Here is a 144179-nt window from a genome sequence, read left to right on the forward strand (position 1 = left end):
CACTACCAAGTTGGTATTCTATGACATAGTTCATTTACCCGAGGTTCTGGGGGCTTTTCACTGTACCCTCATTGCTATGAATCACTGCTCATGTACTTCATATGGCATCCAGTACATCAACTGAAAGGGTTTCCTTTCCATCAGCTGGGAGGTTATGTCCAGTCCTCCAGGTATAATGTGTCTTTGTGCCATCATAGTAGTTCCCATAGGACAATAGGAATAACACTAGGTAAGCAATCATGGAGACCATAAGATGCTTAGCCATATGCACCTTTAAACAGACACACTTAAAAGTTCTTGCCATGCTTTATGAGCACTTTATGTAAATCTGTGTATACCCATCAAGTAATTAAGACTACCCTTTAAGATAGCTAAAGTAGTACTTTGTTTGACCTGTAGTAGGAACTTAGTCCACAGACTGGGAATATGCTGTGTTAGGAATCTATCAGTACAATTAGTCTCTAATGTTAGCACTTTTAGAGACACTGGCTCTGTGAAGGAACAGGATATCAAAAGGAGCACATATGAATTATGCCCGAATCTCATGTAGGATGATTTTCCATAAGGTTATCTAGATGATAGGTCAACATACTACCACCTACAGATTTCATGATATATCGGTACTATGAGTATAGCAAGCAGGCCACTCCTCAGAAATTACCATGACCATACAGACCAGTGTGGTGGGCAGGGTACAGTCATTTGCATTTGCATAGGTGGAACAGGACACAGGAGTGCTAACATAGGTGGAAGTATTATCAGAGGTGGATGTGGTAGCACACTAACACACACACACACACACACACACACACACACACACACACACACACACACACACACACACACACACACACACATGGCTAGGTATCATATCCTACATGGATAGACTGTAGCTCTCATGGGTGAAACATCTGCCAGGTTTACCATGTGGCTTCACAGTGTCATTACTGGAGGCATCCTGTCTATGCAATGGTATACAGGATCCCAACTCTGGCACCCATGTTCATAGTTTCAAGGTTGTTATTTGGCTATTGACCACTAGGGCCCTTACAAGCCTAGCCATGCACCCCAAACTGTTTGGGTCCTGAGTATCATGGGCGTGTATATGGGGAGGGGGACATGTTATTACGGAGGTAGCTAAGAGATTTGTAGGGAGGAGGTGTTAGGAATATTAGGATAATACTTTTCTTATTGATGGCCTCTGTCCATAAGGGGCATGTGGGCTAGACTGCAGGTAAATTTACAATTTCCCATTCAATTGTCAAGGTTTCATTTGAATGGGGTCAGGGATGAACTCTGTTTTAATGGATGGGAAGCATATTCAGTAGCATGGAGATCCTTTGGGACACATCTCTCTCTCTCTCTCTCTCTCTCTCTCTCACTCTCTCTCTCTCTCTATCCAGCATGTTCTATTTATGTAACTTGCAGAGTTCAGATCCCTGGATCTACTGTCTCTAGTACTGTTTGTTTTGCACATGTGAAACAGATTCATAAGAGCTGGATATGAGAAACCTCTGTAAGCCAAGAAAAGATAACCTCTCAGCAGCCCATAGGAGACTGAATACAGAGACAAACCCTTTAGGTAGTCAGTGTGGGACAGGGTACTTATACCCTGAATTCCCTTGTTGACAAACCTTTGTGGGCTTTCCAACTGTTGGGTTAGGTACATTCCAAATGAGGCATTGTACTCACTGATAGGTCAGATAATGGCTGAGTAGAGTAGTACGTTGACTTACCTCGACCTGAATGCCATACACTTACCTATAAGTTGTGCAACATCAAATGATTTTCTTACTATCTAGCAGCAAGTTGGTCAAAGGCCAGATTGCTGTCCAAATATATTCCCAGATTCTTCACTAATGGGTAAAACTCGTATGAGTGTTATATCAATGGAGTAATTAACATGGGTTGGCAGTTTCACAAAGGGCATTATAAAGCTTTTATTTGGATTGACTTTTAGGCCATGGCTTTGGCACCAGTTATTTGTCTGTATCAAACACTCTTGCAAGATACTGGTGTCTTGGGGGAATCTGTAATAGTTCACAATTTACAGTCATCTGCAAACTTGGTGAGCCAGGGGTCTTGAACATTAACCTTGACTTCCAGCCAGCAATTCAGTGAGTTATGTAGGGATTTATGCCTAGTTCAGACAGCTTCTCAACAATGTCTGAGTGGGGTACTGTATTAAATACCTTGGTCAGGTCAAGATATCCAGAATGCAATTGTTTACTCATGTTCATTACTTTGGTGCCCCTCTCAAAGAAGTTACCAAGTTAAGTAAGCATGGCCTAATTTTAACAAAGGCAAGTTGGATGGGTCTAGTGTCATTGTTTATCATTTCCATAATTCGTTCTATGGCTTTGCGTATTATGCTTGTTAGACTGATGGGTCTGTAGGTCCCTGGGTCAGTTCTTGGTCCACCCTTGTGGTGGGGCATGACAGTCACAGTCCTCCATTTACTTGAAGTGTAGCTTATTTGAAGGCTGTAGTTGAATTGTGCCTTAAGAGGTTTTGATAGGCCATGCTTTAGACTGTTCAGGAAGCAACCAGGGATGTTGTGATTCATAGCGGCAGTGTTCTTGGCTTTAGCAAGTGCTGCCAGCTTGTGGTCCCTGCTAATAGCTGGGAGAAGTATGTTAGAGGGGATTTCACCAAGTGGATCTGAAGGAGTGGAGGTAAAGTTTGAGATGAATTTATCAGCCAGTAGATTTACTATGTGACCCTGATCGGTGAAGGTGGTACTGTTCACTGCCAGTTCAGCACATTGCTGTGTCTATTACTTTTAACGTAGTGGACATAGATGAAGAAGGCATTGTGATTGTACTTAGCCTACAAGGCTATCCTGACCTCTAGACTGCCTTGTTGGACTTAGTTAGACCTCTTAGTTCCTTGTTTAGTTGTACAAGAGAGTGCCTTTCTTTAAGAGATTTGCTCTTCCTGATTTTGGCCATACGCTTTCTTATTTTATTATATACCCTGTTTATGTAAGGATTTCACAAGTGAGGTTTGTTTCTGGTGCTTGATTTGTCAGCCTCTGTGCAATTCATATGTCTGCATAGGGACTCCGTGAATAATTCTGCATAAGTAGTTGTGTTCTCATGGTTAGGGTGAGCCATGAATTTTGAAAAACTGTCACTTATTAGGGTGTACTTTGCTTTACAATAGTTTGTAACTTAATACTTTATCTCGGTTTTCCAGGCAGATTTTTACTTCAAAGGAGACAGCTTTGGAATCTAACCTGACTACTGAGGATGCGCCAAAGGGGGTGGGCAGCAGTTTCCTATGTTGGTGAGTACCAGATCCAGTATGTGTGATCCTCTGGTTGGGGTGTGCACCATTTGTTTCAGGCGGTTTGTGGTAATAAAGTCCAAAAAGCTTGCTGCTTGTCAGTTTGGAGCAGTGTAAGTCTCCCATTCTGTAGAGGGCTAGTTAATGTCAGTCATGAATAGGGTATTTGGTTAGATAGTGAGAGCCTTTAGTATGTTTAGGTAAGAGTCATAAGACTGTATGGACATTGATGGTGACCTGTAGCTAGCTAAAGCATGATGAGGGTCCTTGTCTATGGTGACATCCATGAGGATTAGTTCCATGATATCATCTTGTTTAACCAACCTTGAGGTATGTTTGCTGCTAAAGTAGATTGAGACACCTACACTTTTGGCCCCAGTATGTGCAGCTATTGGTCTAAATGTGAGTAAGGCACTGTAGTCTTACATGGCTTTAAACCAAGTCTCTGTCATGGCACAGCTGCCTATATTCTCCAGAGGGAGAAGAGCTTGAAGAGTGTTGAGTTTTTTGTTTAGGCTGCTAGCAGTGAGCAGTAACACTTTAAGGTTGCTTCTAGACTTTTTCACTGCATTGGTAGTTTTGTCCTTTTGGGATTGCCAAAAAAAAAGCTTTAAGGCGGTACATAATGTTTTAGTCAAAATCTGAACACCTAGTGGGGGGACAGGTGCAGTCCATCCTTGGCAAAGCAACTTGGTCTGTTGACCATGTACTCAAGTACTGACAGATATTGGAGTATACTAGAGTGAAACCAGAAACTAAGCCATTTATTAAAATTAATCATTTTCTATTCATAATGTAACATAATTCTTGGTGAAGGCAGAATGCTGCTCAATAAAAGGCTCAAACATGTCTGTGTCATATATTCCAAGAGATCTATTATGTATGTTTTCATATAGTCCATTGAGGTATGCCTCAGGTGATTTTAATTCACATGGACTATGATAGAATCATATTGCTACCTGGGGTGCAGTGACTTGAGTACATGCATAATATTGTAGATCCTGGCTCCAGATAGGCAACTAACTGTTATCTTCCACTTGTCTAACCAGGTGAGTGAGACATCTGTGTGCCTATGATTAAGTATATGATTACCTTATGGTATTTGCTCTTGGGGGTCCATTGGGTGTAGACTCATATGAGATGTTTGGGGTTGCATTTGGTGTGTGTGTTAGTGATTGCTGAAGAGCAATGTTGCTGTTAGGTGATTTTGGAGGTATTTGAGATTTAGGAAGGTTCCTTTTAAGTGCCTCAGCAAAAGACAATCTGTATGTATGGTGAGTGGTGTATGCGAGGGATATAGTATAGGTATTCTTGATAACCTTCTTTGTATGCCAGACTTTTGCCTCCAAGGAAATCATGTATTTACATCTTTTACATATTGTGTTATTTCTGAAATGCTTAACAGGTTAACAGAACATGAGACAATTGTTACTTTGCCTTAGGAGGCCCAAATCTGCCAAGCTGTCCACAGGGGACATTTGGAAATTGCAAATCCATGTTGTGTTGTCTGGTCCTGTAGTAGGGCAGGATGTTTAGGATTAAGTATTAGGTTTTTACAGGGGTGTCCTATAGTAGTTTTGTTTCTTAAGGGCAAGATGTTATATGGTAATAAGATATGGTAGTGCTATTTGGTACACAAACTAATTTCTGGGGTTAAGGACAAGACATTATATAGTGCTAGGATATGGTAATGCTAATCAATGCATAAGTTAGCTGTTGTAAGCTTAATTCCACACAGTGCCACACTGTTTAACAGGTTTTGGACCTATTCTTAATTTTATAGAAAACATGTTATTGTTTAGGCATTTCTTACTATACAAGGCACTGCTAACTGCCACTGTGTGGTGATGGACAGCTCTGTGCAAACTTGCATGATTTATGATTGAGAATAAAAGCATGAAAACTGACTCCTATGCCCTCTGGAGTTCCCTGGACTGCTTCCTGACTCAGAGGAACCAAGTAAACACCTTCTGCCACAAGATGTATGATCCTGTAATTTCATAATGTAAAAGCACAGCAAAAGTAGCTCTCAAGTGATGATTTAACAACAAACAACTACCAAACAATTAAATTCATGGCTAATTCACCATTCTGCAAGGTGATTTCGAGGCAGACACAATCAGAAAAGGCAACAAACAGAGAAATTACTATTTTTGCCAGAAAATTAAATACATGCTTTAAAGATGCTCAAAAACAGTAGTGATCTCAGTATAATCCAGAGAAGTGTAGCATGTAGTTATTTAAGATGTAAAACTGATATCAAGTTGTCATAGAAATGGGCACTGACGTTTTGCATTTTTACTCTTTTTGATCTCTCTTTTATTTATTTAATTAGTTAGTTGGTAAGTCGGTTAGTTGAAATCTTGTTATTGGATAAGTGGTGTGGTCTACTGACCCTTTACAGACACAACCTGGGCTCCAGAGGAGTAAATTGCACAATACAAAAAAAAAAACAACAATACCAAGAGTGAAAATATATCATGCATTATACAATGACAAAATGCCTATCAAAATAAATACACATACAAAGAGGGTAGCTAGAAACCATGATATTCACAATATTTCAGATAATGTGGAAATATGTTCAATATTTGCAGTATTTGCTGGATGGAGTTCTCTTAGAAGAGTGACACCTATATGTATTGTTGTTGTTGTTGTGTCTTTCGGCTTTTTCCGGTTAGGGGTCGCCACAGCAGAACTCCGGTCTGCTAATGATTGGCAGTAGATTTTTACGTGCCGAGTTGCCGGCCCTGACACACAACCTTCAATGAAGGTACGCCCATTCACGCATGTCTCCACACAGAAGACGCTCTAGCTGAGAATCGAACCGGACAGCATCTTACTGTGAAGCGACAATGCTACTGCAGCACCACCACTGCAGTGTTACAAGTATTCTAGTTACAGTAAGTCTACAAGCCCACAGCAACTTTTAGCAACTTATCCAGTGTTGTAAAAGCAATTACAGGCAGCGTCTTCTAGTAGATGTTCATTCAGTTCTGCTACAAAGCCATCTTTTGTAATTTGAGAATATATTTCTCCAAGTAATTGATTTTATGTTGCAGTCCTGAAGTCCATTTAGTTTTTCCCTATGGTAGTGTCAAAATATGGTCTCATCAAATTATGCCATCTTCCTGATATCTTTCTACAGTATCAGCTGTGATGCCGGATGCCTCCTGGACATGCATCAGGTGATTTTCCTGCTATTGGGTCAGCAGTAGTCACCAGGCCATCCTCTCTATAGTGACCTCTTGTGGGCTTCATGGTCACTTCTCAAAAGGAAAATAGAAGCTTGTCTTCTAAGAGTAACCTGAATAGGTCACCCTAGGTAACCCATCATCAGTAGAAGCACCTGGTTATGACAGAGGTTGTCAGAAAGCTAGAGATCCACACTGAAAGCCTGAAGCATCTTCTTTGTAGTTGATATAGAGTCACATGGTTGACCAGTACCATCTGTCCAATGACTGTAGGCAGCACCTGCCCATAGTATCAGCTATAGAGGTGACAAACATCTGGGTAAGGTCTCATCTGGGATTGTCAAGCAAGTCATCTCTATTCCATCCTATCTTTCATCGTAGTGTTCACTTTCCATGTGCCTCACTCCCCATAGCCAGTTTATAGTCCACTCATTAACATTACTTTTCTACCCTCAATCTGTCTGAATCTTTCCAATGCTATTCCTCTTTTGTTTCCATATCTCGCTTATCTGCCTTTTTCTTTGTTTCATGTTTCTTTGTCTGCAACTGCTATATTTCATACTTCTGACTTCATCATTCTACACAATCCTTACCACCATCCTCCTGTACCACTCTTCATAAAACTGGAACACGAACACCTGTCCCATACCCCCCCCCAAGCTTCTCTTCAAATGATCATTGTTGTGTGATTTTCTATTTGCTCTTGAACTATTTCCGATTTTCCTCTCCCCTTCTCCATTCTTCCCTATTTACATAATGAAACAGGTTGTCCCTTTGGGGTTCTGGCCCACTGTGGCCTTCTCTTAATACCCATGGTACAGCTATGAGGTACTTTGTTGTGCACACGAACATGTATGGTGCCAGAAATGCCACCTCTTTGTACCGTTCACATTGGTCACGTGACCAGCCATAGCACAGCCACTTCAGTTATATAAATGCTGCTGTTACTGCAGTTGTAATAATTTACTATGTAGGTCTTTTCCTGGCATGTCAGAGCTATACTATACCTAATACATAGGCAATCAGCATTGGGCTATGTCATACACAAACATCTGTTCTATTAAAAATGCATTACTGTAGCATTATGGGTCTTTCTGAATGCCTGATTTTATTTAAAGAATATGGAGCTGGTATATTTATGATGTGGGGTGACTATACCAAAATATATGTCACTGTCAGAGAGCGATTGCAAATTTGGATTCTAAAATATGAAGGGAAACCTTTGAAAAAAATGACAAAACTATATGGCCATACATAACTATTTGTATTGCAAGAGATTTGTTCTTAAATTTTAAATGATGTACAACTTTTTAATTAAAATTGAAGACTATCTTAAAAAAAAAGGAAAAATGAAATTACATGCAAACATTAACTGTTATTGATGGAATAAAGTATTTTCTTGTCAATGCAGTAATTGTTTAAATAAGCCAAAAATAGTCAGCCCATCAGAATTCCTGTCTTAGAAATGAAAGCAGTTATGCAAAGGCACATTCATCACTGTCAAGGAAACCATAATAGGTAACTCATTCTATATGCTAAATGGAAGTTTCTACATTGCCGTCTGCTGCCAGAATTTTGTGGAATAATGAAATAACATTTCTAAAAACAAAAAAAAATGCATTTCTATCCATAAAAAAGTGTAGCACAATTTTAAACATGGTGCAGGCAGAGACAGTAAGTTTACCAGCTTGTCAATTTTGTTTGTTAGAAATATACACAAATGTCAGTTGAGAGAGCTACAAATGTGTGTATAACACAAGAGTATACAATATGCCCCCACATTGTTTCTATATTAATATGCACCTACTGGGGAAATTAACACATTTGTTAGGAAATTACCTTTGCTACATCACTTTGCTACTTGAAATAAACATGATGAGATAACGCTATAAGATTCTTTGAAGAAGTGATATGCATCTATTGTGCCATTTTACGGTTATGAGTTTAATCATGTCTTAACTTGATGTTTCTATTCATGAATATGAAAGTATGCATGAAATTGAATTAGACAGTAGTTGTTAAACTTGAGACTATATTCCCAGTCTTTTTATGTATGAGGTTGCAGACCATTATATCTCATCTTACAGGAGTTCTTTGTTCTCTAATACTTCATCTAAGAGGAGCACTTTATTCCCATTTTTTCACTGTTGTTAATTTATGTCATAATATAACATGACACATGTAAAGGAATTGATGAATCCCTTAAATGCTGAGCATTTTCACCAGGTCTGTCTCCAGAATATTACTATTTTACTTGTTTTTATATAACAGTCTGTCTCTATCAATAATTTGTGAAGTTTTCAGGAAGTATTACTGCCATAGTTATTTATAAAATGCCACTATAATGGGTCAAAGGAGCATCTGGATCATGAATTGCAATGATCAAAGAAAAATATTTTGCTGTCATTTTTCATACTCCAACATACAGAAGTAAAATTATCATGCGTATATAGCAACGCATACTCTTTTAAGGTCAGCGATCACAACAAACATTGTATATCTACATTTTTCATACATTTTCTTTCTACTTTACTGTGACAAGCAGGAAAATCAACTCATTTGGTTTCAGTTGAATGATTTGTAATGTGGCACCTTTGAATTCTGCCCTAACATCATATGGTGGCTTCATGAGAAGACATTGACAACACTGTGATTTAATCATTAAAACTGCAGTCACATGGAGAGTAAAATCATTTGCATGTAAGCAATATTTGAAGTGAAAAACACTAGAAAAAAGGTGTTTGCAGAGGTTAAGCCCCCTGCATCCTCTGATCTAGGGAAGTGCACATCCATAACATCTCTGTTTATATAGATACAAACTCTGAAGATCCAATGTCTTCAGGAAACGAAAACTACCCATGACATCGCAACCTCAACCTTGTTGAGCAAAAGTTGGCATTTGCACACTAATGATGTCACACATGGAAATCAGTCATTAGCATGTTGATGACAACATTGGCACCCTCAATAATACTTTCTACTGCTTCAAAGCATTCTCATGGACATTTCATGAAAAGATCCCTCAGTAATTCCATATTCATTTTGTTTGCACAGTATAATATATTTTTGGGAAAGTAGGCAGTAAAACCTCAGATATGTGTATGCTTGTAAGAACAGGAAAAATATTTTGATATTTTGAGGACTACTTCTCTTAGTATCCTTAAAGAAACAAACAGTATGTGAGAGATGCACATACACTATTTCACTGGTGGCAAAAATCTTGCATCCAAGCAAAGTTGTCAAGAACATGCATGCTACATCCATTACACATAATGTCCAACACACACGTAGACCAACTTATGCTGAGGGAAAAAAAAGAATCACCTCAAACCTCAAAGACCTCCTAAGCCTAGAAACTGCAATATGTATCCTCAACAATTTCTAAAGCACTCACCAAAGCAACACCAAACACCACACATACACCTACACCCACTAGAGCCACATGAGCAAAGCCCAGAAGGCTAGCAAACACATTACCTAGGAATCTTATCACAGGGGACTCCATTGCATAACACACATAGATGCCTTCTCCGGCCTGAACAAGAAGAGGATAACAGTTAGATTTCTGGAGCCAGGATCACCCAAGTTATGCAGGCACTGAAGTTACTACATCACATGCACCAGTATGATTAGATCATAGTCTCTGTGGGCGTTAATGAACTGAGAAGTACTTCCCTGGACTATATGATGACAGATATTGTTAATTTCTCTGAATGTGAGTCTCAGGCAGGTATATCCCTTGTGTTGAGCAGTATTCTACCTTCATCATGGACAATGCCACAGTATAAACAGAAGATGATTGACTTCAATAACTGGCTTAGTCTCTAGTGTCTTTCCAGAGTGATCCGTTATTTGTCAGCGTGGGAGGACATGGTTAACAAACTATGTTGTTTTGCAAAGGATGGACTGCATCTGTCTCCCCACTGGCTAAAACTTTATCCACCCCTTAGAAGCTTTTTTAGGCAATGCCAACTTGCCAAACCTAATGACATATCAAATAAAATCCAGAGAAACCTAAAGGTGTTAATACTCAATGTTATGAGCCTAAACCAGAAATTCCACACCCTACAAATTCTCCTCACTTTAGAGAATATCAATATATCTGGCATTACCAAGACATGGTTTAAATCCACAGAAAGTACTCCAGCAGTGTAAGGCTTCAGGGCCTTCCACATATTTAGACCATCAGCTGCATAAACAAGGACAAACGGTGAAGGAGTGTCAATCTATATTGGCAACAAGCATAAATATATGTTAGTTAAACAGGATAATGCCCTGGAATTTTTCCACGTGCACATCACTAAAGACAAAGTCATACACTATAGCCAAGCATACTATAGATCACCCTCTATGTACCTAAAATCCCATATCTCATACTTGGACCTACTAGAGGCATGCACTATTAAAAAATACCCAAATCATGGAAGACTTTAACTACCCCTCTATAGACTGGGAAACATGCACTGCCTCATACTCTTAGGAACAATAATTCATGACATTTGTTAACACAAATAACATTGATCAGATAGTCTGCACACCCATCAGAGCTTCAAACATACTAAACTTGATACTAACTTATATGGGAGAGTGCCGCACCTCCCATGTCATGACCCAGAAAGCTGAATCCTGCAAAATAAAAATCGACATGTTAGCCCCAGCAACACCTGTAACAGTTAGGTACTATTCCATATAAAATTATATCTTATTAATTGATAGTTTGCCAAAATTTAATGTGCCTCCAAATCCTGAGTTCACAGCTACCTATGTGGAATTGTTCACACAGATACTGTACAACCATGTAAATGGATGCATAGAGGCTGTTGCACCTACTAAAAGTATGCCCAAAACAAACTCCAAAAAACAAACCACACTGGTGGAATCCTAACTTTAATAGGGTAAATATCAAAAGGAAAAAAGTCATGACTACAATCAGGAAGAACAACTCCCATAATGATAGGAACTCTCTAATTAAACTAAATAGGAAACAAGGAGGACTAATTAAGTCCAACAAGGCTAATTATGAGGTCAAGATAGCCTCACAGGCTAAAGGCATACACAAAACCTTCTACAGCTATGTCCAAAACCTCAAAGGCAGCACATACCATTGTGCCGGTTAATGGTGCACCTTCACCAAACAGAGAGACACAGTGAATTTGCTGGCTGACAAATTCAGCTCAAACTTCATTATATCATTGAAATGAACAACAAAGACATAAGCAACCTTCCGACACTGGGCGCAACCCAGTTTGGCTTTTTCAAGTGAAAGTCATGCCTATTGAATCAGGTGGACTTCTTTGAGAAGGTCACCAAAGCAATGGATGAGGGGAAAACAGTGCATATCACCTACCTGTAACTGGCTAAGGTGTTCGATACAATACTCCACTCAGTATAGTTGACAAAATCACTGAACTTGGCATAAACTCCTGCATAAGTTTCTGGGTTGCCAGGTGGCTCACAAACAGGACCAAAAAAGTCAGGATTATTGAGACCACCTCCATTAAGAGAATGGTCACCAGTGAATTATCTCAGGGGTCTGTTCTGGAATCACACCTATTTGGCAGTAAATGGATATGAACTAAAGCCTCTGGTGCTTATCTTCGAAAATCTATTTCTTGGACATCCTTTTAGATTTCATTAAGTAATTCACAGATGGCTAAAATAGAGAAATCAGCTATAAAAGAAACAAATGCAACTGCTAGTCTAACTTTAGCTAAAAAAAGCACAGCATTGTCACTATCAAATATTAAAATTAAAAAAATAATAATTCTGATGAAATATATAGGATTTTTAATTATCATCTAATGAAATCCTGAGTAAAGGAGTATTTTAGGTCAACATTGCATTTTGCATACTGAGCACATACACCAAATGTCTGAACCTGTGGTTCCTCTCATACTGAGCAGGATTACTATCACAACAACACATCATCAGTAGGGTAAAACTAACCTGTCTCATGATTGTCGAATCCCAGCTCACGCTCCCTATTAGTGGGTGAACAATCCAATGCTTGGTGAATTCTGCTTCACAATGATTGGAAGAGCCAACATCGAATGATCAAAAAGCAACATTTCTATGAATGCTTGACTGCCACAAGCCAGTTATCTCTGTGGTAACTTTTCTGACACCTCCTGCTTAAAACCCAAAAAGTCAGAAAGATTGTGAGGCTCCACTTTCATGGTCTGTATTCATACTCAAAATCAAGATCAAGTGAGCTTTTGCCCTTCTGCTCCATGGGAGGTTTCTGTCCTCCCGAAGCTCACCTTAGGAGACCTGCATTACTCTTTGACAGGTATACTACCCCAGTCAAACTTGTCCCCGGAGCGGGTCATGCCCAGATGCCCGGGTGCTTGAAGCCAGAAGCAAGAGCCCTGGTGGGGCTCTCCCCCCCACCTCACAGGGTAACGGAAAAAACAATAAGAATAGTGGTATTTCACCTGTGGCCAAGGCCTCCCACTTATTCTACACCTCTCATGTCTCTTCACAGTGCCAGACTAGAGTCAAATTCAACAGGGTCTTCTTTCTCTGCTGATTCTGCAAAGCCCATTCCCCTGGCTGTGGTTTCACTAGATAGTAGGTAGGGACAGTGGGAATCTCATTCATCCATTCATGCACATCACTAATTAGATGATGAGACATTTGACTACCTTAAGAGAGTCATAGTTACTCCCACCATTTACACATGCTTCATTGAATTCTTCTCTTTGACATTCAGAGCACCAGGCAGAAATCACATCACGTCAACACCCATCTCGGGCCTTCACAAAAGATGGAACAGAAAAAAAGATTAGTAAAGTAGAAGTTAAAAAAATAGAAGTTCAAGTTATGAAGTGTCTGCGAAGTGAAGGATTTGATGTAGAAGGTCTAACACAGGTTACATCACAGCATGATGGTCTGCATCCCCAAAGTAAGGAGAAGCAGAAAGATCAGGAGACATCTGAAGAAAAAAATATACACATGGGAAATAAAAAGAGATTTAATATGGTGTAATATATATGTAAGGGAGAAAGCAAAACTAACCAGTACAAAAAAAACAGCACCAAAGATATTTGAAGATAAATACAGGCAAAGGAATCCAGACATGGAAAACTTTACAATACAAAAAAAAAAAAATAAGAAGACAAAGAGGAAAAGTAGAAAAGGAGATTAGTAATGGAGAAGTTAAAGAAATAGAAACTGAGGTTAGCTGCAAAGTGAAGGATTCAGTGTAGAAAATTGAATGCAGAAAGCACCACAACAGGATAGAGCAATGGATATCAAAATTATGGGGAAACCAGTAGAATAGGAAGCAATTGGTCAGGTGTCATATCAAGATATTTTGGAGCCTTCCACAGGAAACCAGTATAAATGTTCACTTGAATCTAGACAGCAAGGGGAGGAACAGGAAATTGTGGAAACTCTGATGCAGTCAATGATGAGGAGTGATAGGCCAGTGAGTTCCCATATGACAGAGCAACATATGGCACAGAATGAAATTGAAGAGAAGGTGCCACAGGAAGATGCTACAGAATTTTCTGTAGAATGCACCCAGGAAATGGTAAACAAGGGATGTACCTTCAGTTTGGAAGAAAATGAACTAAGAGAAGAGTTGTTTGATTTTATAGACATTTATTTATTTATTTATTTATTTTCAGTTTGTTGACCATTGGGCCAAAATGAGCCCTTTTACAATGTAGGCCTGGTGAGAAAAGCTGCACTTACAATATTACAATTGTGAATAATAATGCACATATTAAATGATGTAAAAGTAACAGATTGACTAATAATAATAACACAGCATTTTGTGGCATATGCCATAACAAAGCATTCTGGGATTACATGGAATAAATTAGCCTTCTGAAGGTCAAGGCATAAAAAATGCCTTAAATGAAAAATAAATTAAGAAGGTGATAGAAAGAACATAACGTGTTAGGCAGAATATATGAAAGAAAGCTTAATAGGAAGTAGGAGTAAAATAGATAAAAATTAGGCAGAATAAGAGTAGGAGCATTCCCAGTTAGACTAGAGGCAGGAATGAAGCAAAGCCTTAAAACTAGAGTGGTTCTGAGTAGTCCAGATGTGGGGTGGGAGAGACTTCCATGTGCATGTTAGAGAAAATGACAATAAAAGTTGTCCTAGACTACGTGTGGGTTTGTACACTTTAAGGACATTCTGATTTTTGGATCTAAGTGATTTTCCAGGAAGATGCATGGTGAGAACAGAAGAGAGGGAGGGACAGCTAGAGGGATTAAAGGTGAGTTTATGTACAGTAGAAAGTTGACTGTAAAAGAAATAAGAAGTTCCAGCCAATTTAAGGAGTGTAGGAAAGCACAGTGGTGAGAGGAGGACTTGCAGCCAGTAACAAACTTAGAGATTTTATTGTAGCAAGATGCATATTTTGCTTTTATTGAGCATTGAAGGTTAGTAAGGAGAGGGGTTCCATACATGAGAGAGGGACAAAGGTAAGTGACAGCAAAGGTTGGTGTAGCTGAAGGGGTGAGGAACCGATTGTGCCGATACAACATTCCAAGCTTTTGATTGGTTTTCTTGATGTTAGTTTGTAGGTGAATGTCAAACTTTAAGTGTTCATCAATAATGACTCCAAGTAGCTTAGTATGGGGAACTATTTTGATGGGGGTCTTGTGCTGGCTGACTATCAAGAAGGAGTTCTTATCAATTTTAGTGTTTTTTGATGGCATGAACAACATGATTTTAGTCTTCGATGGATCAAGAGCTCAGTGATTGTTCAACAACCAAGACTAAGTGTTGGTAACAGCATTTTGAGTTACTTGCATGAGAGTAGTGAGTGATTTGGCAGAACAAATAATGGTAGAATCTTTTGCATATTGCACAAGTTTGACATTCGGTATACAGTCTTGGAAGTTATTGATAAAAATATTAAACAGTAAGGGACCCAGGATAGAGCCTTGGGGTACACCTGTCGGAGTGAGAAGGAAAGAAGAGATACAAGTTTTCCACTTGACAGCCTGATATTTGTTTGACAGGTAACAGGAAAAGCAATTGATGGAAGAGGGAGATAGATTGAGAGGAGAGAGTTGAGAAAGAACTAAATGATGGGAAATAGTATCAAAAGCTTTGGATAAGTCTAGAAAAAAGGTAGATACAATATTACCTAAGTCACAAGCATGATTGATGATATCAAGAAAGGAAAGATGGGCAGTGGTGGTACTATATCCAGGTCTAAATCCAAGTTGCATAGGGATCAACAGATGATTGTCTAAAAGATAAGGCAGGAGTTGCAAGTGAATGCATTTTTCAAGAATCTTAGACATAGGGGAGAGAAGGGCTATTGGACAGAAATTGGGGATGTCAGTATTGTAGGGAATAATAAAGACTTTTTTCTAGAGAAGGGGTACATATGATTTTTGAATGGAATGATTAATTAGGATGTAGATGGGAAGCCCTATGCCATCAGCAGCTATCTTAAGGAATTTGGATGGTAGGTTATATGGGTCATTAGAGCATGGTTTTAGTTTTTGTATTAGTTTTTTTATGGTATTGATAAGAATGAGTTTGAAGGTAAAGGAAGGGAAGTTATGAACAGAAGACGTAGTGGAAGCTAATACATTGTTAGAGAAAGATGTGGTTAGCTTGGCTATAAAGTCTAAGAAAAGGAGTTAAATTGGGCAGCAATAAAATGATCAGGAGAGTTAGGATCTGGGCAAGGGTTGTCATTTCTGCCAGGAGTGAGAAGGGCAGAGATACTGCTCCAAATTTTGGGGGGATTAGACTTGTGACTGTTTTGAAGTTTGGAGTAGTAGGATTTATGATAAGTAACTATTTGTTTTTTAACTTTATTATGCAGTTGTTTGTATTCAGTAAGGGAGTTAGATGTTTTGTATTTTTTGTAGTATTTCCATGATTTATCTCGGAGATGCATAAGGGTTATAGTTTCGTTGGCGAGCCAGGGGACAATTTTGTTTTTAACCCTTTTAGTTCTAGGAGGAGCAAAGCTATTTAGTAGGTTAATAAAACAAGTAGTAAAGTAAGTAACAGTAATGTCAAGAGGAAGAGGTTTTAGAGTGTTCCAGTTCCTATGTTTTAAGCAGTTAGAGAAGGCCTGAGGATTAAAGTTTGTGAGGGTACAGGCTGAGATGTAATTATGTTGTATGAGGAGAGAGGAAGGTGAATGACATACAAAGGCAGGAAGATGATCACTAAGGGAATATGGTGTATACATGTATCCATGGATAGATATATTAAGACTAATGAGAGAAATAGACTGCAGAAGATCAATAAAACCCAAAAAGTCAGAAGCCTGATAAAACAAATGAATGCAGTAATTAGGACCGCCTATAGAGATCCATGCAATATAACAGAAGTAAACAGGATATATTACTATGCTGCTAAATGAATAACTGATAAAGTTCTACCACAAGAACACAGGGTAGCAAGAGAAAGGAAGGTGAGAAATTGAATACCATCAAGGAAGATTAGAATAGAGAAAACTATAAAGCAATTAAGACAAAAAGTGTCACTGTTAGAAGACTATAGAAGAGAGAATATATCAACAAAAATACTAAGAAAGATATATGTGATAAAAGCAATGTGCAGTATTAGAACAGACCAGGATCTATCATGCACTATTGCAAATAAAAACTAAAAATTACAGCACAGGTGGAAAAGCTTAGAAGATACACAGAAAAATATAAAGGAAAAGTACAAAATAAGCAATTTATTGATTACCCAAAAAAGTTTTATAGAAAATTGGGAAACAAGGTAAAAGGAATTGAAAAACTGCCAAAAAAGAGGAAATAGAAACATTTCGGAGAAGTATCTATGAAGATTCTGTGGACTGCGGTGGTGGTGCTGCGGTAGCATTGTCGCCTCATAGCAAGACGTTGTCCCGTTCGATTTTCAGTTAGAGCGTCTTCTGTGTGGGGGCATACGTGAATGGGGCGTACCTTTATTGAAGGTTGTGCTTCAGGGCTGGTAACCCGGTACGTAAAAATCCACTACCAATCATTAGCGGACCGGAGTTCCGCTGTGGTGACCTCTAACCGGGAAAAGCCGAAAGACACAAACAAATCTATGAAGATTCTGTGGAACATAACGAAGATGCTAAATGGATAGATGAAGTAAAAGAAAGAAAGAATTAAGAAGTATAAAGGTGCAGGATATGAAATAGAATGAAGTAACAGCCAGAGCGATTAAATCAATGTTAAGAAAAGCCTCTAATTGGAAAAACCCAGGCCCAGATGCAGTACCTAACTTTTGGTTAAATGTATTAACATCTTTGCATGAAGATTTAGCCATCAGTAAGAACTATTTATATGTGCACCCTGAACAGACACCAGCTTGGCTAACAACAGGAAAATCAATGCTCCTACTTAACAGTGAACCTGCAAACTACCATAAAAATTATAGACCAATAACTTGCCTTCCAACAACCTATAAACTATACATGGTAATTGATGCTGACAGAGTTTATAGTCATTTAGAAGAAAACTCAATTATGGCAGTAGAACAAAAGGGCAATAAAAGAAAGTCATATGGAACAAAGGATCATTTGTTGTTAAAATAAGTCATATTGAAAAACTGGAAAAAGGGGGAGAATTTAAGTTTGTCATGGATTGACTATAAAAAAGCATTTGATAGTATCCCATAAAAGAGTGCTTAAAAATGTATAAGATACACCCTACACTGATTGACTATATTACACTGACCGTGAAACAGTGGCAGACCACTTTGCAATTAAGCCATAATAAAAGGTCATATTATTATCCCAGGGATAAAAATTAAAAGGGGGATATTCCAGGGTGACTCTCTGTCTCGGTAGCTATTCTGCCTTGCCATTAACCCATTAAGCTGTTTACTTAACAGCTTGGGCCATGGCTACAAGTTGGCTCCTAGAAAACAACAAACTATAAATACTTCTCATCTTCTCTTTGTCAGTGATTTAAAACTGTATAGTTCATCAGATGAAGAACTGAAAGCACAGCTGCAGGTAGTCAAAACTTTTTCAGATGACATAAGAATGTCATTTGGTCTTGATAAGTGTGAAAAAGCAACCTTTAAAGCAGGAAAACTGCAGCACCAGGAAAACATCAATTTGGGACAAGAATGTGATATAAAGTAACTTGAGCAAGAGGGAGTGTATAAAGATATGGGAATTGATGAAGGATCAACAATACAACATGAACAAATGCGAATCTTCCTTTCTTCTTTTTCTTTTGGCTGTTCCCATTAGGGGCCACCACAGCGGATCATCTGTTTCCATTTCTTCCTGTCTTCTGCATCTTTCTCTGTCACACCAACCACCTGCATTCCCTCTTTCACCACATCCATAAACCTTATCTTAGGCCTTCCTCTTTTCCAGTTACCTGGCAGCTTCATCCTTAGCATCTTTTTCCCAATATACTGTACATCCCTCCTGAGCACATGTCCAAACCAACATAATCTTGCCTCTCTGGCTTTGTCTACAAACCTTCCAACCTGGGCTGACCCTCTAATATATTTATTCCTAATCCTGTCCACCCTCATCACACACAGTGTAAATCTTAACATCTTTAACTCTACCATGTCCAGCTCTAATTCCTGCCTTTTTGTCAGTGCCACTGTTTCCAACCCATATAAGATAGTTGGTCTCACTACCCTCTTGTAGACCTTCCCTTTCACTATTACTGGTACTCATCTATCACAAATCACTCCTGACACTCTTCTCCATCCACTCCATCCTGCCTGCACTCTCTTCTTCACCTCTCGTCCATACTCACCATTACTCTGAACTGTTGATCCCAAGTATTGAAACTCATCCACCTTTGCCAACTCTACTCCCTGCATCCTCACCATTCTTCTATCCTCTCTCTCATTCGCACACATATATTCTGTCTTAGTCCTGCTGACCTTCATTCCTCTCCTCTCTAGAGCATATCTCCACCTCTCCAGGGTCTCCTCAACCTGCTCCCTACTCTCACTACAGATCACAATGTCATCTACAAACATCATAGTCCAAGGAGACTCCTGTCTGATCTCGTCTGTCAACCTGTCCATCACCATTGCAAATATGAAAGGGCTCAGAGCTGATGCTTGATGTAATCCCACCTCCACCTTAAATGCATCTGTCACTCCCACCACAGACCTCACTGCTATCACACTACCTTCGTACATATCCTGTACCACTCTTACATGCTTCTCTGTCACTCCCAACTTCCTCATACAATACCACAACTCCCCTCTGGGCACCCTGTCATATGAAAAAGAAGTCTATACCAAGATTATATATTCCCCATTCCGAAGAAGGGATGGGCCTCCTTGAAAATGATTACATGTATCGATCTGCAATTGTGGGACTCCACACATATCTGCTGGCCTCACAAGACCCAAATGTTGTGAAAGTTTTGAAACATGAGGAGAATAAATCTAAGATGACTTCTCTGCTTAATTTAGCAGAAGCATATCGGCATCAAACAGGAATGAAAATCAAACCAGAAGTAGATAAAAATCCGGCAGCAACTGAATGCGCCAAAAAACAAAAGAAAGAATATAAGGTGAAGGACCAGATGAGAAAGCAAAAAATGTGGAAAAAGCATAAATAGAGTTGCAAGTATAGAAAACTTCTAGAAGAACCTCATGTTGATCATTAATGAATGCAGAAATGGTTAAGGAGAGGCAAATTTAAACTAAGAGATGAAAGGTTAATATTGGCAGCCCAAGATAGTGGGCTACATACACGCTGGTTTACAAAGTCCATTGAACATGTGGGAGAAACAGACAAATATAGGTTTTGTAAAACCAAATTGGAGACAGTCACACACCTTGATGCTGGTTGTGACATACTAATAGCAGAAGGACTGTATACTGAATGGCATAATAATGTGACAAGACTGTTGCACTGGGGATTGTGCAAACATTATAGTATTGAAGTGGGCTGAAAAACACTGGAAACATGATCCACAAAGCATCATAGAAAATGATGAAGTTCATATTACATGGGATCACCCATTACCAACAGTTCAAAAGATAGATGCTAGAAAACTGAATATAGTGGTCTAAGAAAAGAAGGCAAATGTAGCATTGATCATTGAAATCGCAACACCCAGTGACTGCAGTGTCTTGCATACAAAGATACACAAAGTCATAAAATATCAGGATCTGCAGGCAGAAATGAGAGCAATGTGGAAGAAAGATACTCAGACAGTTCCAATAGTAGTAGGAGAAAAAGGTCTTATAAAAAAAGAATCTACAATTGTATTTAGATATGTTACCAATCCATGTAACCCCATACAAATTGCAGAAGGAGTCATTACTGGGCACATTGCGGATGCTGCAAAGAGCACTTTTGGCTGGCATGAAAGACTGAAACAATACTAATTTTATGAACTTTAATCGTACTTTGACTTAGGAATGGGGTCCATTCCCATCATAATATTAGAAACTCAAAAGATATGGAGAAATGTTCCCTAATGGGAAAAGGGTATAATGCAAAATGTCAGACTGTGGTAGTGAGTACATGTAAATGTATTGATATAGTGACCATCTGTAAAATGCTTTACCTCAGGTTCCTTTTGAGATTTCATTATGAAACTTTCAGGGAGTAGTATAAAGTTGATCTGTTACAAAAATAACATAAGATTTTTGTTCTACATTTGGGAATTTTAGTGCCACCTTAAAATTGGAATGTTAGTGTTGGCATGTTGCACATAGAAAATAGCTTTTTTTCTAGTAAAACATGGGAAATTTAACTTTGGATGCAATAAAGCCTCAATAATCAAGCATTCTAGACCACTGTTGTACTCAGTGAGATGAGCAGATATTCAGCCCAGCATCCACAATGAAAAGTGAGTATAATGCAAAATGTCAGACTGTGGTAGGAAAGCCATATGGTGCATTTCTTTGAAAAACTAAATTTATAGACATCTTTAAAAATATCATTATGAAATTTTCCTGTAATAACAGCAGATACTCAGAAATAAAATATAACTAAGACTGCAATTCTCTCTTCAAAGTTTTAAATGCAATACAACTTTGAAATTAATCTCTTCAAAGCATGAAATTATAGCTATGCCTTATAATCAATTACAAAAAGATTCTCTGGTGAAATGTATAGGGTTTTCATATTTGATCTAATGACAAATTAATACAAACTACTCTACCGATGCTTATGTTCTTAATATTGAGCAGAAGTTTAAAACAACACTCCCAGTACCAAGGAGATATAATGAAAAATGTCAGATTGCTGCAGTGAGCATGTCTAAGCATACAGATGCCGTACTTATCTGCAAAAGACCATATGTCAGTCCAACTTTCAGATTTCCTTAGGAGGGTTTCAAGGAATAAGAACAGGGTGATATGCTATAAAAGAAAAAAAAAAAAGACTTACTTGGCTCTGTTGTGCAGAAGGATGTAACCCTGACTGTGACAAAGATGTCCATATTTAGAGCAAAGTGACTCAGGCACTGGAAGCACAAGGATGGGGATGGTAGATGTATGACCATTTCTCAGCATACAGGACAACAGGACAAAGAATTTGGGGACTAGCAATCAGTGGATCTGTTGGTTTGCGGTAGAGGCAACTAGACCTTTGCTAAAGCAGGTTGCCTGTCAAGGACGGATATAGGCATGGCCACCCAAGACAGTGAAGATAGTGCTTATTGATTACATATCTCTGAAGGTGCATGGTCCCATGGAGAGCTATAACTGACTCCACACTGATGTGGGTGTTCACTTTACCACCAGTAGGAAGAGTTAGGGTAATATCATGCCTCATCTAGCTCTTGTCTGTCACTCGTCTGGTCAGCATAAAACAGATGAACATTCATGGGTTCAGGTCAAGCAGCTTTATTACACACAAACACATCAGAAATGAGATTTTGTAACTTAAACTTAAATAAACTTATAAACAGACTGACTACCACACTCATACATGTTAATACTCTGGCTGTTCTCTCAAAATGGCACTGCTGCCTGCACGTGCTTACTATTTACATGCACGTGCCTACATCTGGAAATGCTTCTTAAAGGTACATACACACACTATGATCTACATCCTCCCTCTTTTGAGAAATAGTCCATATACTAAATGACAATATTCAATGACATGCAATTTACAAAAATGATCTTTTGACATGCAATTATACAGAACTAATTGTTTGACATGCAATCATACAAAATCAGGCACACATAAAGCAATCGTATCCAGGTTGCTGTGTATTTTACACTAGGTCTAGAAATACAACCTGATTCTGTAACATAAAGGTCAGAACTGGATCTATCAATGTGGACTGTCTTTAAAAAATGTTCAACTTTGGGGGCACATGGGACATCATCAGGAATGGGAATGGATACTGAGACATGTTCTTCGGTATGAACATTGTCAGGGTTGCTCTGAGAACTAGAGCTTGTATCACAGGTATGATGCTGTGATATCATTTCTGATACAGGAAGAAGATGTCTGAGGTTTCCCCTGTATTCTATACCCTCAGATTCCACAAAGTTGGATCTTGGCTCTGTACATACACCTCTCACTTGACCAATTTGATCAAAACCTTTCACCATTTGCATCCTCACTGTCTCTCCTTCTTTTAACGGACAAAGAAATCTGCTCAATGTATCATAGCTGGAGTTCTAAGAAGAACGTTTCTTAAAAAGTTGGGCTTTGATTACTCTGTTGTTTTTAGCATGAGGTACCAACAAACTAGAACTGATAGCAAGGTTGTTCTGGTTTGCCAAGATAAAAGTCTCTGAGCAGCAGAGCCAAGTAGGTTGTCACGGGGTATATTTCTGAGATTAAGTAAACTCAAGAAGATATTGGTATTGTCACACTTTGACCTCTCTAGTAATTGCTTTGCACTCTGTACTACACATTCAGCAAGGCTGTTTGACTGTGGGTATTCAGGTCTACTAGTAACATGAATAAAGTTCCACTTTTTTGCAAATCTTTGTAACAATTGACTGGTAAACTGAGAACCATTGTCAGAAATAACTTTGTGTGGACTACTATGGACTGGGAAATGATGTTTCATCTTAGTAATAACAGCACTGGACATTAGGTTAGGTAGCAAATCAGTCTCAAAACAGTTTGAATAAGAATCTAAGTAATGCTGATTGTTCCACTCAAATATGTCAGTTGCTACTGTTGATCAAGATAGTTCAGGAATTTGGCTTAGCTGAAGTGGCTCTTTTTGTAATGTGGCTTAGTACTGTTGCACACTGAACAAGAAGAAAGCACTTTATCAATATTTTTCAATAGAGAAGTCCAAAATATTAGTCCTCTCACCCTTCATTTGGTAGATTTGGAACCTGGGCAGCACAATGTAAAATCTAAATGTATTCATATTGTAAGGAAGTAGGAACGACAACTTTTGGACCTTTGAAAATGATGCCATCTTCTATCAACATCTCATCTCTGTATGGAAAATAAGGTTGCACTTCTGGCTTTCACAGCCATCCTAAATCGATGAAGTGGTTGAGCTTTTGCAAAATAGAATCAGTCTTTGTGTGATCTCTCAGTTCATCAAGTCTTGTGGTAGAAAAATTATGCACTTCCATGACATCAAAGTCAAAATTCTCTGCATCAAACTGTTCTGTAGTATTTTTAGGTGATCTGGATAAGATATCAGCCAAATAAAGAAGTTTACCTTTTGTATAGACAATTTTGAAATTATACTTTTGCAATTTGAGCATCATTCTTTGTAGTCTTGCTGGAGCAGAATGCATAGGCTTCTTTAAAATAGTGACTAGAGGTTAATGGTCAGTTTCTATCTGGATAGCTCAGCCATAAATATAATCATGGAGCTTCAAACATGTGAACACAATTGCCAAAAGTTCCTTCTCTGTTTGAGCATACTGCATCTCACTTTGGGTAAGAGTTCTAGATGCATAGGCAACAGGTCTGCACTCTTGAAGAATAAATTCAACAAGACCGAACTTTGAAGCATCACAGGAAAGAACTACTGGTTTGTGGATATCATAGTATCTTAATGTAGGTGGGTTAACAATTTGCTGTTTGAGGTTATCAAATGCTCTCTGGTGTTGTTCTAACCATGACCATGTAACATTTCTGCATGTCAGCTGTCTCAAAAACACTGATAACTCACTAAAGTCAGGGATAAATTTGCCCAAATAGTTAACCATACTAAGAAAATGCTGTAAAGCTTGGACATTGTCTGGAACTGTCATCTCAAGAATGACTGCTTCCTTAGAAGGATGTGGTCAGAAGCCTATACTGGTAAATAAATGACCTACATAAGTAACTTCTGGAAGTCTGAATTTACATTTCAGAGTATTGAGCTTTACATTCACTTCAAGCGCTCTGACTAGAACTTTCCTCAGGTTTCTGTCAGGCACTGCTTCACCATTACCCCCATCCAGTAAATCATCAACTATTATTGCACACGGGTAGCTTGAAAAATATTGCTCCATTGCACGCTGAAAGACTTCACTGGCAGAATGTATTCCAAAAGGCATCCTGAGGAATCTGTATCTACCAAATGAGATACTGAATGTAGTCAGTAGTGAAGATTTGCGATTAAGCATTACTTGTCAAAATGAAATCTTTGCATGTAAGAAAAAAAAAAGTGGCATTTGGCATGAGGGTGGCAATTTCCTTGACTGTATGCATAGGATGATGAAGTCTTTTTAATGCATTATTCAAGTCTCTTGGGTCAATGCATATTCTGATTTCATCTGAAATTTTCTTATGAGCAGCTACCATGGAAGACGCTCACTCAGTTGGTCCTGTGACTGGACAAATCACACCTTGCTGCACTATTTTGTCTAACTGGACCTTGACTTTGTCCTACATAGCTATTGGAACTCTTCTTGCTGGTCTGACCACTGGACTAACCTCTGGGTCTATTTTCATGGAGTACACAAAAGGAAGTTTGCCTAACTTGTTGTCAAAAACATCAGCATACTCTGAGAAAATAGTGTCAGTAAAGCTGGAACTGGGACATGTACCTATACGATGGACTTATTTTGCAAAAGACAGCAATTTCATTTTCAAACTGTCTCTGAGACCTAATAATGACTGCACCGGTCTTCTGACTGCATAAAATTGCAAGCTGTAACTGTTCCCAGCCAAATAGCATTAGAGCAATACTGAGTCTTCAGTTTGAATCTCTTCACCTCCATAAGCAACAAGCTTCGCACAATTGGCCAAATTAAGTTGATCACCAGCCCTCACTTTAGCAAATGTTTCTGCTGACATTACATTACACTTTGGACCAGTGTCTACTTTGAGCTTTGTGGATTTATCATTGATCAGGAGAGTACACAATACTTCATTTTTTGGTAGCAAATCTGCATTAACTTTTTCACCAACCACTGACACCGATACCCCATCTACATATAAAGTAGGGTTGCAGCTTTTATATAACCAACTTGCTTTTTTGAGTGATGTTTCTTAATAACTGAATGAGGCTTCCTTGATTTACAAACTTTTGAAAATTATTCCATTGTTACAGTTGTAGCATTGCTAACCAAATGCTAAGCACTTCTCTCTTTTAGTATCATGGTTGCACCAGAATTATGACAGTTAACAATAAGATGTGACTTTGGTTTTGCTGATTCACCCTTATACTGTACTGAGCATCCCCTTTTTACTGAGCTAGTCTTGGAACTTGATAGAAAGCTATGAGGTCTCCCAGGGAATCCTGCAGGCATTGCAACTGTCATGTGCTTAAGCCTGCTTCTGCTTGCCACATGTTGCATTCTGTCTCTGTTTGCTCTAGAGGCTCTTGAAACCATGCTGTTATCACTTGCAGGCATACTTGTGGGCCTTTTAGTGAGCTCATGGATTTGATAAATGTCTATGGCTTTGCTTAACATTAAATCACTGTCAAGAAGCAAAATCCTTTTCTCTGCAGCACTATTAACACCACAGACAAGCTTGTCATTTATTAACTTATTTTTCAAGTCACCAAATCTGCACGATTTAGCCTTGTCTCTTAAGTCAGTGACATAAGCTGCAAAAGTTTCACCTGGCTTTTGGTCTCTTGTATAAAATAAGTGCCACTCTAATGTAACATTTGTCTGGGGGTTGCACATTTCTCTAAATTTACATTTTAAGCACTCAGGGCCTTCCCTTGATTCAGCCAGTACCACAATATGGTGGTTTTCCCCCTCTCCTGCATATACTGTTGGTGCATACCCAAATGAACATGCACTTTCAATAGCCTCTGACCCATCTAAGTTAAACAAAATGAATGCCCTTATATGTGCATCTTTGTCAGACAAAGCTGCTTCTATGAAAATATCATATTCCTGCTTGAATACTTTCCAATTCTATGCTACATTATGATCAAACACAAGTGGACTTGGTCTACAAAATGCCTCTGCCATTAACAACACATAGTAGTGAAGATGTTTGAAATTATGTATGAACATACACACACACACACAAAAATATATGCCAGAACTTTATGGCAGTACTTGTAATAATGCCCAATAGCACAACAAACTATTTAAAGTAACTGCACTTTGACAAATAAATCTCTGCAGCATAAGAAGACTCTGAAATTGCTGTACTTTGTAAAACCACTCTTTATCAGTGTAAGAAATACTTTGGAATGACTGTACTTTAATAATAAACTGTGCAAAGCAGAAGAAGCTCAGAGTAAGACACACTTTGAGATGAATGTACTTTGCAAATAAACTGTACATGACACCAGAACCTTTCAAAATGGCTGTACTTTGTAAAATAACTCTGTAGATTGTAAGAAACACTCTAAAATATGGCACTCTGTGAATAAATGTACACAGCACAAGAAACTTTTCAAAATGGCTGTACTTTGACTGCACGTTACAATATAACTGTACTTTGCACACAGCAAACTCTTCGAAATAATTGCACCATAATTAAGCACACACTCTGTAAACACTTTGCACACTCTGAGACCCCTTGAACAACTCTAGCTATGCTTTGAATGGCTTCGGTCAATGCAAAATAGTAAGTTTGTGCTCAAACACTCCTCCGGATTTATGAAGCTCTTTATAGCATGCCGGATTAGTCTAAGAGCTATTTTCAGCAATATGGCCGATGGGTGATCCAGGAATGAGCTCCCAGGACGTGCACGTGAGCTCTTAGGCTAATCCTGCACGGACAGAGCTCTTGTATGCAAATTACCCTCATTTGCAGGTGAAAACTATGCAAATGAGGGTAATTTGTGATCCAGAAAGCTGGCAGTTGTCAGTGCAGGACAAGTGCAGTCTGCAGAAATGTACTCGGTTAGTAACCAAGTACATTTCTGCAAACTACAAAACGGAGCTATGACAGCTCCAAATAAAAGCTGCATATCAATGAGGAAGCATGCCAATGGCCAAGTATAAGGCCATTGGCATTGCAAACTGTTTAAAAAAAAAAAAAAATCAACTTTTATTTTTTTTTTCGCTGATGGCTGTTTAAGCATAGGGCTGCAGTGCGCAAATGGGATCAGGGGAAAATAAAAAAATAAACTGAAAATGAGCATTATAACTAAAAGCAGTATTCTGCCATGCAAGTCAATGGCGGCCATAAGACAACCTGACCAGTGAGTAATGGTTGCTAAGGGGGGAGGCTCAGTGTGGGACATGTAACTATGCATTAGCAGGCAATCCTATGCAAATGAGGGGAAGGATAGTGAATCCCAGATTTCCCCAGGGTGTGAGGCAGGTCCCAAGAGTGTAAGAGTATAAATAGCTGGGTGCAAGACTAGGATATAGGTGACATCATGGGAGGGATGTCAGGCATACTGTAAGTGGTTTGGAGCCATGTGGCTTGGGACTGCTCCTAGCTTAGCACAGCTAAGCTAGAGGTGTGTCCAACCTGCTTAGCACTCTTTACAAAGTGTAAGTGGGTGTGCGCACCATGCACCGGGTTTTATATATATATATATATATATATATATATATATATATATATATATATAGATGTATATCTGTATCTGCATATCTGTGTCTGGGTATCTGCATCCTGGGGATGTTGATGGCTTCCACATGTTACATGTCCTATGGGAGGCAGACTGTACTTGGTAGTGTATTGCAGGGCGCATGTGTCTGGCTGTGGGGGGGGATGCCTATTCATACAAGACATATAGTGCGTGTGACCTCTCAACCCCATTAACAGTGCATGTGAACATATGTGTATTTGTTTATCTGCAATTGCTATCTACAGATGTATGGCCATATATACCTATATATATATATATATATATATATATATATATATACATATATATATATATATATATATATATATATATATATATATATATATATATATATATATATATATATATATATATATATATCTGCTAACAGATATATAACTGCGTCCATATATATCTACATAGATATATATCTGCGTACACATATGTAATGTGCTGTGTATATGTAGACATATAGGTGTTGACACATATATGTGTTGGTGTAGGCATATGCATGTATATATGTGCATATATAGTGATATATATGTATATAGAATTAGTAAAACGAAATACATATTTATATATATGTATATATATATACATATATGGATATGTTGTATCTCTTAAGGATTTAATATAGTTACACACACAGACATCTAGATGTTGATATACATTCTCTGTACTGTTGCATGACAGGACTGGATGATATATTTCTGAAACATTGAATATCTGTGTATCTGTCATTTCTTAGTGGCACATCACCCTGTCTAGTATGTGCAGCGTCCTTGGTTTGAGCCTTGCAAGAGCTATTTTGTTGCTGGGCAGAACACAGCCTGTTGGATACAGAGTGATTAAGACACTTTAAAGCAGTTGTAAGCAGGTTTGCACAGAGTTAAGCACTGCCTACACAGGTTAAGCAGTTTAGAAGCTGAGAGTATGAAAACATTAGCAGGGGTTAGTAGTGCTTACCATCGTGCAAACCTGCTTATAGCTGCTTTAAAGTGCCTTAATCACTCCGTATCCAACGGACTGTGTTCGGCCCAGCAACAAAATAAACAGCACCTGCAAGGCTCGAAACCAGGACCCTACACCCCATACACAAAGTGATTTACCAATAAGCCATAGCAGATATGCATAATCATGATGTTTTCACATACATATCATCCAGCCCAGGTATACAACACTACAGGGAATGTATTCCACTATGTAGATGTGTGTGTGTGTGTGTGTGTGTGTGTGTGTGTGTGTGTGTGTGTGTATATATATATATATATATATATATATATATATATATATATATATATTCATCTTTAAATGGATATAACATATCTATATATGTAGGTATAGCTATAAAATTGTGTATATATATATATATATATATATATATATATATATATATATATATATATCGATATATATATATATGCCAGTATATACATATATACACAGATACATCCATATGTCCACATATAATTAGCACTAAAAATGCATATATGTAAGCATATATATGGTTCACCTTTCAAAGGAAGAAATTTATGTCTCCGAAAGCTGGCAGGCCAAAAGTATGTTCTCAGCATTGCACAATCTTGCAATAAATGAATCGAATATGCAATGATTGAATGTCAGTATGCATTCGCTCATTGCAGATTTGGCAATTTGGGTGTGGATGGCACTATAGTGGGGGTGGGGAATATTTGCCTATCCCCACTGTTGTGCAAACTAGTTAGGATATCACAGTAGGGGGGTGTGGGGGGGTCCAGCCCCCCAGATGGGGGTGCAGGGGGCATGCCCCCCTGCATTACTATATGTATTCCAACTTGCAGTTTGAGAGTCAGTGAAGCTGCCTTTAGATTTGCTGTGTTTTGAACTGTGGTGCAATTAGAAATGACGGATTGGTTCTTTTCATTTACAGAAAGGGCTGTTCAAAGGAATGATTGTCTCCCTTTCAAAGGTAAACACATATATATATATATATATATATATAGGTATATATGGACATACATCTATAGATGAAACTGGGAACATAACCACAACATATATGTCCACATGCACCATTGATGGGTTTGAGGACCCAAACAACATACATCTGGCACCTGTAGGTATTCCCCCCCACAGCCAAATGCATCTGGCCTGCAATATACTACCAACCTTAGCAGATCCCATAACCAGAACCCTACACAACAAGGGCAGTACATGTTAACAGTACTCCATCCCAGCTGTAGGATGTCAGGCTGGCATTACTAACATATCATGCAGTACAGTCAAGTGAAGTGTCATGCTTGGGGGAACCCCCTGGGCAGGTGCATTACGTAGCTGGGATCCCTCATATGGTCCAATATACCTACATCTGACAATGGATTCACCAGTGTTGGCAAGGACAACCACAAATCCACCATGTCAGCTGGGAACTACCACACAGTAGCCTGATGACCCTAGTCTGCAGGGACATGGAACATATCAACAATGAACCCATGGCCAATGTCACTGGTAATCTTAACACATGGGACCCTGCCAATGTTGGACTTGTCAAAGGCAGAGAATACCATAAAAAATGAGTAGAATAGTAGTCTAACAGCAGTTTATTCCAGAATTTGACTCCACGAACACGTAAAATAACACACGTAAATTCAAAATTTGACTCCCCGAACACGTAAGATAACACACATTCACCTAGGACTTGACTATATACACTAGGAAATACATATGTTTGCTCCCAGCAGGACATTATATCGTACTTTTACAACTTTTACATCAATTATTGTTCTGATGAAGTCCTGGTAGTAAGGATGAAACCTAGGTAAACGTGTGTTATCTTACGTGTTCAGAGAGTCAAATTTTGGATTTACATGTATTTACATGTATTATTTTACGTGTTCGTGCAGTCAAAGTCTGGAATAAACTGCAGTTGGACAACTGTTCTTCTCATTTTTTATGGTTATTGTGATTGGTTCTTAGTTTTCATTGTACAGGCAGAGAATACAACCTGAACCTGGTATACCTCCTTGACCCAATCATGACAGGTGTATATGAGGGTTAGGAGGTGCACAATGCCTATGTAGATAATAGCAGGCTTTTGTACTCCATCCCACATTTAGGAATCTGTGTAGTTGTTAAGGGATCTACCTCCGTTCACAGAATATGTTTCCACCAGGACTGCTTGGCAAATGCCAACATTCCACAGGTGCCATCCCATAGACATACAGTCCTTCACAGGTAAAAGATGTGTTAATGCCCTCCTCCACACTGTAGAGGTGTGCATTACTACTAGAGTTGCTATAACTCACTGGGTGTGGCTGTTGTGGACACATCTGTCCTCATTGCAGTTACTGTTGTTTCTATCCCCCCACATAGCAGTCTGTAATACTGTACAGTGTATGTAATCAGGTTGTTTGTTATTGTTTACACCAGTCACAGTAGTTGAGCACCTCACACCCTCCTAAGAGTAGGGCTATGCCATTGGCATTGGCACACACATTACTGAGGTGAGAATTGCAGTAGAGTGGGGAAGGGGACATACACTCTGCTGTTAGCATGGTCAATGTCATCCACATTGCAGACTGCATATATAGCAATGTGTGGTTGTGCCTATCCTGTCTTGGTGGGATTACATGTGCAACAGAAGTGTTACCTGCATGGGGACATACCTCCATGTGTACAGTCTTGTACCTGTACTGCATTCAAACCAAAGGCTCTGTGTGTTGTACCCAGCCATGTCATGTGTACCACCCACTACACTTACTGGTGTCCAATGTAGAAGGCATGCTGATACCACTCATACCTCCCAACCATCACAAATTACTCATTTTTTACCGAGTTTTGGGGTCCCACTGAAGGGGTGCCATGATTTCCGAGTGGCACCCGTTCATTTCCGATTTTTTAATCTAATTTTTACAAATCGCGGTTTCGGAGCTGACGTCAACATGTGTGCAATGATGTCAGCTGCGTCACCCTGTTGGAATGAAGCTCAGATGTGCACTCATTAATTTTAAGCCACACAGTTGCTCAGACGCACCGTTTGGTAATTTTAAGCCATGCAGTTGCTCCAATGCACCATTTGATAATTTCAAGCCATGCAGTTGCTCCGACACTTTGGATTTTTGTCTGTTTCAATTTCTTGTAAGCCTTGGAGTTCAATTAGGGGAGTTGCTGTTTGGAGTTTAATTTGTGGAGTTGGGAGGCTGCCGTTTAGGCAGTTGGACAAGGTGCCTTTTGCAACATATTCTCTTTTCTTAAGACTGTGTGTGTGTGTGTGTGTGTGTGTGTGTGTGTGTGTGTGTGTGTGTGTGTGTGTGTGTGTGTGTGTGTGTGTGTGTATGGTGTGTGTGTGTGTGTGTGTGTGTGTGTGTGTGTGTGTGTGTGTGTGTGTGTGTGTGTGTGTGTATGTGTGTGTGTGTGTGTGTGTGTGTGTGTGTGTGTGTGTGTGTGTGTGTGTGTGTATGTATGTATGTATGTATAGATACGTGCGTGTAAAAGTATGGGTGAAATTCAAGTTATGTTTGTTTTATAACAGGAGGTGAGCATGTGGACAGAGTTTTAAACATAACAATAAACACAGCATTTTGTTTCTGGGACCTACTCAGTCCAGACATGAAATACTGACAATCTAAACTGTGTCATTAAATACTTATAATATATGTAATAATCATACTTATCAGCAGTTGTAATTTAACAGCTAAAATTCAAAGTGGGTGTGATGATGGACAAAACAACGTCAAAGAGAAACTTTTTTTTTTTTAAGAAATGGTGGGTGTCCAACATTTGTGGGTTATTTCACATTGATGGTACTTCACTTGGGATACACACTAAGGGTTGCTATCAGCACCCAGCTAGTAATTTGACTGTTGACAAAGTATAACCTTTTATTCTAGCAATTTTATAAGTTTATAAATTCAGTTATGTATTTGAAATGTGTCCTTATTTTGGGGCTGTATTCCACCATTAGTGGCTTTGTTTGGGTTTTTGTGCTGAGAGGTTGAGAGCTATTGTGAGAAGTGAGATCTAAATTCACGAAATGATAGCCATTTAAGTTTCAGTCTGTCTTTCAAAAAGCTGATGATTTGACATAGGGGTATGTTGTTCTGACTGTAGTGCACAGTGTCCTGGGTCCAAGACTTAGCAGTGAAATGCTTGGTGGTAACATGTTTTATTCTAGCAACTTTCCAAAATTATACAAGCAATAATTAAAATGTGTCTCTGGTTTTTGCCCGTTTGCCCCCCCCCCAAAAAAAAAAAACTGAAATTGAAAATAAGTGCAAGAAACTGTGCAAAATGCCTATGTCTTACACTACTGTCATTCTGTTTATATATTTACACTTTTATGATGGAAATGTTCTTAACTGGGCAGTTTTTGTCATTATTGGTTCATGCATTTTATTTCATTGCCTACTGGAAAAATGTTCAAACTATAAATTTAAAATGCGCTGTAACAAGTGTGCTGTATTATGCAAGGAATATAATTTAATAAAGTCAGAAAGGTAGATCAAAGAACACATGTATATTTCTTGTTTTGTGTGCAAGGGGCCTGTGATTTGAAAATGGCCCAAAGGTAATCTTTATCACCACAGATGCATTTTCTTTGGATGTGGTGTGTTTCAATGCTGTTTCAGTGAATGTGAGTTTCAAGGGCAGAGAAGTTTTAATGTCAAGTCAGTTTTCATTGTGAGAATGTATTCCTTTGTTTAGTAGATACCTATTCGTGTTTGTGCATTGTGTTATAAAATGTAAAAATATAATCCAAATAATCATTGTAGAAGTAAAGCAGTATGCACACATTAGTGTTTATGGTAAATGGGGTGAAATAGCCAGGTAATGGGACATTGGAATGGCTGCAGGGGGACTCTGGGGCCATATTTTGGTTGTCTGTTCTTCAGTTTGCGTTTGAAAGTTGTCATTCCACAATTCCATTGGAGTGGGTGGGGTTATATAATCATGTATGCAAATTTTACATTAATCAGCATCAGATTTGTACCTATTTTTCATGGGCCTTGTCCAGATTTTTGATGATTCCAGGTTGAGAGGTATGACACCACTACACCCATCAGCCATGTTGCACATGGACAAACACAACACAATCAGAATAGATAATGGTGACAACAATAAAACATTGTTAATTAAAGCTATGATGCATCATGGCTGCACAGCTACACCTTCCAAGATATTAGCATTTCAATTTACTGCTGACAGCATGTTACACAGCATTCCATTGTTACACTGTTGTGCAGTCACCCTGTGCATCAGCACCATGTTAGCCTGTCCCTGCATCAATGTTACGGATGTCAGGGAGTGGTACCGGTATCATCATATGCAGAGGGTGTGTTGTTGGTTTGTCAGAGGCCTAGGCTGAGCCATACAATTGACATGTGTGTGTGTGTGTGTGTGTGTGTGTGTGTGTGTGTGTGTGTGTGTGTGTGTGTGTGTGTGTGAGGGGGCTGAGTACTGTTATGGGCCAATGGTGATGTTGTGTGTGCAGGTATGTAGTTGCTCTAGGTTTGTTGTTTATGTATGTGTGTCTGCATGCACACAGTTCCACCATGTAGCTGCCCTATATGGGGATTTGTGAGACAGCTGCAGACTGTACCTGGCAGGATTTGCAGTTCACCATCTCCGGCCACGGACATGGGACCTGTGCCTGGCAGGGGTGCTACAGGCAGTATCAGGTACAAAGCCAGATCTAGTACTGTCCCCCGAGGTTGATAGACATCTACTGGATCCAGGTCCCTTCTGTGACTAGACAGGGCCACGTGCATGTGGTCTGCTATGATGGTCTTTGGACAGCACCCGCCCACATTGCTGGAGCTGGTACTGCCAGTATGGGAGCGGCTGTGACTGGTGAGATGTCCACGTTGACTTCCAGCTGCTGGTGTTGCTGGCATACGTCCATGTGGCCATAACAACTGTCCTGCCCTGTCCTGATACATGGACATGACATTGTGGATAAGATCCAATGTCTCACCCCACCATCTATCCATGAGCTTGGTGTAATTATGGATGGCACCTACTAGGTCACAGATGCTGTCAGGTACAGAGGTGTGATGAGCCCTCTGTGTCCTTAGACCCTACCTGGTATACCATTCCATCTGTGCCTGTGCTTCCATGACAGCCTGGAACATGCACATGGTTAATATAGATGCGGCACATCTGCCAGGGGCGTGATGGCCAGCAGTGCTCCGATGAGCACCCCTGAACATCTGTCTATGTGATACCCCACCAGACATCTGGCTATGGCTGCTGTGTCCTGACACACATGCCATAGATACCACACTGTCCTGGCCAATGCTAACCATAGACTGTCCCTCAGCTAAGGCCAATGGTGATGAGGTATGTAGAGGCATTGTGACTGTGTGCGTAGATGGGGTGGATATGTGTGGGATGTCAATTGTTGGCCCAGTGGCAGCCCCTGATGACCCTGCCTGTGCCTCAACACACCTATCCTCATGGTCATTGTCTTTATCAATCACATCAGATTCCCTGCGGGAGGGACCCAGCCCCACCTCATCACCTGTGAGGGAAAAACAGGAAACAGACTATAAGTCCTGTACATCACTGTTAAACAGTACATACACACACACACACACACACACACACACACACACACACACACATATGTGTGCAGACATGGCCACTCACACTGACATACACACATGCAGTCGACATACATGGCAACCCATATACTCCACCAGATAGCACCTACAGACAGCTCCAACACCCCCATAACACAAACAATAGCAGGTGATGGTGCAGTACAGTATCACACACAAACTTATAATTACACACATGTCAGCATGCAGGACATGTGGTGCTCAACAGCATGCAGTGCAACTGTAGTCAGTCCCCGTTACCAACATTAGACATGGCTGTGATGCATGGCTTCTGTTTGTAGGTGATGGCCCTCCCCCTGGAACACACTGCACCCATGTCTACAGCATTGCTGTGCATCTGTTCAGCACCCTGGCATGTACTGTGCACCATACCTCACAGGTGTACACACCATTGCAGGATGTTTATCTGTGTGTCAGTTGTGTTTCTGCTGCTGCTCACAGTCTCTGTGTGTTTCTGGATTACATGTGGACACGTGTTTAGTGAATGCTTGATGTGTATTCACAGATGTCATCATCAGTGGTGCTTGTATGAGTGATAGACTACCATTAGACCTACCACAGATACAATGTACTGTACCTATGGTGAGTGTAGAGACCATTATTGACCATTATTGAGCACTGGCTGATGTTGCCTGTGGCACACATAGGTTCATAGGTGAGTATTGGTCTTTTGGTCCTGGGGCCTACAGAAGCCTAGCCACAGGGGTTTCCAGCCATGCACCACCCACTAATGTTATTCCCCTGTGCCCCTGTCAGGCTGTGGCACAGACATACTACCCAGGGTGATTTCCCCATTTCCCATCCAGTTGTCAAGTGTTTTTGTAAAGAGGGCCAATGAGTAGCATTGCCTGACATGTATGGGTAGTCCATTCCAGAGTGTGGGAATTCCCCAGGACAGGGCCCTATCCCTCCAGTATGTTCTGTGTAATGTGTTGATGAGGTTTAGGACCCTGGAGCGTGTATTTGCAGAGAGAGTGGGTTGTCTTTATGTGTAGCATGTTCAACTGCTCTGTGTATGACATAGCTGTGTATGTTAGGCAGATGTCAGCTGTGCCTGGGCAAAGTGCACTGGAGTGTAGCCACAGTTGTCTGAGATGGTCTGTGTATTGCACATGTTTGAGGCTGGTAATCCCATTAGTGAGGTGTGTGCTCTGTCAGTGAACATGTACAGCATGCATTATGGGTAGGTGTGTTAGATATGTACATGACCTACACCTTAGCTATGACATGCACAGTGAATTGCCAAGCATAACCTTAAACCATACTCACCGGCATCCGGCCGCTGCCTTGCTGGTATCCCAGATGTATCTACATTGAGATGAGATAGATTTGATGTCAGTGGCCACAGCTGTGGAATTGCTACAGGTTGGCTGCAATATTACAGTAAAAAAACAGCTGAAGTCCACAGTATTACACATTATGCATTACTGCTTATCAGTACTACACAGCAACTGACTCCATGTCTCACATATGCATAATCTACCTGTACAGATGCATACACAACAGTAGTCTACTGATATCCCCTTGAACTTTATCTGCATGCTCCATGTCTGGTGTGTGTGTGTGTGTAGCACCTACCTCCATGACTGTATATGTCTGTAGCTCTTGTGGGTGGGCAGGTGCTACCAGGCTCATGAGCAGCTCCTCCACTCTGGTGAGGGGGGATGAATGTTATGGCAACCGCCTGTTGCAAGGTGGTCACCCTGCACGGCAGTGGCACAGCGACGTACATGGTGGAGCAGGTCACTACAATGATGGCAGAACTGCTCAACCATACAGCTGTGCATCCCCACCTCATTCATCCTGGAAATCACATCATTCCACATGGCTGTTCACTCATGCTGGTCCTGGCTTGTCCGTGAGAACAGCAGCTGGTAGTTCTGGATGATGCTGGTGAGTATAATGTCATCCTCACTGTAGGCGGGATTCCTCAGGTGTGCCATATGCCATGAAATATATAATGATGGAAATATGTCTGAGTAACTCATATGGCATGTTTACCATAATACAATACACATCAGTCTCCCGCCACCATATCAGCTTCAAAGTAATGTTCACACAATGCAAGTGGTATGTCTCCAGTATATGTACCATTGGGTCTTATATTGTATTGTACAACACTTTCTCCTATGTGTTTATAGACATGCTCCCTGTGGGGACACTAGAGTTGCTGGGCTGTATTTCACCTGCATGCCATTGTCACTGCTACTATGTTTCCACATATGCATGTGGTATGCCTGCTATGTGATTGCTACACATCTGCCATTCTGTGATATTGGGGATATCTATGCATGCTGTTGGACATGATCTGTGATTGTGTGAACTATTACAACCCACATATATTCCATGACAGTTACACACCAGTATGTGTAGGGGTTATTTGCCAGCAGGAACACCACTACCACCTAGTGTGCATGTTACCAGTCCACATCACATCCGTGACCCACCATGGAACCTTATTATCTACTGTTCCATCACTACCTTCATGTGGAACCACCTCAGGGGATGATGCCCCCCCCATGAAGCACACACAGACATATGTCTGTCACCCAGTTAGGTCCAGGGTTTTGTGCATAGAGAGCTCCACAGAGACATGGGGTATGTGCTACATCACCTGGAGGCATGCAGTACACATACACAAGGTTCGACATGCACATTCCTCATGCTCAGCTCACAGCCCAGGCACCTTTATGACCATGTGGATGCTGTCATGACTGTCCATGGGGGGGGCACCATGTTCCCTTTGTTCCCATATGGGGGCTCAATGGCCTCCACATTCCAAATGTAACTACCCATCCACAGTGTTTAACCACCACATGTGTCATATACCAGCCCTGTATGCTGTCTTGTTTGTCACCCATCCAGACCTACATACCAATATGTGCCTAATACCCTTCACCAACATATATATCCCACCTTCACAAACAATTGCAATGTGTTCCCAACATGGGTTACACACCACACTTCACACTCCATCTTGCTGCCATGTACTGGTATGTAGGTATGTTGTCTATTGATGTGGGATGTTCTCTCACACATGTCATGGAAGGGGATATGTATTGACAAAAAAAAAAAAAAATATATATATATATATATGTGTGTGTGTTTGTGTGTGTAGAGACACACACACACATATGTATATATAAATATATATATATATATATATATATATATATATATATATATATATATATGTGTGTGTGTGTGTGTGTATAACTGTCTGAGGTTCTGTAGACATACACAGCAATGAATATGTATCACACACATATGTATCTGTGTGTGGGGTGCATACGAATATCTGGTCCACACTCATGTAACTCTCTTTACTTCACAGCTGAACTGTTCTGCCTTGCTGCAACACAGACAGGTGTCACATGTGAACACAGACTAACATTAGGGGGGTATATATGGTGACAGACTTTAGATAAACATATTATACTGCTATGGCAGTTGGGCATGCTGTGCTACACTTTAACATGACTGTCCTGTAGGTGGTGTGGTCTCACACCCATGTGTCTATCATGGCAGTATTAATACCCCCACCAGCCACTGACCACAGTAATTTACAGAACATAGATATCATGGGTCACATCTTTGCCATTCACTGCTGATCTGCACATTTGACAGGTATGCCCCACTGCCCACAGGGACAGACACTATTGTCCAGTGCAGTTGCTTTCACATTATACATCCTATTATTCTAAGCCATATACTACATGCAAGTAAATGCATATATGTTTCACATACCTGTTATGTCATTTCTGCTGTAACTCAACCCTGAGCTTTGTGACTTTTATTAAAGTTTTTTTCTCTCTCTCTTTCTCTCTCTCTGTCTCTCTCTCATTCTCTCCAGTAGAGTGATTGAGCTGGTTTGAATAGATTACAGCATGCCTTTGTTGGTATTGCACATGATCAGGTTGTGGTCCCTGCACCAGTCAGTGCCACCAGTTGCTAAGTGCATGCAGCCTGCTGTGTACTACTTAAGATAACCACTGTCATGGTAACCCTGTACTTTAAATTGCTGACTTCTGTGGGCATTGTTCCTTCACCTTTTCAGTATGGATGGCATCCTTCCTGTGTGTGGACATCTGTGTTACAGACAACAGGTAGCAATACCTCTTACAGCAGAACCTGCAGACACAGGCCAAATTCACATTTGGGTAAAGGTCCAGGCCTACAGACAGTGTGAGTAGTGTTGTGTGCATTGTATCTTGCTGTTCTTATAGGGTTTCTGTGTACATGGTACTTTTTCGTGGAATGTTGTTTGTCTGCATAACACTCAACTGTGGGCCTATCCATATGATACCAGGGGGATTGGCTGTTAGGTTGTGTCTGTGCACCACACAGTTATTGCCCTAGATATATCTGTGGCATTCTGTCTGTTCAGTGCTATCAGTACATGGCTACATCCATTTGTATTTCAATGTCGTATTCTTGCATAAGGGTATGCTGCTATGAATCCTGTAACACCAGCAATTTCCAGGGTGTGTAACAGAAATAATGCAAATATGGCCCTATCTTCCTGCCTCTGTCCTCCACATATATGCCAGTCTTTGTCCTGCTGTGATACAGAAAGGGGTTGGTAGGTAATGGCCTATCATTATTTACAACTAGCATTACTGCTATCATCCCAGTCATGTCATGGACTCCGACACCAACTGTTGGGCCATGTCCATATATATGGGGACAACAGCTGGAGAACACATATGTGCCCTTGTACATTCCAGAGGTAAGTGTGTGGTACACAGTGTTCCTTGCCCTTGTACAGCCTTTTATGAAGGGGGGGGGGGTTCAATGCCATTAACCTAGGCTATGACACCTTTTCAGGGATATAACTGCTAAGACAAGGGTCATTCAGTGTGATAGTGAGATGTTAGGTTAAGCAATGTTATGTACAAGATACTGTGACAATAACACAAGTGCTACTTTTCCCCCTAGGGCTTGACTACAGGGTGTAATTGGAGGCTGCTGAACTACATCTGTAATTGTTGATTGTTACGTATCCTGAACGCAAATCCTGTTTCTACTGTTGTACTAATTGAAGGCCTTGTCCTGGACAGCATAATATGGGGTATATACACATTGCTTGCATCTACTGTTTTGTGTGGGTCTTGAATTCATCACTGATTACATATTTCAAACCTTATGTGGTATAAGTACTGGCATACATTATTGTATAGTACACAAATAAAGGTTATCTGTGTATGTATACCTGTGTGTCGTGTGATGTCCTTTGAATTGTGGGTGGGTATATGTTTAATGTCAGTATTCTCATTTGTGGAAATGGTTGCCACACTACACATTTCACAGGTGGCAGTTAAAGGGCTTGTGGCTGAGGGATATACTTTGCACCCAGCACTTCCACACTACTTCTACATATGTATGGCTACTGATACCTTTTGTGTGTATATGTGTATGTACCTATATATGTATCTCATATGGCTGTATCTATCTATCTATAATTGATGTTATATGATTATTTGTGAGTCATACATAAATATATATATATATATATATATCTACATATAGCTGCCTATCTGTCTACATTTACAGATACATTTCTGTCCATATGTCCATGCATGTCCGGCTCATATTTTGGCCTGTTCCTCATTCACTTGGCAATTTTCATGGATGATCGCAGCATTGAAGTCAGTAACTAGTGCCGACACTTTTGTGTTTCAGACTTCATCTCATTCTACATATGTGTTCTAATACATATAACTGTGTAACTAGCAATATTTTAAGTGTATTAGAGCATTAGTTGACATATATCCCAATTTGTACCCACAGTGTGGCATACTTAGTCCAGACTTCTTGCATTAACAGGTGGTGTGGTATGATATTAATACATTTCCTGTACTGTTGACTGATGGTGCTGGTTGATATGTTTGTGAAAACACCAGGTTGTGTATATTTGCCATGGCTTAGTGGCAGATCACTTTTTGTATGGAGTGCAGGGTCCTGGGTTTGAGCCTTGGAAAGAAAATTCATTTTATTGCTGGGCAGAACAAGGAAAGTTGGCTACAGAGTTATTAAGGCACTTTTAAGCAGTTGTAAGTGGGTTTGCATGACGTTAAGCATTTCTAACCTCCGCTTATGTTTTCTTACAGTCAGTTAGCTTTGAATTTCTCAACCTGTGTAGGCATAGCTTACCCCCGTGCAAACCCACGCAAACCCACTTACCGCTGCGTAAAAGTGCCTACTGCCACTTACTCTGCCCTAATTTCTTTAAAAGAAAAGAAAAAGGGGTTGATAAGAAAGTGGAGAAAAATGGGGCACAAAGTGAGAAAGACAGTAGGGTAAATAGCTAGGCATGTGCATGAAGGGTATAGGAAAGGTCCATATCTGGCCATTTCTTCTACAGCAACAGCTGTGCATATACACTAAATTTGCAGGTACATTTGGACTCTCAAACCCCTGGGAGTGGGGTGAGGACACATATATTAATTGTAATACCAATTAGATCAGATTACGTGTCTAGTGGACACATGTGCAAAATGGACAGCTATGTATGGGGTGAGATTTTTTTGTGGGAACAGATTGCCCTTTTTTTTTCAGGTGAGAGTGGGATGTTGGGGAGGGGTAGTAGGTATATTTGGGGAGGTAGGTTGGGTAAGTTAACAGCAAGACACACAAGATGCATACAGGGCCGGTATATGACACATGTGGGGGGGTAAACACCTTGGATGGGGAGGGGTGTTTGGAAGCCGCAAGCCCATGAACCCCCAATTGGAAACAATTAGACTGAGGTCCCCACCTATGGGCAGTCACCACTGCAACTTTACAGCCCCAAAGGTGGCTATGCTGGGGGCTGTGTAGGAGGGGCAGGCTGACCCTCTAGTTGTGCCACTCGGCCCTCAAGCTGGCACAGCCGCTCTCAATACTCCAGATCAAGCTCCCTACGCACCATGGCCTGGACCTGTTGATGGGTGACAGGTTCCCTTCTGCACTCGCTCCGAGGGGGGCAAGCCCCATCCCCTGCAGCAGTTCCACCTGAAGGTGGTGTGGGCCCATAGAGGAGGAGATCCCAGGCTGGGTCCCAGATGTGCTGGCGCCCGGTGCATAGCCAGCTGAGGTGGGACAGGTAGGTCTGCTGGGACCGGCCTTCCCATACAAGCTGTGTTGTCACAGGTTTATGACAGATATGGGTTAGTAACAGTCAACAGCATTCATGATTAGTTATAACAGCATGCATAGGTATTCCCATTAACCCAACACACCAGATTTAACACAGTTGCAGAACAAGCAGAACACATGCATATATGGAACAACAGTGGCCATTACAGGAGCATGTAGGTTTCATTGATGGCAGCAGGCCACCAATATGGGTGTATTTTAACATGGCACATGCATAGAAACAAATGTGAATATTTATAAACCATTAGGACATATGTCAGAACAAAAGTTTGGAGTGTACACATACCAGTTTAAGAGTGTCATTGGGTTATTATGCACATATGGTAGGGGTGAGAGAGAGTTCAATTAACAACTAATATATCCTTGTAGTTTTCACAACATACTTAGTCACTGCAGTGATCTTTCCCTTACATGTATTATTACACTACATAATGGCCTTATATTGTACACTGGTATGTTTATAGATTATTATATACGTGACCTGTGTCTTACATACAGGCGTGACAGGCTGCAGGTGTTAATGCAACATATGTTAAGAATTGCTGTCATACATTTTGGATGAGGTGCTAGAATGACAGGTTTGTTTTCATATACATTCTCTGACTATATATGTCATTGACAGCTGCCTACATTCCTTGGATCATCACATTGAATTTTTAGGGGAACAGGGTACCAAGCTGGTGATATGGGCCATTTATCTGGACATGCTTGACATATTGGAACAGTTGTGGGGTATGAATATGCATACAACTTACAATTTGAACATTCTAGCAAATTCTGTACAGTTGGGTGTAATTATGCATACAGTTTTCTATATGAACATTGTATCAAAATCTGTACAGTTGTGGGGTATAATTATTCATACAACTTAGTAGCACTCCCAGGATTCAAACCCCTGCTGTGTGCGACAAAAATTTATAGCTAACATCACAGTACACTGTGCTATCAGGGATTTAATGTAAAGCATTCTACTGTTTTCTATCTAAGTCTCCCTAACTTGTAGGATATGACTGACCTTTTGGCACTTCCATCATTGTTATGCAGGACTTCATACCCATTTCATCTGCATACCATGGTGTGGGTGACACTGCTTAAGATACAACAGTACTATTTATAGTATGGAACAGATCGCCAACATATGACAGAAGAGTAAACAGAAGCACTCCAGGGGTTATGCCTTTCTTCACAGACTATTACACATTTATCTCTACTGGTACAACACTTTCTAAGGCTCTTATATTTATGTGTTATGACAGTACACGCAGATTGATTACTAACCTGCCTCACGATGCAGCCTTTGCAGCCTAGCATCATGGGCTTGCTGGTTTGCAGTCAGCTCATCAGCAGCTGTCAGAGAAATGCAGTGATATTTAGCCATACCTATCCATAGTATGCACAAGCTAGGCAATTATTTACTACTTAGTAGAATGAGTACTTAGTACTGGGGCACTGGGCATCTGACAAGACTCTTGGATCCACTGTTCCAGTACATCCCCGCCGCTTCAGGTCAGCATAGTGTTACCTGACCTGCTCACCAGTCCAGGGGATACCTGCGGCACTGGTGAGGTCACGGGCAACTGTGCCAGGCCTCCGTTTTATACTGTGAGCCCTGCTACTGGCCTTGCAGTAGTCTCTGATCATGGTGTTTTACCAGGAGCCATACCATGATTTTTGACTCCTGGATGCCCCAGCACTGTGCTCTAAATTGAGTGCCTTCACCCACACCAGTCATTCTGCCTGCAGTAGGAAGCTACAACCAGTTATGGGACGTATTCCCACCTGTGGGGTTTAAATACGGCCATTTTTCCACACTTTCCTGTGATTGGCCAGTTTTGAAAAGGTTAAGCTATGGGCACACCTGCTTACATAAGGTTGGCACTGCTTAAAGAGATATACCACTAGGCAGATTGAATTGGCTCCACTACACATTGCTTACACTTACTAACTTGAGCTGTGCTGCAGTTAGCATTGCTTAATAGTTAATGAGCACTATATTTGCCATTTGGCAATGATTTATTCTTCATTACAGGTTATATATGAGTCTGGTATCTGCGATTCATGTGTATATACACTGTATGGGGACCTGGGGATGTCTACACTTTATTACAATAACACCTCAAATATATGCTTACTGCAGTGCTCCAGTTCACATATTTATGTTATGTTATGTAGCAGGTTATACCACTTCACACTGTACATAGATTCAGTTGACATGTTTGGTTTGATTTTCCTGTGGTGAGGATTAGTTTGCTGATACCTCATTCATATCTATTGTTATGATGGCTTAGTGGTTAACTACTGTGACTATAGTGTACAAGGTCCTGAGTTTGAGCCTTGCTGAGGCAGTTTATTTTGTTGTTGGGCAGAACATGGGCTGTTGGATACAGAGTGATTAAGGCACTTTAAAGCAGTTGTAAGTGGGTTTGCATGGGTTTGCGCGATGGTAAGCACTGCTAACCTCTGGTTACAGTTTCTTGCACTCAGTTAGCTTCTACTTTTCTCAATCTGTGTAGGCAATGCTTACCCCCATGTAAATGCACTTAAAGACACTTACTACTGCTTATTTGTGCTTATACCTGCTTACTAGTGCCTTATTCGTTATGACACTGACACTTCACATGTGCATTTAATGCAGTACTCCAGTTCACATTTAAATGTTATTATGTAGGTTATACAGCAAAAAGATGTAAAAATATGTTCATATACAGATTTCACATGGAAAATGATATGTGCTGCAGTGAGACTCGAACCGAGAATGCCTGTTCATTAGGTGGGTACTCGAATCACTACACTATTGCTGTGCTGCTGCATTTGCATATCCTCTTCAGCCTTTTCAACTGCTTTAACCATAGCTAAGCGATGGGCACACCCACACTCCTATGGTTAGCTGTACTCGGGGTTTTAAAATAAATAAATAAAAGGGTCTCTTCATTTTATTTAAATGTACTGTTGCTGTTGAACACATGGGAACTGTTGGTGGGATATGAGGACACCAATGAGTGGTCTCTTCCATTTATTTACACTTTCTTCTGTTCTACTTTGCAGGGGCATGTTTATTTTGAGAACTCTGCTCTCAGACACGCCCCCTGCACTCGTCCATGCTCCGTGTAGGATTTGGAGCTCAGGCAGCATGCCTTCATTAATATGCATGCCACGCTGCCATCCTCCTCTTAAACTGCTGCTTCCATGCAGGACTAGATTAGTCCTGCACGGAAGATTAGTAAATCCGGGGGGCTGTCTTTTACTAAAATACATGCAGTTTCCTTGCTCTTTAAGCTTAATTTGTCCTTTTATTGTACTTGTTATACCCTTTTAATCTCTTATCATGCTCATTTTATCTTTTATGTGCCCGCTTTACTCAAAACATGCTTGTTATGTAAGCCAAAGGTAATTCTGAGCCCCACATGAATATCTCTGCTAGTTTTATGAAATATCATGGTTTTGAACATTTAGTCAGATTAATAATGTGTTTTGTGCCTTTCATTTGATTAATAATGTTTTGTGCTACTTGTTTGATTAATAATGTGTTGTGTGCCTCACAGATACTCCGTTTCATTTTTTTGCCAAATAAATCATTTGTACAGTTTGTCATTACCTTAAGTTTGGTTCTGGCCCATTTTCATTTGTCTTAGCTCTGTTTCACTCAATCAGCTCAATCTGTCTTCACCTTCAACTCTACTCCTCATGACTTGAAGAAGGTGCTCTCTTAATCCTAGTTCTAATACCATGGTGCTCGTCTGGTCCAGATAAAACAGCTGAACATTCGTGGGTTCAGTTCAAGCAGCTTTATTACACACAAACATATCAGAAATGAGGTTTTGTAACTTAAACTTAAATAAACTTATAAACAGACTGACTACCACACTCATACATGTTTACACTCTGGCTGTTCTCTCAAAATGGCACTGCTGCCTGCACATGCTCACTATTTACATGCATGTGCTTACATCTGGAAATGCTTCTTAAAGGTACATACACACACACACTCTGAGCTACATTGCCCAGTAAGGGTGTGAATGGACCACAATGGCCCAATGGAATTTCAGTGAAATCCTGGACTGAATTTGACCAAATCACATTAGTTGCTCTAACATTTGGCATGTTAAATATGAGATATTATAAATTAAAACAAATTCTGGCAAAATATTTTTTTTAGTTCAGCTATAGTGCCACCTCAGTAAATTGTTCTAGGCAGTTATTGCACAATACACATACAAAGCAGAAGTTAAGAACAGTACCCAGAATGAAAACAGAGTATAATGTAAAATGTTAGGTATTGGCATTAAAGACACATAAACCAAAGACACTGGCATCTGCCTTAGAAAGGCTACATCTAGGTCTCCCTTTCTGATTTTATTATGAGCCATTTAAACAGTAATAACACAGTGTATCAGTTCAAGATATACACAAGAATGCAATTCAAAGCTCAGAGCTTCATTGTGCCACAACTCCAAATTTGGCCCTAAAGCTTACCCACTTGAAAATGTAGCATTGTAGCCAGTTAAATCTTAGCTTAGATAGCTTTCTTTTTGGTCTGCATTAAAAAAAAACAGATCAGCTTAACTACAAAAAGGCAACAATGAATGTTACGATGACATGAAAGAGAGTTGTGGTGCAACATAAGAAATTATATCTGCTATTGATATTTCTTGGACAAAATATGTAGAACTACCACATTGAAGCGTGTGAGTGTAAAATGTCCTATATGATTAGTAAAAGATATTCCTCTGTTGTAGAAGTGTTTCTTTCTGGTCAGTACTGACTAGACAAATAAACAAATAATATAGTATTTCTTTTTCTCATACTGTATTTTTTAATCATATACATGTTAGCATCATTGCTATATTGTAAAGATAGTTTAAGCAGAGGTATCATGTCTGTACTCCTAAGTGGCCACATCCTTACTCAAATTTCTACTCCTTGATACCAGAGGTGTCACTAAACCATATAGTCATTGTGTAAAAATAATGAAAGTAAAAAAAAATATTTGTATTCATTCATTTTGCTTAACCCCCCAACAAAAAAACTTTTACAGTGACATTGCCATGGTGATGAGGTTGCTCTTTCTGAGAATCCCATGAGTCAGTGGCTTTGTGTACCATCATTATAGTGACACATGGCCAATACTCATAAATAATGCATATTGTTGCATTTGTTTAGGTAGTTTAAACACACACAACGTTGTCTGCTAGATGTCCTACAGGGTCTGCCCAAGGGAACCACCACCCCTTGTCTTCTTCCACTCCATTTATGTTTACCTTGTTTAGCCACAAGATTATCTCCTTCTACTGTGTGGATTAATCTTCAAGAGGTAATAAAAAAACTCAGATAAGACCATTACCATTTTTGAGATTTAAGGATATACATATGCATGTGTTTAACAAATTATACTGCTGAATGAAAGTACAATCTGCGGTAAAATTCAGAGGTTCCTTTTCTGTGGAAAAATGCAAAGGCCCTAGCACCCCCACACACAGAGGTTTTGCCCATTCATTACTTCAGCTTTTTATGTAATGTAATAAAATCTAAGGTTGCCAGCCAATTTGAAAATTAATATTCTTCCTCCAGCATCTTCGATTTACTTGAGGTTCCTTTTTAAAATATGCATATCAATGACCAAGCGATCATTGAATGTATATCTTAGTACAAGTTTTCCATTATTTTCTATGAGGCTAGCAATTAATGGAAGAATGCACTTCACTCCTGCTCAAACGTACTTACAAGAGCAGTGTAAATAAGAATGCACTGCATATGATTTAAATAACAAATTCATGTGAGAATATCACAGCCACAAATATAAATTACATTTAAAATAAAAAAAGGAATCATCTCAGTTAAATAACTGTCAGTACTTAACTGAAGAAGAAAATGTTTTAGGCTTTGTCTCTTCATTTGTCCAAAAACAATCAAATTTAACCTTTTTTCTGAATTTATGTAATACACACTCTGCATTACATAAATGCATCAGGTGATTCCTTCACAGTTTTAACTGCTGTCCTATTTTAACAGCGTAACCATGCTGATCCTGTTTAAAATACAGTAACATTTACTTGAAACATGCATAGATACCTTGTGTTCACTTTTAGCAGTTCACTTGGTGTAGCGGTAGCATTGTTGCCTCACAGCAAGAGGTTCTCCCATTCGATTCTCGGCTGGAGTGCCTTCTGTGTGGAGTCTGCATGTCCTCCCTGTAGTTGAGTGGCATTCAAAAGACATGCGTAGAATGGGCATGCCTTCGTTGAAGGTTTGGCATCGAGCTGGCACCTCAGCACCTGTAAAAAATCTACTGCCGATCATTAGCAGACCGGAGTTCTGCTGTGGTGACCCCTAACCGGGAAAAGCTGAAAGAAGAACAACTTTCAATACCACCGGTCTTCTGTTGTTTCAAGAAATTGCACATATTAAAACCTAGTTCTGCCAAAATATTGTTAATAACATCACTTTAATGAAGATTTCAAAAAGATAACCAACACTCTGTGTGAAGAAGCAATGGAATATTGAGTCCAGATTATGATATAATATAAAAAAGTAAGGAGGGCTGATATTAGTTACCTGATTTACATCATATGTGGCAGAGTAATCGAATATTCTGTCATTCCTAATACTCTCTTCAACTAATTGGGTTAATCCATGAAATATTGACCTGCCTATAAGCTTTCTTGAATTGTAATTATTTGAGCTTAGCTTATTCTGGTTAATATCTGAATAGATAGTTTCCCAAAAAGTATTAACTTTTTAAAATTAAGCCATGTGTCCAAATACTGCAAAAACTCCTTACACTCTATTTTGTCTATGCTTAGACACCTATAACATGCCATTATCCATCTTATACACTTAAACCCAGTCACCAATACTAATATTTTCATATTATTATTTATAGAAACCAACACTGATGGTAAAATTTATTTTATAAGCAATAAAATACCACCACATATTAAAATCTTAGAAATATTAGGATAAATGAGTTCTGTATTTCTATTATTACTACCAAATCATATTCTTCTTGATATATTATAGGTTTCAACTCATATTTATTTCCAGCATTTGTGCATTACAGAAGTATACTTTTAAAGCATTATTAAATCATGTACCTGCTTTATCTTTCTTGGTTCTTTTCCTAAAAATGAAGATATGTAGTCATATATCTTCCTGTAATATATTCTGTCCAACAATATCTTAAGTGTTATGTATCTCTTGAATACATTCTTGGGTTACATGCAAATTCATCCCAGTTTGTAATTAAATCTGTCCTATAAACTGTACATATTTGAAAAGCCAAGTGCCAGTAGTACTTTTCCTTGTCATTTTTTATTTAATAATTATTTTCCTAAGTCTTGTTTATTTTCAACTATATGTTCATGTTGTTTTATTTTATTCTGATCTTCTGGTAACATAAGTTGCTCATAGCTTACCATATTTGTTTTCCTCCTCTGTTTTTCGGTATGTCTGGTTGTGTAACAATACCATTTCCATAACTATTAGCTTCTAATATTTATTTATTATTTATTTATTGACATTTGATGACTGAGAAAGTCCAATTGGGTAGAAGCCCATATTCAGCAGATGCCTGGGGAGAAAAGCTCCAAATTATTGCAAAACATTTTAAGAACAATAACTGTACAAACTTAAAAATAAAATAAAAACATCTCTAGTTTAAATAATTATATAACAAATTAGACATAATATATATAAAAACACTGGTTAAGAATCGATAAAAGGTGTGTGACAATCATTTAATATTTAGAGAAAATTTAGACAGTTTGTAGAGAAATTAAAAGTAGGTTAGTCTAATACAAATAAGAACTGCAATATGAGGTGAGGTAAAAACAGGCTTATCATATATTTATAAAGAAATTTAGGGAAGAGCATTAGATAGCAGTAAGGAAGTAAGTGAAGAAGGGAGAGTAAGGAGGTATAAGGAATAAAAAGATACTTGTTCACATTTAGGGATATAGTTTATCCTAGTTTTCAGCCAGAACAGAGCCAGGTTTTAGCTAGGAAGTCTTTCAGAGTTGATTTGAAAGATGGGAGGGAGGGTATAGACCTGATGGATACAGGTGAGGAGTTCTAGGCCTTATCAACCTTGTACGAATGCAGACACTGCCCAGTATATTTATTAGGGTTGTAGACAGACAGGAGTTTTTGATCTCTGGATCACAATGACTGACTGAAAACATAGTTGCGCAGAATGTTTTTAGTGCTAGACAGGCAGATGGATGCTGGATAATTTTATAGGTGGTAAGAAGTTGTGTAAATAATAGTTAATATAAAAGTTATAAACAAATAAGGCTTTTCAGTGCTATACAGTGGTGGGTTCTGAAAAAGCTGCATGCTGCAAATTTAATAACTTTGTTGTAGCATTGTTCAAGTTTTAGTTTATATGAAGCCTGAAGGTTAGTAAGGATGGGAGTGCCATAAAGAAGAGTGGGGAGGGGGACGTGGCCATGAATAGCACTGAGTAGCAGCACTTCTCTTCAGTCCTGTCTCTTCAAATTCTTTAAGACAGGAATTTCAGAAAATAAGTATCCAAACTGTGGATATCTTTTACGTTTTTGACTCTCCTTGCTATATAAAAGGATAGTATATGATTTTTTTTAGAAAATTATAATTTTTCCTGTCAAAAACTTCTGTGGTACTCTGATCTCTATAAGTCATAAGGATGAGCTTCTCTAAAACTGCACATCAAGATACTACCTTAAAAAAGGAAATGCAGTCCTTGCTAACTAATATACAAGAATTAACTAACAAAATAGACAGAATGGACTTGAAACTGGATAATTTCAAAGATAGATGTACACAAGAAATGGACACTATTCATGAAGACCTAAAACAACAGAAAGAACAAATCTTGGGAATCCAAACAGCTTTCAATGATATGGACACCAGAATCCAGGAAAGTTAACATAATATTGAGTTTCTTTTTAAAACAAAATACTCAACTGCAATTAAAGGTAGATGATCTTGAAAACATATCTCACCATAATAATATACGAATCTTTGGATTACCCGATAATATAGAAGAAAACAACATGGAAAAGTTCTTAACATCTTGGTTGCCAGAAATCCTGGAACTCTCGGAAGCCCTTTTCTATGGTATTGAAAGGGCACACAGGTCTATGGTCTCATCTAAAAACAACAAACGTAGCTCTGCTAAATCTGTGATTCTAAAATTCCTTTTATCACATGATAAGGAAATAGTATTGAAAATAGCCTGGGCAAGATCACTAATTAAAATAAAGGGCAATATAGTACACTATGATAATGATCATTCTCCTGTAGTAATATCTAAGAGAAAGATCTTCCTGCCCTTAATAAAAGAACTTAGAAAGAATCAAATAAAATCTAATTTATTATTTCCTGCAAGAATGAAAATCAGAATACATCTGAACTTTTTGAAGACTTAGACACAGCTCCTTCATTTGTTAAAACAAACAAGCTACTAGACAAAATTGAAGACATGGAATGGGCTAATGCTAGTTTAAAGAGACTACCACAGAATGGAGCACTGAAAACCTTTCAACAAAAAAAGAAACTTAGAAAATAAATGTTATTGGATAAATAAACTCACCATCATTTACATATATTTTCTATTTACTTGCTTCTTTTTTACTTGCAAGTGAGCCAAAAAGTCCCAGGAGATTAAACTGGATCAACAGGTAAGAACTGTGAACATATTTTGTTCAGTGATATTTTATTATTTTCTTGTTGGTATGTTATTATAGTTATTGCATTATAATTTAAAAGATTCATTGTCTATTTTCTCATAGTATATATAATCTGTAATTAAGTAATGGTGTTTAGCTGACTATAGTATTTATGATATTGATTAGTAGTTTATTTTGATTGAAACTCATCATATTTTTTAGGGTTTATTTGTTTGATTCTTGTCCTTTATTTTATTATGGCTTTGGGTTTGTAAAGTAGAAATGTAGCTCTAAGCTGTAATACCTTTTGGGTAATGGTTTGGTTGTATTGTGTTAAACTGGGGCTGAAACCTTTTATGCTTGTGTGGAATGCTGCTAATTATTCCCTTTCTTTATTGGTATGGTGTCATTTGTTTGTTTGTCCCTTTTCCTTGGTTTTCTATATGTGCCTGTATTTGTTGGATGGATGAAATGTGTTGCTTTTTTGCTTGGATGGTTGCATTTAGGTGCTGTGTTTGTGATGCAGTTGTTTTGGAGAGCTTCCGGAGTTGCTATGGCTAGGCTTGATGCTGGGACAGCTTTGTTCTCCCTTTTGCTTGATACGGGCTGTACTGTTGGCTCGAGCTTTAAGGTGAAGTAAAAGTGAGTTTGTACTCACAGTTTCCCGCTGGAATCTTTAAAAGTTGTTTCTAGTACAGATCCGGCTCAAGATCAACTTCACAAAATGCCTGTTTAGTTGGGTCGCCTCTTCACTACTTCATCATGTAGAGGATAAAACCTGAATTTGATTGCAGCTAGATGACATAAATGGAATGTTTAAACGCATAAGAAATTCAGCGCAAATGTCTACATGTTCGCAAATGATACAGACTATAGGATTCCTGAAACTAGTAAACAGGACATTTATAATATAATACGTAACCTTCTAAACTCTTTCTTTTTAAGTGACTTATTTAGAGACACACTGTATACAAATAGTAGTTGAGAAAAGCAAATTATGGACTACAAGAAGCAACTAATTAAGACAGCATAGCTTTATTCTTATGTGGTAACTCCCAGGCTACTAAATTATTAGCATATGGTATTTTTTCACTTCAGGTGACATTTGAAATTCTGAGGTTTGAGGATAATTTGGCTACAAGTGAGAATGAGTGGACCATATTTAAAGTCTGAGGATGCACTTTTGCAGAGAATTCCATCTTTTCTGATGCAGAGTAATCTCAGGGTATTAAATTTTACCAGCAGGGGACAGGGGGAGTAGCCCATCCATATCATGAGTTACAGAGTCTGATTTTCATCCCTTTGCATAAACACAGTACAGGTATAACTACAAGTTTCAGAAGTTGCATTTTGTGCCAGAACGTCTAGTACTGGACCTCATACATCTGACAGAAACCGGTAATCAATGCATCTCCATTTGTTCCAGCTTCCAAGTTCACATCCTGATATTCCTAAAAATACGTGTAATGGGTAAAATACCTGAATAGGCATGAATCCTTAGAAAACACAACACACAAGACAGAAATGTTGTTTCTGCACAGCCTCCCTCCCAATCACCAAAGTTATTAAACCACATAGGTTCTTAGCTTTATAGGTACTCACCAAGCTAATGATTACTGAGGCTCTTAGAAGCCTAGCTATGCACATCCAATACGTTTCTAGTCCTAGTATTTTAGTGTGATTAACCAAGATCCCCTTGTATTATGAGTATGAACAATCCAAGGGCAAGCAGGCAGACATTTACATGTTACTCCTTTACGTTAAGAGTAATTCGGCCTATTCATAGTTGAACATGTGACTTCCCATCCATTCCTCCAGATCATGCTTGAGCAGAGTAAGAGATATGCTTTGCTGTACATGGAAATGAAGACAGTTCCAGACAAATGATATTCTCTGTGGAACATATCTATCCCTAAAGCATGTTCAATTTAAGTTGCAGAAAAGATTCAGATCACTTGAGCATGTGTTTCTGCCACTATTGTGCTTGTGGCTGTCTCATACATCTGAAAGATAGGGTTGGTAGAGGCTCTCTAAGTAAGGTAGAGATTATCCCTCAGTAGCTTGTAAGGTAGCAAAAAGAGGGATAGTGCTTTAAGACTATTGATTCAGGTCCTTGATTTTCTCAGTGGGAAATCAGAGTGATCACTTAAGTTGTATCAGGTGTTTGGGAAGATATACTGAAGGGGATACTATATTCAGTGATCAGCCAATGAGAGCAAAATATAGTGGAATGATCACATCACTGGACTTGGATGTCATATCCTTACTAATAAGTTATACTTTAAAAAAGGACTTTCTACTGATAGTAAGACAGCCCATTGTCCACATGGCTTCTGTAAGAAGTGAAGGAACTGTATGACACTGTAAATACTGGAAATAATTGGAAGAAACTGCAATTAATGTAGTTGTCCCGTCCCCCCTTTAAATAAGCACACCAAACACATAAAGCCATTTGACAACCTTTATTAAACTCTATTATACAATGAACTTATACACAGAAAACAACATTAGTTATCTTCCTCAGCAACGATGATCTCAGGGCAGTGTCACTACTCAACCTGGATAAATTTACCTCAGGGCAGCGTACCTACTCACCCTGATACCTTCTCCACCGGGACAGCATACCTACTCACCCCACATAAAGAGGCAGTATACCTACTCACCTCACCTCCAGACCAAACCATTAACCTATAACCACCTTCTTTAGAGGGGAAACAAAAGAGAACAATCCTGTCCCTCTTCTCCACCTCAAATTGAGCACATCTTCCATCCATAACCATAAAAGGGAGGGTGGGAGGGCCACCAACTTATGCCAAATATGCCTACTTCCTTTAATCCCTAACACTCAATCCTGCCAGAAGTCCCTCCTTCCCTTACTTCACTTCCTTTAACATGTCCCTCTCTCTTTAACCCCTTCACCACCACAATCCCACTATCTTAACCAACTGCAAATCCTCACATTAATTACTACCACTATACCCTCCCCACACCCATTTACCCTTATTCATGGGACCAGGACAACTTAGTTTGTCCCAAACTACATTTGTCCCGTCCCCCCTTTAAATAAATACACCAAACACATAAAGCCATTTGACGACCCTAAACTCTATTATACAATGAACTTATACATAGAAAACAACATTAGTTATCTTCTTCAGCAATGATGATCTCAGGGCAGCATCACTACTCATCCTAGACGAATTTACCTCAGGGCAGTGTACCTACTCACCCTGATACCTCCTCCATTGGGGCAGCGTACCTACTCACCCCACATAAAGAGGCAGCGTACCTACTCACCTCCAGACCAAACCATTAACCAATAACCACCTTCTTTAGTGGGGAAACAGAAAAGGACAATCCTGTCCCCCTTCTCCACCACCAGCTGGTCCCCAGGCTGTTCCCCCTCCTAAACCCAAGCTGCAATCATATCCTCTAAAAAGAGCTTCAAATTCAAATAAAGATCCAATCCTACGTCATTAAGGTTTACTCCATCCGTTTGGTACCAAGACTCCTCTCCATCCCCAAAATATCTATGGTCAATGGTATGCATCCCAAAAAATTCTTAACTCCCTAGCCAGCCTTTGACTGACGCACCTTCTGACCATTTCAATCGCCCTATAACTATACGCACTCCTCCAAAACAAATGAGAAGCCAACTCTGACCACACAATTTCCATACCCAGGTACAACGCCTGTAATCTCATCAAATCATGAAGAATAATGTCCACTAATTGTTTTTTGGAAAAAATGCCCAAGTCATTGCCCCCAAATGAATGACTAGTATACAAGGACAACCCACCTTCAATTTATTCCTCTCAAATTCATGCAACAACCCATCTCACCTAAGACCCCTAACACCATGCCAAGTCACTGACCACCCTAAATGTGATAAACCCAAATTTTTCCCATCATCCCTAACTAAAGCACGTTTCTCTTCCCAGTGGATATACGAATGTCCCAAGATGATAATGTGCTTCCCTAAAAGAAAAGAAGAGAAAATTAATAATCATATATGACAAAAATGCATTTGACGACCACCTCCCCACTCTCCTAATCAATTCAATGGAACTACCCTTTCTAGCTAAATCTGAGGCCCTACCGATCCTGAATTAGTGATCTGCAAACCTCTCCACTGGAAATCCCATCCAACGTAAAACTCTCCTCACCAAACTTATGAATCTACTACTCGACACCACCTTCCCATCCATTGAACAAAAAAATTAACTGATCCACACTCCCGCCACTTCATAAATTCTTTAGCCCACATTAATGGACAAAGGCAAGGATTCCTGTCAGGTTTAAGCACTACCAAACATCCCCTACCCAACTGATCTGTCTTAGTCCTCCTTAATGCAATAGTAACCTCTCCCTCCCCTAAGATAACATCCTTCCAACATAACAAACCTAACAACTCCGAAATATGGAAAGCACCACAATATAACCATGTACATAATGCTCCCCACATAAAGTAATCCGAAGACCACCCTTGTAACAAACCTAACCCTCTCAACAAAACTTTCATTATAACCCTCATGAGTGGCCATCAAATATCCCTACGTTACACCACCACTCTCCCCCAAACCCAAAACGTACGCCCTAATGTCCAGGACTTAGTGAAATCCTGCAACCCCGCTACCTTAGTGAAAATGCTAATTGCAGCCAAATCCACCTTAACTATCTGCAAAGCCTTGCCTAGCTGCCAAACATGAGCTACATATCACAATAGCAGTTCCCCCGACCATACCCATTCCTCTTCTGGCAGCTGCAAAATAAACTGATTAAAATCAGAAAAAGCCCTACCATATGCCTTCCTCGTAGAAGGTGCCCAGGAATGCCATACCAACCACCTGGCTACATCAACCCAAGATTCCACACCTCCTCTGGCAGGGTTTCAGGAACTTCTTCCACCCATGGAACCAACCTGCGAAACTTGCAAAACTGAAATCAGGACAAGCTATCAGCAATCTCATTCCTTACACCAGGCATATGCACTCCTGTAAAGGAAAATTTTATTAAGAGGCTCTGCAAACCCAATTTACATAATACCAACAATAACAAACCCGACTTAGTTGTCTTCTTCTGTAATACCCTCACTACAGCCATATTGTCAAAGTGAAAAACTACACATTTGTCCCTCAAATGCTCCTTCCACACCACAAAAGCTGCCCATATAGGCATCAACTCTAGAAAGGCCATATGCTGCTTCCATACAGCCTTCCAATCCTGTGACCATTCAGCTGCAAACCACCGACCCCCAAAATAGGCCCCCATACCAGCACCCCCAGCTACATCCATAAACAACTGAAGTTCCTTCTGCCCCACCCAGTCTAACTGCCAAAAAGATATCCCATTAAATTGTTGCAAAAACCCATCCCACAACACCAAGTCCTCCCACACCAGTTGGGTCACCCTAACCTAATGGTGTTTACTCTGACCCCTTTTCAATAAATACGCCACTGACCTACAAAAAGCTCGCCCTGGGTACAGCACTCGACAGGCAAAATTCAAAAGGCCCAGCAACTCCATAACTGAATGAATCCAAATCTTATCCTTACCCAACACCAAACGTATAGCCAACCTAAGCCTTTCTATTTTATTCTCAGGTAGGCAAAACAGTCCCTGTTCTGCATCAACTGTTAATCCCAGAAATTCTAATGCTCTTGCTGAACCCTTCATCTTATGCTGAGCCAATGGTAACCCTAACTCCTCACACATAATCGTAAACTCCCGCAAACCCTCCTATGCTCCTACCCTTCCTTCGCCCACCAACAAAAAATAATCTAAATAATGCACTGCCTTTTGTGTTCCCACTCTCTGCTGCCAAATCCAATGCAATACTGTACCGAACTTCTCAAAAGTCGCACATGCCACTGAAAAACCCATAGGCATAGCTTTATCAAAGTAGTACTTATCATCTACCCGCATCCCCAGTAGTGGCCAATCCTCACTCCTAATAGGCAACAATCAAAAAGCCAACTCAATGTCAACCTTAACCAACCGTGGTTCCCAAAATTCCCTAATCACTTTCACTGCATCATCTAAGGAAGCATAATGCACCCTAACCTCTCCTTCTGCAATAAAATCATTTACTGAATTATTTTCCAGAAATGACAAGTGATTTATCAGTCTGAATTCCCTCGCCCATTTCCTCAGCACCAACCTCAAAGGTGACACCCTTTAAGTACTGAAAGGCGGACTGTGAAAAAGACCCAATAACCACCCTACCCAACACCCTTTCTCCACTAAAACCTCTAAGATGTCCTCTTTAATTTGAACAGATCACATATTCTTGCAACCCCCACCCCCTCCCACGGTGGACTTTATAGGAACCCCCAAAATCCTTGTATTATCACATTTTTGATGGCCAGACCCGGAAACTGACAAAGCATACCCCAGAGAACCTCCACCTTAATAGGGAATGGCGCCCCTTCCTCTATTGCCTCTAAAGAACCTGAGTCCATATCCCTGGGACCCTCAACATTTCCCCCTCACCCGGACTAGTTGAAAGCCTTGCAAAAAGCCTTGCCCACCAAATTCACCCTCACGACTCATAACCTTAGAGTTCTAGGTGGACAGGTCTTGCCGACCACAGCCAACGGCTGAATGACTCCCACCACATCTTGAACAAACGTGTGCAAATCTGCACCACACTCATGAACAGGAACCACCATTAAAAGACCAACACACACCCACTGCTTCTGCCCCACTCACCCTTCTGTTAAAGCCATTGTAACTATCCATCATTGTAGCCAACCATAGATATGGATGACGCACCTCTCAAGGGAGTGACTGGTCCACAGCCTTCCATTTGTGGAAACACTGATCGTACCAAAGCCATGCATTACCCGACCTTAACCATTGTGCCTCATGAATGGTAAGGAAATAATGTAGAAGCAGCAGGGCCAAAGACTCATGCTTCTCCAGCTGCACTGCCATAGAATAAATAAAGCCAAGCACCCAATTTTCCCATGTCCTAGGGCGAAGCTTACCTACCCTCTGTCTTCCCAATGTTGCTAAAGCTGCCAACAGGTCCTTGCTATTAGAGGATTCTGCTTCCACTAGCCATTGGACCCCTACTGCATCGATCAGCTCAAACAAATCCATATACTCTCCTTTCCAAATTTTTTCCTTAACCGAGCCTGGAATGTGTGGAGACAGGAAAAACATTTCTATCCCCTGTCCCAACGATTGGGTAGCCAACCAGTCCTCCAGTCGCAACCCAAAGTCAGAGCCTACCTCCAAGTCCAAGACCAAACTGTCCACATAACCAACAGCCACCCCATCGCATCTCCGACCGGGTACCTGGCACCCTGTGCTAATTGTCTCTGAGCTTCCTCTATCCCTTGCACACCACCCTAAGGTTCCCAACTGACAAGTTGTCATTCCTCCCCCCACCACAATCCTCAACCCCTAGCTCCCCAGACAATGCTGCTGTAGTTAAACCATTACCTGCACCTTCATCTTGAGACGTACTGGGAACCGGTGTATCCACTGCCACCGCCTGCTTCAATGCCTATTGATTTTTCCCTCGAGCTGGGGTTCTCACTACTGTGTGCCACCTCTTCCGACCCGGGGTCTGTTCTGGTTCATATACCACCTCAGATGTTGCCGCCTCCTGGAACAACTCCTCTGCTTGGGCCACAATATCTTGCCATCACTGTCTTAGTTCTGGTAAGTTTTCCATAGGTCGTCTGGACGTAAGCTAGTTGTTATTGCACTGCCAACTCATGCCAAATGTGCCTATTTCCTTTAATCCCTAACACTTAATCCTGCCAGAAGTCCCTCCTTCCCTTACCTTACTTCCTTTCACATCTCCCTCTCTATTTAACCCCTTCACCACCACAATCCCACTATCCTATCCAACTACAAATCCTCACATTAATTCCTACCTCTATGCCCTCCAGACACCCCTTTCCCCTTATTTGTGGGACCGGGACAACTTAGTTTGTCCCAAACTACAGTTGTCTTCTAATTACCCAGAACTGTACTGAAAAAGTGCCAGTCACTCCTTTTTGTGCCAATTCTTGACTGAACATGCCTCATAAAAATCTTGGCTCTGTTTTATGAAGTTACCCTGACTAAGTTCATTAGGAACACCTTACTGAAGGCAATAGTCCAGGCAGATATTTCAAACCTTGTTTTATGTAATAGCAATTACTCCACTAGACCAAATGCACCTACATTACTGTTTTTATTATATATTAATGCATTAACATTTTAAGTAGTATGCAGATGGATAGCAAGACAGCATTATTTATAGTCAAATTCATTGTACTGATTTATTTTACTTTATTTAAATGAGGTAATACATTTGACAGAAATTATTTAATTTGATGTTATCATAGAAGACTACCTAAATCAATGCTTGTTCAGGGTTATATAGTTTAAATTGAAGGCATTCAGAGTAAAGCTATAAGGCTTTGTTATATATTTTAACAATTACAAAGTCTCATTAACTAAAAATATTTTTTTGATCTAGAACAAAAACACTTCTTTTTGCTTAATTTGTAATTACTGAAATACTTATTCGTCAATTTAATGCCATGCTTGACATTTTGTTATAGTAAGACCATAATTTAATGTTTTGGCAGACCAGAAGTTACTAGTAACATTATAAATCATTCTATCCATATATATGGGGTCTGCAAGATTATTACGAGTGCAGTTTTCAATGTATTACTTATTTTAGTCTGGGCATCTTACAATTAGTTTGATAACTATCCATCTTTATAAATCTTTAATTTACACTGTGTGCTAGTCACCGTAGACAATATTGTTGTCTTCTCAGTAATAGATTATAGTGTACTAGCTTTAGGTAGCCTGACACTTAATAAGGACACTATGTACTCAAGCTCATGTATATATTTCATTAGCAGTCATTCGGATATATACTAGTATAGCATTAATTATAATTTGTTAGATTTGGTTGTAATAGTTATTCTAAAATCTTCAAGAAAATATTGCAAGAAGTTTATCTGCCATTTCAACTAATTGTCTTATAATACTTCTTAAGCAAATAGCATTCAGCATTTGATATGTTTTATATATATTTATATATCCAGTTCTGATGACGCCTAATACTTTATGTGCTATTATTTCCTATAAGATATTAAGATTGAAGTAACGGTTTCTATTAATGCTACAGCTACTTTTCTTAGATAATAATATCACTTTTTGCAGAGTCTATGGGTGAATAAATGGCATTATGACTCATTATATGTCTTTATCATTTGCATTGCTCACTATAATTCTTTTCTCTTTTTTGATGGTTACTGAAAGTAAAATTTTAAGATATGTCATTAACATTTATTTATTAGTGTTACACCATACAGAGTAATTCTCATATGATTGTTGTTATGTACCATTAACATGAATACACTTTTATTGATTCTTGATATATACTATTAGTTTTCTTTTTTCTTGAAGCTAAAACAGTCTTATTTAGAGTAAATATTTTCAGACAGACACAGATTAGATGCTGCTACTGGTTAGATGGTTAGTTTGAGTGATCATATATCACTCAAATTAGGAGTGTTAAACTCCAGAAGGGATGGGGGTGAATATGATGTTATTAGTTTAAGCTATAAAAGTTTAATATTAGTTTTCTTGACATTTCCACAACACTTGAAAAAGCAATTCACATGCATTTACCTTTTTCAATGCTACTACATTACCTTATAAATAGTGTATCTTTAAGTATTCCTTCCACTTTCATTAATAGCTTATGATGTGGGTCAAAATATTTCCTTTCTATTAACATAATACTGAATGACTTCATTAAGGAGTATTTCAATTACCATTAATGGATTAAATAATCCAAATAAGAGGGGAATTTCTTTAAATATCTCAAACTATATAAAGTTCAATTAATATTCTTACAAGAAACTCATATGAAAACAGAGGATGTATTTAGATTAGATAGAGGGGAATTTCTTTAAATATCTCAAACTATATAAAGTTCAATTAATATTCTTACAAGAAACTCATATGAAAACAGAGGATGTATTTAGATTAGATATCAAATCATACTCAGTATTAGTAAGTTCAGAACTTTTTCAAAAGAAGAGTGGAGTAACCATTTTATGAAACAACACCTTACCATGACCAAAAATTATTAATACTTATAAAGATGATAAATAAATATTTTGTCTTGTTACTATCTAGTTTAATAACAAAATGTATACCTTAATAAACCTATATTAGATTCCAGGAATGGGTACCAATATGGTAAAACAACATTTTGATTATATAGTACAACTTTCTAAGGGACATATAATAATAGTTGGTGATTTTAACTGCATTTTTAGATCATAAAGAATCAACATCTCATAATAAAAGAATTACAGCTTCAGCCATATTGTTAAAAGGTTTTTCTGAAACGTACCTCTTGAAAGATATACATACCTTTGCAGATTCTGATTCTTTGGCTTATACTTTTTTCACATAGATATAATACACATTAAAAGATAGAGTTTTATTTTCAAATGATTTAGTAGATTCTTTAACTAGTACCAAGGTGATTACATGCCCTTTATCGGTTCACAATTCAATCATTTTTGAATTTTTAGTTACTCCAATTTGTAATGTTCAAATAAGTAGAATACCTGCTTATATCACTAAGTTGAAAGATTTAAAAAAATTTAGAACATTAGAAATTCAGAATTTTATAGAACAAAATAATATCAATGATATCTCTCAAATTTTTGTATGGGATGCCTTAAAAGCTTATCTTTATGGGAGAATTATCAATCGCTACCACAAAAAGAGGAAAAGTTGGGATGAACAAATAATTGACATACAACATAAGCTAGATTCTCTGAAACTTATTCAAGAAAAATATATTAATAAAAATGATAAAAAAGAAATAAATTCTTTGAATAATAAATATATGGAAATACTGAACTATAAAACTATGATTATTTTAGAAAAAATGAAAGTTTAAAAATTCTTCACTAATCCTAGATTGCTAACTGTATTAGCTAATAAAACTAAAACAATAAATAAATTCAATCATATAAATGAAATATTTTCCCCTAAAAAGAAAAAGACAGTCTCAGGTACACAAAATATCTTAATTGAATTTAGAGAATTTTTACTAACATTAATCAACAATCTAAGATAATAAATTCTAATCAAGAAATCAAATTTTTCATTAATAAATATACAAAAAAAGACTATCAAATGAGCAAGCTACTTTTATAGACAGACCCATGTCCTTTAAAGATATTCAATCCCAGATCACTAAATTAAAACTTAATAAAGCACCGGGAAATGATGGTATCATCCCAGAAATGTATAAGCTATTACCAATGGATGCCTCAAAACTGGTTCATAAAGTTTACAATGATTCCCAAAATAATAATTTAATACCTCCATCATGGAAATATACTTTTATCTCCCCAATCTTTAAAACTAATAAAGACCCTGTGAAATGTTAATCCTATAGCCCTATCTCCTTACTAAACATCAATTACAAAATGTTTATGTCAATTTTTGCAGATAGAGTTAAAAAAAAAATTTACCCACATTAATTGAAGAGAAACTGGATTTATAGTAAATCGAAACTCTTATGATAACATCAAAAGAATTCTATCCTTAAATGAATCAGTTAAATATTTAAATAATAATTTAACATTAATTAGTCTTGACATAAATTGTGATTTCGACTCAGTAAATTGGGAGTATTTATTTATTTTATTAAAGGAATTAAACTTTTCTAACAGTTTTAGAAATGTAATTATATGATTATATCAAGGTAGCCAAGCATATATTAAAATAGGCACAAATATATTCCAAAATATACCAATTATTAAATGAACCAAGCAAGGATGCCCTTTATCTCCCTTACTATTCACATTGATTATGGAACCTTGGGCTAATTTGATAAAATATGATGAAAACATTGAAGGATATAGGTTAGTCCTAATGAAGTTTCCAAAATACAAATGTTTGCAGACAACATACTTATTACTCTAGGTGGTAATAATACATCTATTCATACTCTTTTTAAAGATGCTGAGTATTTAAAAAAAATCAGGTTTAACCTTTAATAATAATAAAACTAAAATCTTAACAATTGGCCCTAAAAACCTTGAATTACAGGATGTTTATAAAAAATATCGAGCACAATCTGATGAATTACTTTATTTAGGCATTGTAATTGCTAACAACATTAAATATATCATTCAAATTAATTACAATAAAAGTTTGTTGGCAATAGGAAATCTCATTAAAAAATGGAATAAAATCCAATTTTCTATGGATGAAAAACTTTTAATTATAAAGATAATCCTATTACCCAAAGTTCTTCATATTATTCAATCAATGTCTTTACCCCGCCTAGCTCAATAATTAATACATTTATTTCTATGATACATACATTTTTATGGTTCCCTATTAGACCTAGAATAGCTCTATCATCATATGAAAAATTGGGAAAATGGAGGTATAGCTTTGCCTAATAGGGAAATCTACTCAGTTTCTACAATGCACAAATACTCCACAAAAACGGCACTCCAAGGCAAAATACACACAAATAATCCAAAGAAAATGCCCAGGCCAGGAGATTACAGACAGTTCAAAATACGTTTTTAGAATTTAATGCAAGTTCTAAAGTTACTAGGAGAATTATTGAAAAGAAATGGAAAAAATGTACGTGATTCTCTGACCTCAAAGGTTTTCCCCCAAGACCTTAGATTTGTCTATAAAAACTGTACGAATTTGAAGTGTTTGCTTGAGAATGGGGAACATAACACAAATATACAGAAGGTAGGGACATATAAATGTGGATGTTGTATCCAGTGTAAGTATATTATTAATAGAGATGAAATTTTCTTGACTAGTAGAAATAAAAAAATATATAGTAAGGGATATTTTAATTGTGAGTCATATGGATTAATTTATGTGGCCTTGTGTGGATCTTCTGATTCCTTTTACATTGGCAAGACTGAGTGGAAGCTCAAGAGAAAAATTTATGAACATTTATATAATGTCCAAATAAAACAGAAAAGAATGGTTTGTATAAGCACACTTGGGAGTGTCCCCAAGATACATTTTCTTTCTTCATATTAGATGGAGTTAAGAAAGAATTTAGAGGGGGTCTTTGGGAAGAGAAAATTGATTATAAAGAATTATGGTGGCAATTGACTTTAGAAGCATCATCCCCTCCCGGTGTAAATGATAATCTTTCTATTACATCCCTATTAAAAATGAGAGCTGTTAAGCTATAAGGTTTTTTAAATAATCTTGAAGCAGTTCCAATTAGAGTGTGCAGATTTTATATACTTCACATAAATGGTCTTTTGCACACATGAGTTTTAAAATGTTTTTTTATGAATTAGGGACATTGTCATTTTTCGCCACTAAATGGAGTGTTTACATTGTTTATGTATTTTATTCTAAATTACATTTTAAATTATGTTTGTATTTAAATATTCAAAGATTTTATATTGGATTAACTTTTACTGAAAGTATGAGTGTTTCTAGTTTTAAATGGCTTTAATGGAATTTTACTGAATGGATATGTTTTAACATGATTATGCAGTTTATTTAAGGATATTTTAATTTATTTAATTCCAGTTCTGCAGCTGATGAAGTCATGTACTGAGTGACGAAAAATGCTTGTGAGTGTTTGTCAACGTTTTATGGTCTTACTTTACTGTGTTGCCTGCTATTAAACGTATTTTGAACTGTCTGGAATCTCCTGGCCTGGGCATTTTCTTTGGATTATTTGTGTGTATTTTGCCTCAGAGTGCCATTTTTGTGGATTATTTGTACTTTTTGCGGCATGGAGGGAGATTCTGAAGTTGCTGCTACTATTACGAGCAGTAGAGAAGAAGCAGGACAACTGAGGAAATGTATTGGTCAGTGGACCCAGCTGATTGACTTGATGTTACCTATTAGCCAATCAATTGTTAAGTTCGTAGGCAAGGCCCAAAGAGGGTGGGACAATGATAGAGGAGAGCCGAGGTCCGGAAAACAGAGTGAGCGTAAAGGTGGAAACAACGGGACTGGCGTGGATTGATTCAATTCTTCAGCTGGTCGGAATGAGAGAAAGTTTTTGAATACGCCAGCCATTTTGAGAAATTGAGAGATTCGCCAGCGAATGGATAATAACGAAGCATCTGGACTATCACCTGGTCAAGGTGCATGGACATATTCTGAAGTGACTGTTACCAATGGACTTCAATTAAATGACTGGCTACAGGTCAGTTTTTCAAATAAATTTAAGGACAATGCTGGTAAAGCTTTACCTGTTACTGAGTTTTACAATAGTAAACTCGAGCAACTTTCTAAATTAATGTTAAAATTTAGAACTCTTGAGATAGAAAATGCTTATTTACAATGCTGCATTAATCAGAAAATTGTACCTAAAAGTTTGTATGTTTACAAATTTCCTAATAATGTGGTAGAAGGAAGTATCTATCACAAAGAATTGTTAGAGATATTTAATAAATGCAGACTGGATGTTTTAAAAGTTATGATTAAAGAAAATGATAGGGTGAAAGATGAAATTAATAAAGATATAGATATCTTGAATGATTTTATTAAAAAGGTCTAATTTTTACTACAGACACTGAAAAAGATAAATATTACCAAATTAGAAATAGCATTGATGCAAAATGTGATGATTTGGTTCATAGAAAATTGAGAAAGCTGGAGAGGGATGTAAATGAAAACCGGAACAACTTGAGTTGCCCTAGACTGAAAAATAAAAGGTTCAATGTCCAACAGAGTGTGGAGACTAATTACGGTAACTATAATAGAGAAGATAGGGATACTACCTGTGTGGGGGAAAATGTGGATGTTTTGGATGACTTTGAGGAACAGCCATCTCTTTGTAGGTCTGAGAGAATTAGAAATAGAAGGAATAATCAAAATTATAAGCAAAATTAAAATTTTTATTGGAGAGGGGGAGAAGGGGGAGATATTGAATCAAATGATGAGTTTGAATGAGACCCTCCCTACCTCAACAGTTATTAAGGATGTTACTAATGACTTTAGATTCACCATGAATGGGTTTACCATTTATAACTATAGTGCTGTTAAACTTGAAGAAGAACACTTCAGTTTGTTATCTAAGGGCTTGAAGTACATACCTATGAGGAAAGGCGATATAGCTAGAACACTTCTTGAAGTTTAAATGTTTTTGAGCAAAGTAAATTTAGGCTTAATTTTAACTCATGACCATAACTTTACCACTACACCATTTACAAGAAAAAGTACAATCAATCCACTGCTTCATCCTCAATTAAAGAATTTTGAGAGAACACTTGAGAGGGAAATTAGAGAAAGTTTTGAACATGTGAACTTTAGAAGTAATTTAACTGAAAAAGAAAGAAAAGTGTTACTTGAACTAAGAAATGATAGGCAAATCAGAGTGATAAAGCCGGATAAGGGTGGGAGTATGGTTTTGATGGATGGTTTATTATATGAGGGAAAAATGAATGATATATTAAAGGATTCAACTAAATATGCTATAGTATCGAAAAATGAGATTAATATTGGTTACAGCAAAATAGATTTAGCCCTTAATGACCTCTTGTTAGAGGGTCTGATTGACCAAAAGGTGTTTAATTATTTGATGGTAGATAAACCATGAATTCCTTCAGTTTTTGGTATTCAGAAAACACAAGAATGAGTTGGAACCCCCTCTTAGATTAATTGTTTCTGCGGAAGGTTCTAAGACTCTACCCTTAGCCAAATATGTAGATGGTAATTTAAAAAAACTTTGGCTTAAGAAGAAAAATATCTTAAGGGATTCATGGGACCTACTCAGAGAAATAAATAAAGAAAATTATAGTGACGCAATTACTTTTATAACTATTGATGTAGTTGACCTATTTACAAGTATTCCCTCTGCAGAAGGGTTACAACTTTTAGAGGAGATATTATTTGAGGACGATGAAATAAAACTGAATGAGAGGTTGGTGTGTTTAAGTTTGATGGAGTTGGTTTTAAAATATAACTATTTGTTTTTTAAAGGCAAATTTTACCATCAGACAAAGGGTGTAGCGATGGGGGCTGCTTGCGCCCCCACATATGCCAACCTCATCTTGGCTAAATGGGAAGAAAAATATGTATTGAATTCTATTTACAAGGATTCCTGGTACTTACATAAACAGTTTTTGATGATATATGCATCTTTTGGGTGGGTCAAGTTAATTTAATTAATGAAATTTTAGATTTTCTTAAGAACTCTGTGCCTTTTTTAGATTTTACTTGGAATTTGTGTCAAGACAGACTACAATACATGGATATTGAGGTTTATAAGAAGGATGGAGGTTTTCATTCCAAAATTTTTAGGAAATCCACTTATTCTAACTCTTTTCTGCACTTCAATAATGCCTACCCTTTTCACTATAAGAAAAATATTGTTAAAGGACAGTTTACAAGGGCAAGTTGCATGACATCAGAAGATGGTGAATCTGAATTAGAACTGGATTTCCTTGTTAATTTTCTCAGTGACAGAGGTTACCCCTTGGAAATGTTAAGTGAAGTAAGGAAAGAGGTTATCATAGGAAGAAAAGAAAAATTCAAACACATCCTAGGAGAGATGACTGGCACAAATAATAATAATAATGGCTAGAGTGTTAGTTGTAACAATCATAATGGCACTTATGATTTCAATAAGGCTATGATTTTGGAATTTAATGCAAGTTCTAAAGTTACTAGGAGAATTACTAAAAAGGAATGGAAAAAATTGATGGGATTCTCTGGCCTCAAAGGTTTACCCCCCCCCCCCCAAGACCTTAAATTTGTCTATAAAAACTCTATGAATTTGAAGTGTTTGCTTGAGAATGGGGAACATAACACAAATAGACAGAAGGTAGGGACATATAAATGTGGACATTGTGTCCAGTGTAAGTATATTATTAATAGAGATTAAATTTTCTTGGCTAGTAGAAATAAAAAAATATACAGTAAAGGATATTTTAATTGTGAGTCATATGGATTAATTTACCTGGCCTTATGTGGATCTTCTGATTCCTTTTACATTGGCCAGACTGAGCGGAAGCTCAAGAGAAGAATTTATGTACATTTATATGATGTCCAAAATAAAAAAGAAACGATGCTTTGTATAAGCACACTTTGGAGTGTCCCCAAGCTAAATTTTCTTTCTTCGTATTAGTGGGAGTTATGAAAGAAATTAGAGGGGGTCTTTGGGAAGAGAAAATCGAATATAAAGAATTGTGGTGGCAATTGACTTTAGAAACATCATCCCCTCCTGGTTTAAATGATAATCTTTCCATTACATCTCTATTAAAAATGAGCTGCTAAGCTATAAGGTTTTGTAAGTAATCTTGAAGCAGTTCCATTAGAGTGTACAGATTTTATATACTTCACATTATTTGATAAAGGTGCTCAAGGCTGGAAAATACGAAACCACAGTTAGTTTTTTTGATTTATTTTTTGTTCAGCTGCTTTGTCGGCTTTTGATTTTTGTTGTTATTTGATAAAGGGTCTTTTGCACATGAGTTTTAAAATGTTTTTTATGAATTAGGGACACTGTCATTTTTCACCACTAGATGGAATGTTTACATTGTTTATGTATTTTATTTTAAATTACATTTTAAATTATGTTCATATTTAGATATTCAAAGAGTTTATATTGGATTAACTTTTACTGAAAGTATGAATGTTTCTAGTTTTAAATGGTTTTAATGGAATTTTACTGAATGGATATGTTTTTCACATGATTATGCGGTTGATTTAAGGATATTTTAATTTATTTAATTCCAGTTCCGCATCTGATGAAGTCATGTACTGAGTGACAAAAAATGCTTGTGAGTGTATGTCAGCGTTTTATGGTCTCACTTTACTGTGTTGCTTGCTATTAAATGTATTTTGAACTGTCTCCTGGCCTGGGCATTTTCTTTGTATCAGTTTCTACAATGGCTAAATTAATTTCTCTTCTTATAAATATCAAATACACTACTAAATAGAAAACTATTCTAGAAATATTAATGGGTAATGCAATAAACAATAATAAATCACATACATTAATGTTATTAAATAACCCATTTATTTGGATCTTAAAAGATTATTTTTCAACTTATTCCTCTCAGAATTTTAGGTTTAACTATATATCCCTTCTTTTGAGATCTTTTAGAAACTATATATATCTATATCTATATCTATATATATATATATATATATATATATATATATATATATATATATATAAATTCAATTCATATAAAGACTGTTTATTTCTTATATTTCCTATAGCTTACATGCAAGGTATTATTTTTTCTCCTGATAATATGAAAATGTATCCCTTTCAACAGAAAATGTAATATTTTGGTCCCAAATGATGTCTAATAATGACCTGAAATCCATTAATCTACTGAAAAATGAATATGATTTTAATACATCTTCATGGCTGGATCTACATGAAAGTAGGAAGTATGTCTTAAATAAACTTGACTCTATGACATTAATAACTAAAAGTTCAGTACCTAAATTAATTCAGTATATGGTGTTGTCTATAAATCATAAATCCCTGGCAAGGAACATTTTATCTCACTTATATAAGGCAATTAAATTAGATCTAGATAATACACCAGATAATTATTGGAATTATTTTTCCTTAATTAATAATCATTCCCCTACAGATAAAGACAAATTACATATATTACAATCAACTAGTGTAACTACTTTCTCACTAAGATGGAAAATTTTCACATGGAGGTATTTGCATAGATCTTTTATCACTCCACTTTCTTTAAGTAAATTTAATAAGAAAAACATTAACTGTTGGAAGTGTAATGAAGTTAATGCAGATTGGGCTCATATGGTATATGATTTTACAGAAATAAATAAATAAATCCTGGAAGGACATTAATTACTTTCTACAAGCTATTTTACACACAATTTTTTCTCTCAAAATCACTTATATTGTTTAACACTCCTGTTCCAAATTGTATTACAGACGTTAATCAGCCTCTGCTCTGGTCTATATTATCGGTAGCTAGGACAACTATTACAAGAAACGAAGTCTAAATCTTCTCCCTCAGTAAATTAATTCAAAAATGTACTTTTTGAAGTATGTAATTTAGAAATATTGACCAAAAGAGCAAGATCTTCTAGGAATACCATTGTATGTGGAAGAAACTATGATTCGTTAGACAAATAATTTAACATTATCGTAATGATATTTAAACACAGGATATAGTCCAAGAGTGCCACATTATACTCACTATTTTGTTTTCCCTGGATTCCACACATGCTGTTATGTTAGTCCTCAGTGTCTTCCAGATCTGATTTGTTCCCCAAGTAACCTCTTTAACATGAGTGGAAGTGATATCACTACCTTAAAATTTTTCATGATAGCGCCACTGTGTCATTCATCTTAGGATATCTAGTGCTTACATATCAGTTGCCAACATGGAAGACAAATTAACTTGCATCCCTTCTGTAGTTACCTTGTAGTACTAGGTATCCTTAGGTATTGTAGGAAATGTGTAATGCTCACAGACAATATTAACTGAAGAACATGGCATGAACTATGAGAGATCTAAGTTCCTTAACAAAATAGAGTAAACCCTCGCACTTAGAAGAATGACCTGTGAGCACCATGTCAAACCACCTTATTTTCTTCAGGACCCTACTAATCCAAAATATGCCAAGGCTGTCCAAAGGTCACCTTCTAAGTTTTCTAGAACTAAGAAAGTTAAATGTCAACACGAAAGTGCTGTTACCCAACGCCATCATATCTTTCATCAATGAGTACAGTCTGTAGAATGTGAACCTTACTCTGTTACCACTTCAGAAAATGCATTCAGAAAAGTCACTTTTAAGTAAGAAAATGGTTTTCACCTTTGTTAACCAGGCTAGTTATAATTTCAGGGTGTATATATTAATAATTTTTCCTCAAGACTAAATCATGGTGTAAAGATATTAATACATTTATCCAAAATTTGGGTACATCTGGATCTGGAGTTGCCCATTTGGGAAGCTTCCTAACTTTATCTCTGTGTCACTTGCAGTTACTTTATTCAAATCCATAGCCTCTGTATTTGAACTTTTTTTCATTCCTATATATTTTATCCATTCAGCATTCTTGATGTGTCCAACAAATTCCTTATAGACATTTCTTGAAAATATATACATTTCCTTTGTCCTTGGTGATGTCATGATAATTGTTGTATTTTTCCCAGCTCCATATACAACTTCTCTAGATCATCCCTAAACTGCTAACTACTTTTTTTTTGTTTTTCTCTATATATATCTTTAGTTTTTCAGCCTGTGCAGAGATTTTTAATTTATCGTTAGAAATGGTGCAACTCAAATCTTGATCTGTTTTGATACTGTGCTTTTCTTGCAGCACATTCACCTTTCTAAGTGTTATGACACTGATTTCCTTTTCTGTATTCCCCAATGTGACATCTTGACTTAACTGTTTCACAATTTGATTTTAATCAGTATTTCACTGGAGATGTTCTATCTGTTAGTTTTTTTTTTTTTTTACTACTTTATGTTTTCTTCATAATTTCTTGTTTGTTATTGATTTATCTACACAGGAATACATTTTGTTAATCTCTGTTACAGCATGTGATCTCTCTTTATTGTTCCAGTTATTGTCTTTATTTATTATATTATTTTTTAACAGTCTGTGTCTTATTTACTTTCGGTATCCTCTCTTTGTGTTTTATATATATATATATATATATATATATATATATATATATATATATATATTACTACATTTATCCATTTCTATCAAATCTAGTGAGCCTTCTGTTTATTATTATTTTTTTCTATCCCTCGTGTTTCCTGATCTTTCTGCCTCTGCATATCTATATGCTGTTTGTTGAATGAACCTCCAATTAAGATGCTGGGATTTTATTTTATGAAGTATCTTCTTTACTAACACTGTGCCTTAGTTCCACAATTGCTTCATCAGTATTTCAGTGTTTTAATGAACTAATTTTCTTTATGAATAAACTGCTTTACTTCCTCTGACACTTCCTGAGCCTGCACTTGTTTGAGAGAACTATCATTCAGAAGCAGTGTTTAGATTTGGAGTTCTCACTCAAATTCTTCACTTATTAGCTGATGTATTACTTGATTTTCAGTTTGTTCTATTTCTGTGCTACTGTACTGTTGTCTGCTCAGTATATTATACATATGTGCTGTTAGTCTCTGTTTTGTAATATTTACCATGTAAGAGTGTTTTTGCCTGCATGCACACTCAACTACTTCTGACTTTGCCAAAGGCATATTAGCACAGATTTCTTTTCAGCATATGAGCTGCACCATATTAGATATCTTTTATTTTCTCAGTTTCATTGTTCTCTCTTTGGATTCATGTCAGTCAAATTATCAAATCTACTTTGCTCAAAAGTGAATTTCACTGAAACAAAATGCGCTGGAATGACCTTCAGTGAAATTTAAAGGCAACACATTATTTATTATTATTATTTTTATTTTTCAGGTGGGGGCATGCTTCCCAGCACCTTCTATGTGATGGGATATCCCAACATCCCCCAAAACATATATGTAATTACTCTAATGGTTGCATAACAATAGAGTAAAAATAAGTCTACTATTGCCAAAAGTGGTTTCTGCGTACTTGTTTCAGTCAAATTCACTGTCAATTGATGTGGATTTGATTGGACAAGAGGATCCCCTCTCTTTAAGGCTGAAAAGTGCAAATGCCTGCTGTGTTTCTTCCTTCTTTCTGAACACTTCATTTCCTGCATCTTTTTCTAATTCATTCAATGTTTTTTGTTTACCTACCATTGTATTTTCATTTGCTGAGTTAGTAATTTTGGGTTGAGGTCCCTCGTTTGGAAAACTCCAAGTTTATTCTATAGAAATAACAAATTGTGATACCCTTCTCTTTCTTAAGTACCCATTTTCATGTTTAGAAACCTCAGTGTTTGAAAGTACTCACCATGGCTTAAAAATGAATTCAGTTCAAACCAATGTCTTTTTTTTTTTTTGTTTGTTTTTTGCACTGGTTTCACTGCTGTAGGACATTATTTGTGACCTTATAACACCATGACTGATAGCTAAAGGTTCTTGTTGCACTACCCTCAATATAAAAAAAATCTTCATATTGGCAGATTTCAATTATCCTTTGATTAATTAGTGCACCTATACTTCAAACAATGACTGTTCCCAAAGATTTCTAGACCTAATAATGAGAATTCCCAAGAACAAATAATTAACTGAACCAATGGCAATCATAACATTCTACCTGGTCCTTGTCAACATAGTCCACAGGTATACCACACATATACTGTTTCCTGTCACTCATCAAGTCAGAGCAGAACTTAGTAACCTTCTCCTTTATTTATTATTTGTTTACTGGGAAAGTCTGACTTGGAACAAAGCCAATATTCAGCAAAAGCTCAGGGAGAAATGCTCCACATGCATGTCTTTGTAACATGGGAGGAAACCAGAGCACCCGAAGAAAGCCCACATGAATACAGGGAGAGCATGTAGACTCCATACAGAAGGCAGCCCAGCTGAGAATCAAACTAGAGAACCTCTTGCTGTGAGGTGACAACACTACCACTGCACCACTGCACCATCTTTAAAATCCACCTCTTGTCACATTTTATTTACTCTAAATTAAGGAAATTTAAACTTATAATTAATTAGACTTAATTGCAGTCTTACCAGCCCCATGTAGTTTCAGCTGTCATTTATATAACTAAGTTCTACTCCCACCTGCATATGTGGGCAGATTTAGCAGTCCTCATAGCACTGAATATTATAAGAAATGTAAAAATAAACCACTGTGTTTACTTGCCAGCGTAAACTCTTTAACAAAAGAAAACTCTTCTAAAGTCCTATAATAAATCTAGCACTATCAGTGTTAACGACTCTATCAAAAAGGTCAGTACGGGACTTAAAAATACAATTAGGGTGTTTAAAGCTATGGGAATAAATTGGAACTAGCATCAGAAGCCAAGCATGTCTACAAATGAAGAAAATGCTAAATGGCTCTACTTATAATAAAGATATAGCTAACTTAACTTCCCTGCCCTCGAATATCAGTATCATAGATTCTTTTAAGACCTTCATACTTACTCTAAAAAAGTCACTCTCTTAACACTCACATCTGTCCCTGCTCCTCTCCCAAAGACTAACATACTCTTATGTTAACAAGACTCTTCTGTCTTAACTATAAGCTCATACTACCTGTTTTTACCCTCCTCCCACCACCCCTCACCATCTTTATCTTCCACTATCTTCCCGAACCCACTACCTAGCATTTCCCACTCTCTTCCCCTAACTCACTAACTTCTATCATCCTATTTCTCCTCTCTTCCAAGCCCTACATCTCAAATTAGATATTTCTTTTACTCATATACCTACCATCTTAATGTCTCTCTCTCTATGCTACAATCCTTAACCATCACAATCTGTCTCACTAATCCTACACTTAAACCTTCACTCTCTGAAACCCCACAAACTAACAACCTATTACCTACAATGATTTATTTACTTTCTTCGAATATAACTCTACCTTGCATCCTAGACTGACTAACTGCATATTAAGCTTTACTGTCTATAACTGTATGTAATAATGTTTTATCAATCAACGCCTACTTCTGAACCCCAATAAAACTAAACTTCTACTCTTCTCTCATACTAGTAGATCCACCACACTATCATTCTCTGTCACATCTAACAATGGTACCACTATTTCCCCAGATAATCACACCAAACTGCTAGGGGTTATCATAGACAATAATCTCAAATTTGATCTACAGGTCAACAAAACCATACAGACCATCAATAAGAAGCTTGGATCACTGTATAGAAACAAGACATTTTTAACCCCACTGGTTAGGACTGCAATTGCCCAATCACACCTGCTCTCTACTCTCTTATATGCCTCGCCTGTACTCTCAAACTTCAGCAAATCCGAACTAGGTAAGCTGTCCCATAGCTACAATCATATTGCCAGATTCGCCACTGGCTCCACCTATAGAACCCACCACTGCCAGAACCTTAAACGACTAGAATGGCTAGAACTGCCCAGCTTAATTCAATTCAATGAACTCTTAATAGCGCACAAAATTTTGTACCACCCTGAGGATACCCCCTCACTTAAAAATATTATTAAGCCATATAGCAACCTAAGATCCCTATGGTCAGCCAATAAACTACTGGTCCAAACCCACAATGCTTATAAATCTACTGGTGAATCCCTGTTTGCCAACTTCATTGGCAAAACCTGGAATTCGTTGCCAAACTATATAACCCTACAATTCTCCAAATGTCTCTTCAAAAAAACCTCAAACAGTATCTCAAAGTGAATTTGCTATGCCCATGTACCAACCCTGATTAAGTTATAAACTAAAAGCATATTCTGCAATTATCCCAACTTGTAACTATATCACCAAGCTCTGCTTCCAATCTGATGTCTCTTACTTTTAATTGTCTGTCCATGACAATTGTGAATCCCTACTAGGGAACACTACTAACCAATTGTATATAATCACTTTGTTTTTATATATTTTTTTTAACTTCTGTGTAATCTATGTAAGTTTGTCTTTGTGGAGCTTTTCTCCCCGGGCCTCCGCTGAAAATGGACATGTATCCAGTCGGACTATCCCGGTAAACAAATGTAAAATAAAATAAATAATAAATAAATAACATTTTAAGTTAAACAGTATTTTCTGTAATAGAATAGAATGTAATGTGTAACACAACTGTAAATTGCAAAAAATGTCTGTACTTTATGTGGAGCTTTTCTCCCCTGGCTTCAGATGAAAATGGGTTTTTGACCCAGTCGGACTTTCCAGGTCAACAAATGTCAATAAATAAATAAATAAATAAATTGCCTGCAGACATATCTAATGCCAATGTTACCCTATAGACAGTCACTGTGATTGCACAAATCCCAGAGTACCATACTTCACCTGAGACTATCATGAAGTAGGTCCAGACTACCCTCTCAAAAGCTAGAAAGTCCCATTCCTTGGGTCAGAGCAATTTACCAGGATGCAGAATAAATAGTGCCAAACATGCCTTCCCTAAACCCGTCCTTCATTTTTTTAGTTTGAGTCCACCTATAGAGTATGTCCATGAGGTATGGAATACTGCTGTTTGTAATGCCCCTTCATAAAGCAGGGCCTACCGCAGACTGCAAGAACTATCACAAGTCTAATTTGCAAGGCTATGGAACATATCTCTGACTTCACAAACTGTGATACTCAAAGTCTCATACAACTGGAACCAGAGAAGTTTAAATTTGTCATTCATAGTGCATGCATACTTACTTTATTAAAGTTCTTCATGAATGTCACACAATTTGTACCTAGTGTTCCTTCAGTAATACAACATATCTATATCTTGCCAGGGGCTTCAATAGTGTGCCAAATACTGCCATTATAAATATGCTGAAAGACTTTAGGGTAGATCCCTTACATGGCTTGATGGATTACGAAATGGCTGTAAGACAGAACCCACAAAAATTAAGGTGCTATGTGTTACTTCAGAAAGCAAAAAAAAAAAAAAAAAACTACTAGAGTACCCCAGGGCTCCATAATGGGATCCTTCCCTTTTGGCACATATTTTTATGGAACTCAATACTGTAATGCCAGGCAGATGGCTAACCAAATGTGGTTAGACTGGTAGCTGGATGTTGTCATTCATGACCTTCCTGTTGGAAGCTAACTACAGTGAGAACTAACGTTTACAAACCAATGATCTACAGACAGTGAGCTTAAACTAAATGAAAACAAGTCTAGTATTGCCACTTTTGGTAAACATCACTCATGTAGAACGTACCCTACTCTACTCTATACTGACATGGTAGTCAAGGGCTTTGGCATGTAGGTTAACAAAGCCCTCTCCTTTGACCACTATGTAGCCACAATTGTTTCAAAAGCATCTCATCTTGGTCAAAAAGTGTTGTCCCTCTGGCCTAACTCCTTATTAGACCAATTAAATAGAGTACAATTTCCCATTCTGCATGTACCTAACCAAACATATTGTTCAGTAAGAAAGGTTCCATAGGTACCTAAATAAAAAAAAAAAGTTATTCATTAAAAACTCTTAGCTACCAAGGCATCTTATTTCTTTACTTCATCTCTTTTAGGCTCCTGCAAGGAGATCTATGCCTTACATTCTGGACCATCAAAGACCACACCTTTCTAGATTTCTTGGACTGCCACAAAACAAGCAACTCTACAGCTACTTGAAATGAGGATTTAAATGTCCACTAACACATAAATAAAACATGCTGGAAAGTTTATCACCCAGTGTTTATGGCACCTTTGGATTTCACTGTCTTTAAATGTTAAGCAGAGAGATACACTCAGTTACTTCAAGAAAATAAAAACTGAAGAGTTGGATGGACAGCCACTAATTCCTCCCTTGCCTGACATGTCTTCTGTCCTGTAAGCAGGAAGCAGAACTTGAAGATGGGCACATGCAAGACATAAATGTTTCTTGTCTTACCTGCCTTGTAACGCCTATGATCCTATAATTCTAAGATAACTGCTAATAGTGCAACAATAACACTAGCACAGCATAGAAAATCAGGATAAATTATTTATATAGTCTAACTGTCTGGCTATAATTCATTAAAAAATAATACTTCTGGAATAGTAGGAATATACCACACATCTGCACTTACAAAACTATATGCAATATAACAGAGCAAGATGACTTATTTTCCTTTTAAATCAACAATGTGAAAATGTGCAAATCGAATGCAAATTTACTACTTGTATGTACATTAAAAAAATATACAGATTTTTTCATCACTTAATTAATGACAGTGAACCTTTGTGGACATTTGTTAAAAAATAAGTAAACCAAGAATTCATAATCTGTGATAAGCAATGTCACGCCTTTCAGTTTGCTGAAATATAAGTTATGAAATGCAAAGAGTACAACATGAAAAGAACTGTCAGCAAACAGCAAAATGCTTCTGTATTAGAATATGTCAGTATGGGAACATGGACAGTTTAATGACAGGGCAATGCCTCAACACTAAATCAGTTGTGTTTTGTGTCTAAGCCAAATTCTACTAAAGCAGATAATTTAATTCATCATAGAAATGACAGGAGACTGTAGAGTGTAGCATAAACCTAACTGCAGAGGTGATAGTAGTCATAAAGTAATAATAATAATTAACTGTAAGAGACTGTCAGGATTTAATGATCTTAATGACATATTATGCATATTTTGCACTATAACGTCAAAAGGGAAGCAAGTAAGATTTAATCGGCTGGCAGAGAAACACAATGCAGATTTTCTTGACACTCAGCCAACTCAAATTAAATTAAATTAAACTTTTTCTTGAAATAATGATAGTTTAAGTTTAAACAGGTCTGTATTGTATGGTAACAGCCAAGGAGCATTACATATATATAAGGCATAACTTTGCATTGCACCTGACCTCAGGTCCATGTCATAGCACATTACTTGTTTGTTTTCATGTGACATACTAAAAAGCAACACAAGTAACCTGTACAGCATTTGCTTTTTCATGTTTTACATTTTACTTAGAAATAAAGCTGGTCCAGGTGTTTCTGAAATGTGAAATGTAAAATGAAAATGCATCATGGTGCTCAAGGAAAAAAAGCAACAAAATGTGGCTAGACCATACTGACTCTTTAGCTGTAGTTCAAGCCAGCTATTCAGTAGTGCTGAATGTCAATGTCTTTTTAATTGCTTTTACAACAGTGCATGACAGAAAGCATAAGCTGCTCCTTTACGTTATATATACACTAGTCACATGACTCACGTGTCTGACATCAACAAAAGGAGGTGCTAAAAGAGCAGTGGTCATGGTGCTGCCATACACATGCCATTGCTATATGTTCTACCTGATGGCAACCATTACGATGGCAGTATCATATCATGCCATGGCGTGTGCGATAAGTACTGTGATCTATAATGTGTAAGACTAGATAGGTACAGATTCTAAACTCACTGCAGGCCACTTGGTGCATGTATGTGTATCCCCCTGCCAATCAACTGAGAACCCTCATTGGCTATGCATTATTTGGGTCTCAGGCAAAATTCAGAGGCATGTAATGGTTGTACAGGTAAGGATGCAAACAGCAGTGAAATTGGTGTCAGTGGAAAAATGCGATGATCAACCTTAACAACCATCTATTTTCATTCAGTAAAAGATGAAGAAATCATAAACACCCGAATTTTGCTTTATACATCATTCTGGAAAATAAATAAAAAAAGAAACAAAAAATGACACTAGCATTAAGAGATAATCATTTACTGGAATTAGTGATGGTATAGTTGAAATCTAGCATGCTCTTTTTTCAAGGACAAAGCGGCGAACATCATTTGCTAGTAATTGTTTAATGCCAAATGCAACGCTTGTGTAGGGTGTAAACTCATTAAAGGAAATGTGAGTAAGTGACACAATGCCCTCACCTCCATTGTAATAACAACTTTGGGTTTGAATACAATAGCAATGTGGGTGCAGAGCCTCCACATGGATTAAGCTATGAGAAAAAGCACCCCCTCACTGAAAGCTGATTTTGAGTGCTTTGCTTGCTTCAGTGTAGCCTATCTTGATGTTAGCACTTTGCTAACAGAATTGGCTTTGATTCATTTTTTCAAAACTGGCCTTTGGTGAACAGACTTTCAGCAAAGAAAGGCATTATTATGTAAATATGGCAACAAGTTACTGGTCATATGAGAAATAGACTTTTATATAAAAGACTGTCAAAGCAAAGTCTTCAATAATATGATTCAAGAATGTCTACACAGTCTGTGAATGCAGACAGCCGCTATCAAATTGCAGAAGGAAAGCGCAGAAGGAGTCAGAACATGACTGTAGCTACTTTTCAATTGCACTGTGTGTAACATCATGCATTTGGGAGATAGAAGCCCAAAGAAGTAGATAAATGTTGGCTCATTAGAATATGTTAGAAAACAGATGCAGGAAGACCATATCTAATTCTAATTACCCACAGGTGATAAAATACTGTCAGAAAGCTACAGCGAGATACAAACACATACACACTTGCACACATGCACATACTCAGATGCGTGCACACACACACACACACACACACACACACACACACACACAAACACATACAAATGCACACGCACACACACACACACACACACACACACACACACACACACATGCGCAGAACACACGCACACACACACACACACACACACACACACACACACAGTTCTACTATGAAATGCTTTCTTCCTAAACACTGATGTGACAAAAGGAATTGAAAATGGTGAAAAAATAATTTTACTTTTTTTTTTTTTTTTTTTTAGCAGGGGTGCCAGTCCCCCTGCACCCCTCCAAACTTATATATGCCAACTCTATAGTCGCACCAACTTAAAGAAGGAAGAAATCTATCAAAACAAGGGAATCATTGCTGGCACATGCTTGGAAACAACAATGTCAATGATTTCCTTTAGGAAACAGCTTTCTGCATTACAGACATTCCCCAGGATTCACGAAGCCTCCGTGTAAGAGTTATAACTCTTACATGGAGGCTGCAGTTAAACGGAGTGATGTCAGCATGCCTTGCATATTCATGAGAGCATGCTGAATCACACCTAAGTCTAACACGGTCCGTGTAAGACAGTAGGGGGCGTGTCCGTAGGCCGAGCCCTGCAAGCGGACATGTCCCCAGAAGTGTAAAAGTGCCCAAAGTAAACACCCACAACAGAGTCCACGGAAATGTGAATAAACACAACACAACACATGCCCCCACAGACTATGAACATAAAATATATATAAATGAACATGTTATATATTTTTTTTAAATTGTAAAGATGTTTAACCGTGAGTGCGCTTTCGTGGCGTGCCGTAGCGCAGCTACAGTTAGCAGTCAGTGGGAAAGCATATAAGAACTAAATATGCAAAATAAGCCAGGAAGCAATAGCGTAGTGGTAGAGATGTTGGCAGAAGAGCAGGCGTTCATGGTTCGAGTCCCAACAACACCAATTTTTTTTTTTTTTGCAAAATAAGCAGGAAACAAGTCCCTGACAAATATGTACACATAAAACCACAAGTTATGTAAAATGTAATGAAATAGCCCATTTATATTGAAGACGTGAGGTAACAAAAGAAGAAAAAATGCCAGATATGCCCATAGCTGAGCTACAGTTTAACAGAGTGAGTGCATGTGCCCGTAGATGAGCAGTGGTTTAACTGGTGCAAAATGAGTGCCCGTAGCTGAGCAGTGGTTTAACATGCTAAATCTATGTGCCCCTAACTGAGCTGAGCGTAATATGCGTGCCAATAGCCAAATGAGGCTTAAAGCAGCGTACCCCGTTTGCACGGAGCTGCGCACCACGCAAACAAGCTAACCGACGGGCAACGTTGAGCAAGCCGTATCAAAACTGCCTTTACACAGACACACCCCTCAGCATGTCTAGACAGTCATGAAAAATAAAAAGCAGTGGCCAGGTTCGAACCCAGGATACTATACACCATAGTCAAGGTACAGAACCACTAAGCCATGACAGCAGTACCTGTAAATGCAATAATAGCTAATACATAGGAATGAATACAAACTAGAGCATGACAATGCAGGTTTACTGAAGTTGATACAATTCCAAAATGGCCAATCACAGATATGTGCGGGAAAAACGGACTATATAAGCCCCATAGGCGGGAATACACAGCATAAACGATTGTAGAACTGACCTGCAGGCAGAATGACAGGAGTAGGAGAGGGAAGTCGCTTTCGAGCACAGAGGTGGGGTGTTGAGGAGTCCAGGTACATGGTCTGGCTCCTAGTCCATAATCATGAGGCCCAACTCATGCAGGGCCAGGTCCTCTGGGGAGCATAGAGGGCTGAGGCGTGGGACCTGTTGGCTCATGATCTCACCAGTGCCACAGGGATTCCAAGGACTGGTGAGCAGGTCCGTCACCACCATGTGGACCTGAAGAGACGCAAGCAGGACCAACTGAACCTTTGGATCCAGGAGGCCCGGCAAACACCCAACGCCCCACTACTGAGTAAGTAACATTTAATTATGTATGTAAGAAATTAAACTAGCTGATATTATGGAGATGTGTATTCCGATATTACTTCATTTATATTACAGCTGCAGGTGTCCATTCTGTGAACCGCAGAGCCTATGGCGATAGGCTGGTGCATTGCGCCACCAGGCAGGTCAGTAATCCACTACCAGTAACTGTAAAGAAATATAAAAGTATGACAGTCAGCAAAGGAGTGCAGTGTAGTCAGTAAGGAATAAAATCTGCAAGTAACAGTGTGAAAGTGTATGCAAGTATTGATTGATTACAAAAGTGTGTTCCAGCCTGTAAGTTTAACCTAAACATGAAACTGTCCGACATATATTCTGAAATAAAAATGCCCTGCCTGTAAGAAAATAGTACACAACCTGCAGCAGGCTGAAAAGTATAGCTGCAGAAGATGATGAAATCACATGTGTGAAATATATCCCTGTGGAAATATTGAAACATGACAGAAGTGAGACTGCTGGAAAGGATTGTAATAACTACTGGTAAAACATGTCAATAAAGCCTAGAAGTACCATCCTGAATAGTAAAATGAAAGCAAGTGAGAGAGTGTGAGAAAGTGTCATGAATCCAGCAATACAGTAGTAATAACCCCTGAATAAAGTATACTGCAGTCAAGACAGAATGAAATGCATGTGAGATTCAAAACCAAACAGCAAAATCTGTTCAAAGTCTTGCTGCATCTGGAATGTGTATCCCAAAATCAGGATATGTTGCTCTCAGTCTGCAATATGCAGATAGGATGTTTGTCTGATATACCAAACATCCACACTTGTCTACAGCTATATAAAGCAAATGTAGCAGGATGATGTAGCTGAACAAAGCTAGATATGAATGTGTATGAAGAACCATAAAATGTATATTGATGTTGCAGTAACAGTCCTATCACCAAGTTGAAATAGTTATCATATAGGAAACTGTAGTTAGAACAGTAATGTGTATATAACTGTAGCTATTAGAAATGTACAGCATATGTATTGTTATTCAAGGTGTTAATATTACTTTCTTCACCCCACCCTATAACCACATATAACCCATTCCACGTGAAAATGGTATGTGCAATCACAATTAACACCCCTGGACGTTTGTCCTGTTGGGTCATATATATTTGCATGTCTGTTGATGCATCTGCCCTGTTCATACATCCACACCTGATGGCCTGTTGCCATCAATTAACCCTGCATGTTGTTGGACTGTGTATTTCTGTTCAAATTATGCATGTGTTATGCACGCTGTTCAATGGTGTGAATATCTGGGTGTTTGGTTAATGGGAATACTAATGCATGCTGTTACAACTAATTGTGAATGGTATTATATGTCACTAACCCAAACTGTCATGACATAATGCAAAACATAGTACGACAGGGAAGGCGGGTTCCAGCGGACCCACCTCTCCCACCTCAGCTGGCGAGTGCACCTGGCACTAGTGCCGAGTCCGGACCCTCCTCCGGTGACCCTGTGCCACCTGTGGGTGGAAACGCTGCAGGGGATGGGGCTCACCCCACCTCTGCAAGTGAGGCCGGAGGAAAACCACCACTCACCCTGCATAGTGTCCGGACTGTGGTGCGTAGGGAGATTCGGGACTCTGTTCTCGAGCCCCTACGCCAGCTCGAGGCATGGGTGGCGCAACTAACGGGCATACCTGTTGCCCCACCTACACAGCCCCCAGCACAGCCCCGTCCTGCACAGTGAAGGAACAGTGGCAACTGCCTATGGGTGGGGATATCAGTTCCACTGTTGCCATCTGTGGGCTCATGGGCTCTGGATATCCATACCTCCATCCCCGTCAATTGTGTAACCCCCCCACACGTGTCATACACCGCCCCTATATACGTCTTGTTTGTCTTGTCTGTTTACCTACCCAACCTACCTCCCCAGCTGTACTGACTTCCTTCACCTGACATACCACTCTCACCTGAAAAAAAAAAAAAGGGCACTCTGTACCCACAAAAAATTACGCCCCATACATAGCTGCCCATTCCGCACACATGTCTACTGGACATGGAACCTATCAATTACAATTGGCTGTACAACAAGTATTATTGTTGTCCTGACACCTCTCTCAGGGGTGGAAGGTTTCAAATGTCACACCAAATTACATACATATGCACAGCTGTTGCTGATGAAGAAATGGGCAGCTATGGGCCTTACCTACATCCCTCCTGCACATCCCAAGCTTGTTTCCCTACTGTCTTACCCTCTTTGTGACCCCTCACCACTTTCCTGTCTCCCCATTTTCTTTTCTTTCAAAGAAAATAGCGCGGGTGTGCGCAAGAGTAAGCATGTTTAAGCGGTTGTAATCGGGTGTGCGCTTGTGTGCGCGGAGCTAACCGCCAGTGCGCATGCGTGAGCTCCACGCAAACCAGCGCTAACCCAGTTACAACTGCTTAAAAGTGCCTTAGTCACTTTGATTGACAGGTCCTGCACTCAGTTCAAAAGCAAAATAAAATTCCACTGTGAGTCCCGAACCCAGGACCTTGGAAACAGTAGTCTGCATGACTTACCACTAAGCCATGACTCTTATACAAGAGCATTGTGCTAAAATAAATATATCATGTAATAGTAGGAATGAATGTAAAGGGAATATAGATGTGTAGTACACAAAACATGCCATTTAGAATTACTATCAAAACTAGTGGATTTCCATAATAGTAGTGTGTGAACAGAAACAGCCATGCTAGTTGGAAGCTAGTAGGTAATAATGTCACTATAGCACCTTGCAAGCCACACACATACTCACAGCAGGATAAGCACTGCCCATACCCCACAACCTCTTACAGGAACACATCTGGACCAAGTAATAAAATATGTGGAGCAAAGGCCCAAAACCAGGGACGCATTACAAATAATGTTACAACAAACGCAGACAGTTCAGAGAGTAACAGGGTCTGCACTTTGTGGGATGTTTAGAAGGGTATGCAGTCTGAAACTTGAATGTTTGTCACCATATTCTGACTTGAGCCCAGAGTGACTTGCCAGAAAAAGGTGTGCATGAGATATTGACCAAAATATGAGGCAGAAATGTGGACAACCTGCAAATATCTGTACACATGACGGATCTGACACCACCATATTTGAATAGTTAAGAGCCTAGACATAGCAACAGTGAATGACTTACAGGGATGCCCCACAGACCCCATGTGAAATGTACAAACAGTAGGCAGAAAGGTGTAACACATGCAATGGTAACTATGGAGTCCTGAAAGTATTCATCACTTGCATGGCAGAAAAGTGTAGTAATACATATGCTCATGCTAACCCACAGTCACAACTGCAGCATACCAGACATTTTAATGGGTGTACCCCACTAATATGTACCATTCCATGAGGCACATAACAGATGAACCTGAAAGTCTCTGGGGCCTGCTCAGCAGCATACTCAAATACCCTAATAGATGTCAAGGCCCACACCATGGCCAGACCACACTGCATGCTGTAACACCCTAGCAGATATAGCAAGCATTCCAAGGTGTGAATGTACATGGAAAATAGGAAAGCTACAGCAGCACACTACAGTAAAGACACCTAGCAGGCATACAAGTAGTGACTGTAAAGGGCAACTATTGAAGCCTTAGCAACAAAGTGCAAGCAAAAGTGAAAGGAAAGCACACACACACATTAGCAGTAGTAGTAGTTGTAGGTGTCAGTGTACATACACAGTTAGTACAGGAAACTGGAGAAATGAATGGAGGAATGTTAATCTACAACACACCTGGAAATATGAGAGAGATACCAACCTTTACACTTACAGAACATTGTCCACAGCATAACAGCATGGTCCCTGGCCTTAAAATCTGAAAGGGCTACGCCTATCTCACATACCTTTTTATAGCACTGTTCTGAAATCACAGTGAGAACTGCAATCAGTACACAACTGGCTGCATGCAATTAGCAAATGCTGGCTAACAATTGGTGCAGAGGCCATTACATGGGCATATGCAGATACCTACAAAAGTATGCTGTACTCCCAGTCCACACATGCAATACTTTCATTGCAACCTGAGAAGGACGTGAGAGACAGAGAGAGAGAGACAGAGACAGAGACAGAGACAGAGAAAACTGCAATTAAGCAGACACAAACAAATTGTTCAGCAACAGCTACCTGAAAGCTGACAACTGGGAAGTGGAGCAACAGGACAGGGAACCAGACAGCAACACAAGCAGCTGTGACAAACACAAGTAATGTAAAGTAATATTATAAAGGTCTACATACTGTGAACCCTCCATATGTGTCATTGGTCTGTATCCATATGTATATGAAGATGTGTAAAGGGCAGGGGACATACAGCAACTATCAGTGAAGGCTGTACATACATTTGTATGTGAGAGCATCTATGTGCACATATCAATGTTGGTTGATTGTAGGTTGTAGTGCCATGTACAAAGTAGGTTTCACAGTTATGTATGTTTAGCAGTATGTTAGTGTGTGTATACAGTATGGTAGACAAATATGTTGATATACCTGTCTAACATATGGATACGTATGTATGTCAACATATGTATGTGTATATATATATATATATATATATATATATATATATATATATATGATATGCATATATGTATACATACATAGAGAGAGAGATGTAGGAATACATAGACAGATGTAGATAGAATATTGTACAAACATATCTATGTAATGCACACATACAGATATAGATATATGTAGATACATATACATAGACAGACTGATCTGACTACCTACAGGTATGACTGTATATGACGACCTGCAACACAGCCTGTCCCACCCCCTCTGTCACTCCCCTGTGTCCCCCCCTCCACATCTATAGCAATATATGTACATCAATATATATATGTGTATATGTGTATATATATATATATATATATATATATATATATATATATATACATATAGATATATCTATATACATATATATATATAGAGAGAGAGAGATGTATATAACTTCTGAGTGAGGCACATGTGTATAGATGTATTGCAACAGGTGCCTGGTGACAAAGGCATGGAGTGAACACCAGTGTCAAAACTGGAGTACCATACCACATTCCAGATCACCTACACCAGTAACCACCTGATATGTGATTGGCTGCCCACCACTGCATGTGTCAGGGGTGAACAGGGTCATAAATGTGTACAATAGTGGCCCCAATGATATTCACAGTGGCACACTATCCCTGGAATACCTGCACATGGTATGTGTCAGTGGACATGGTGTGTCAGCTATGGACATGTAGGTCGGTGTACCCCTCCACACCACATAATGGATGCCATGGTATGGACCTCACATGACAGCTACAGATATGGAGAAGGACACAGTGACATGTACAACACTGTGACAATGCACTCAAACACATTACCAATGCACAGTGACTGACAACACCACAGAGTACACATATGCTACCCACATAGAGGTTACCACTCCCGGATTTACATATGTAAGTCACACCCATGACAGATGTCCAACAACCATAGTAACACCTTTATTTATTTTTTATTTTATATTTGTTGACTGGGCTAGTCTAGCTGGAGACATGTCCATTTTCAGTAGAGGCCCGAGGAGAAAAGCTCCAAGAATAATACAGAGTTTCTTTACAAAGTTAAAAACAGGAGTTATACAAATAATAGAGATAGCAGTATTCCAAAAAAAAGGTTTTTTTTGTTTTTTTTTTTTTTTGTTTTTTTTTTTCAATAGTACAAATTGGTGTTATCATGGTCATTTTGTAAGGTACAGAGTAGAATTAAGATGGTCATTTTGTAAGAGACTGAGGTATGATGTAGATATATACTAGTAAGATAAATGCAATAATGAAGTTTATGGATACATAAAAGGGAGCTAATAAGGGATGAGGTGGGATAAGTGAATATGAGAAGATGTAGTCAGGGTTAGTACAGGTACATAGCCAGTGATTGTTAAGGTAGAGTTTCAAATTCCTTTTGAAAAATGAGAGAGAAGTTTGAGATGTCTGCTGTGTGTCGTCCGTGCCACTGCAATAGAGTGCACATGTGGAGGTAAGAGTTCCTACCCACAGATAAGACATACCCTGCAATAAACCACACAGTGTTAAGAAGCAAGACTCCCCATGAGTACATGTCACACATACCACTGCTGAATGTTAGTCAGATAGGTAATATGCCATATGAGTCACCCTGTGTAACTGTGTGACAGCAGCAGGTACCATCACACCACATGTGTCACAATGGTCAGGGTAGCAGAACAGTACACTGCTGTAGTCCCAGGGGCAATAGCATATTGTATAGTATTGTATTGTAATGTAATGTATTGTGTTGTATTGTATTGGTATGTTGAGGTGCCTCCTTCGTGGAGTGGAACCACTGCTGCTGTGCGCCAGTGTACAGGTACATATCCTGTAGTCAGGCTAGTGTTACATAGCACTTCTATATGTGTGTTTAGCTCCTGTCAGAGTTTATGTAGCATGCAACTGGGGATACCATCAGGTCCCATTCATGTTGTGTATTCTGCTGTCCTGAGGGTGGCTCTCACCTGGACATCTGTGATGACAGGGAGGTTACAGTCAGCTGGGATAACTATGCCTTATTTTGGGGAGAGGGGGTGACACCTGCACTGAACCTGTCTGCCACAATGTTGTCGATATCTGTGGTGTCAGTGAAATATTTGTTGTTGTGTACTACCTATGGGCATAGAGGATGGATCCTGACCAGGTTGCTAACATAACTGAAGAAGGCCTTCTGGTTATCTGTAGTGTCCCTCTTGATTTCCCTCTCAAAGTTGCCCATGGATTTTGTATGATGGAAAACAGATCCTTACTAGTGCTGCTCAGACATGCCCTCCCTTTATGGAATTATGCTCTGTCTTGCAGTAGCTTCCATCTTCTGTAATACAATCTGTCTATGGCTGGGGTCCACCAGACAGGATGCTGTCCCTTTGTGGAGAGTGTCTTGGTCATATATGGGATTGCATGATCCATGCATTCTCGGAGATGTCTGTAGAAAGCAATTGTGTAGGGGTCAGCATTGTGGGTTGTATCTGCCACTGGCCCAGTGGGCTGAAAGGATACCATGTCACTGTTACAAAGTGTAAAGTTTGTATCTGTAATGTTATGCACTATAGTCGTTTGTGCTGGTGGTGGAGGTGGGATATGTATATCCAGGGCAATCAGTGTGTGGTCAGCTCACAGTAGTTGATGATGTAGGCCATACAGTACCTAGATACAAACCCCAGAGTGAGGAGGTGCTCTTGACCTGAATCAGTGTTCTGACTGCTGGGGTTTGGTAGTATGTCATATGGAGTGTGCCAGGTACTGTTGCACAGTTGCTGGCTGAGCACTGATACCTGGCCATCTACATGTGTATCCACCAATAGACAGACAGATGCTACATATGTGAGATATGTTGTATCATAACAGTCGAGTAGCATGTGTAGTATGTGTGCCAAATTCTGCTGACATATATTGCTGATACCAGGTTATTTTCTTTCTCAGGTACATGGCCCACCCGCGGAATCCCACCTACTCCACAGCTGAGGATGAGGAGATACACCAGAGCCTGGTGCGGGATTATGCAATACTCTTTTCCCGCACCAGCCAGAATCAGCAGGAGAGGGCTGCACTGTGGCAAGACCTTGTCCGTCGGGTAAATGACATAGGCACGCATAATAGGACATATGAGCAGGTACAACATCACTGCAGTGATTTAATCAGACATGTCCGTCAGCGTGCGTTGGATATCCACAGGCAACAGGTCGCCACAGGTGGTGGGGTGGCTACACATCCCCCACTCACCAGACTGGAGGGACTACTCATGAGTGTATTGGCTCCAGTCCGCCAGCAACAACAACAGCAGCAGACATGCATTATGATGGAGGCTGGAGCCACGCAGCAGCAAGACAGTGAATGTGCAGGTAATATGCCATATGTATAGTTGACTGTTGTGTACACTGGTAGTTAATGCATGTGTGAGGTGTGTCCTTGGTTTGTAGCTGTCACCATAGTATTTAATGTGCAAGTGTGATATCCTCAATATTAGCAGCTGACCTGTGAAAGGCGACTGTTGTACTACTGACCTGTATCATACTCAGTAACAATGGCAGAGTTCTGCCCACTGACATTAGTTTCTTCACGTCTGCAGGACTCTCTGGTATAACAGCAATGCAGCCTATCCATGCTGGTGAGTGTGTATTAACAATTCCTGAAATAGTGTTGATAGTAATAGTACTATTTGGCTCACTTAGTAGTGCTCTTTGTATGCATGTAGGTGTGTCTGTGTCTGTGTGTTGATATCACGCATACTGAGTACTGTACAATTGTGTGAAACTGTGTGCATGTGTGCATGTGTGCATGTGTGCACCTGTGCATGTGTGCATGTGTGCATGTGTGCACCTGTGCATGTGTGCATGTGTGCATGTGTGCATGTGTGCATGTGTGCACCTGTGCATGTGTGCATGTGTGCATGTGTGCATGTGTGCATGTGTGCATGTGTGCACATGTGCATGTGTGCATGTGTGCATCTGTGCACCTGTGCATGTGTGCATGTGTGCATGTGTGCACCTGTGCATGTGTGCATGTGTGCACCTGTGCATATGTGCATGTGTGCATGTGTGCACCTGTGCATGTGTGCATGTGTGCATGTGTGCATTTGTGCACCTGTGCATGTGTGCATCACTGGTATTGTGTAGACATTGTAAACTGTGTTTCCTGTTTCCCTCCCACAGGTTCTGTTGCTGCTCTGGTGTCATGTAGCAGGGAACCTGAGTCAGGTGCCGTGGGTACTGATAATGATGACATCTGTGTAATGGCACAGGAAAGTATGCCAGGGTCCACCATTGGTCAGCTGATTGACAGTACACAGCTGTCGACCCCATCAATGCACACAGTTATCCTGCCAATACACCCTTTGTCACCAATGTCCCTAGGTGATGGACAGCATACAGTGGGCATTGACCAGGGTAATGTGGTATCTGTGGCACATGCCTCCCCACACAGCAGCCATGGGCATGGCCCAGAGATGGTACCACACAGACAGATGTCCAGGGATTCTCGTGGGAACATCCATGGGCGTACTGCCCCTGTCAGACGTGCCCACAGAGGTCTTACAACCTCAGCTATGTTTCAGGCTGTCATGCAGGCACAGTCACATATGGAACGGTACACCAGACAGGGTCTGAGGGAGCTGACAGCATGTCGCACAGCCATGACTGACAGTATGCGTGACATTGCGGCTGCCATCCGTGATTTCACCGATGTCATAGACAGACGTTGTGGGGACATATTAGACTGGTTCCACAACTACATGTCCATGATCCAGGGCGATGGTGGGCGGTTGAGGCGTCGACGTGGCCGTATGCCAGCAACAGCAGCAGCTGGCAGTCGTCGTGGATGACAACAGGGCCGCGGCCGCCCCCGTAGTGCCAGCAGCAGCCCCAGCAATGCTGGGTCTGTGCTGTCATCAGACCGCCCCAGGAGAGCACGTGCACTTGGCTCTGGCCAGGCCCGACAGGGACCTGTGTCCAGTCAATGAACACCTGCTTCTGATGAAAGTACCCAGTCTGGGTTGGTACTGGATACGGTCCGTAGCACCCCTGCAAGGCACAGGTACCGTGTCCGTGGCCAGAGACACTGATCTGTATGACCTGGCAGGTACAGTCTGTGGCTGTCCACAAACACCAGTATATGGCAGCCATGAGGTGGAACTGTGTGCATCCATACACACATGTGAATTGACAACACCTAGGGCTACCGCATACACGCACACACTGCATCAACATTGCCCCACCTTCTACTGCTGTCCCTCACCAACACACATACACATACATGTCAATTGGTGGTATCGGTGGCTGACTCAGGCATACCAAGTTCACACCCTGTGCATATGATGAAACTGTGCCACCTCCTGCAATCTGTAACAACTGTGCAGGTACAGGTTAACATGTTGCTGATGCACAGGGTGACCACATAGATGTGCAGTAATAGTATCATGTTGTTAACAGTACTGTGTGCTGAATTAATTGTGGGTATATCACAGCATGCCTGATGCAGTAAGTGTGTGATTGTCATGTCCTGTTGTCTACACCCATGGTAAGTACCATAGTGTATCATCTGCACATGCTGGCATACTGGTGGTAATGATGTCAACAGAAGGCTACATACATAGGTAGCACAGGGGATAGGGTAATGAATGTAGTAATACACAATGATGGACATGTAAATTGCAAGTGGCATGTTGCCCACACTGGACTCTGCAATGCAGATGTTTGAGGATGTTGATATGTGTGCAGTACTACACGACTGGTACAGGACACACAGGAGCACCCTAGCACTGCATGCTCGCATCTCATACCATGCTAGACAGCCCCAACACACATAACTAACTGTCACAGGAGGGAGAGTCCCCATATATGTCAGGGATACTGTGGTGGCAGGCCAGGTAGCATACATCCTACTAAGTATGGAACCACTGAGTGAAGGCTCAGTGTCTGTTATTTGACATGTGTATTACTGCAGGTATGAGCACATGGGTTTCCATCGAGTTATTGTACATCCTGACAGTACATGGTCTGTACACTTGTGTGCACTGAGACTGGACCCTAGCCATCTGACCCGTGTATTTCCATGTACATGTGCATAGTGCCTGCATATTTGCAGTGTTACCTACTGGAACTGGTACAGTTTGTTTGTTGTACAATGGACTACATGCAGCCCTGTTTACTGTAGCTTTGTTTGCATGCATGTTTGCTTGCAATTACCCTGGAATACTGATCACACCTGCAATGCATAGTTATAGAGCTTCTGTGGACTCCTAGTGCCATCTGCATAGCTTACTATATGTATGTCCATGTCCCACTTGACAGGATGTCACTGTTTGTCCTGTTCACATGTACATTGCCTGTGACACAGTGCATATGACTTACCTGGCATGTGTCCACGTGAGCAGTCATATATGCTACTGCTAACTAATCACAGACACTACACCTTCACATATTCATCTTCTGTTGAACTACCTGCTTTGCTAGGGACGGCCTGCACCTGTCACCCCTGGGCTTTCAGATATTGGCAAAGGCTCTTGCTACCCCAATAGTGCCTATGTTAGGCAGGCTCAAATGACAAACCCACCTTCATAGGTATCACAAGGGATAAGAAACTAAGAGTAATGCTACCCAATGCCAGAAGTCTAAACCTCCAGATGCATGCACCCAAAACACTCCTTGGCATGGAGAACATCGATATCTGTGCAGTAACAGATGCCTGGTTCAGGGCTACTGAGAGCACACCAGCACTACCAGGTTTAACCCGGTTGATTTCTTTGAAACAGTCACCAAGGCCATTGACGAGGGGAAGGTGGTTCACACAGCCTACCTATACCTTGCAAAAGCCTTCACAACAATACCCCACTTGGGCATTCTAGAGAAGCTCACCAGCTTAAATATAAGCCCCTATGTCACTAGATGGATTGCACAGTGGCTCAAGGAGAGAACCCACATGGTTAGCATTGCTGGAGCCATGCCAGACTCCAAACCAGTTACGAGTTGTGTCCCACAAAGCTCAGTCCTGGGACCTCTCTTGTTTGGTATATATTTATTGGAGGTACAGGCCAACATGGACGGACTGTGGCTGACCAAATATGCAGATGACTGCGAACTGGCCACCATAATCGACTCGCCAGCCGACACAAGCACCTTCCAAAGGGGCATCATAGAAACAGACAACTTGTGCCAGAGCCATGGCCTTCAGCTGAACAGTGTTTAGAAAGGGGAATGTGCATCCTGTAGTCTGTTCACCTAGTTGCCAAAAGGGACATTGTCCTCACACACACTAACCCCCCTCAGCCAAAAACACACCCTTGCCAATTGCAGGATTCAAACCCCTATCTGCCTATGTTATGACAATCAAGACAGACACATTAGCAGAGTGCGCTATTCGCATTACTGGGAGGTTTCCCTTCTCTTGCTGTACTTATAGGGTGCTGACATCATCAGTGTTTAGAAAGGGAAATGTGCATCCTGTAGTCTGTTCACCTAGTTGCCAAAAGGGACATCGTCCTCACACACACACACTAACCCCCCTCAGCCAAAAACACACACTTGCCATTCGCAGGATTCAAACCCCTATCTGACTATGTTATGACACTCGAGATGGACACATTAGCAGAGTGTGCTATTCGCATTACTGGGAGGTTTCCCTTCTCTTGCTGTACTTATAGGGTGCTGACATCATCAGTGTTTAGAAAGGGAAATGTGCATCCTGTAGTCTGTTCTCCTAGTTGCCAAAAAGTACAGTTCCCTCACACACAATTGCACACACACTAACCCCCCTCAGACAAACACACACACTTGCCATTTGCAGGATTCAAACCCCTACCTAACTATATTATGAGACTTGACACAGACACATTAGCAAAGCACGCTATTCGCATTAGTGGGAGGTATTCTTTCTCTTGCTATACTTATAGGGTGCTGACATCATCAGTGTTTAAAAAGGGAAATGTGCATCCTGTAGTCTGTTCACCTAGTTGCCAAAAGGGACATTGTCCTCACACACACTAACCCCCCTCAGCCAAAAACACACACTTACCATTCGCAGGATTCAAACCCCTATCTGACTATGTTATGACACTCGAGACGGACACATTAGCAGAGTGTGCTATTTGCATTATTGGGAGGTTTCCTTCTCTTGCTGTACTTATAGGGTGCTGACATCATCAGTGTTTAGAAAGGGAAATGTGCATCCTGTAGTCTGTTCTCCTAGTTGCCAAAAGGGACATTTCTCTCACACACAATAACCCCCCTCAAACAAACACACACACTTGCCATTTGCAGGATTCAAACCCTACCTAACTATGTTATGATACTTGAGACGGATGCATTAGCAGAGTGCGCTATTCGCATTACTGGGAGGTTTTCCTTCTCCTGCTATACTTATAGAGTGCTGACATCATCAGTGTTTAGAAAGGGGAATGTGCATCCTGTAGTCTGTTCTCCTAGTTGCCAAAAGGGACATTTTCCTCACACGCACTAACCCCCCTCAGACAAACACACACACTTGCCATTCACAGGATTTAAACCCCTACCTAACTATGTTATGACATTTGAGACAGACGCATTAGCAGAGCGCGCTATTCGCATTACTGGGAGGCTTCTCTTCTCCTGCTATACTTATAGAGTGCTGACATCATCAGTGTTTAGAAAGGGGAATGTGCATCCTGTAGTCTGTTCTCCTAGTTGCCAAAAGGGACATTTCCCTCACACACACTAACCCCCTCTCAGACAAACACTTGCCATTCGCAGGATTCAACCCCCTACCTAACTATGTTATGACACTTGAGACAAATGCATTAGCAGAGCGCGCTATTCGCATTACTGGGAGGTTTCACTTCTCCTGCTGTACTTATAGAGTGCTGACATCATCGGTGTTTAGAAAGGGGAATGTGCATCCTGTGGGGAGGCAGACACCAAGCACACTTTGGTTAAGCTGTCATTCCCTAGGGCAAACAGCCTAGTGTTGACCTCTACACCCATATGTTTAATTGTCAAATGCACATTATTTGTTGCTGATAGACTGTTTGCACATCTTTATTGCCATAGCATTCCCTGTTTCTATGAACAACTTGTGCATCTGTGGAAGATGTTTGCATATGGGAGGGATCCACTATATCACGTATGTCTCTGTAGTCATTTAACTGTGTGCACTGGGCAGACTGCTGTAATGTGGTTGGTTCCTGGAATAACACATAAAAATACCAGATATGTGTGTCCAACTGCTAAACTGAGATTTGGCCTAAGTGTGTGAGCATGCCCAGTTCAGCTTTCCCATGGCATGTTGTCTGACATATGTCTCATTTATCAAAGTGTGTGTGCATGCCCAGTGTGAGCATTCCATATGTTGGACTCTGCAGCCCACCACATTTGTGGATGAGTGTGAACTTCAACAAATATCACCCGTTTATGGTTGTGTGTTGTGTGTCATGTTGTGTAGTTACTGTACAACTGCTTTGTGTGTGAACACAACAGGATTATACTGTGCCTGCAGTGTTTGCATGGGATACTTTGCATACAGTTGTCAACATCCTTTCACACTGACCTAACACTGTAGTACTGTATAGTGTACTGGTAGTACTTTGACTGTGGTGGACAGTATCCTGGGCTTTAGTGCTATCACTGCTTTACATTTCGATAGTGGGCACAACAGCCTGGTTAGGGGCCAGTTGTGTACATCTGACCATGTTGCATTCTGTTCAGATATGAACTACTTAAACCAGGCTTGTCCAACATTGGTAGTGTATTCCACAACATAGGTGTACATATGCAAACACTAGCGATGTGCCCTAGTCCATGTGTAATGCTAGTTAGAGAGTGTGTTTGTCCTTCAACACACATTGTAAGTGGAGTTTGCCATGACATATGTCATGGTTAGTATACTGTGCCTCTGTCTACCTGTGACATGACAGTGATACCCAGGATAAAGCTACCATCTCCCATCCACTCATCAAGATTCCTATTGAGGAAGATTGATAAGTGACTCTATGGGTAGCCTGTACTGGGGGTCCACTCATGGGTGGGGGTGGCTTCTGTGTTATGGATCACACAGTACAGCTTGTCCTATGTAAGTCAGTGCTGGGGTTCAGGTCTCTCATGTGCATAGCTCACTGCCATTCAGATTGTACAAGGTGCAGCATGTTTATTGATACCAGCAACACAGGCAACACATGGCATCTGTGCAAGCTCTTTGATACTCCTGGTGAGGTACTGTTGGGGACTTTACGGTTGATGGAGGTGTCTGCTGAGGTACATCCCACAGGGGCTATTGTAGTCAATTGTACCGCTGACGAAGGATGACTGCAGAGCCACAATGACCTCCCCTTATCTAGATCTGACAACCTTCATGATTAGGTGGGTATATGGTATGTTTCTGTAAACACTACAGCACATGTTTGTCCAATGCAGGATATCTATCACCTTGTGTCCCCAGGTCTCTCATTAAATGTTAACTACATAATGGGTTAACACCTATGTGGTAATTGGTGGGCACTTACTGTATATCCACGGGGGTTGACTATACACGTTTCTGCAATTAGCTTGCTGACATGGCTATGGCACCAGTTGTCTGTTTCTATGTGGCCCTTTTGTGGGATGCTTGTGTCAGCTGGTGGATCATACGTGGTGAGCAGTTTGTAGTCCTCTGCAAACATGTTCGGACACAGTCCTTCCATGTTTGCCTGTACCTATGGGACATATATACCAGATGAGGGAGATCCCAGGACAAAGCCTTGTGGGATGTCAGTTATATCTGGTTTGTAGTCTGACATGGCTGCAGCATGTCTGACCATGTCTGTTCTGTCCTTGGTCTGGTTTGCAACCCCTCTACTGACATGGGGGTTTATATTTAAGCTGGTGAGCTTATCTATAATGAACACGTAGGGTACTGTATAGAAGCCTTTGCAAGGTCCAGCTACGCTGTGTGGACCACATTGCTCTCATCAATGACCTTAATGACTGTTTCAATTGAGTCAAACATGTTTAGGGGCAGGATCTGCACTTGAGAAAGCCACACTGGGTAGGGTCCAGTGTCAGTAGGTCCCCAATATCTTTATCTCTGTGGTACATGCTGATCCTTTCCATAGCTGTGCAGACCGAGCTTCTCAGGATTCTGGGGTAGTAGTTTTCAGTATCCATTCAGGCAACACCTTTGTTGAGAAGGACCACTGTTGTTGTACACTGCTCTTTGGGTACATATTCTGTGGTAAGGCTGACATTGAGCAGTAGTGTGGTTTGGCATTCCATTCATCTTGGAGTCCATGTTGCACTAAGCCCAGGACACCATCTCATACCATTGCTGCTGTGTGTTTTACTTTGTAGATGTTGGCTGTTACCTCAGCATCTGCAATGTCAGGGGGCCAGCAGTCTGCTGGGATAGATATTCTGCATTCGGGGTTTGCACTGCACCTGTCAGGATGTATGTTGGCAATATGTGTGTGTGTTTGTGATATTTGTGTGATTCAGGGCATATCTGTGAATTCCCAACATGGTTCCTACCATCAGTTGTGAAAGCCTTGGGATTATCCTTAGTGTCCTGTACAATTTGTATCTTCATAGGTTCATAGGTTCATACTAGGCTATCCACCCTAGGGCATTTGTTAGCCTAGCCAGAGTGTGTGTGGCTTTTGCCACCCCTTGCTATGTGAATATTATGGCAATTTATGATTTGCTTTGCTGTGCCTCTGTCTGGACATGACACAGTGAAGACCCCCAGTGTAACTCTACAATCATCCATCCACTTGGCAAGATTCCTGTTGAAGAGTGTCAGTGAGGGGCTCTGCCTAACCTGGAGTGGGATTCTGGTCCAGGGTGTGGGGAGCCTCTGGATTATGTATCTGTCCCACCAGCACATCCTATTTCATTATTTGTTGAGGTTGACATCTCTCACTCTCACAGCTCCGATGGATTTGAGTTTTCTGGGGTGGAGCATGTCCATTACTCCTGTGTTGGGCATGGCCTTCTACAACAGGCATGCAATGCCTCTGTGTAGGCAGTATGTGACTGCATCCAGCTGGGGTGTCTACAGCCAGGCAGCATATGACATATATTTGAGACCCTTTATCCTCTTGGTGAGGTACCTTTGAGGTCTTTCTAACTGCTGCAGGTGTCAGGTAAGGTACATCCCATATGAGGCATTGTACTAGATTATGGGTGTGATTAGAGAACAGTATAGGGGCACAATGACCTCTGTTGACATAGATGTGAATCCTTTCCTGATACGGTGTCAAATGTAGACAGTCTTCCTAGCCACATTGGCAATGTGGGTGTCACATAACAGGTTACTGTCCACTTGTGTCCCTAGGTCCCTGGTTACTCCTTCCATACATAATGGTTTACCACCTATGTGGTAATTTGTGGTACCTTGTTTGGCATTTGGTGGGACATTCATACTGTCCAGTGTATTCAGGACGGCTGGGTGGGGTTCCTGTGTGTGAGAGTGTGGTCTGTAGCATGCTACAGACTGTACAGCAGTCTTGCCTACAGTTAGTTGCACATGGGTGGACTCCAATGCCTTGTGCATTGTCAGTTACCTGGATGTATGGGTGTCTGTGCTGACTATGGATACTCACCCTCCTTTTATGTTTTGTTCCAGGTTTTGGGGCCATGACACATGATACGTGGTATAACCTGGTAGTGCTGGTGTGCTGTCAGGAGGCTTGCAGCAGGTTTCTGTCACTGCACAGACATCGATGTTCTCCATACTGGGGATGGCCTTGGGAGCATGCATATTGGGGTTTACACATCTGGCATTGGTCAGCATTTCCCTTATGTTTCTTTCCACTTATGTTTTCTAGGGTGGTGGGTCAGTCTTTTCAGCCTTGCCTACAAAAGGCTCTATGGAGGTGGCAAAGGCCTTATCCAATATTCAGACGCCCAGGGGTAACAGGTGCAAGCCATCCCAAGAACAGCTGTGTGGCTTGTCAAGCATGACATCCCAAGCAGACAGACATTGGATCCCCTTGGAATGACACCAGTAAGTGTGCCACTTGCTATGACTGATAATTCCGTGTTTGTACTGTGGCATTATTCTTGGTAAGGGTAGGATGCTGCAAACGGTGAGTGTCATACTGGCCTGGACTACATAATCAGAGAGCTCATCTATGTCTCTTTTCATGTAGTCTAGGAAGGTACATCTCAGGTCATTCACACCAGCATGGACTATGACTGCATCATATTTCTACTTGCTTTGGAGTGACCTGCATACTTCTGTTATGTGGCATATTGTGGCAGCCTACAGGCAGCTTACTGTACCCTTTCTCTTGTTCAGTCTGGTGTGCGGGGCAGCAGTGTGTCTGACTATGGAGTCACCTATTACAACTGTATCAGGCATGTTGTTTCTCCTTCTGGCCTGTGACTGTTTGGCACACCAGCTTTGTGTACTATGTGTTGCATGTGCTATGTTTGGAGGTTGTTTGATTGGGTGTCTGCTTTAGAGGCCTCTGTTGGTGTGCTGTGTTTGTAATTTGTGCCTCCGGGAATGTTTTTCTGTGTTTATGTGTTTGGTTTGCAGTTGTGATAGGTCTATGTGGGACTGTGTTTGTGGTGTGTGTGGTTACCTTCTCCTCCTGACTAGTTTTGGGAGTACTGAGTTGAGGGAGCTCAGCCTCCAGTTTGGATAGATGGTTGCATCTCTCACATATATTTGTATTTCTTGGGTGGAGTAGGGGGTTGTCTGTGTACTTGGGGCAGGTGTAACATTGCCTCAGGATTCACAGATTCAACTTGTTGTGGCTGGCCTTAGTGGATTGTATGTGTGGACAGATTTTATTGCCATACTACTGATCAGTGATTACTTCATTGTTTATGTTTGCTCTATCATGTAGTAGATTCCTCATTCTCTTGCATGGTTTGGTTATGGCTGGTGTCCACCATGCCAGATTCCTGCGTGTATGGCATTGTGTCTTGTTTTAATTTAGGATTGCATAATCCAAGCATTCCTGGCAGTGTTCATGGAATGGCTGTATTACAGGTTCTGAGGTGTGGCCCATATTTTGCACCTGCACAGGACCTTTAATGGATTCCACATCAGTTTGGAGGAGTGCAAATATTGCTTAACACGTTTTCCACTGTGGTTTTCTGGCCAGGGACTGTGGTCAGGATTTGTATATCCAGTGTGATTACTCTATGGTCTGGTTTTACCAGTGAGCAATACACTTCTCATCTTGCCATCCAGTACCCATGTTGCTGATTATCACATCTAGTATGCTTACCCCTCTTGTGGGAGTGGTATGTTGTTCCTGGGCCTTTTGGTTTATGGATTCTATGAACTTTTGTCCTACACTGTTGGAGCTAGTATAATGCTCCCAGTCTATGTCTGGGTATTTTCAGTCACCCAATATAATGTGGTTTGGAGGACTTGATATATTCATGTATTCCAGCGTAGGCCAGGTGCAGTTCCTGGTGTTGGGACAGTAGTCTGTAGCAGGCTATAAACTGGGGGGCAGTTTTAGCCACTGTTACTTGACCATGGCTAGTCCATGCTGCTTTTGTTGTGGTACCAACATGGGGTGTGGTTATCCTTGACAATTCTTGCTAGTCACCCTCCTTTTGTAGCTTGTTCCATGTTTTGAGGCTGTACAGTACAGTATGAGGTGTAACCTGGTAGTGTTAGGGTGCTGTTGTGAGCCTTGGCTCAGTTTTCTGTTACAGCGCAGATATCAACATTCTCCATACTGGGTGAGTTTAGACTGCATGCATCTTGCTGTTTTGACTTATCCCTTATCTTATTCTTATCCCTTCTGATACCTATGGAGATAGGTTTGTGTTTTGAGCCTTACCTATTCAGGGCACACTGTGGGTAACAACAGCCTTTGCCAGTATCCATATGGCCTATACTGATAGGTGCACACCAGTCCTAGCAGGTGGTGCATCATGTCATGCTCAGCATGTCATCCCAGACTGGCACACATTGGATCCCCTTTGACTAACTGCGATACTTCAGTCAATTATTGCACTTGATCATCTCATTGTCATGTTGTGGCATGATGCTTGGTGAGGGTAGGATGTTAGTCAGGGTCCTCAGGTGTGCATATAGTACATGGTGTTACATTACTTAACACATAGCATTCATGCCTCAGGTGGTGCTGCAGGGCTGCCTCTGTCGGATGCATATTACACTTCCCTGTACATGTTTGAGAGCAGGTTGTGTCTGTTAGGCATCCCTGTTACTATATGAGTGAGTCAGAGGGGGTATCATTCCCAGGGTTCCTACTGAGCCAGTGTATGTGCTATGTGTTGCCTCTTTGCCAAGGCCAGGGCATACTGGGCACGCCTCCTTCTGCCTACTGGGGCAGGCTCAGGTTGTTCCTCCTCCGAGTCACGCTCTGCCTGTGATGGCCTTGGCAATGGTGGGGAGCTGTTTGGCCCGGCCCTATGCTGGTCCTGCTGCAGCTGTTTTCGCAAGATCATATTATGTAGCATAGCACATACCATGACAATTTGGGTACATGTAGTTGGTGTGTACTGCAAGGCTCCACCAGATGTGTCCAGACACCGGAACCGTGACTTGAGCAGCCCAAACACACGCTCTATTACATTACGTGTTTGTGCGTGTGCCTCATTATGGCATTCCTGCTCAGGTGTGTGTGCGTTTCTGATGGGTGTCATCAGCCACGGCTCCAGTGCATAACCTGCATCCCCCACTAGGTGTCCATGCGGGATGTCCCCATTGGCAAATGTCTGGTACAGCTGCGTCAAATGCCAGATGTGGGAATCATGGTAGCTCCCAGGACAGCCAGCACGCACATTCATTATTATGCCCTGGGCATCACACATGACCTGGCAGTTGATGGAAGGGAAGCCCGTGCGGTTGATGTATGCCCTACCCCGCTCACCGGCTGGTGCCTTGATGCGTATGTGCGTGCAGTCTATTGCACCCACTACCTCAGGGTATTCCGCTATTTGCTGGAAGAGACGCATATTGCTGGCCAATACCTCACGGGCATTGGGGAAATATACATGATCACCGACATGTGCTGACATGGCATCCAGGAACTGGTGCAGTACCCTGGAGGCTGATGCCTGTGATATCCCCATCATATCACCAGTTGGTCTCTGGAAGGTACCTGTTGCTAGTATTCTTAGGCCAACACATACCTTGGTTTCCACTGGGATGGGTTCCCCTCTGTTGGTTCTGTGTGTGAGGCGTAGCCTGCACAGCTCCACTATTTGCTGCAGGAGGTCTCTGTCCACTCTATAGCACTCTACTATCTCCAGCTCATGTAACCCATGGTAGGTGACCCTGGGCCTGTACACTCTTCTCCGTCTCCTCACTGTGGGTTGTCTGGCACCATCTGCATTGTCACCACCCTCAGCAAGTCGCCTATGTCTCATTATGACAGCTATGGCAGCCCCTAACATTTCTGCTCTGAGTTCAGCTTTTTCAGTTTTCACTTCTGATAACTTAACTCCTGTCTTGCAGTGTCTCTTGAGAGAAACATCCTGCACTGCTGTTTGCAGAGTTTTAAGTGCTGGGCTGGGCTACTATTCTGCCTGTGTAATTGCCTGCATCTAATTGTTTTCACCTGCTAGCTCCAGCAGTATTCCCTGCTAGCTTCCTACTAAATCTGTTGCTTCCTTTTTCCTTTCTGTTTCCTCAGGGTGGAGCCGTGTGTAAACCAGCAGAAACACGCTTACAGTGGCTTACACGCGCGCACACATGCTTACACGGTTCAGAATCTGCTTATTTGGATTAAAACGTGTGCACGCCCGCTCAAACAGTGTTAAACATCTCCCAACATGCTTCCACATGCTCAGTCTGCCTTACACGCGTGCACACTGCCTTACTCGCGCTTCATGGCGTGCACATGTGCGCATACACATTCAGCAAGAAACTTTGGTGTAGGCAACAGTGTACACCTTCCATTTCTTGACATTCTCATGCTTAGTTAGTGGCACACCTCTTTCCATGATATCTGTCTGACATCTGTCATGTAACTCTGACCTCCAATGAACTGCATTTCTTTCTACCATTCCCCCCTGTGATGTCACCTTTCTCCTACTCTGTTCCTCCCCCTTCTGTAACTCTTACACTACTCAGACTGTGCTCATTTGCTATGTGACAGTGGAATTCAGTATCCTTACACTCATTTGCATCAGATTGCCTACTAATGCTTAGTTACATGTCTTAGACTCAGCTTCCCCCCTTAGCAACCACTACACGGTGGCCATGTTGGTTTTGGTCTGCTGGTCCCTGCATTGACATTCCATGTATTGCATAAAACCTACATTTGTAGGTTTAAAACCTTCATTTTTATGTTCTATACAGTGCAGCCCGTTTGCGTGGGGCTGCGCTGGGTTTAAACATCGGCAATCGCCGAAAAAAATATATATTTTTAATATATTTGCATCAGGTTACTTTGCCAATGGCCACATATTTGGCCATTGGCATGCTGCCTGACACATATGCACCCTTTATTTGGAGCTGACATGGCTCCATTGCAGTTTTTGCAGAAACGTACTCAGTTGTCAACTGAGTACATTTCTGCAGCTAAAACGGCTCTTACACGGGCTGTTCTGGGCTTCCTGGATCGCTAATCATCCTCATTTGCATGCTATTCAGCTGCAAGTGAGGTGATTAGCTTATCCACACCCACTCCATGTAAGAGCCGTTTTAGCTTGTCTCTTACACGGACTTTGGGCTGTTCCTGGATCGCGAAGGCTGCATGGAGTCTTACACTACTCTTAGACTCCGTGCAAGCCTTCGTGAATCCGGCCCATTGTCTTTTTTTCTTTGTGCTACTGACACAAGGAATTTTACCTTTGAGCACATGTAGGACAGCCACACAGACACAAACAAAAAGAACATGTTGAAACACATTGTTGATAAAATGTCATCTTTGAAAATGTTCCAAGTTCTGCAGATCCCATATTTGGAAACACAGAGAAGAGCAGTAATTAGTGATTAGGGTGTCATTATAAACTGCATGCAAACTATATTTATAGTCCTGTAACAGAAGGGACTAAATACCACATTACCAAACCAGCTTTTAACAAATATGGTACAAATGCAAATGGCAGCTCAAATAACAGAGCAGCCAGACCAGAAGGCCAGAAACAAATAGTACCTTTTCCTTATTAGGGATAAGCGCTCCACATTCCCAAGTGAAGAAGGCAGATTGTATGCCCGATTATATATAAACTTCAGTGTAAATAGGTCTGAGTTTCTGAAATGTCTCCATCCTGATTGAAAAAGCTGAATTTCTTACAAACTGTTATCATTTGAGCAACTTTTGCTGAACCTTTGTTTTAGGATGCAGACCATCACCCTTCACATCCAGGATTATGTTCTGTACTTTTCAAACTCCTAACTTCAAACTTACTTCACTTCTTAAAACAGAAAGAGTAGCAACTATACATTGCTATTCATCTAGCCCCATAAAAATATTATGCACAACCCAAAGCAGACAACTTCAAGATAAAGTTAGTCTATGCCAAGTAAGAATACTTTCCAAAATCAAAGGGTCTACCTCTAAAGGCACTTTTCTCTTTCCACCAAAATTAATTATTATAATTACTCTTGCCATCTCCTTTAAGTACCACCTAAAGCATATCTGCTGGGGGTTGGCATACTGTTTAAGGTGGTTACCTCCCATCCATAATTTACAGGGTTTGATTCTTACCTTTGGGAAATTGGCTAGGCTTGAAATGGTCCCCAAAAGCACCTAGCCTAGTTTCAACTGATGTATGTATGTATGTATATGTTTTAAATTTTGGAAAGCTTGGCTAGGCTTGTAAGGACCATTGTAGTCATTAGCCTACAATATACCTATAAACTTCTGCACCTATAAAGAAGGCTAGATCTTAGTTCCCTCATTTTGGAAAGAGCCATGTCTTATAGCCTTGCATAAAAGTGGCAACTCCATTAAACCCAGTAACTTCAGGACCATTGCCATACTAAATATCATGGCAAAACTTCTAAAGAAAGTATTAAACATTCAGTTATCCTTTTCAATTCAAAGTAACTCTATCCTTAGCAAGTCAAAGCACAGATTCAGCAAATGATTCTGTGTGAATGCAGCATTAATAAACATCACACAGTTTAAAGAAATGGCATCAGTGTAGGTCAGATATTACCTGCCTGCTGTCCTGATCTATTATACACCTTTAAGACAACTAGTTGTTGTTGTTGTGTCTTTCGGCTTTTCCCGGCTAGGGGTCACCACAGCGGAACTCCGGTCCGCTAATGGCTGGTAGTTGATTTTTACGTGCCGAGTTACCAGCCCTGGCGGACAACCTTCAGCGAAGGTATGCCCATTTGCGCATGTCTTCACACAAAAGACGCTCTAGCTGAGAATTGAACTGGACAACTAGTTACGTTTACCTTTTACACAAACTAGTATTACTGGGGCTAAATCAGAACTCTGTCATTTGGATCACCAGCTACCTTAAGCCACTGTGATAGGTAATAGGGCAAAATGGAAGAATTCCTACTCAGCTAAATATATTGCCAATAAAGGTGTGATTCATGGTTCCATCCTCAGCCAACTACTTTTCAGCCTATATGTGAGCCCATAAGTTTCCCAGTGTCATCCACCACCTAACCATTTTACAATATGTCAGTGATACTGCCCTCATGTGCTAAGGTAGGTTACTACTCACTCCACAAATTATTTCCCAAAACACATTTTCTAGTACAGTGGCTGAAAGACTCCTATCACTGGCTAAACCCTGACACAAGCAAAATGAAGTAATCTCTATTATCATCTAGTTGTAAATGATTGACCACTGATGCCTAGGTCACATATACCCCCCAAAACCTACAGGACCAATGCCTATATAATATTATTGTGTAGCATGGCTAGGCTTAAAACGGCCCTTTAGGGTCATTAGCCATAGCCTAATATTCTAATATGATGTATGATCTATACATACACTCAGTCATCTAACCCCACTATTCTGCTACAGCTGACAGTGCTATAAAATTTGTTGATAATTCAAAAAGCCTAGACATTGCACTTAACAGCTTCCTTTATCTTAACGTGCAGAGGGATGTAACAGTTAAGAAGTGTAGCCAAGTTTCTTTTCTACCAGTGCTACAACAAGAACTGCTGTTTAGCTTTCGCTAAGCAAAGGCCTGTATCACCCATTCCCTTCTCCAGATGCTGTAGTGGCCATTCATGCTAATGTTATCTCTTCTGTAACTTAGTCTAAACTTTTTCAAGCCTGTTATATAGGTACCAGATTTGTACTTCTTCCTTCATCTATGATTCATCCTTATGTTCTCTTCTCAAACCTAAACTAGCTATCATTCCTCAGTAAGTTTAGTTCATTTCTTGTACTCTTTTGCTGTTGCTTTCTCTTTCCTTGTGACATTCCTGTACTTCCTTTCTTAAAGTGGCAAAACCCTTATAGACATGTTCTCTGTACAGAGGCAAAGTGAACCTAGAAGCCAAAGAGTAACAACCACAATGGTGATATTATGATGCTCTGCACCCCAGCTTTGTAGGCAACATTTGCTGTACTCTACCATTAGAAATCAAAAGGCGATGCTCCAAAATATCTTTTAAAAACTAACTATTACATTACTATATAAGAACAAGCATTTTTTACCATGTTTTACACTCAGGCCATATGTTAATATGAGACAGCCATATATATCTATATATCTATATCCATCTATCTATATAGACAGATAAATAGATACAGATACATGGATATAGATATTTATGAGCATTTTGGGATATATCACTGCATACCTTTCATCTTCTGCTGAACCACAGGAGTTTTTCATTGGTGGTAAAGTTGGTCGAATTATGTAAAGACTGAAGATCATTAGATAGACCATTACTTAATATTAGGGCTTTTCCCCTTTCTTCAAGTTTCTGCTATCCAGGAGTTAGTATATTTAATTTTTGGGAGTGTGATGAAGGCTGCAACATAAAAGTTGTTTTTTTTTTTTTTTGGTAATTGCACATATGTTAGCTTTGTGAATTTCTTGGCATCCATGTGTCGAACACATAATAAGCAGGTTATGATCAGTCACCTGCTCAGAACCCCATATATTATTCACACAAACATTCTTTTAATATTTTTTGTAGATTTTCCAGTGGAATGTGTGTTGTTTATATATTACAGTAGATTAGATGTTACAGTTACTCATTTATAGGATTTGGTAGTTTGGCTTCAATCCCATGGCATGAATCTCAGTCTAACAGTTATAAAAGAGCAACAGTAAATAAAAGGTTGTTTACAGCTTTGGACTTGGTGAATTCATTAGTGTTTTACTGTACACAGTCCAAGCTAGCAAGTATACAATAAATGACACTGAGGCCATTTCATATGTGTAAGAGCCATCTTCATAAGTGAAAGAAGGAAAACATAGTCATTATGGACTGTAAGGGGTCACAAATATTGCTATTTAATTATCCCTGCTGAAGCAGAAGGATATGTAGATAAAGGGAGAGGAAGCCAACATAACTCTGCAACCCCTTCAAGTCAGGGATTAGATGCAACAATCACTGAAGGTTGGATGGAAATCACTTGGCAAGAAGAAAACCTAACGTGCTAATAAATCAACCTCCTGGGGCTATGGCCACCAACAAGCTGTCCCTCTGCAAGATTCCACATCAGTTGGAGCTTGAACAATAGAACACATGTTTGCCTCTGGCCAGCTTTTTAGACCAAATCCAGGAATCCACAATGGACTTCACTGAGTCAGACCCCACACCAAAGGAACTTGACTTACTCAAGCAAAAGCAAGATCGTGCAGATATGGTAAATTTGGTAGTGTGGCAGTAGCTGCTGGAACATAAAGTCATGGCTAGATTATATCCTTATTAACAAACATCCCTCTGGGTTATTTGCTATGTAGTATGCAGATGGAAAGAGGCATGTTGTTGGGAAAGTAGTAGCCTGTAATACACTGCTGGGTTTGTTTCCTGGTTGTACTGTCATACAGAAGATTTCTGGTTCCAGCTGTGGGTTGTAGCATCCACCCATTTGGATAAGAAGTTAAAGTACATCAGAAACTCTGATTATAAGTTTTAATGTTAATATTTTGCGGCTCTTAAGTATGATTTCATGGTTTGATGGGTGGTCACCCTTCTGTAGGGCTGAGGTCAGTGATTGTTGATTATATGCAGGTTGTTTCGAATTCATTAGTATTAAGGCAATGTACCAACATTTAGTGGGTTTTTGTTTTGCTGTTTAGATGGTTATGCAATGTATTAATGTGCTCCTTGTCTAAGTTAGGGGATGAGTTATGGGAATGTGAGATAAGGAGAACAGTGGAAGTGTGGTGGGAGGTTTTTGGGTTTTCTACTGGTATTTACATATTACTTGTTAATGCTTTGCCTGTCAGCAAGCTAGAATGCAGACAGTTTAATCTGTTTGTTGTATGCCAAGGGTGGTTGATTAAATGTATTTCATGGAATATCAGAAGCCTCAATTTCATAATTAGCAGGTCTTTTGGGTAAAAGCAGCACTGTACATGTAGGGATTGCATACCTTCAGGAGACTAAATTTTCAAAAGGGGTTATATCCTTAAGATTAGTGCCTTGGAAGGGATGGTATGTGGGAATTGGATATTAGGATTTCCTCTAAATGAGTAGTTTTATTATGTAATGGTTCATTGGGCTAGGCAAAAGCCAGCTAATTGGCTGATAAAGAGAGGGAGATGAGCTGTGGTCAAAAGTCAAAACAAGTCCAGGAGATTTGATTTACTGGAAAACCTCACTTAGAATCTACCACAACCTGCTGTGAGTGAAAGGTTAGTGTCCTTTTGCTTTGTTGTATTTTGCATTGCTTCACTGCCTTCTTCTGTTTTTCTTTACACAGTGTTTTACTTGTATTCTGCTTTTAATTGCATTGTTAAACTAGGAAAGAGACCACAGCTGTGTCTCCTGTGAGTCATACATAAGTTAAGTTTCTCCATAGTGTTGTGTTTTTTTAGTTGAACTATCTTTCAATTTGCCTGCTCTTTATTTTAATTCCACCATATATTTCCTTCCCTCTCCTCTTTCGTTGGCTATTGTGAGTAAGCACACAATCATCATTTTGTGAAATCACTGCCCTTCAGCTAATTAAATTTATTGGCCATCCCACTGTATTCCATAGAACCAGAATACAAAGTGCCCACTGCCTTCCAGTCTATCTTGCTCTTTTAAAATGAGTGGCTCTCCACTTAGATAGCTAAAGCGTAAGTTATCCCCTCTTTCACATCTAACTGTTCAGTGCACATGACAGCTCTTAGGATATTAACCCATTTTTCCATTTTACCTTTAAAATATGCAACATCTACTCCAAGACCACCAATTATTGGAGAGCCCACATTTTGGCACTTAGGAGTCATCTTGAAACGAATGCTTCTGTTTTGCTCTTGGTGAGAGAAGGAGCATAGAGACATTATTTCCTAGAGACAACTGATCACTGGAAAGTCTAATAACTGCTTCATATAGGTGCCGGCTTGGTATTTGTTCTTATATTTTGCTCCTGATGAGAAAGGAGAAGAGATATTGATTCCTGACTGTTTCTGACTGGGCAGTGAGTGGCTGTGTATGACCTTTCTGATCTTTCTGATTGCAGTTCAAAGCATCTACCAGGAAAGGCTGCAAGAAGACTACAGACCCTTGCATCATCTGGGACAAGTTTGTTGATCACCAAAGAGCCTGTGGCCTGCTTCTCATCTTAGGATTAGAGCTACTGCTTTGCTTCTGGTGAGACAAGAAGCAAAACATCATTGTATTGCAGCAGTGTGAAGCTGTGGTGAAACCAGCACTAGTAGAAACCAAGCAGTAGCCTTTCAGGTGAATATTGTCTTTTCATCATTCTTGATAAAGCTAAGTCTTTCTTTTCAGTAAGTACTACTTCATTTGTTTCTAACTGCAGAATATTTTCCTAAATATTCATCCATAAATCATCAGGGCCTACTTACTGGTCTCCCCTCAAGTGTTTGGCAGTGCCTGTTATAGACACATACCAAGCAGTAGGTGAAAAAGACTGAGTACAAAAAGACCAATATTCCAAAATCACTCAGTCTGGCACACTGGCCCAATAAAGGCACAGCACAGTACACCCGCACCAAAAAAGTAGTCAGTAACTGGAAACCACAAAGTTAAATAATACAACAATTTATTCACAAGTCTAGAGATTAAACTTCATCAGAATACTTAGTAAAAAAACTTAGTAAAAACATAGACACCTTGAGTTGACATTTTTCCTGTAAAAGCACCCTTGAAATTTCACCAATACCTAGTTACAAAAAAGGCAATTAGTTTGCAGTGACAAGAATTGCCCCCAGAGTTGCAAACCAAATACTCCTGACATTACCTTATATTCTCATTCCAACTCTCTAATAAAAAAAAGTTTGTTGCCGTTGATGTCAACATTCCCACTATCTCCATTGCCAGCTTTGTGGATATGGGCATCCTGGGGTAATGTAGAAATTGTTTACTGACAACCAGTTAATTCTCATAAGCCTTATATGGTATGTGAGAGATGTATTTAAAGAATGTCACTGGAGGCAAGCTTCTACATAAAAGCATTCCTAATGTCAATCAGGTTGTCAGTAGTACACCTATCCCACACAGTTCAAATCAGACACATAGACCCACATAAGCTGAGGCACATACATGTAACCTTCCTAAACCACAAAACCCTCCTAGATGAAGTACACATAGCAAATACCCTCAGCAGCCCTGAATGTACTCTTTCAAAACAACACCCACATCAACACATATAGCCATATCTTATGAAAACTCTGCTTCTAAGACCATAAGGCAAGCCACCACACAATTGAACATTCTGGTCATTGGAAACTCCATTGTGAAACACACTGATATCCTTCTCACCAGGCTGAGTAAGGAAAAAGCCATGGTCAGTTGCTTATCAGAGGCCAGGATCTGCAACATTGCACATCCACTCAGATCATTGGACCACAAGAACCAGCATGACTCAGTCATAGTCTATGTGGGTGCAAATTATCTGAGACATATCTCCCTATACTATATGAAGTGAGACATCATACAGCTCTTGGAATATGTGTCCCACGCTGGTATGAACCTAGCATTGAGCAGCATTGTACCTTCTTGAAGGATGATGACACAATGCGAACAGAAGATGACTGACTTTAATAATTGGCTTAGTTTCTGGTGTTATTCTGTGTAGGAGCAATATTTGTCAGCAGGGAAGAACATGATTAGCACATCACGTTGCTGGGTCAGGGATGGTCTGTACCTCTCTGCTCTAGGGTTTCAAACATTAGCTAAAACGTTATCCTACACCATAGTGCCGTTTTTAGGCAATGCCAAACTGAAAGTACTTCTTACACAGCAAACCAAAACCAAGATCTAAAGATATGTTACTGCTCAATGCTAGGATTCTAAACAACACACTCTCTAGAAGTTCTTTTCACCCTAGTAAATGCGGATGTCTGTGCGGTCACTGAGATATAATTTAAAGCTGCTGTGAGCCACACATTTAGACCAGCTACCCCACAGACAGGGACTAAAGGTGGAGGTGCTTCAATTTACATAAAAAATAGATATACCTCAAGGCTGGTCAAACAGGACAATGCACTTGAGCTTTTCCACATTCAAATCACTAGGCAAAATTCCATACCACTTCCTTGCAAGCTATAGGTGTCTCTCTGTGACGTATGAAATACATAACATGTATTTAAACTTATGGGAAGCACTCACCATCCAAACCAATACCATATGATTTGGTAACTTTAATTAACCCACTATTAACTGGGAATCATATATGACACCAAATGTATAGGCACAGAGATTCCTGGATTTTGTAAACAGAAACTCCTTGGACCAGATTGTCAATACACCAACCAGGGTGCAAACTTACTGGGTCTGGTCCTTAATAATATGGAAGAGTGCTGTATACCCCCTTATCATAATGTGTTCTCTGGTAAGATTAGACCACAAAATATTCTCCTTTGAAGTAAAAATAAAACCTGGAACCCCAACTAACCCTGGAATATTCAGGGATTATTCTAAGGCTAACTTCCTACTATTAAGTGATAAAGTGATAACCTGACAACATTTCAAGACCCCATAAACCCTTATAAAACTTCTGCCTACATGGAACTGTTATTGAAACCCTATACAAGCTTGTTAATAGCTACAAAGAGGCAGCTGTACCCACCAGGAAGAAATACAGAACTAAGTAAAAAAAAAAAAAAAAAACAGTAGTGAGAAAATTATGTTGTGTAAGTTATAAACAAAGCTATGGCATCTAGATTCAAGGAAGTCATTTTTCCACTGTATTCGGCATTCATCAGACCTATCATTGAGTATAATGCCCCCTTTGGTATGTACCTCACCAGGCATATACAACAATTGGAATGTCTACAGAATTTCGTCACTAAAAGAATACAGGGCGCAAGTAAAATGTCCTATGCAGACCACCTCAACGCCCTATCCCTGTTAGTCTGCCTCTTAAGTTTGCTGAGGGAAGCTCTATGCCTGTCATGCAAGGAATTGTCAGATCCTACCCTGATGGAACTCCTGCATATCTACAAAACAAACAGCACCAGAATTGCCCGTTCTAAAGACTTAAACCTTGCCTGTGATATAAATAGGTCCTGCTGATGAGACAGAGATGTATCCCAGAGACTACCCCTTCTTTTGAATAGGCTCCTCATCCATCTGAAACAGAGTTCTTCCATAATGTAATTCAAATGTAACTTCGACATTTGTAAGATGAACAAGAAAGTCATCTGTGATTTGGCACCTATGTCACTAATGAACATGCAGGCTGTAAATGGTTCCTCTCCCAGCCCCTTGTTTACATTTATTAAAGGGTATGAGAACTTGTCAGAGACTTAAGATGCATGGCTCAGCTTAAAAAGGCCCTTGTGTTCATTTGCCTAGTAAACACCTATGAATCTATGAACCTATGGTTATTAGGACTAACCTCCATCTGTAGCTGCCATAAATTGTGCAGGTGTTTCAGGACTTTCATGCTCTTCCTACTCATCTGTCATCTGGAGGTGGGGGTGACAGTGTTGTTTCCTTTAAATTCACTATATCAAGATTTGGAAGATACTGCACCTCAGCTAGGTGTGTGACATAGCTTATCACATAACTATGTATGGTTAAGATTGTGGGAATATTGCTGATACTTCAATTGTTAATCTCTGCTCTCTGATTCTGCAGAGTCAGGATAAGTTGCAGAGTTGAAAGCAATTAAATCTGCCTCTGCCTGTTAGGATCGCAGCAGTTCATATGTGTCTGTCACCTAAGTTTTTGTTTCTGATGAGGTATATTCTGTCCCTTGCATCTCATGTCTTAACACAGAAACTGCAAAAGCTTCTTGTCATCTTTGTATGGGATGGTAGGCAAACTATGATCACCAGGAAGAAATTGTTGGCACCTACTCATTATGGGGGTTTGGGTTTTCAAGATTTAATCTAATACATGCAGACTGAAGACCTAATGCATTATGTTGAGGTTAGGACCCAACCTTGGCCCATATGTTTTACGCAGAAATCAACCTAATATGTTTTGCAGAATATATAGAAATCCCCAGAGTGGTGCACAGGAAAGTATGGGACTCATTTGTCACAGATAATTAACTGTTTAATCTTTTAGTGAAGTGAGGTCTTACTAACATAGCCCATGATATACAGGGAGATAATTTGGCTAAACAAGCCACTACATCTAGATGGGAATTCAATTTATTGGGCATGCTGGATTATGGAAGACATGTTCTTTTGCTCTGATCTTTCTCCTACTAGAGACCTCAGACTACTACTCTTGAAGAATGTAAGTCGCAGCTTCAAAACAATATTTTTCCACTGTGGCGATATCTATAGCTGCCAAGTCTTTGTCATGGTGCCAGAAAAGCAGAGAATAAGCTGGTGAATATTGTGGGATGGGATCTTCACTGTCAAATGGTAAAGCCTCATCTTCTTTCAGTCTTGTGCAAGGTACATGATGACTACAGTTCCACAGTCATTGAAAGTGATAGCCAGTGACAGGCTGACTTAACGAACTCTCAGATTTTACCAGAGGAATGGCAGTAAATATCTACTATGACAAATTACTGATTAAGACTCCACCTCCTTTTCTTTACTTATTTAAGAATATCTACCTTTGGCACTCTAAGGAAATTGTAACTGCTACTAGTGGCTATATATACTTACTATGGCATTGTCCAGCTGCCATCCAGATATAGATAAGGTACATGCTGTAGCATGATATGCTATTCAGACTTTTACTCCCCCCTTTACTTATTCAAATGTTTAGATATTTGCGATTGTAATACCGGAGATAGGCCTCTTGGCTCTTGAAAGCAAACAGTTCCTGCTTATAATTGCTATCTAAGGTGCAGAAGGTCAGGCAGTGTAAAGCGTATAGTCACAATGTATTTACTGTGCATGTTTAAAAAATAAGCTGGGCTGTAACAGTAAAACTGCAATGGCAGGATATAATTTCAGAGCAAAATAAACTTACTTACTTGACACAGTAAAATAAAATATTTTGTAGCTCTATCTTTGGTTTCTGAAATAAAATCAAAAAGTTAAGCCTCACCAGAAATAATTACATATGATAACGTCATACTGAGTTTACAGTAATTTCAGCTGCAGTTAGAGGAATTGGTATTCCATAGATTCAACATGTTTTGAGTGATTTTGTAAATAAAATATCTATATTTTATTTTGTCTTTCCAGAAAGTAACCACTGATAACAAGTCAAGGTTTAGACTTCTATCAGCACATGCACAAAAACAACCATTTCCAAAAGCAGAAACATATGTTCACTTCACAAACACTTCATTTTCTTTTGAGACATTACACCACTGATATATCTATAGTGTGTGATTTATGTTTTAATTAACTAACAACTTTAATCTTAATATAGATAGAAAGATGCCCCAAAGCTATCTCTCTAGATAGATGCCCCAAAGCTATATCTATCTCTCTTTCTCTTTCTAGCTATATATATGAGTTTATGATGAATAATCAACAGTGAGTTTGATCGAAACACAAAATATTGAACAAACTCATTGACAATTACCACTAGTTGCCACTAAAATTGCACAAAAGGTAATCGTAACTGTAAACCAATAGGTTACATTTGCAGTTATGAAAAATAAAACAAAACAAAACAAAAAAAAAACAGCTTACCATCCTTGTCACCACAATAAACAGTACATGCTGGAGGGATAGATTCCTGTCCCAGAGGCTTCCCATACTCTGGAACAAACTACCTATCTATATCAAACAAAGCTCCTCATTTGCACTCTTCAAGAAAAATCTTGATGATTGGATGGGAGATAAGAAATTCACCCCGGGTATCACTTCTGTGGCTCTGCTTGACAGGGGCACAGGAAAATAATTTTCTTGGGTGGCAAAAGTCACGGTACCGTTTGGCTAGGCTTATATAGGCCCAAGGGCCAATAGCCTAGTATCTACCTATGAACCTATGAACCCATGAACACCATCAGAAATTAAATATACTATCTCCAGGGTTGCACAAGCTGAAAAAAAATGTGTTTATTATTTATTTATTTATTTATCTATCTTTCTATCTATCTATCTGTCTATTTATTTATTTATTGATGTGTGATTAGTGGGAAAGTCTAAGTAAGAACCCATTTTCAGCCCGAGGCCCAGGAAGAAAAGTTCCAAACTACATCCATCACATAAATTTGATAAACTGTGCTAGCAAGTGAAAACACCACCATTTCACCAAGTGATAAAATGCATGCAGTAATACTTGGGCTACTTTTTAGCAGGCATTTAAGGAAACCAATATATATTTTTGGAGGCTGGTAGATTTTACCAAAGAATGGGTAATTTGCTTCTGTACCATGAGACATGGAAAAATCACATATTATAAGAAATGTTACAGGAACTGAGACCAAATTATGGTTTTCTTAGAGAAAGACAACAATTTAGCTTACATAGCTTTAATAGTCAATAGGATCATAACAATGCATAGAATTAAGAGTAAAAGTTGCAGGGTTTAACTAATAAAGCATATTGAATAAGAAGGATTACCAGAATTTATAATTGTAAGATATGATAGAAATCCTTCCAATTTTTCAATCCTGTGGTAGACTATTGTGTGTGCTGAGTTTTGGAATTTACAGTCTGATATTATGCATTAAAACACTACTAATAACACCTTGTATATTATGGACAGAAATATAACGGACCTTAACTATTTAAAGAAATGGCACAAATGTATATTTCAAAAGGGTTAAATGAAGAGTTTTCTTCTTCTCTTTTTATGAAGAATAAAATTCTCCACATTCACAAAACACTTGTTTCATACAAAAATAAGAAAGCCTAATGGGAATAGTCCATCATAAAAAATGAAAAAAGTAAAGAAAAAAAACCCAGAGCATCTCTGTGTCCAGGGTTTTTCAAACTGTTCATGTCTCTTTTCTGGAACAACTAATTCAATTGTAAAGAAGCAAACATAAATAATAATACTAATAATAATAAATAAAGATGGTGAAGTGACCATGCACAAGACCATTGAGGTTAGTAAATTAAGTACTGTTATTAGTTTCACTTTCTGGAATTTACTGTTGATTGCTTTTAGTTGTAAAAGGATAGGACCGATAAGAAACACACCTGCAAAGGACACAACCCACAATCAAGAGAATCACAGCAGCCAATGTTCTGTATATTAGCCAGTATATAAACTTGCAAAACATGCAATAAATAGAGAGAGGAGATAAGAGCAAACAATTTGTAACTCCTAATATATCATAGTACCCAGCAAACTCTTCCTTGATAAACACAGAAATGTTTATTCAGTATGATAATGTGTTGCACAACTTTTAAGCTGATTATAGTTAGATACTCAGAAAAAAAAACTAAAGTCTCAAATTCCAAGTCCAAGAAATCAGAATAGGTAATTTTATGCCTGTATGTCCGAATATTTGACTGAATGACCTGCAATATTGTTTGGAGATTTTACATTTTAATAAATTGGTTTCTTGGTACTTTATGTAACAATTTTTGAAGTGTACATTTTGGAAATATTGAAAACTAAGAACTTGAAGTGATTTATAAACTCTCCAGAAAGGAAGATGACAACCCTTGATTTAGTTTTAAACAATAGTAAATGTCTTGTAAACAATGTGAATGTAATGGTTTATCTTGGAACTTCTGATTATAATAGTAATGTTTTTGATGAAGAAATCGTGGTGGGAAAGAAATCATGAATGCATCATACATTTAAAATAAATGAAACTAAGTGTTATAAAAAGAGTTTAAATAGAGTTACTAAAGACTTGCAAAGTATATAAATAAAGATAGGGATGGAAGTTCACTGTTAAATAGATGATAAAAGTGTTTTTACAATTATGTAAAAACAGTTAAACATCAAATTCAACTGTACAATTGTTTGACAGCAGCCATAGATAAAAAATGGAATTTTACTTTATACTATGACTGGTAATTATACTGAGCATCATGTCATTAACATGCTTTTATGCCCAAAATATATCCAAAGAAGATACAGTGTCAATTTTGAGTAAAGTCAAATTTAAATAATATATCATAGAGTATAGTACCTCCATTAGTGTATATGTTTAAGAACATTTTGTAAAATGCAACTATTCCTCAGGACTGAAAAAGATCTTATATTGTGTTTTTAAAGGATAGAACAAACATGATAGAACAAATTTACAGATCAAATAGTCTGTATTAGGTAAACATTTTGAACATTGTATTTTGACACAGTTAGAGAAATATAAGATTTATACTACTAAGTCTGATAATAAATAATAGGGCTTTGCAAAGAGAAATTCCACTTTGATTTGATAATTACAATTTTATGAAAGGATTTCAGCTTTAATGGATGCAGGCAAAGGATATATAGCAGGATACCTTGATATAACAAAAGCAATGGCACCTTGTAATATGAATACATAGTGTCAAGTATGCAGGCACTAGGGGATTAATGACTGCATTACTTCATAAAGAACTGGTTATCTGATCATGAGCAATACATCATATGACAGGATAGTCAGTTGTCACCAAGAGGTACCAAATAAGGGAGGACCTTAGGGTTCAGTCTTGGGACTAGTGCTATTTAACATGTTATTTTTGTGTGTGTGAGTGTGTGTGGGTATTTTCTAAGTTTTGGACAGGTTTTTTAGCTGACAGTGGGAGTAGAAATAAAAAAAATATCAGATGTTGAAGAGTTAAATGTTTACTTAAAGGAAATACAAGATTGGGCTGAAAAAATGCTTTAATGTTTAATGCATAGAAGAGTAAGGTGGTATTATATGGGATTAACAGTAAAATTTTGATCAGTAGGTGGAAATAGTTAAACAGTTAAACATATTAAACATCTAGAGAGTTTTTGGAGCAGGAGTTTCTTTTGCATATCACACTCTAGAGGAAAAGATAAATGCTTTCTGTCAGATTAACCCTATTTACAACACTGCTGTTACCAAAGACCCTGAGGTTTTAATGTTTTTATCCCTTATTGTTGTATGGGATTACAGTGGGATTATGGGCTATCCTTCGTAACAATTGATAGAGCAGAGATGACTGTATTAGAAGCAATCTTATGCAAAACAGTTTGGCTCCACAAAAGGGGTGGAAAGTTGTCCTAGTGACATCCAGGTAACCCCATATACTGGAATCAAATTAGATTATATTGAAAAAAAACTGTGCAAACTGGATCCAAAAAAAGTACAGGGAGGAGACGGGATAAGTAACAATGACCTAGGAACACTTACGCAAGATCTGTTATTCACTAGGTCATATAAATATGGGGAGATTCCTCAAGATTGATGACATGCACTTATTAAACCTGTCTTTAAGGGAAAGGGGAGTAGGACAAACCCAGAATCATATAGACCCTGTCTACTTTCATGTTGTGGAAAAATAATGGAGAAGGTAATACTGGATAAGTTGTCAGAACTGGATAGGTTGGGACTTAAAACCATATATCAGCATGCATATGTTGTAAATAGCTCTATTACCACCTGTAACATGATGTTCTATAACAATATAACAGCTATGAATGAAAAATTGTGCTGTGATGTGACTTATATAGCTTTAACTTCAGCACAGGGTCATGCACAAAACACTGATCAATAAATTAGTACAACTAGGTATTGATGTACTGTTGATAAGATGGATAGCTGCATGGCTTACAAATAGGACATGGCAAGTATCACACACCAACTGGACAGGTGAAATCCTTGGTTACAGTCAAGGTGTCCCACAGGGCTCTGTACTAGGTTCTTACTTGTTTAGATTGTATCTTTCAGATGTTACTTTTTCATCTGAGATGTTCTACAGTATATATACTGATGACCTGAAATTGGGTAAACTGATTACAAGTGTTACAGATAAGGCATGTCTGCAAAATAATTTTACTAAATTGACCATTTGGGCCCAGGAGAATAATATGTTGATAAATACATTAAAAACTAAGTATATGAGATTTGGTAGACATAAACTGAAAGGTGAATATTAAATACAGCACACAGTGATTGAAACTGTAGACTCGTTTAAGGACCTGGGTATATGGGTAGATTCAGCTATGAGTTTTTCTAATCATATCAACCAATTGACTAATGATAGTTATAGAACTATAGGTTATATAAAAAGATTTACAAAGTCTAGGAAATCAAACATAATGAAGTCATTGTTTGTTAGCTATATTAGACCCAAACTTGAGTATGGAATAACAATATGGAAACCCTATAGGAAAACATACATGAATAAACTGGAAAGAGTACAGGGAAAATATGCTAAGAGCATCCATGGATGTGAAAATCTAAGTTATTATGAAAGACTAAAATATTTGAACTTGTACAGTGTCTCTTACAGATATTTAAGAAGAGATCTTATTCAGGTGTATAGGGCATTTAGGGACAACTACCTCTGGGAATGTTTGGGGTTATCAAAGAGTACTAGAGAATCGTCAGATAACCTATGTAGAAGAGGAATGAGAAGTGTACTAATTGGTTCTCTGACAGAGTAGCTGATGCCTGGATCAGACTACCAAATTACATTAAAGCAAGTACTAGTTTAGATATTTTTAAGAACAGCCTGGACATTTATTATGGGAACAAGTGTTTTGGCATATTGGCAAGCTAGAAGGGCTTTAATGCCCATGCTTGAAATACTTGTATGTATGTATGTATGTATGGTCTAGGAAAGTATACAAAATTGATAAATAGAGGATCAGTGGTTTAAGTGAACACTTGCACAAAGATGGATTAAAACATCTGGTATTCAGAATAACTCAGACAACAGAAAATAGAAAGGGTTATCGCCAAGCTTAGGGAGCCTATAACAAGAAAGATAACAAGAGATCCTGTATAGGTACTAGAAATATTTCAGAAATTTTCCAAATTCTGTGTAAAGCAGTAAAATGTGGAAATCAAGAAAAGATACAAATGGAAATGTTTATGGAAGAATTAAATATGCCAAAGTTAGAGGTAGATGAGGTTCAGTTACTAACAGGATAGGAAGGGATGAGATAAAAATGGCTATGTATAACCAATCTACAGGAAAGTCCCCAGGAATAATTGGTATTCTTGTGGAAGTTTGGAAGTTAGGAGGGAAAAACTGATAAATATCTAGAAGGTTTTGTTTAGCAGTATTTTAACAGGAGGAGAAGAACCAACATCCTGGAAGAAAGCAGTCATGGTTGTAATACCTAGAGAGGTAAAGCCCCATAAGATCCAGCTTTATACAAGCCCATTTCAATCCTAAATCATGATTATAAAGTGTTTGTCTATAATGGCTAAAAGAATGGCAAAGGTGATGCCGACATTGATAGATATGGATCAATGTGATTTTGTGGAGAGGAGGCAAACATTTAACAACATTAACAGAATACTGATGATCCAGAGGGAAGAAGATTGTAAGAAAATGCAATTACTGTTTGTGGGTCTTGATGGAGAGAAAGCATTTGACAGAGTAAGCTGGGAGTTTATGAGCAGGGCAATGGAAGCAGTTGCATTCCCTGATAAAATTATAAGGTTGATTGGGGGGATATATGAGGGATTGCAGGCAAAAATTAAAGTGGGTGGGTTCCTTTCTGATAATTTTCATTTGCATTATATTTAGAACCATTGGCAAAGAAATTAAGGAACTCAGAAATTCAAGGATGTAACTGGTATTGGAGACAAGAAAAGCTGGGTCTATTTGCAAATTATATTATTTTATACCGAACAAAAGCAGAAAAGGACATTTCAGTGTTGTGGAACATTATGAGGCAGTTTCATACCTTTTTGGGATGCAAAACTTATGAAGATAAAACAAAGGTAATGGATGTAAATAATGTACCCACACATGAATTATTTCAGCAACAAGCCATACTTATGGGGAGAAGATAGAATGAAGTACGTAGGAGTATGGCTTAAAAAGGATTCTGGTGTGGCATCTCAGGATATGTAGTAAGACGTTAAACAAAAGATAATACAAAACTGAACTTGTAATCTATGTTATATGAATATGGATAGCAAGATACAAGCAGTTAAAATATTTTAGTCACTTTCATTTTAAGCACAGGTCAGGTATATTTTTATCTACCAGAGAAGTTGTGGATAGCAATTAATAAAGAGCTGAATAATTTTATCTGGGAAGGGAAGACAGCAACAGTCAAGTGGGATAAGATGACTCTTCTAATAGGACAAGTCAGTTTGGGATTACCCAATTTGAAGGGGTATTTCAGAGCTACACACCTAAGACTCCTATACATAGCATAAGCAGAAATCTATAATTCAAAGTAGAAAGTAGAATGGAATGGTGATAAAACAGGGGAAGCTGAAAAAACAAGGAGAGAATAGGATCTTGGATACAGATCCTTAAGGAGAATAACAATAATTATGCAGAATATTATATTCATAAAGTAGCAGAAAGTATTCTAAGAGCTAAGCCAAAGTGGGAATGGAGAAAGAAGATGCTGCTAATAGGGATGACTGCAATTAGGGATACAAGACTATAGGCAAGAGGGAGCTGGAATTTATTGGAGGAAACTGGCAAAAGAACAAAGGTATTGGGAGCAAATAATTAGATATGGAAAAGTAATAGAATGGGAAGAGGACAAGCATTTATTTGGACTGTAGACTAGAGATTGCCTTCCCTATCAAGTATTGATATCAGAGTATAGGCAAAGAGAAAGAAATAGGGGATCCAAGACAAAAGACCAGCACTGATAGAGTTTTTAGTAGAATCTAGAACAGAAGCTGCTGTTAAAAAAAGAATAATTAGTAGAACATATAAAGAACATATAAAATGTTGCATGATAAATATAAGAATCAATCAGAGAAAGTCAGAAAGGATTATGAAGAGAGCTTGGATATGCAATTTACAAAGAAACAATGGGGGATATATGTATATTTCCCAAATATGCAACAAAGTATAGAAGATTTAGGATTTTCACTTGGAAGTATTTACACAGGTATTTTTATACCCCAAGGAGATTCCAAAGAATTTTTCCACAGGTAGGCAGCAAATCTTGGAAGTGTGATGGGGAAGAAAGTAGTACTTGGGAACATATTTTCTGGGAGTGTAATGAGCTGGCAGATTTTAAAGATTCCATGCAGACTACTCTTTCAGAAATACTGGGTAAGCAAATTGGTGTAACTAGGGAAATTATTTTTTGAGCTATGATACAGAATCAGGATTGCATAGACATTATAAGGCCTTACTGTGTCTAATTATGGTGGATACTACAAAAGTAATTACTAGAAAACAGAAATCAAGTTTAAACCAACTGTACTAGAAGTAGTGAATATAGTAACAGGTAAAACAACCGGAATTGGGATCTTTAGAAAAGGGTAGGAGAAAATTACATAGAAGAAAGCTGGAACTGTGGGAACAATACGTGTAGTGGAGGAATGAGATTTAATAGAAGGCAGGATCTGAATGAGCTATGTAATGTTTGACTGCCAATGACTGCTTAGATTATAAGTGACTTATAATGTTTGCAACTAAAATTATGTCAATATGATTTCTGATGTATAATCTTTGCAACTAAAATTATGTCAATATTGTTTGTTTTCATTTATATAAATATATGATTTATCATCAAATATGATAATTTAATAAAGATCTTTTCTTATTTAAAAAAATAATAATAAAGTTCATAGAGACCTTGAAAAAAGAAATATCTAGCATTGTATACAGATCAGTGAGAGGGAAATTATGTTTAGCTTTTAAAGCAGTATCTATTTTGGACATAACAAAGGAATTAAGTCCAATGTCAGTTGAACAGCTGTAAAAAGAGGCATGCATATTACCAAGTTAATTCCCAGTCTGTGGAATAAACTGTTTATTAAGATGAAATACTATACATCTATGGTTATATTTAAGAATAAAATAGGTGGTTATATGGAAGGCAATTAATACAAATTTGAATTGAGTGAAGCTACATTACCTATGTCCAGATGGCTAGATGGTTTGCAGATCATTTAAACTATGAAACTGTGAAATAAGCATGACAGTGGATCACAGATTTTCAATAATTAAGTTAAATGAAACAATGAACATCAGAGGACTAAAAGCCCACATTCTACTGAGATTCAGATATCAGAATTGAAAATACAGAAATAGTATAAGGCTGGATATTATATAACAAATTATATGTAATATTATAAAATAACTTGCAAGAAGGAAAATTCAAGTAAATAAAATTTTGCTGGGAGTTGGGGTCCCTCACACCGCAATGTAGTGGACTCAGTCCCACATCCCACAGTAATTAAATATGCTAAACCCTAAGTTAGATAACCTAGAGAAGAGGGTGTTTTCTTTTCTATGAATTCTTGTAATTACAAAATTGGACTTTTACATCAAAGGTATATAAAGGGTGTAACCTTGAAAAAATACAGAAACTGCTAAATTTCCCCTGTATCATTTCAAGTTTGGTTTTATGACATTTTTGGTATTTTTGATTTATTCATGTGAATTTTGTTGTGAGCAATTTCACTGTTTTCAATGCAAAATGTCTAGAATGAAGTATAGTTTTATGATCCTCTATACATGCAAGTATTTCTAAAGCAAAAACATATCTATTTAAAAAGCAAATATTTTCGTAAAATGTAAGAACTTTTAAACCATCTTACCATAAAGTAGTTACCAGCACAAACATTTACAGTTAATATTCTTAGATGTATCATCAGGTAAATGAAATAAAATATATTTTTAGTAAAGCATTCACTCAGGTCATAATGCTAAGCTACAATGTCTAATTTCACTTTTCACTTAGATAAAACAAAGCCCCATGACTGCAGCAACAAACACATTTACCATGCAACAAATTTACAAAAATCCACCAAAGCTAGTCTATCATACTACATTAAATTCACAATGGAAACATCCAGTATTCTAAGAAATGCAATTCTATATTAATTGTTTGAACAAATCTTTGTACAGCTTCTCCAAAAGATGAAACAGTAAGCTGCTTCCTTTATTCCAGTAGCAGCCTTGGAAATTGAAGATTGCTTAATGACTTAATAATTGAGTAGAGTATTTACAGTTGCTATACAGTTCAAAGATCTAAGTATGGATGAAAATCTGCTCACTAAAAGGTTCAGCATGAAGGATAATCAGGTGTGATATATAGTCAGATGGTCATTAGCTAACTTATTCAGCGCAATTATACATAGGGTCCTGTGCAATTAAAAAGTGCTAACATTACTGTTACATTACATGGATATGTTCCCATCATATGCAAACTGTTTTTTTAAATACATGAAGGGAACAGCCATGTTTGCAAATTTAAAATGTAAAAAAAAAAAAGTTGCAATGATTGCATCAGACAGAACTGCATTAGAAAAGGTTGACGTGGAACAACATATAATTTGGGTACAATGCATTCAGCCTTAGTAAAATAACACCTAGTACCCAAAAGTCACTGTCAAGATTAGCATTGATATTTGATTATTAAAGGACTGGGAAGCTCTAAATTCTTTTTTTTTTCCAAAATGTTTTTATTCATTTTATAACACAATACCTTAGTGTAGTAACAAGAAAAAACAAATAAAGTATATATAATGTCCATTACAACTAAAAAAGGAATATACATAGAACACTTAATATTTCTCTAACAGATTAGACAATTTTATCCAAGCGATTAAATGATGAGTTGTGTTATTAGTCCTTGCTTTTATAGCAGCAATCTTATTTGTACAATTGTATTTCACAAGATGAATAAACTCAACTTTAAAGACAGTAGTAGATTGGGATTTCCAATTTTTACTAACAATTTTCCTTGCTATAGAGAGGATAAACCATTGTAAAAATATTTGTTTTTTAGGAATGACTTCACAAACAGGAACACTGAAAAGGATAAGGGAGTCAGAAAGTATACAGTTGTTGTTCCATAGAGCTTTACAAAGATATTTAAAGTCTAACCAAAATGGGGAAATGATTTTGCCATTAACAACCATATGTATCCAGCCAGCATCAGGGTGTCCACATCTCTAGCATTTCATTTCATCTTTCTTGTACATTATTGATATTCTATGTAGGGTGAAAAAACATTTATGTAAAAATTTCCATGTGTATACATGCCAGAACAGGGAAGATGCAGATTCCTTCACCGACTATAAACAAAGTTTTTTATAATTTTCTGAGAATACTTGTCTATTAACTTCACTTGAATAATTCCAAAAAGAAACATCTATTTTGCTAAAATAATTTCTGAGAAGTTTATAAATAACAGATATGTATAAAGTGTTCTTGGGTGAGCTATTGATAACTGTTTGTTCTTATTGTATGCCTCTAATGAGGGTATGAGCTTAGTATGTATAAAATCCTTACAAGTTTGGATGTTCAGCCAGTTGCAATTTTGCAAACTATATCTGCTGATCAAATAGTCTGTAGAACTTATTTTATTAGCTGAGAAAAATTGATTTCAATATAATAGGTCACCCTTCTTAAATTCTAACTATGTTCTGAGTATCAAAATATATCAGCCATTCATTTGTGTAAGCAATAGGAAACATAATTATTAATAAATTCTTAATTAATTGATTAGAAAACATAAGCTCTTTAAACAACAGCAATATTTGGTTTATAAGAGGTGTGAGAACAAGTTTTGGCCTTTCACTTTGAATGTATATATTTTTAAATCCATATAAAGATGTTTGCATGTATTTGAGTATATGGTTCAAGCAATGTCCTATTACTATTAAGAAGTAAGGTTTCATGTATTCATTTCCAGCATGATGTATAAGAAATATTATTCAAAAGCAGCACTATGTTAATAAATGCAGAGTTTAAATAAAAATCAATATTTGAAAGCCCTGTACCTCCTTCATCCCAGCTTGTGATGTGCCAGAGTAGAGAAATTCTTGGTTTTTGGTGATATCAAAGGCAGTTGAGTAATAAGTTATTACTTTTCTGTTTAATTTTGATAGGTGGGGGAATTATTAGACCTTGGCCAATGAATAAGATTTTAGGTAACAGTATCATTTTGATTAAAGTTAGTCTGTCTTCAAATGTGAAGAAGAGTCTGTTCCAACTGCCATTTAGACTAGTAATTTAGTTTAACTTACCTATTAAAGCATTTAGAACACAAATACTCATAATATTGCATTAAATTGTTGTATAAAAAGTTTTCCCTATTCACAATGGCAGTAGGATAAGGGTGGGTACTTAGTGTTAACAGACCACTGAAAAACAAAGCAATGAATACAAGAAGTCAAATGACAAATAATTTCAGTTATTAATAATTTCTATACTAAAAGTAAAACACTGACATAGTCATAAAGATACAAAATAATATTAAATGCAATTAACTGGTCAGATTTTAGCCAGTGTGCAGATTGTAAGTATTAAACTGCAGGATTATTTTACCCTGACTTCTGTGTAACCTAACAAGAAATACTTTTAATAAGAAAGATCAGATATATTATAACTTAACGAAATTGGAAATACATCATAAAAGAAAATTAAAAAAATGAAAAAATGAGAAATTTGAAATGAGTAGACATGGTGCTTTGAAACTGAAGCATTTTTTGTTTAGTTATTCATTATGTTTCAAGAGATTAACATAGAGGTAACAGTCTTTCTTTGTTTGCAGTTGGATTCATGATACAGATTAATCATTCCCTACATATGAGTCAGATGAACCAAAATTAACAAGCCTAGTCATTGTAGAAGCTGACTAGTGAAGGTCAGACTGAGGGGATGACACCAACTCACCAGTCCAGGAAGGAGGGAGTGAGCCTTAACCATGGCATGACTAATGCCCAGCACAGGGAGAAGTATTTGAATACATCAGAAATGCTGAAACATAAGTCTATCAAGCTTTGCAATTGCATAGTAGCACAAAATAGAGTCATTGTGGCACCATTGTGTCAGCCCATGACTGCAAGGTGCCTTAAGGGTATTTGGTTTCAGCTAAACATAACCTCAACTGCTATCTGGATTGTGGTTTATATGATCAGCACTCACCTAAATAGGGTCTAGTCATGGAAACACTGATGTCACAGAGTAATATAAAACAAATTGGAAGCATTACTTTTGTTGACTCTTGAAATGGTTGACAGCTGTTTTGCTTGACACAATTTAATTACCAAAACAGCTGACTGACAGTTGGGTGAGATCACTACAATGTTAGGCTGGGGAATGTGCGGTGGTAATGTGAGATCTCAGAGTTGGAATATGTAAGTAGCAGAGGTGGTATGGGGGCACAGACCCCCTCATGGGGGTTACAGGGGAGCTTGGTCTTCTGAAAAAGCATGTTCGTTTAGTTGCATGTTCAGACCATGAGCAGTTGCTTAGCAATTCTTTTTTCAATTATTTTGTGTTGATGTTAGTGACATCAGCATTTGGATATTTCAGTTTAAGTACACCCATACACACACACACACACACACACACACACACACACACACACACACACACACACACACACACACACACACACACACACACACACACACACACACACACACACACACACACACACACACACACACACACACACACACACTCACTCACATACACACACAGTCTCTCTTCTTTGTTTCATGGCTCCAGATTAATTAAGCCGACTGCCAGTGATGAAGAACACTTTATTGAGAATGCTTGCCATTTCATCATATCCATATCCATTATGATTTTCTGCTTTTCTGGGTAGCAATGCCTCTTCAACTGCCTCAAGCACACTGATGCCCTATGAATAAGTTTTACTTTTTTTAAATAAATAAAACTCAGCGAGTAGTTGATAGAAAGGATATTTTTAATTAATGTGTTTGGTTTTGCAATTCTAGGATTATTTATATCTAAATTTATATGCAGATATCTATATATCTATTATCTATCTACATATCTTATATGGCTCTTAACCTTGGGGCCACATATTATTGTAAATAGTTATTTTTGTATTATTATAACAAAGTTATTGTTGCTTTCAGATGTTGATCTGTCAAATTAACTGGCAGTTAAAGGATGCCAGTTTTCTTTTCCTCATGATCTCTGTAGATCTTTTCATTACTACATATGTCAAAATAGTTGTTCTTTTCTCACTATACCTGTTTCTAATATACTGTATAGAGGTAAATGTTCATTTGAAGAGGAATTCAGCTAGAAACATGAGTGATATATACACACACACACACACACACACATATATATATATATATATATATATATATATATATATATATATATATATATATATATTCTGCAAGATTATTAGCTAATTGCCTGATACACATGTAAGGCATGTTAACAGGGAAAAAAAGTCCATCTTTCTTATTACAACAAATATGAAATTATTTTATGTCCATGTTAATGGCTTTAGTTCGTGTATTAAGCATTCCAGCTTGCATTCTTAGGTTTACTTTACAGACTGGACCTATTGGCACTACAAGAAACTTGTGTATCTACCCCAGAGCATTCTAAGCTGTCCTCCTAGAGATTTGAATTGATTACTGCATTAGTCTACACTTCATTGAAGTGAAATAGAGAGGATCTCTTGCTACAGAAATGAAGTGCATACATTAAGACAGTGAATACTTTATCCCTTTTATTGGTGAAATTGCCAGACCATATCTGTAGGATGGCACTAGGCTGTTAACAGTAATAATAATGGTATAAATTCATCTCATATTGGCAGCATTATGCACAAGATACAGTGCACTGGTACTATAAGAGGACTTCAGTAGCATTACAGACCCTCAAGACTTCACATTAGACAGGTCTTTTTTAGTTTCGCCATCTGCTAAAAGGATAAAAACATAGGGGGCTTAGATGCCACTAGTAGATCTGATCTGGACACAGCCAAAAGTACCTCATCTCTGCTATATACTTACTATTTCCCCAGATTTGATTCCCATGCAAGAAAAGATATTATGCTGACTGAGATCTACTGGATCCATACTCTGAGTATGATGTGATTTCATGCCCATACTCTGACCATGATGGTTTAAACTGTACCTTTTTTAACTGGAATCCACTGCCACCCAAGATCTGGCAGCAGATGCCATATTATACCAGAAGCTCATGTTTTACTAAGCACATAGAAGATATAATGCAAGAGTTTCTGTAAGCTGATTCATTAGAAGCACACCCACTACACATACTATCAGACACTGGGTATATTTACCAGTTTTCAGTTAGGGCCCATGGAGAAAAGTTTTAACATAACATTCAGTGCAAAAATGACAAAGTACAGTATTACTTTACAACAACAAAAGTAGTTACAGTAGTTAAATCTGCATAATTATTTACATCACGAGAAAATATAAGAATGATAGTAAAATCTGAAGATTAAAAGCCAAATTGATGTCAAAATGATAGCATGCCATAAAAAGAAATATTGAATAAGTTATAAAACAAACTTTCACAAATAATACTTTATTAGGTTTAAAATACACAAAGATTCAACAGCTCAGCTTTATAGCTTTACAAATCAAATGGGTATTACATAATTTCCTGCACTGACTAGTTTTCAAAACTGTTTAAAAGATATATATCCATTTAGTCTAGGGTGCTTGTCAATACAAAAGTTGTTTATCTATTTATACTCTACATTGTCAGTTTTCACATTTATATCCCCACCTATGAGTTTTTCATAAATTACTTGTTATTCGGCAAAATTAAAGTAATGTGACTCTCCCGTTAATTGAATGTGTTTATAAATGCATTAATATTAACATGTCTTCTGATGTCAGATAATTGATTATCTATACATTCTTTTAATTGCCGAATTGTTTTACCAATATAATATGATTGGCATGTCAAACAAATTGCTATGTATAGTAAATTCCTTGTATCACAATCATGTTTTTAAAAATAAAATCTTTGTGTGTAACAGGGTTATAAAATATTCGCCTTGTGTCTATCTATTTATATATGAATATATAACAAATGGTCAACATGTTAATTGGTGGACATACAAAATATACAACACAGAGTGTCGAAAATTGTATCATACAAACAAAATATTAACACTCAGTACATCGAAAAAGGAAACAAATTTCCATTTTCCATACACTACCCATAACTCAAACACAACCATCACAAATTTGTCTGAATAATGGTATTGTGATGAGAAGGGTTTTTTTAAAGTTAAGGTGCATGCTAGGGATAGGGTCAGGGGCAATAGGGCTGTGAATCTTACTTCTTAGTTCATTACGTCCAGCATGCAAGACCATATTTCAAATATTCTCTTTCTCATTGTGGAACAAACATGCAATATTTCTAGCCTTTCTTAGTAAACCATCCTTTATACATACTATAAAGCTAATACAGTCCAAAGCTCCACTGTGATTTCAGTAATAATTTCCATAGCTATCATACACGCATGATATGTAGAAAATTATCCTAACCCAATTAATACTCTTTTAATTTCTAACAACTACCTCAAATGACTCTATAGTATATTTAAATGTATATACCAGTGATGACAAACCTATCTCATGTGTCAAACGTGACACACGCCATGACGTTTTGGGTGACACATCATCGATCACCAACACCCGGGTTACCAAAAATACTGCTTTTGCATTCGTTGCTCATGTAAAGTGCACTGAATTATTTTGTGGTAGGAGCTTCTTTTGACACGCCAAACCCAAAAGGTTTACTATCACTAGTATATAGTCTTGATAACAAGTGGGATCAATCTGAAATTTGGTCTATTTAACATCATCCTATAATCACCCTAAAATGATGCTATAACAAATTCATGGTTGATTTTCCTTAGCATCTTCCAGTAAGGATATTACATTTGTGCTGACATCAGACCTGGAAAATGACAAGAGGTTTATGTATCTGCTCTAGTCTCAAAACGTGTTAATCTTAAGTCTGCAGTTGTTGATAAAGCCAGTCCCAGTTTGGACAGATAACCTAATTAGGTTTGCTTCAAATCATTCTAGAATAGAGTACCATCTTATTGATGTCATCCATTTATAGTTCATTTGAAAGAGCTGCTCCAAGTTTGGCAACTTAGGCTGAGACCATGAGAGAATCTAAACTAGATCAGAAGCTTCCACTGTGATCTGGAAAAAATAAGAATATCTAGAGCTTGCATTGCACTTTCTGAACTGTTTTCTGCATAATTGCTGTTATATTTTATTGTTGCTGCCTGTTTTTTCTGCACTTTAAAAAATGGTTCTGTGTATCTGATAGCATAGGCTAGATTCAGTTTTCTAGACTGTTTGGCATTTACTAAGCACTAAAACCAGTCATCCTACATTAGGAAGTCCCTCCTACACCCGTATGGCAGAGGTTTGCAGTCCAGAACCCATTCTGAGTTGAGAATTGTTGGAAAAGGGCTCCGTTTTGGGGGTCTCCCATTGGATAGTTTGAGTTTAAACTGTTTAATTCTATTTGTATTTAAGCACCATGTTTGCATGGTTTTGTTCTCAGTTTGACAGAGCTGCTCCAAGTTTGTTGACTTAGCCTGAGACCTTTAGAGAATCTAAACTAAATCAGAAGCATCCACTGTGATTTGCAAAAAAAAAAGTATATCTAAAGTTTGCACTGCTCTTTTTGAACTGTTGTCTGCTTAATTGCTGTTATATTTTATTGTTGTTGCTGCTTGACTCTTTTTTTCTACACTTTTAAAAACACTGGTTCTGCTGTATCTCATAGCATAGGCTAGATTCATATCTTCTGAATCTAGACTGTTTGGCATTTATTGAGCACTAAAAATCGGCAATCCTACATTACAAAGTCCCTTCTGCACCCTTGTGGCAGAAGTGTCCAGCACAGGACCCATCTAAGTTGGAGACTGTTGGAACAGGACTCAGTTTTGGGTTCTCTCATTGGATAGTTTGAGTTTAAACTGTGTAATTCCATTTGTATATTAGTACTGCATTTCTGCATAGCTGTGCACCGAGTAACAGAGTTTAGAGGTGCCATGTATAGATGCAGATGCTTAGAAACAACAAATTTCCCCTGATACCTGCTAAAGAGCCCTCCTCAACTTCACTGCCTCTCTCTGGACTATGGAGTTGCGCTTTACTAACCAGTGAACAACTCAGCTGCACATTCTAAGGTGCTGATGCAATCTTCCACCCTTAGCCCTCCACAGAATAACCGTCCTTGTTTAGTCTCACAAGCAAACCCTGGACCATCTTGCCCATCCCCACTAGTTACTACAATATATACCTGGCACAATGGACAAACAGTTTCCCCCTATTTCTCCAGCCAACCTGATTGACATGGACATCTTGAGGCAATGTAGCAACTGCCTCATGTATACTGACAACCATTCGCTCCTAAAGCAAAAAGATACAACATGTGACAGATGTAACTATACCATGAAATTAGAATCAGTCCTCTCAAATAACAATAAACATGGCATACAACAAGTTGTTGGCACACACAACTCCCCTCTCACACAATTTAATGTCAAGGCACATAAACCTACATATGCGGAGGTACTTACTAAGAGACTACCAAAAGACCAGAGACCTCCAAAGAGCAAACAACATAGACTCACTGGTACAGGAACAGAATCCACCAATACGCATTTCAACACACATATCAGTGTCTCAACAATTAAGCCCCTAAGGTAAAACACCTCAAAACCAAATGAGTCATAGATGACTCAATACTGAGACACATAGATGTCCCCCTCACAAAGTTGAATAAGGAGAAGGTCACAGTCAGCTGCTTGTCAGGTGCCAGGATCTGTCAAATTATGCATGCACTCAACTCGCTCAGCAACAATTACCATTATGACTTTGTCATAGTATATGTTGGTGTGAATGACTTGAGATGTACCTCTCTGGGTTATATGAAGAGAGACATGTTTGGACTCTCAGATTATCTTTCCCAGGCAGGCATGTCCCTAGCCCTAAGAAGTAGTCTACCTTCACCTAAGATGATGACATAATACAGACAAAAAAAAAATATTGATTTCAATAATTGCCTTAGCTTCTGGTGTCACTCCAAGGGGATCCAGTATCTGTTGGCCAGGGAAGACATGGTTGACAGTCCACACTGCTTTGCCAGAGATGACCTTCACCTGTCTCCTCAAGGTTTTTGCATACTGGCAAATACACTTGCCTACCCCATAGTGCCTTTTTAGGCAATGTCCAAGCAACAAATCTTCTGATGTAAAGAAATCCACTTAAAACAAACTCAGCATCATGGTGCTTAATGCTAGGTGCTTAAACAGTAAAGTGCACTCCCTGAAAGCACGTCTTACCTTGGAAGATGCTGACATTTGTGCAATCACTGAGAGCTGGTTCGAGGCCACTGACAGTATCCCAGACATACAAGGCTACAATGTCTTTCTCACATTCAGACCCCAGAATGGGCATGAAAGAACCACAGGTCTAGGTGTATCCACTTCATTAAATCCAAATGTACCTTGAAGCTGGTGAAACAGTACAACTCTCTTGAGCTACTCCATGTCCTATTAACTATAGATAAAGTACCTCTCCACATCATCGCTAGCTACAGGTTCCCCTAAAATGAACCAAGAGAAGCATACCACATACCTGGACTTGCTAGAGTCACTCAGTCTACAGCCAAATACCTTGGTCATGGGAGATTTCAACTATCCTTCCATCAACTGGGTATCTTACATGAGTCCTAACACAATCTCTATGAGTTTTTTCAACTTTTTCAATTCACATGCCCTGGAACAGTTGGTCTGCACCCCCACTAGGGGCTCAAATGTCCTGGACATAGTGCTCACCAACATGAGGGGTGTCACTGCACTATCCTCTGTGTGTTGCCCTCCCTGGTAACATCAGACTATAAAACTGTCTCATTTGAAGTAAAGATCAAACCTGACACAACCACAGAAGTAAAAAAAACTGAAAATTTTCTTCAAAGCAAACTATTGCTTACTAAGTGTGGGATAAAAAGGTTCAAAGCCCTTGCCAACATAGCCAACAATGACACTGATGCAGAGGAATACACAAATGCACCACATAGCTATTTAAACAAATGCATTGACTCAGCTGTACCTAACAGGAACGAAACTAGGTCTTCCCATAAAAACAAGGCACCTTAGTGGACTGTATGTATAAATAAGTTATACAACAAAATAAAGAAATTGATATCTAAGAACAGAGGAAGAATATCCTCCACAGCTTGAACAAGCAAATCAGATATCTTGTTAAGTCCTATCTAATGTTACTAAATTAGCATCCTTAGCTATAGGCAATCAAAAGGCATTCTTTAGCTATGTCCAAAACCTAAAAGGGAATGCGCAGCTGTGTGGCAAAGTTATAGTGGACAGTACCACTCACACTGAACCTAAGGATATTACCAGCTTGCTAACTGACAGGTTAGGCAATAACTTCACTCCCCCAACCCCCACCAGACATACCCCAAAGCATTTCTGATGCCAGTACTCTACTGAGTATCTCCAAAGAACAGGTCATACAAGCACTCTTCAAGGCCAAAAGCATGGCCTCCATGGGACCAGATGATATCCCAGGCTGCTTACTAAACAAGCTAAAACATGACCTAGCAGAACCACTCAGCACTATCTTTAACCACAGCCTAAGAACTGGCTTTTTCCCAGCAGAGTGGAGAACAGCAACAGTAATCCCCTTACAAAAAGGGGGTCCATCAGCTGACCCTGGGAACTATTGACCTATAAGCCTAACCAGCCTTATCTGCAAGAACATGAAAAGAATCATCATGGACCTTATCCACAAGGACATAGGCAACCTTCAAACTCTTGACTTGACCCCGTTTGGTTTTGTTAAGGGTAGATCTTGCTTATTAAACCTGCTGGAATTATTTGAGAATGTCACCAAAGCCCTGGATGAGGGCAAAACAGTACATACTGCTTATCTTGATTTTGCCAAGGCCTTTGACACAATCTCCCATTCAGGTATCATAGAGAAACTCTCCCAGCTGGGGACTAACCCATACATTACTAGATGGGTAGCCAACCGGCTCTCAGACAGAACACACACTGTCAAAGTTGGGGAGTCCACTTCCACCAACAGACCAGTTACCAGTGGAGTACCACAAAGATCTGTGCTGGGCCCTCTACTGTTTGGAATCTATTTCTCTGAAGTCCAGGTGAATGTAGATGGCCTGTGGCATACCAAGTTTGCAGATGACTGTAAACTGGGCACAATCATACAGTTCTCCAATGATGTTAATATATTATAGAAAGGGCTGAAACAGGCAAATGATTGGTGCCAAACTCTTGGACTAAAACGTAAAGCAAAAAAATGCCTCATTATGCCCTTTGGAAAAGAAGTAGCCCCTGATAATTATGATATAGATAGCACCCCTCTAAGTTCAAACTCAGTGGGATGTGAATTGGGAACACAGGTTGATAGCAACTTAAGCTTTGATCACCATGTGTCAGTAGTGGTAAGAAAAGCATTCTATATTGTGCATCTCATAAACAAGGGCATTGCATCTAAGACCGGGGAGGTTATAACTCCACTGTAGTTGACCCTTTTCAGACCATTAATTGAGTACAATGCTCCCTTCTGTATATATCTCACTAAACAACTGCAGCAACTGGAGAGACCACAAAGGTTTCTAACCAAGAAAATCCAGGGTCTTCAAAACATGGCATACATGGAAAGATTGAAAGCCATGTCACTGTACTATGTATCATACAGGCTGCTGACAGGCAGCCTGTGCATAACCTACAGAGCAGTCTCAGACTCTGCCCTAATGGAAATGCTGCATATCTGCAAATCAAATGGGACAAGAATAACTCACTCCAGGGATCTCAACCTTGCCTGTGATATTAACAGAACATGTTGGAGAGACACATACACCTCTCAGAGACATACCCTCCTTTGGAATAAGTTCTCACTCCATTTGAAGCAGAGCTCCTCTATGACCCTGTTCAAGTGCAGTCATAATGACTGGATGGGTGACCATAAATTCACTGTGGGAGTGGCTCCTATGTCCCTCATGGACAGAGGCAATCGGTGCTGATCACAGAATCGCTCTGTTAAGAAAGACCACTGAACTATGGTCAATAAGGGTACTTGTTTTTTTATATGGCTAGGGTTGTAAAGGCAGTTGAGCCATTAGCCTAGCAACCTCCTATGAACCTATGAACCTCCCTCTCTCCTCAGCCTCAGTAATACCTGGCATTCCACATCTACTATCCATTTATGTTGAATGGCACAAGTTAATAATTCTTGGAGACTTGAATATTGATTGGCTCGGCCAAAATAAATTACAGCTTCAAAGGATTATTTCCACTCACAGCATAACCCAATTAGTAAAGAAATTAATCAAGCTTAAAATTACTCACTCAACACTGATTGTTATTAAGCTGTTATTGTCAAACCATTCCAGCTACACTCTTTGCAGATTCGTCCTAATATCTTAAGTGGCCACCTTCCTATCATTTTGTAATGGTCTTCAAAGATAAGAAATTACATTCCAAAATTGCTTATTCTAGAATTATCTGTGATTCTTCCAACAATATTAGTATAACTGAACTGCATTGTATTGATTGGAGTATTCTTTCTTCTTGTACTGACCAAGCTCCTGTGCTTTCTGCCTTCTTCATTCTATTATTGGCTATTCAAGAGTCTCTATTTCCCTTTAAAAGTAGATGTCAGCAAAGGGTTACATTACAACTGACAAGAGAACTAAAAAAAAGGTTGTCAAAGACAGGAACAGAAGATGGAAAGCATGGAAGATTGACCCTGCCAATCAATGTAAATTGCTACAGTTCCTTAACCTGAAAAGACAGATTAAAAATCAACTCACTTAAAACATTCTACTTGCAAGAAATGCAGGAAAATACCTAAGACAGTCTAAATTGTTTTGGCATTCAATTAAATGCAAACCCACCAATATACTAGTTTCCAGTTAAATGTGATCTTCTTCATGCAATACTAACATACTAAACAAGATAAGTTGAAATGTTGCATCACAGCCCACTTTTTCTCCTGCTTCTTTGATGCTTCCCAGCATGTTATTCATTCCATTCCCTTACACAAGTTATTATAATTCCTTGGTTTGTAGTTCACGAAAATGACTACATCACAGGAACAAGAAGTGTTAGACAAAATGCATTGCACTTAAAATATTGAATTTAATATACTTTAGTCTACAATCACAAAGACAGGCATTTGTATACCTAGTGCATCTCTTAGTTACATTTATAATTTGCAGTTATTCCTCTATTTAAAGTTTCAGCACCCTCATCTTCAACGGATGTTAGGCTTATTGCACACCTGAACCATTTAACCAGCAATTCTAGAATGGATAATCTAGAACCAAATTTTAAAATATATTCTTAAATATGACATTATAGCTAATAAACAATTACAATACAGTATCAACAACAGTCTATATATTCTTTCATCTATAGCAAAATAGATAACCAAATTCTATCTAATGTTACCATCCTTAACAAGAAGCAAGCCTTCAAGACTAACAACCATAGTTTGTTACTTGATAAACAATCATCCTGTTGCTTCTCTGAAAAAGTCACCCCATGGCTCAAAAGCTACCTTTCAGGTAGAACATTTAGAGTCATTTAAGTAACTTGCATATTAAAAACTGATCTATATCCTCTGATGTCCTACAAAGAACTGTAGTAGCTCCTTTTCTTTTTTTCTCATTTTTATAAATAACCTCACCTATTTCAAACTTACTAATACAGAAGAAGTGTTTTCTAAGAGTGAACTAACCTATTAGAATACTGCCTGTGATAAGGTCAGAGAAACTGAGAACTCGACACTAAAAAAAAACATTCAGCTCCCACAGAGCCCACCTGAAAAATATAAGAAATGTCATTGATTTAGAGATGTAAAATACACCCTGTTTATTTATCCCACTTTTGTAGATCTGCATTCCTCATTTCTCAAACATATGTACATTTTATATATATATATATATATATATATATATATATAAAATATAAAACAACATAAAAACCCTCTTTTTTCTTATCTGGTATTTGTATTTCTTTTAATAACATTTCATTTCCATCTAGAATTATTCTAGAGTTCCTTAATGATACAAAATGTTTAAAAATATTCTGGGGTTTGATTGTATATGTTTATGTCACTGTTACATTGCTTTACATATGTTTCTCAAATGTTTGTTTTCTTGTACACATTTCTCTCAGTTGTATGTTTTCACAACTTTTGTAATGGTTGCTCTATTTTTAAATTTTGTACAATAATTATCAACTACAAGATGTTGTGTGTACTTTGATTTGTTACTGTACTTGCCCATTGTATCTGCTTGTATTTATAATTTTGCTTGGATGTTGGGCCTGAGTCATGGAAGAAAAATAAGAAGTTATGTACCTACCATAACGTTCCATGTTAGTTGTCTTCTCTCGCCTTCTTTCTTGCTTGATGGGTTCGGAGCCGATCCCTCGGCTCCGACTCGGCACTTGCTAAGCTCGAGAGTCACTTTTACCAGCTCGAGGCAGCCCCATATCCCATGATGCAAGGCGGTAAGTACCCAGATCTCGTTTGTTGACAAAGGGCAATAACACCAAGCATAAAATACTTCCCAAAGGAAGAAGAAACTTACAGATGGAAAAAGGACCAAGTCTGAATGGTCTTTAGCATAATAGTTTCTTATACAAGGTCTGTCCAGGCCAGGGGGAAGGAGGGAGGGTCGCAAGAAAGAAGGCGAGAAGACAACTAACATGGAACGCGTTATGGTAGGTACATAACTTCTTAATGTTAAGTTGTCAATCTCGCCTTCATTCTTGCTTGATGGGACCGCGTCCCTAGCACCTCTATCCTGGGTGGCTCAATGGAACAAACTCTTGAGGACTGTAGAGCCAAAACTGGCTCTGTCCCTGGAGGCCAAGTCCAATTTGTAATGGGAAACAAAAGTGTGAGGAGTAGCCCAAGTGGCCGCTGCACAAATAGTGTCCAAAGGAAGTCTAGCTTGAAAAGCTGTAGAAGTAGCTAAACTCCTAGTTGAATGTGCTTTAGGTTTTGAGCACAGCTGTTTTCCCCTGAGCGTATAAATTTCAGTGATGACCGAAGAAAGCCATCTGGACAAAGTCACTTTGAAAACAGGAAGGCCTTTTTTATTATCCGCATAGGAAACAAAAAGTTGATCAGATTTTCTAAATTTTTTTGTTCTGTCCAAATAATATCTAAGTTGACGGTGGACGTCAAGATAATGTAGCTTTTGTTCAGCTCTATCTGAATAGTTAGGAAAAATACAGGGAGATCAATGGATTGATTCAGATTGTTCTTTGAAGCGACCTTAGGTAAAAGGATGGATTAGTTCTCAAAGATACTCTGTCTTTGTGAAAAATCAAATAGGGTGGTCGAACCGAAAGAGCATGAAGTTCAGACACCCTCCTGGCAGATGTAATAGCCACTAGGAATAAAGTTTTCCAAGAAAGATATTTCAGGGAACAAGAAACAGCTGGCTCGAAGGGGAAGAATCAAGGATGTCAGCACTAAATTTAGATCCCACTGAGGAGGAGGATTCCTGATTGGAGGCTTTAGTAGGAAAATTCCTTTCAAGAAGGCCCTGCAGAGCCTATGGGACATAATATTATGATCTGCTATCCCGACATGAAAATTAGAAATAGCAGCCAATTGAACTCTGACTGTGGAAGAAGAGGAGCCTGCATGAAAAATCTCTGCTAAGAAGTCCAGAACTGCCTGAACAGGGGCAGTAAAAGGATCAATATTTTGGGCCTTAGCCCAATAAGAGAAACGTTTCCATTTGCTTGTGTAAATCCTCCTGGTAGAGGATTTTAGTGAAGCTACTATGATGTCTCTAACTGGGTTAGAGATCAAAGGAAGCCTGGCTAAGGAAGGAAGTGGAGCAACCATGCTGTGAGGTTGAGAGAAGGGATTGACCGGTGCAGCTGACCGGATTGGTGAATCAGTAGATCTGGCACTGGGTCCAGATGCCACGGCTGCACCAAAAGGTGATGATGGAGGAACGAGAACCAAACTTGTCGAGGCCAGTAAGGGGCAATGAGAATCAATTTGGCTCTCAAAACGGTAGCTTTCTGGATCACCTGAGGGATCAGAGGAAATGGAGGGAAGGCATAAAGAAGTCCCTGGGGCCAATCCTGGGTCAGAGCGTCTCTGGGGGGATGGCCTGATAGAGGGAAGAGGCTGAAGAAGTCTGGACATTTGCTGTTTTGGGGAGTAGCAAAAGATCGCAACATGGACGACCCCATTCCAGAAAAATCTCTTCCGCTATAGATTGCTTGAGAGATCACTCATGAGGCATGAGGATAGCTCTGCTCAATCTGTCCGCTATAATGTTGGTTTTCCCAGGGATATGCGTTGCTACCAGAAACCGATGAGAGGAGATCGCCCATTGCCAAAGTCTGAGCGCTTCTCGACACAAGGGGTAGGACTTGGTTCCGCCCTGTTTGTTGATATACCAAACTACAGACATGTTGTCTGTGTGGACTGCAATTGTCCCTACGGGAAGAAAGTCATTGAGGGCTTGCAACGTTAAAAGCACTGCTCTCATCTCCAGGACATTTATGTGCAGATGGTACTCGAACGGTTGCCACGTCCCATGAACCATCCTGCCCTGATAATGACCCCCCCACCCGATCAGGGAGGCATCCGTGGTAACCGTGGCTATCGGGGACGGAGGTACAAAGCACCTGCCTTGGTGAACCTGAGACGATGTGATCCACCAAGCAAGATGTTCTTTGCATGTTTGTGTCACCAGAATCTGGTGACGCATTGGAAGTTGCTGGTATGACCACTGTGTGAACAGCATCCATTGAAGAAGGCGCATGTAGAATCGAGCCAGGGGAAGAAGTGTAATGGCCGCAGCCATGAGACCTAATACCTTCAGAACCATTCTGGCCTGTATTTTCTTGCTGGCCAGAATGATCCTGACATGAGTCTGAATGTCTGAAACTCTTTGATCTGTAAGGGTATCTGACATCCGAACAGTGTTTAAGTTTGCGCCTATGAAGGTAATAGACTGGCAGGGCGATAAGAATGACTTTTCGAAGTTGATTGAGATGCCCAAATGAGAACAAAGGTCTATTGTGTAATCCCTGGCTTGTATAAGCTGATGCCTGGTGGTGGCTGACAGGAGCCAGTCGTCGAGATACGGAAACACCTGGAATCCTTGACGTCTCAGGTGAGCCGTGACCACTGCCATGCATTTGGTGAACACTCTGGGGGCTGTAGTGAGACCAAAGGGCAGGGCTCTGAACTGGAAATGACTGGACCCCAGCCGAAAGCGGAGAAATCTCCTGGAGCGTCTGTGAATTTTGATGTGATAGTATGCATCCTGAAGATCTATTGAGCACATCCAGTTGTCCTTCTGTAAGAAGGGCAGAATTGACTGAAGAGTGACCATTCGGAATCTTGTCTTCTTGACAGACTTGTTGAGTCTGCTGAGATCCAATATTGGTCTCCAGTCTCCCGTCTTTTGGGGACCAAAAGAACCTTGAGTAGATTCCGGCTCTGAATGGTCTATTGTAACTGGCTGAATGGCTCTTTTGCAGTAGTTTTGCGATTTCTAACTCTGCAATGTCCCTTAGACCGGTGGTACATCTGGAAGGGAATTTGAGGGAAAGGACTTTCCTCGAAAGGAATTATGTAACCCTTGGATATGATCGACTGTACCCATCTGTCTTGAGTGAGGGAATGCCAGGCTTCTGGGTACAGTGATAATCTTCCCCCAACTGCCTCCAAGGAGGGACAGCCGGGCAACACCTCAGGGATGCT

This window comes from Protopterus annectens, chromosome 11.part0 (assembly GCF_019279795.1).
Source record: "Protopterus annectens isolate FY-2018-M chromosome 11.part0, PAN1.0, whole genome shotgun sequence".
In the NCBI taxonomy this organism is placed as follows: Eukaryota; Metazoa; Chordata; order Ceratodontiformes; family Protopteridae; genus Protopterus; species Protopterus annectens.